The 143,823-nt window shown below is 49.6% G+C and overlaps 1 protein-coding gene across 3 annotated transcripts; it reads right to left on the reverse strand.

Annotated features, from left to right (window-relative positions):
* Positions 1–15,580: 15,580 nt before the first annotated feature.
* Positions 15,581–93,748, reverse strand: UNC5B (unc-5 netrin receptor B; the record flags this gene model as incomplete). Of its 3 annotated transcripts, XM_084245925.1 has the most annotated exons (17): positions 15,581–15,746; positions 16,883–17,064; positions 17,473–17,637; positions 18,172–18,321; positions 20,188–20,421; positions 20,571–20,739; positions 21,561–21,648; positions 22,302–22,691; positions 23,043–23,237; positions 24,959–24,991; positions 25,202–25,366; positions 26,412–26,579; positions 27,168–27,348; positions 28,591–28,694; positions 29,098–29,241; positions 32,313–32,537; positions 93,670–93,748. In XM_084245925.1, the coding sequence occupies 17 exons, from the start codon at positions 93,746–93,748 to the stop codon at positions 15,581–15,583; spliced, it is 2,838 nt and encodes a 945-aa protein (XP_084102051.1). The 3 variants fall into 3 exon arrangements, with proteins under 3 accessions (XP_084102051.1, XP_084102052.1, XP_084102050.1); XM_084245926.1 differs by lacking the exon at positions 24,959–24,991; XM_084245924.1 differs by lacking the exon at positions 24,959–24,991 and having other exon boundaries at positions 23,043–23,273.
* Between the last annotated feature and the right edge of the window lie 50,075 nt (positions 93,749–143,823).

The following is a 143,823-nucleotide window of genomic DNA, read 5'->3' on the forward strand; positions in this document are numbered from 1 at the left end:
GGTAGTTAAGGAGTGCAAACATTCCTCTTGAACATGGCTCCCACTGACCTTAGCTTAAAATACTCTACATATCTTGCTACTGACATATCGTGGGTAGGGCTGTTCCGGATACCGTGGGGAGGCCGAGCCTTCAATCCTACATTCAAAGATTAAGAATTCCCAGTAGTTAAAATTAAATCCAGTACTTATGCAAGCCAAGATCTGTGCCAGCACTTGAACCTAACAACACGCTAGCATGGCAGGTGTTACTCTAACACCCATTTCACAGGTGAATAATCTGGGGCATGAAAAGGTTGGGTATTTCAGGGGCAAATGTCATGTAATATATACATACGTTGATTTTCAGTGATGCACATCTGAAACTTTTAATGTTATAAAGCAATGTTTCTTCAATTGTTAAAAATGTTAATTTCCTGCCCAAATTACCTAAAAAAGTTTAGCATCTAGAGGAAGAACTTGACTTTTTTATTTAATAAAAAGAGAAATATTTATATAATACTTAATAAATATAAAATAAAATTAATAAATTTGCTATTGCATCCAAATAAACTTTTTTTTACAAGTTTGTAAGGTTCTCTGGAATAGAAAATGTCCTTGTATCACCAGAGCACAACGCCTTAAACACTGTGCTAGTGACTTAATTATTTGTTGAATTAAAAAAAATCTTACCTAGCGATAAAATGGACTACAAAATGGTCAGTAATTCAAAGTTCAAGAATTTATTATGTTGTTCCATGATCATAAATGACTTACAGTTACTTAGAAAGTATAACACTGTCATACTTTGGTTTCGTTGTCAACTGAAATTCTCAGAATAAAGTTTCTTAAAGTCCAAAGAATAAAAGAAAGAAAAGTTGAGTAACTTGCCCAAGGTCACACAGCAACCAACTGGCCAGAGTAAAATTACAAAGCTAAGCAGTCTGAGGCCCATGTAGATACCCTGGCCTCCCCAGGAGGAGGCTGGCTATAATGTGAACGCAAGCCTGCTGGCTGCAAGTACAGTCCTTCCTGAAGGCCTCACAGAGCACTGCAGGTCACCCTCAGCAGTGTTTGCTGGAGGAATGGACTCTGTGGGGCCAGGATAGTCTCTCTTCTACTGGGCACGTACCCTGGGGTACGCAGGACAGAGGCTGCTGGAGGCCAGGCCTGGAGCATCCCAGTCAGCAAGCCTTTTTTAAATTCCTCTGGTTAAGCAGAGCCCTTTTCCAGCCCAGCCCTAACGGAAAAGACAGTCGGCACATTGGGAGGTGTGCAAAAACACAGGGGCACGTGCATATGCGCACAATTTCTGAATTAGTATTTAAAAACATGAAAGAGTAAAAAGTTCACTATGACCCAGCCAGTACCCTAGACAAAGGGCAAGTGGATCCTTCCAGATGCTCCAGCTACCGGTGAGTGCAGGGGCCCACATTCTGGACCCTTTCTCAGCTCCAGACATCTATTTGTCCGGGACCGTTCAGCCTTGACCAAGCTTCTAAAGGAACCAAGAATTTTCTCTAACCCAGGTCACAGGCCAGGCACTGGAGTGAGCAAAGTCTTATTACTCTTTATGAAAGCTAGCTGCTGGCTTTTGGATTAAAAAAGAAAGTAAAGAAAGGTAAGGAAGCACCCTCATTGACCCTAGGGGAGCTGGCTGTGGCCTGGTGCATGATCTATTCCTCAGCACCTGCAGGAACTGGCCTGGCTGGGCCCTACTCCCTCCCTCCTGACCTGCAGCAATGGGTAGCCCCTGAAAAAGAAGCAAACTTGGGGGGACCCAAAGCCCCTACGAAGCATCTCCCCACCTGCTGCCACCATCTGCACTGGGAGCTGGGTGCTGGTCCCAAGGAAGTTTCAGAGCTGACCTAAGTCAGTCTCCCCTCAGGTCTTCCTTTCCTCATCTGTGAAATGGGGGCGGGAGCTGGAGAAGTGAACGGGTGGGAAAGTATTGCCAGGAAACAGAGCTTTCCCGAGGCGATGGCCGAATCGGCCTTGGGGTGGCGCACACCCCCAGCCTCAGGCTCCCCAAGAGTCAGCAGCCTTCTAGAAACTTGGGCTGAGTTGCCATATCAGGTTCCCGTATCCAGGTGGTGACCTTTAGCTTCAGGAAATCCAGGAAGAGAGAAAAGAATCTGGGAGAGAAAGACAGAGAGAAGTGAAGGGGTGAGGCGCGCGCGAGGAGGAAGCGGCAGGACGCCGGGGAGGGGTACAGCGAGGGCCCACGCTGTAGGGGAGGAAGCGGGGCTGGGCTGGGGTCCCGGGGCTCCCGGGGGGCAGCCCCCCGCCGGGCGCGGGACGAAGGCCGCCGGCAGCGCCCGTCCGGGGCGACCCAGAGGCGGAAGAGCAGGGCGGGGCCGGGCCCGCACCAGACGTCCGCCCGCACTTACTGTCGCGCCGCGTCGCCGCCGACCCGGCTGCCTCCCCGGCCTCCGCGGCCACTGCGACTCGGGGCTCCGCCGGGCCTTAGGCCGGACTCCGCCTCCCGCCCCGCCCGCCCCGCCCCGCCCGCCCGCCGACGCCGGCGCCCGGCCCCGGGCAAACGCGCCCCTTTGTCTCTCCCTGCGCGTCGCGCCGGGCTGGGGACGCGCCCCGCTTCTCAGGCCGGGAAGACGAGGCGCCCAGGCGCGGGTGACCTGCCCGTTCGGCCCCGGAGTGCGCGGCGACGCCGGGCCCGGCAGCCGAGGCCGCTGCTTCGCTTCGGGGCGGGACCCCTCGTCCCAGCCCTCCCCTTTAAAGCTGGTCCCCAGGACCTGGAGGAGCGCCCCACCTCCCCCCAAACTCCGAAGAGGAGCTTCTATAAATGCAGCCCCCTCTTCTTCCTGGTTTCCCCCTGTTGATCCCCAACGGGGCCTTCTCAGGCACCCCTCTTGCCCCAGACCTGACCCCTGCCACCAGCTTTTGCTTCCCGTCTGGGTTCTCATAGGCTGGCAAATAAGTTAAGGACAGATTGACAAAACCCCAAAGTTTAAGAACACGGGGAGACCCGGTAAAGCTAACTCACTAAAATGGCAGACGTCACTTCCTTAAATAACTTTGGTTAAAGAAGAAAGGGGAGAGGGCTTGGAGTTGTGGGAGGTTCCCAGGAGGGCCAGGCAAAAACAGAGATCTGACTATTATGCAGGTTTAAGTTGTTGCCATTGACAACAAGGGTGACAAAAGCCCTTGAGGCGGGTGGATTCAGGGCTGTTCCTGGGCCAGCCCCAGTTGGTGATCCTGTCCTGCTGGTGTCCAAGGTTTTGTCACCTGGCAGCTTTTCTCTGCGCAAACTCCTGCTTGCTGTACAGTCATTTAAATCTGTCTCTCTCTCTCTCCCCCGGCCCTTTCCCTCTCCCCTCCCTCCACTCCAGCCCTCCTCCCTCTCTGTTGTGTGTACGTGTGTGAATGTGTGAGACAGTTTCAGGGCATCAGAGGCACTGGGAGCCACTGCTCTGAGGGGACTTTCACCAAATGGAGGAGACACCAGCTGCCTGGGGACTCGCTGGCTGCCATGACTGAGTTTGGGCAGGCGCTGGGGACAGTAGGGAAGAGGGGCCTCCTTCAAAAAGACAGAAAGACTTGGAGGAAACAGGTTGAGATGCACCTGCTGGGCTGCTCCCTGGCTAGTATGGGCTCTTCTCCAGGATTTAGACAGATGGTGGCAGTGTTGTCTACCTTGAGGACTAGATGAGGCACACTCAGCTTCCTAGGGAATGTTACAGGCTTTGGGGGATTGGGAAGGAGCATAGGAGCGGGATCAGAAATCCTGCTCTCTGATTCTGACCCTGCCTCCCACCAGCTGAGTGACCTCGAGCAAGTCTCTTCCCCTTGGGAAAGTCAGCTATGAGAAGATGCAAACATCTCCCCTAACATAATCAGAAAAGAGGGAGTCAAGAAGGGGGAGGTGGAGAGGCAACAAAGACACAAATCAGACATTCCAGGACCAGGGACAGGAGGGGAGTGAAGGGTGTGGGCAGACGTGTGATACTGGGTCCTGTCCCCTGGTCTGCCATGGTTCTGGGCAGGCTGAGTAGGTCTCTTTTGATTGGTGCCTAGGAATGAGTGCCACACTTTCCTGTCTGAGGGTCCCCCACTCTATCTGGGGAGTTTGAGTTCGGGCCATTGCACCTGAGCAAAGTTGATGACAACCATACCTTCTTGCAAGCATGGTCAGACAAGATCAGGAAACACATTTGTAAAGGAGAAGTGCTGTACACCCCTTGCACACTTTGTTCTGGAATACACTTGAAGAAGGAGGGGAGATTTAGACTAGGAAAGGAAGAGAGGAGGGGAAGAGGAAGAGGGGGAGATTAGGAAAAACTCCAAACAGATCTTCAAACAGAAGCCCTTACCAATGGATTGGTATTTTACAACTCTTAGCCCTTTGAGAAAAGCACCCTGTTACTCCTTGGGAAAGCCCTAGAAATTCTGAGAGCTGGATGGAAGCCATGTTGCTATTACAAAGGGACTTGCCTCCAGGCCCCAGACAGCTGGGGGCTGAGGCCAAGGCCTAGATCTGACCATGAAGGCCTGATGGAGAGGCCACGTGGCATGGGAGACAGAACTGGAGCCAGACAGACGTGGGCTTGAATGCTGGTGATGAATCCTGGAACATCAAGCCTCAGTTTCTTCATCTGTGAAGGAAGTGATCATGTCAGCTTAGGGGCTTGGGAGACAGTAGGTGCCCTGTAAGGTACTGATTGCTGTTAAGGAAGGTGGGTGTTTACGAACTCCTACTCCCAGTACCCCCACTCCTACCCCACAGGGATCATCTTCTAGAATCCAAAATGTAGGTGTTTTAATTAGCCTCATTTTGCACCCGAGGAAACTGGGATCTGGAGAGGTGAGTGTGTTGTTCAGAATTTTGATGTTTTTCTGCTTCCAGAGCCCCGTGAGGGGCTCCATCACAGATGGTTGGGAGATTAGGAATGATGCAAGCTCCCCTGTCCTTGACTCACTCAAAGTTCCCTGACCTGTACATGGAGGAACTGGAAGAGCCAGGCTATTTCACACACGCCCAACCTGAAGGCTCCAGGCACTGGTGTGTGGGCCAATGCTGCCATCTTGTGGCATTGCTGTGTTACTGCAGGGATCTCAGGCAGACTCTGGGCCTGAGTTTCCTGCCTTTACATTTACTGGGCTCCCAAGCAGGACACACAGCTCCTGGAGAGAATGATTCATCAGTTACCACTGATCCCTAATTCTCTGATTCCAGTCACCAACTCAAGCCCCCTACTCTGCCTCTAATGTCCATTTCTGCTCTGTGTGGTTCAACTTTTCCCTCTGGGAAAATTCTGGACCTCTTGGACACTCCAGTCCTTGACCCCTCTGTGTTCCCTCCATCCATCAGGAATCTTTCCTTCTACCGTGAGCCAGCTAAGAGCCCCTGGTCCAGCACTTGAGAAGCATCTGAGCAATACTGTAAGCTTCCCTGTCTCTTATCTCCTAGTGGCACTAGCATTCTATTGCTCCTGTTAAGAATATAGCTGTAAGCCCTGTTGTTACCCTTTTGGAAGCAAAGTCAGGCTGGGATGTGGGGAGGTGCCCCAGTGTTGGCCCTGCCACCTCCCACCTCTCTAGAGAAAGGAGCTCTGTGCCAGGGGTACCAGGATGGTGATCGGCATCTGCGATTCTTAACAGTCTAGGGAGCCAGGTCCTTTCTGATCCTAGTTGCACCAATTTTCAGCTACTGGATGGTGGTTGCATTCACACTGTCCCACTGGAGCACTGACTGGAACTGGCATAGGATTTGATCTGGCCATAGTGCCCAAGAGACAAGAGTTCTAGGAGATTCTTGATACATATCAGATCAGCGGATGTTGGAGCAGGGCTCCTGTCTGGGACTCTGGGCACTGTGTCTAGGTGTGTGTGAGGACTTTGTATCCCATGTGAGGTGGCTTAGTTTTGTCCCTCTTTTTTTTAAAGATTTATTTTATTTATTTATGCATACAAGAGCTGGGGTACAGGCCAGAGGTAGAGGGGCGGGGTCGGGGGGTGAGAGGATTCACCAGAGACAGAATGGGAAGCAAAACAGGCAGATTTTACTGAAATCCACTGCTGAGGGGAGCAGTGGGTGAGACAGGAGAGGTCTGCTGCTCCTGGCTGAGGTTTGACCTCAAGCTGCAGTGGCTGGCAATAGCTTCATAGTGCTGAGACTTAACCCCTGCACCATCAGAGAGGCCCCTAGTTTTGTCCCTCTTCCCACAGGAAAGAGGGTCTGTGTCTGATATTTTGTGGACATTCAGGGTTCACTGATGTCAGGCAGGGATGAGGTTCAATTGTGGGGCTCTGGTCTCTATGTGGTGAAGATTTGTTCTTGGTGTGAGAGTGAAATGGAATGGGCAGAGGGGCATGAGATAGGTGCAAGAGGTGAGGACAATGATGAGGGTCCCACTTTGCTCACCTGAATGGGTGATGGCGACGCTACCGAGACAGGAAATGCTAGCAAAGGGCCTGTGTGGTGGCACATTGTGAGTTTTACTTTGGAGTGTTGCATTTAAGGTGCCTTTCAGGGCCCCGGGCTCCAGAGGGTGGTGTCAGGTAGGCATCTAAGAGCTCAAGGGAGAGGCTGAGGCTGGAGAACTAAGATGGGCTGTTGTTACAGGTGGTAGCTGAATGAGAAACCAGGAGGAGGGAAGAAGACTGAGCTGAAGGGAGAGCCTGCAAAGGGGACAAGGAAACGGACAGAGAGAAAGGGAAGCCAGGAGCGTGAGAGAACGTGAAACCCCAAGGCTTTGCAGGAGGAGGGCAGGTTCAGTAGGATGTGAGCTGAGAGAACTCTCTCTGGTTCAGCTTACCTTCCCTGCCCAGTGCTGGTCCATTTCCCCCAGTTCAGGGAGGAGCCTTCTTTAAGGTTGCTTCTGAGCAGGGAAGAACCTCTTTATTGATGGTCTTGGACGCAGGCCATCTGGCAGGCCTAGAAACTAGAACAGGATTGTACCTGGGTCTAGGTATCCAAGGACTCTGGGGCCCCAGCATATCTGACCACAGCCTCCATCTTCACAAGTTTTCTCTCCACTGGGAGGGTCCTGGGCTCCTTGTGATTCAAAACAGGTGGGCCAGGTCTTGATTGTCCTTGGGCCTGTCTTTGCCCATCTGTAAAGCCAGGAGGAGAGTGCCTGCCCTGCCTCTAGAAGTGGTGATGGGGTGTTGATTGTGGAGATCACAGAGGGGATTGGTGTGAAGATGTCTAGGGAAGGCCACAGGGTCTGTTGTGTCAGGGGGTGGAGCTGTAGGTGGCCTGTAGTCCCCACTGTGTGGGTTTTGGCAGGACCACGGAGCCAGGAGTCAGGAGAGGACTGATTCAAGCCATGTGACCCAACAGCCTCTCCTGGTTACAGGATAAGAAGAACACAGGAGGTATCACTGACATAACACACTTGAAACTGCTTTGTGCTCTCAGATGCCTGCAAAGGCAAGGAACTATTCCTTTTCATTGTTATTTAATGGGGCAAGTTTAGGTTGTATAAATACAAGTATAAAACGCAGAATAGAAGTGATTATAATAGTCCAGTGACACACCTGCAAATGTTATTGATGCTGATACAGACAAAATGAAAAAAGACTAGTATTTATTACTCTAAATATTTATATGCATCCCATTTAATCCACATATTAAGGCCACAAGAAGGGCTTATCTTTCCCATGTTGTTGTTTGAATATCTGCAGTCTCAGGGGTTTTTCAGAAGGTTGCATTGAAAGATGATGGAATCTGGGATCAAACCCAGGTCAGGCGGGTGCCAAAACTTGTCCTGCTAAGTTCCCAGCTGAGCTGCGACAATTTTCTGTTTCCTGAGTCTCCCGGGAGCCACGGCCCTGTGCGAGGCTCTTCCCAGATTTGATGGCTTCATGCCTCCCATGCCTTGTGATGTGGGTGCCCTCATTATTCCCCTGTGGGTGCTGAGAAACTGAGGCAACCTAAGGGACCCAGTGAGGCACCTGGATGCTGAATCAAGTCTTGTGAGGAAACGGGAACATTTGGGCGGAAGAGAAAAGGCACCAAGGTGGACCATGAGTGCTGTTTTCCAATGTCTTAAAAAGCTGCAACGGAGTGGTAGACTTAGACTTATTCCCAGTGATTCTTGAAGGTAAAATCAAATACAAATGCATTAAATGCCAGCTATTATTCCTAGTAATATAAAGTAGTGAGTTCCCCATGTCTGAACAAACTCGAATAGCTCTGGATAAGTCCACATCTCAGCCATTGTGGCAGGAGTTCTGGCATCAGACTGGATGGATTAGATTGTGGACCCCACCTCTGCCCTCCTAGAAGTCTGTGATATAGATCTTCCTGAACCTAGGACTTGACCCATCACTTCAACTACTTCCTGTAACACACCATCCTAGCCCTCCAGCTCAGCCACAGGAGTGGCTCGGCCCAGTGTAACCACCTTGGGTAATCACAGTATTTACTGGTTTGAGTACTGGCCACCTGTCCCTGGGCACCTGGCATTAGGGGAATTGCTGGGACTCGTGGGCCTGGCAGCTAAGCCTGCCCTGGTTTTCATCAGGGAGGAAAGGCTCCTGGGAGGAGGACCAGCCGAGGCCACCATCCCATGAAGGGATGTGGGAGGGGAGCTGGGGCAGGTGCCACTGTTCCTCTGATGTAACCAGGGGACAGCAGTGGCCAAGCAGGGACATGTTGGCTGTCTGTATAGAGGGCTAGGGACTCAGGACCCTGTGCCAGCCAGTGAACCTCCGAACCAGAGCACCCTGACCCTCCCTGTTTCAAAACCTTTCCATGGCTCTGCATTGCCCAGCAGATCATAAACAGGGTGGGTCTCGTTTGGCCTAATCAGTGTTTTTTTTAAAAATTGAGCCAACAGTTACAAATGGACCTGATTTCTGGTTTCTAAAAGCAAGAGGCTAGAGCAAACACATCTAAGCTCCAATGAGGGCCACTCCCTTCTGGTGGACTTCAAGGGTCTCCAGTTAGCCACAGTCTCTACTTCTCCCTATTGCCCTTATTGCACTGAGGCCAAGGGCATTTCACCACACATAAAACCTCCTGTTTTACCCAAAAAGCTAACAAGAGTAGGAAGTGAATGGTGTGCTGAGACAGACTTATGTTTCAAAAAACAGCTGAGAGGGCACATGTCTCTGAAGTGTTGATGTAGATGCTTCTCTTATCTACCTGACTGAGAAGCCTGGATCCTGGAGTCCTTTGCTTCTGATCCTTGGCCTACAAAACCCTGAGGCCCAGTGTTCTGTGAGTCCATCCCAAGGTCAAGGAGCAGATCTGTGTGAACCTGAAATTACAACTTCCTATGGAGCTACCTTCTCTTAGAAGTTTCATAAAAGAAAGTTGCTGCAAAATTTTGCTTAAAAAGCCTCTCTTTTTTTGCATAATTAAAAAGTTATGTCTCAGGGGATGCAACTCCAAAATTCTAAAATAGGGTCTCTTCCAGAAAGCCTCTCTGGAACCCCGGGCTTCACCAGGGTTTCTCTGAACTTCCATGCCCCCGTCCCCATTTGTTTCTCTACTCCCCTCTAGACGACAGGCTCTGGTGTGTGCTGCCCAGCCCTGTACCAAGGAGGGGCCCCACAATGTGCTGCACGAGCTGTAGAACAGCAAGCATGGAACCCCACTCCCTGCCAGGCCAATGTGTGTTTTGAGAAATCAGGACTTGGGAGTTTCTAATCTCAAACTCCTCCTGTCCTTGGAATGTGTGCCCAGGCTGAGATTATGGTTGAGAAGCTTGCTTGACACTCCAGTGCCCATTCTAAGAAGACTTGATGTGAGAATTGTGCCCCGTGAAGGAGTTGGTTTGATGGTAGCTTTGCGCTCCAAGGGAAAGATGTTGTCGTTGGGAGCCGGGAGTCATTGGCTGAGACAGGGAAGAGAGGGCAGCAGCGGGAGGCTGGGGAGCAGGCAGTCTCAGGCCCAGGGGCCGACTTGGAGACCCAAGGAGGGCTTTAAGGATGGAGTTCTAAGATGAATGGGCTGAGCCTTAGTAACCAAAATGAAACTGTCTTAATAATAGCAAGAGTGGGGAAAGTTAGGGACCTCCGTTGAGACGTCGTTAAGGGAGCTGCTCTCCAGTGGGGAAGCTGGTGTTGACAAAATGAATTTTCAAGCACTTATTGGAAAAAATTAAACTATTTTATATTTCTACCTCGAGGGGTTGAGACTCTTGGATCAAATCCATTATATTTAAATATTTACATGAGCAAGTACATGTTTGTATATGCAGAGATCTTCCTGAGAGGACATAGAAGAGATGTAATGAGTGCCTTTCTGGGTCTTCATCTGGCTCAGGGGAGGGAAAGAGAGCGTGAAGCTACTCTTTTTACCTTGTCTTTTCTATCTTTTGAATTTTTTTAAGCCACAGTCAAGTATGGACAAATGTTTTTTTAACAATTTGCTGAGCGGAACAAGATGAAGTCTTCTTGTTGACCTCCAGCGGTTGGGGCAGAATGGATTTCTCTTCCCATGGCCCCTAGCGGAGGAGGGAAAGCTGCCTGCCCGCTGCCCCGCCAACCCTTCAAGCATGGGCGGCAGTGGGTGACCTGAGGCTGGTGGGCTGCCTGGCCATGTGGGCCAGCTTTGTCACCTCACTGGGCAGTCCCTTGGTCATGGAGTCAGAGCCAGCCCCTCTTCTGCTGAGTCCTGGTTTTTCCTTAACCCCCCTTGGGAATGTGACAGAGAAGGGTCCAGGGAGGGGGGCTGTCACACCTCTGCGGAGAAACAAAACACCCTAAGTAACAGAACTATGCCAACCGGAGTCCCTACAGAGCAAAGGGTCTAGGCCCCATACTTCATGGGAGGAGAAACAGGCTGAGGGGGCTGAGTGACTTACACGGCACCAGAACTAGAACACAAGAACCCCTGCTTCCCAGGTCAGAATTCTTTGCACCCCACCAAAGGACAGTTGGCAAGGAGGAGCCCTTCTGCTTGGATGCTGGGTAGAGGGTAAGGCAGTTAAGTGGGTAGCCTTGACTTCTGGGGTAACCCCAAACTGCCTGCCTATGGAGCTACTTGGATGAAATAACTGTCCCACACTGACTCTGCCTCACCCTTCCTGGTTGCCACACCCCTTTCCCTACACATGCGCGCGCGCACACACACACACACACACACACACACAGAGGAATGTGGCAACTGGGATAATTTGAGCCCTCGGCAAACAAAGGCAACCTGAGCTGGTGGGTCTGTGTACATGTGTGCAAATGTGCCTTGCCTGGCCTGCCTCCTTTACTGGGTGATGAGCTCCCAGAGGCGGTAGCCCACAGGTAAATCCTACCCCAGGGACACTGCCAGGCATTACTTGGCACACACCTCAGAGCCACGGGTCCCTGAAAGTCACAGCTTGGAGTATCTGTAGAAACTAAATCCTTCAAGGCATGAGAGGATCAAAAGAGGGTTCCACGGCCAAACCACACGGAATGTTAGCCTTTAATGTGCTCAGGATGGACATCATGCCTTTCCAGGACTGGGCCCAAGAGACCACAGAATGGACTCACAGAGCAGGCAGAGGAAGCTGGGAAATACTGGTCCCAGGTCTGGGATCCTTAGGGCAGAGGAGGCCCCCTGAAACAGGACCGCTGTGGTCCTATTGCACCTTCGTGCAAATTAGAGGAAAAACACCCCCTCAAGATACTTCATTCTGTGGGTAATTTAGGACCCAGTATGTTGCTTTTATTGAAACAAGACCCTTCAGCGCCATCTGCTGGAAACACTCCCAGTAAACACACAAATCTGTGTAATTTGATTATGTGGGAAGAGCCCCACCCTCCCTTACATGTGGTGCCCGTCCAGTGCCTTTACCCACCCAGCCTGCGTGACAGCGTGCGCTCAAAGTCACGCGATCCCAGCCTGCCTGCACGCTACTGTATGTCCCAGGGGTGGGCTGTGCACTGAACTAACCTCAGCCTCAGCCTGGATACACCCTTCTGATGTTCTCACAGGCAGACAGGAACATCGGGGCTTCATCTTTGTCTTTGCCCCCACTCAACTCCTAGCAAGGAAGGTGTTGGCTGAGCCAGCCTCCCATGCTGCCGGGATAGCTGAGAGGGCACTGGCAGGCACAAAGGGCTGTCCCCTGAACATATGAACACTAATGCACTGAGGGCACTGATTCAGGGAGCAGGGACGGGGACCCAGAGCCAGAATGGGCTCTACCTTGCTGTGTGACCACGGGCAAGTTCTTGTCCTTCTCTGAGCCAATTTTCCCTTCTGAAAGAGACAGTTGAGCTTGAGCTGACTGAGTTCTGACCGTGGCTACCCCTTCAAACTCACAAATTTTGAGGAAAGCAGGAAGGTCATTTCCTAATTACTCTTACTTAGAAAGACAGTCACGAAGACAGCAGAATACAACCTGGATTTTTTTTTTATTAGACTAGGAAATATAATTTATTTCATAAAAATTAATTTTGTTACAAGAGGAATGCTAAACGTTATTTACAGGTTGTCGTTTACAGAATAAACAGAGGTGGGATTGGGGTCATCCCTGGAACCCCAAACACCCCCTCCCCTGAACATATAATGATGTCCGTGGCCCAGGCAGGGGATCCAGCCCTTTGTCCCTAGGAGAGCTGCTCCCTGCACTCAAGTTCCTGGTCACCTCCCTTCAGAGGGCCTGCCGAGGGAACTGGTTCAGCTGCCTGGGGCTGGGGGAGGGGAGGAGAGAGCCCTGGATCATCCAGGAGATGGGGAGGGTCCTCCGAGTCCTCATGAGGACCCCTGCCCCGGAGCTCTGGAGCCAGGGGCACTTCGAGAGAAGGCAGAGGGAGAGGCACGTAGAAGATACACCGACTGACCCTGTGGACTCAGAGAGGGCAGAACACAGACCCGCCAACCTCTAGGCGTCCAAGCTTGGGACGTGAGGAAAGCACACACACACAAACAACACACACACACACACACACACAAGGGGGTGCACCCTGATGTGCCTGTGGATAAAAGCACACACACAGGGCACATGCACATGCACCATGTGCAAACACACCCTGGAGAGGAGAGACGGAACGCCCATTCAAGGGCCCTGCAGGCCCGGCTCCAGCACCTGATCTGCAGCTCTCAAGGCACCTGGGCCATGTGGGGCTGCCTCTTGGACCCAAATAAGAGAAACCTCACTCTCACCCTGAGGCAGGCAGAGAGGGGGTGTAGTCACAGGAGACTCAGCAAATTGATGGAGCCAGCAAATCCTTTCCCAGCCTTCCTATAAAGCTGGGCAGTTTGAACCCTCCCAGAAGGCTCCTGCCAATTTTTTCTGTGCTCCAGGCCCTGGTACACAGTTTTTGAAGATCAGATTAGAAATGGCACATGAGTGACTGGCCTGACCTCATCCACCCAGAGGCCCCTCCAGGGTGCTGGAGTGAGCAGGCTTTTGAGAGCAGGGCAGGGGAGGGCAGGAAAGGGCAGGAGAAGGGCATGACAGGCCATGGTCAATTTCTGCTCACTAGGGTTCCATCAGAAGACTAAAATCAAAGCATGTCATTACCCAAAGGGCTTTGGACAGCAGCTATGGGGCCCAGAGAAAGCAATCACATGCTGAGGGGTCACACAGCAGTTTAATGGCAAAGTTGGAGCTTGAGTGCTGGTCTTTGGACTCCAGGCTGCCTCTAAGCCATGCTATACTGCACAGGCCTACAAGGCTCCTGTTAGGAGTGACTAGGGAGGCTAGCCACAGGGCCTGAAGCCTGGGGTGAAGGCTTCGTCTCATCCAGCATAGCAGCCCTCACAAAAGGGATCCTCTCTCAAACCTTTAAACAGGTCCTTGTTTGCTCACAGCCAGCCCACACCCCAGGGGGATGAGTGGATGTGAGAAACCCCATAAACCCTCAAGTCTAGGACAGGTAAACCAGGATGCTAGCTGGGACTGCAGTCCTAAAACCTGCTTTCCTTCCAGGAGACCAGGATTTCAAAGGCCTGGATGTGCCCAGGCGGGTCCCCCTGAGCGGCTGCTTGGAGACCTGCTGGGGCAAGTCCTGGGGTCAGTGCCCAGAGTTGTCAGGGGGAACTGGCATTTGCTTTGTCCTGGGTGCCAAGGAGAAGCCTTTGATGGGGCCTCTATGCCAGCTTGGGGTCCTGGCCCCAGCATGGCCAGTTAGCCTAAAAGAGACCGTGCTGACCCAAGGTACATTCTGGAACAGGCTGGTGAGGGGTGTCAATCCCTCTCTGGCAACCCTGCCTGTTTGGTTTCCTTCAGGGTCACTTAGACTGCAAAGGGAGGGTGAGATGAGGACTGAAGGGAGGTGCCTGTGGAGATCAGAGGTGGGAAAATAGTCCTCCACCCTTCCTCTTCCACTCTGAGCTGGCGTGTAAAGCACAGCCAGGCCACCCAGCCTCGCAGCCTCCCATGCCGCAGGGCTGACTGCTAACACGCTCCTAGGAGCAGTACCGAGGCCCAGGAGCTCAGGCTTCTGCAGCTAGGGAGGCCCTCGGATGCATCCCTTCTGTTTTGCAGGAGAAACTGAGCTGGGAAAAGCCAGGTTCCTGGGCTTCTAGAGGATGCCAACCTGCTCTAGCCACCTGGCTGGAGGCAGCTGCTGAATGTGGGAGTCTCATCTCCCACATTCTCTGCTAGGGCCCCTCTTCTATGCCACACCCTCTCTCCAGAGTCCCCAGACGTGGCACTGGTGGAAACATTCTCCCAGGCTCACAGCTGGCCCACCCACACTTTCCACCCCGACTCTCTTAATCTGCATTCCCAGGAGCCCAGAGGAGCTTACAGGCTGACCCATGGGAGGCCCCCACCCCACTCCAGACCTCAGGTCTCCTTGGCTTTATGCATTCAATGACTGCTTATGATTTTAGAGGGAAATTAGGTACCCAGCTGAAACCATTTGCCCTGTACAACTGGGGAAAACAGGCCTGGCGAGAATTTAGTGTAAGACATTAGCAGCCAAGTGCACTCTGCTCAGTCTCTCTCCTGACACACGCACGCACACACGCACACACGCTCCTGGCCAGAACCACGAGTGTGCCCACACTCATCCACACCCAAGAAAAGAGTTTTCTATTTTTTTGTGTTGTTTTTCTTTTTTTTTTCTTTTTTCTTAAAAAGGACTTATCCAAATATCTGGATAATAAATCATTTGCGTTTCCTAAGAAACTGGGTTTTTCTTTTCCCTTGTGGTTTTGGTGTTTTTCTTCTTCTTTGAACCTTACTAGCGGTCTGAAGCTTTCTTTCTTTTTTTTCCTTTTCCTTTTTGCTTTTGGATGGGAGAAAGCAGTCTGTCTGAATTGTACTTAACTCTTCAGAGAGAAAAATAGTGTGAAAGAAGAAGCGGGGCTGAGGAAGGAAGGAGAAATCAATAACTGAGGAAGAAAATGAAGAAGGAAACTGAACAAACAGAACCCAGAAGTCCTAGGGCTGAGGTGGGGAGGGAGGGCCACCTCTTTGTTCCCCTGCCTCTGGAGGCTGCAGCCTCATTCCAGTTTCCACACAGAGGCGAGGCGGGAGAGACAGCAGGGGACAGAGAACACGGGGTCTCGAAACAGCGGAGTACTCAGGCCTCCTAAGGCTGGTTGTGGTGGGGGTTGCGCAAGGGGAGGAGGAGGCAGGGGCGACTCCGGCTGTGACCTGGCAGAGAAGGCAGAGGCTACACTGCCCTGCAGAAGGCCACCCTGGGCCTCCCTGTGCCCGCCTCCTGCCAGTCCCTACCAGCTGTCTAGGGCAGCTCAGCAGTCCCCGTCAGTGGTCATGGCCACCAGCATCTCACTCTTGCCCATCTCCTCCAAGGCACTGGCCAGGCTGTTGAGGTCCCCGTCATCCTGCTGCAGAGCTTCCCAGAGGTCTAGGATCACACCTGTGGGGCTCGCTTTGGTGGCAAAGTAGTTCAGGTACCTGATTGAGGAAAAAAGAGAGAATTGGGTTCCCTGAACGTCAGACCTTCCCAGAGCTGGGGGTGGAGGAAGCACCAGGAGGAGGGAGGCCTGTGGGTTTTGGAGCCCCACAATCCTGGATCTGAATCCTCTGCTTACAGGCTGTGTGGCCCTGGGCAAGGCACTGCACCTCTCTGAGACTCAGTCTCCTCCACTCAAAAATGGAAACTGTCTTCTTGCTCATCATTCATTATCATTGTTATTGCCGCTAAAAGACAGGAGCCCTGGGGGAGACGGCCAACCCAAGCACCCCGAGCACTTCATTCCCCTCTTCCTCCCACCTGTTCCCTGTCTGGTCTTGCCCATGCGCACCCTGATAGCAAGGGGAGCCTTGGATGTCTTTGTAAGTCCACCCCTTTCTAGTTAGATGTCTCATAGGTGACTTCTGCTCAGTGAAGGATTAGTAAATACTTTGCCAGCATTTAAAGTTCTCGAGCAAACTTCTGACACTAAGACATACAGCTGCCCCTTGAACACCCAGGGGGTTAGAATGCCATTCCTCCCATGCAGTCAAAACTCCGCATAGAACTTTTCACTCTCCCTAAAACTTAACTGCTAATGGCCTGCTGTTGACTGGAAGCCTCACTGGTAACACAAGCAGTTAAATAACATATTTTGTTTGTTACATGTATTACATACTATGTTCTTACAATAAAGGAAGCCAAGAAAGAAAATCATATGGAACGGGAAACACATTCACAGCACCAGACTGTATTTTTCACTGAGGCAAGTTTCCACCATTCACCAGAAAACCCACGGTAAGTGGACCAGCAAGGTTTAAGTCACGCTGTTCAGGGGTCACTGTACCCTTGGCAAGCATTTCCAGAGCATGTGCTCCATCCTGAGCTTGCAGCACTGAGGTGTGCACCCTGGCTGGTGTGGGTTTTATCTGATTCTCAGTGACCAAAATCTGAGCAGAGCACGCTCCAGGAAGCGGCTTCTCAGACTTAGCACGTCCAAGCCTGGGCTCCTGCTCTACTGCCTCTGGTGCCATCTGATCCTGAGAGGTCAGCCTACCAGCTGGCACAACCCCTTCAGTCCAAAAGAAGGTGGGGAGTGTGCCTGGCTCGGGTGGGGTGTACCTGAGCCTGCACTCACCGATCCATGGAGAGCTTCTGTGCCAACAGCCGCCAGTCGTTGCCCCGAGAATTGGGGGCATCCAGGCTGTTGCATATCTTCTGGCGGATGGAGAGCGGGATCTTGAAGGCATAGGGTCCCAGCTGGGTGGTGACTGAGCTGCTGGGGGCAGAGCAGAGGGCATCCAGGGAGCCAGCGGGCGTCTGGAAAGGCAGCGCAATGGTGTGAGGGGCAGAGTACTCCCTGTGCATCTGCTTCTCTGGCTTCCTGCCTGGGGACTGTGAACCCATGGCCACTCCCCACTTTCTCCAGGAAGGCTCCAGCGGCTCAATCCAAAAGGACTTTTTCCAGGGACGGTCAGCCAGAGGGCCAGAGAGGCGTACCCAACCCCAGCCCTGGCATGCATCCTGTTGATGTCTCCCTGGGCTAATGCTCACAGGAAGAGGTGGGTCACAGTCTAATCACCTGGAAGTGACTAGCCTGGGGTCACACGATGCTCTTAGGGAGCCTGATCTAGACCTACACCCAGAGCTCTTTATACTGCTTTGCACTGTGCCCCTGGGTAGTCTGGGGTTTGCAAACCTCACGGCTGTCTGTCCTCTAGCCCTTACCTCCGCCAACACAGTGTGCAGCTGGAATATCTGGCCTTCTCCTTCCACCTGGCGCACGCAGATCTTGCAGGTGAACTCTGTGGAGGCCAGACTATGCCTCTCCAGGGTGAAAGTGCAGTGCAGGGCCTTCTGGCTGCCACTCCAGATGTGATAGAAGGGGATCTCCTGGGAGGATGTGGGGGTCAGGGTCAAGGAAGAGCACAGTCTACCCTGCCCTTGAGGCAGTAATGGGGTCAGCCACAGGGAGGGGGGAGAGACCAGGCCTCTCCACCCAGATGGGCAGAGGAAGAACCGGTCAACAGTGCTCCTTCCAAGAAAGGAGTGTGCAGGAAAGGCATAGTCTGATGGTCAGTGTGTGTTTTCATGGGTATCTGGGGCTGGTGTCACACAGATTGGGGGGCAGAGGGATGTGACCATCAGAGATAGTTTGTATGGTCTCCCAGACATGAACACTTAGAGATGGGAAGGCCCGTTTGATGATGATGTGTACAGATATTTGCGTGTGGGTGTGGCTGTGGCATGCGAGCATATGCCTAAGATGACCTGGAGTGTGGAGAGTGGGGTGAGAGGGCGACACAGAGAGGGTAATGAGAGAGGGAAGGGGGATTGGACTAGGGAAGGGGGACTGGTCTTCCCTGAGCAGTCCTCAGGTGTGCCCTCTTCCCAGCCCCATCCCTCCCCTCCTTGGCCCAGCCTCACCTGGTACTTGGCCAGCAGCTTGCTCCTCCAGTGGGCATGGGGGATGTCGTGGAGGGAGAGACGCAGGTTATGGTAACTGTCCTTAAACAGCAGAGGTTTTGGCTCCTCCACTAGGTAGCCGCCCAGAGTCCGCTCCAGCTCTAGCACCTCCTGAGGGCCGGGGGACAATGGAAGGGGAGCCCATCACACTTGACCAATGGGCTCTTCCCTGCTGCAAGCTTAGGGGCTGGGGCAAGGGAGGGCAGGCGGATGCAATCAGGCTGTCACCTCAAGGGCAAGAACTCATCTGAGCACACTGCTGGGCATTTCTAAGTGTTCACAGCTGGCTCACAGGATAGGGAGATGAATGGATGGATGAATGAACATACAGTGGACAGATGGATGGGTGAATGGATTTATAGGTGACTGGATGGATAGATGGATTGGTGGATGAATAGACAGGCAGATGACTGGATACACGGAGACGGACAGATGGATGTACAGACGGATTATAAATGGAAAGATATCTGGAGGAACAGGTGACTGTTGACCGGAGTGTACAAATGGATGGATGGGTGGGGAGTGAATCAACAAAGAATTCCATCAAGCTGAAAAATGGCAACTTCCCTCTTGATCTGAATTCCCTTCTCTGACCAAAACTAGAGAATCAGCCAGTGCCCTCAGGCTGAGAGATCCAAGCAGCAAGACCATTTCCCAGGAGTCTCCAACCCATTACGGGCCTCATGGAATTTCAGGTGAGCCTGGTCTCAGCAGGACTCTCACCCTCCCCGGAGGCCTTTTCACCTAAGTTGCATCAGTCTGCAGCCTGGAGTTTGAGCCAAGTGGCATGAGACTGGGAGACAAAGTTACTGGAAGGCATCACAGACCGCGGTGGAGGAGGCAAGGCACTCTGGGAGAGGACCACGAAGCTTCGTGGAGAGGTGAATGGAAGGATAGAGACAGGAAAGGGAAGTTTAAACAGAGCCAAGGGTTTATGCTCTTCCTAATTCCAGATGAGTCCAGATGAGACTGGGGCGCTAGGCACAGGGTGGAAGAATGGACTAGGACTTTGAGGCGGAAGGGACAGTGGACTGAGTGGTACAAACACAGGACTCCACACCTGCCATCATCAGGTGGCAAACTCTGGTCCCTTTGAGTTCCTTCCCTCCCTACACCAGACCACCCTTCATTGGCACAGCCCCACTTAGGGGTGCTATCGGGTCGTTAGCATACACCAGAAGCCTGGCTGTGGGCTCCGGCTCCTCTTGCTCCCCCGCCCATCTCATCAGTCACTGGTTATGTCTATTCCACCAACAAAACAGTCCAGCCCTTGCTCCTCGCCATGGACACTGCCTGTTGCCCAGGAAGCTCAGGGTCCAGTTGCCGCTCATCTACCCATCCTGGCACAGGATCCAGTTGCCTCTCATCTACCCACCCTGGCAGTGTAGCCACAGCTCAAAGAGCACCTGTGAATAGGTCTCCAGGTCTGTGCACCTTCCCACTGGACAGGTTCCAAATTCCTTGGCATGGCTGCCAAGTTATTGGGAAGCTGAGCCCACCCAATTCTCCTCACTCTCTCATATCCTTTGCGCACCTGTTCACAAGGAAGGACACACCTGCCTGAGCACGAGCTGCGATCTCCTGGAACGCCCCTTCCCCTTCTCAGCCCGGAACTCCCATTTGTCGGTCAGAGCACAGGTCTAAGGTCAGCTCTGCTGCGAAGTCTTCTCAGACCCCCTTCCCAACAACCCAGGCCCTGCCACCCCTCCCAGTATGGTGCTCCCTTAGCCCTCTGTCAGTGACTCCCCATCTGTTTCCCCCTCTAGGCTGGGACTCGGCGAGGACATCTCTTTATCTCAAGGGTCTGATGCCCTTCCAGCACTTGAGGAACGAGCGGATGAGGCTGATGGAGGTAGAGGGGTGCCTGGAAGGTACCATGATCCTGAGGAAGGGGATACTGGCAGGCACTATGCAGCTGGTTGGCAAGGGCTGAGGGGATGCACCCACAGTGTCTGAGTACCTGTGGCTGGGCCTTACCTTTAGTGCTGCGGGCGTGTCCTCCAGGCAGTAGACCCTGAGGCTGTACTCCAGGGAGGTGCAGAGAGCGGGGGCGAAGATGGCCAGCTGGAGCCGCTTGACTGCCGAGCGGGAATAGGACTCACCAGTGAACACATAGGTGCCCAGTTGGTCCAACAGAATATGGCAGGACCTGGCCTCTAGCTGGCAGTAGCAGGGGGTGTTCAGGGTCTCCTCGTCCAGGGTCACCACCTCCTGCAGAGTGGGAGTGGGGTGAAGCAGATGGGAAACAGCCAAGGCCCTAGAGGGGTCCGTCCAGGCTGGGCCAGGAGGAAAAGGGCTTTGGTTCCCTCCCGAGTCCCCGGGAGTTCAGCGAGCTGGCTCGCCCAGCCAGGGCTCCTCACCTCCCAATGGCCCTGATGGGCCTGGGTCTTGAGCTGGAAGATCCAGTCACCGGCATTGACTTCGGCACAGTGGGGCACCGTGAGGATGACGGGGCGGCACAGCAGGAGGCCCGTGGGCCCGCAGGTCACTGCGGGGCTCAATACTGTCTGGGTCCCTTCTGAAAGCGGGCTGGGGCAGGGCAGAGGGCAGGAGGGAGACAGTGAGGGGAGGCTGAAGCTCAGCAAGGGTCCAGCTCTGGCCGTCTCCCACCTCTGCTCTGCTCTCAGGCTGGTGGAGGGCAGGCATCCAGCCCAGGATCAGGGGTTTAAGGAGAGGTAGAAAAGTGGCTTAGACCTTGAGACTTTCCAAATTTTTACTTTACATTGTAACAGTCTCACCACTAAATCTTTGCTTTCATTTTTAAAGGTTCTGCACTCTTGGACTATTTTTGATAGGTGTCACTGAGCTGCCTTCTGAAAGTTGGTACCAATCTGTGTTCGCACCAGCATGCCACGGGAGGGCCGTGTTCCTGCATGCTTGCCAATAGGAAGGTGTTAGCATTGGAGAAAAATCTGCAAATTCACAAAGCAAAATCACCTCCCAATATTTCATGGCTGTCTGAATTACTATCGCTTTGACTACAAATTAGGCTGAACACTTTCTTATAACCTATTGGCCATTGTGTGTGTGTGTGTGTGTGTGTATTTGTATGTGCATGTGTGTCGTTGTATGAGTCAGGGTATAAGAGTGTATGTGAATCACCTGTTAATACATTTTGCCCATTCTCATACTGAGATGTTTAATTTTTAGTGAAATCCCTAAAACCTCTACCGAGGAGGACATCAGTCCTTTGTCACATTGTAGCCAGCCTGTCAAATGCCTTTTAGAGCTATCCATGTTTCCTTAAAAGACTATATCTGAATTTAGGATCAGTCTTACAAGGAGAGATGGTGATATTTGAGCCCCAGATGGGAGAAAAGGAGGCAGCCCTCTCTGGAGCTTCTACTTACAGGGTGTTTTCTGCCTTGTTGATAAGGAGGTACATCTCATAGAACTTGCCCTGGGGGATGGCTCCATTGGGTACCAGCAGGCTCACCCCTAGGGTGAGAGAGAGGTCAATAGGAATGGGGTGATGGGAGTACAAGAACTTAGAGTGAGAGGTGGCCCCAGCTTGGAGCTGCTGGGAGCTGAGGCTGGCACTGTGAACATGCTGGAGTGGGCAACGCGAGTGAACATCTCCTGACTCAGGTGGTCATCTGCACAGGGTAGGAGAGGTCTGGGGACGGGGTGCAGGGAGAGGCCTTGCCACTGAGCACAGCCAGCCTGGTCTCTGGCATTGCACTGGGTGTAGAGATAAACACCTGGAGTCTGAGGTACCAGTGCTAGCGCTAGCCCTAGCTCAGTGAATGCCATCGGGAAACTGTTGATTGCTGCCTTTGCCATGGAGCTGGGCACCCTGCCCTTCCTGCTGCTAGAGCCCAGGAAGTCACTCTGTAGGCTTGTTGACCTACAGGGGGCACCTCTCTCACTTAAATGGAGAGAGTGGCTTGTCCGAGGTTCCCCTGCCCTAGCGAAGCAGACAGACCTGGACCCCAGACCTTCTGCTGTATAGTTGTATCTCTTCCTCCGGCCTCGCTTTCCCAATCTGTGAAATGGGGCTAGGGAGTCCTAGGCCCTGGGGGGTGGGTGATGAACTGTCCAGAGAGGTCATGCTGTAGCCAGGCTGACACACAAGCAGAGTAGGGGCCTACCTGTGCCAGGGATGCTGAGCCTTCCGCCCAGGCAGCCGAACGTGCCGCTGACGCTGCTCCCCGGGTCACGGGGCAGGCCTAGGAGCTGCTGGGAGCCGAGGCTGGCACTGCGAAGATGCAGGAAGTGGGCGTCCCGAGTATAATCTCCCGGGTACGTGCCAGGGGGCAGGACTCCCAACAGGTCGGCCCCGTCAGAAAGGCCAGGCCCAGAGCCAGTGGTGTTAGAGTTGTAGACCTTGATCTTGAGACTGGGCAGGGGATCCAGCAGGGGCGAGTTGGTCATGGGGATCTTGTCAGCTGAGTCCTGCAGGGCATACACGGGCCCACGGTAGATGCCGGCGCTGGCTGTCAGGTCCGGAGGTGCAGTGGGGTGCAGGAGCTGTGGGTTGTCTGCAGGGATGGGGGCTCCAGTCAGACCCAGCAGCATCTCACTGGACCAGTTTTACCCTTGCTCCTGCCGCGGGTCCTCCTGTTGCAAAATCTCACCCATATGTCCAGTTGCAAAAGGTTCAATTGCCACCCACTGTAGGATGCTTTGGGGACTCACCAACCTGGGCCACCTTTTTCCTTTGCTGCATCTCTCTAATCCATACTCACCAACATAGTGGTCCTCAGAACCAACTCTAGAAAACCCTGGGAGGGAGCAGGAACCCCGACTCTGGTATGACTGGCTGGCTGGCTGCCATGACCCGGTGGGAGCCTTACTACCACCTGCCACCCCAGGAGGTCCCACATCCTTACTGGGTCTTGCAGTCTTGAAGTTGACCGGGTGGAAGCCCCCGGTGAGGGCGGCAGAGGAGTCGGTGATGTCGGTGTCGAAGTCCCGACAGTTGCGGCGGTACACCACTACCCCCACCACCATGAGGACGGCCACGACCACGAAGATGGACACCACGAGGCCCGCATACAGTGCCACGTCCCCCGAGGCCTCCAGGACTGTGGGGATAGGAGGGCCATGTGAGGGACAGGACCCTGGGGCTTGGGGTCTCCGGGGAGAGGCAGGGCCCGGGACAGGTTGGTGCTGAGCCGGGTTCCGGTCCAAGCCCTGCCAGGATGGGCCGGCGAGCTCAAGTCCTCTAAGCATCAGTCTCTATAAGTAGAATGGTCGCACCTTCCCTGCCCTGCTTCCCTCCCAGGGTGGTGAGAAGAGGTGAAGGGAATCTGGCGACAGTTGGTCCTGTCGGAGCTGGGATTTAAGCCTAGAACCACAGCTCATAGCAGTTTCCATAGGACCAAAGGTCCAGGCTCCCAGAAACCTTTGAAGTGGTTGCTCTGAGCTCTGCTTCCATCCTGTGCTCTGAGGGTAGAGTGGAAGGGAGGGGGCAGGAGGGGAGTAGGAGGAATGAGAAGCATGGCGATGGGATGGAGAGCAGGTGAAGGAGGGAATAAGGGAGGCAAACCATGGCTATGCATCCCTCCCCCAGGCAGGCTGCTGGGCTGGAGGGTGCTCTGGGTGGGGAGCAGGGCAGGCTGCTGCACGGCTTGAAATAAAGATGCAGGGTCTAAAGGAGGGCTGCCCAGTGGAACTTTCTACAGCAATGGAAATAGTCTATCTCTGTGCTGCCCCACAGGACAGCCACTAGCCACATATTTGGCCCCTGGACAACTGACATGTGGCTGATGTGGCAGAGGAGCTGAGTTCTAAAATGCATTTCATTTCAACTCAGTTAGACAGAAATTTAACTTGCCACATGTGGCTAGTGGCTCCAGTATGGGACAGCACAGGCAGAGCCAGGAGGGCCATGCTTCCCCTTGCTTCTTCTGGGGGCTCCAGGAAGTATCTTCTCTCTCCCCTGCCTGGACCCCTTGAAGCACCACTGCCCTGGTGCCGGACTCAGCCTACAGCAAGATAGGGCCTGGCTTTCGGCTCTGTGTGTCCATCACCTGCTGGGCCCAGCCCTCATTTGTGGGCTTCGCAGAAGAACTGCAAGAGGAGGCCGCTCAGGGTTGGATTCCCACTTCTCTGGGGCCTTTGACTCCCTGGGCTCAGCTCTGCTTCTCCTGACACTGGAGGCCACTTGCCTGGTGATTTATAATCTTTAATCAGTCACCAGCCTGGCCCCCCCAGTGAGCTGGGCTGGGAGCCTCGCTGCTGTTTTTATGATTCCAGAATCACTTGGAAATTGTAGTTTAATTACTACAGGCCAATCTGCTCAAGTGGCTTTATTGCTCTGGTGTTACTGCAGCTCTGTATAGCCCCTGGGGGCTGGAGGATGAGCCCCTTGGGGGCTGACGCAGGGCAGCGGGAGACCCAGAGAACATGGGAAGTTTCAATTCAGCTGCTGGAGGATAGTGAGGGGCACTGGGGTGGACAAGGGCATCAGGCTAGAGCACCAGCTTTGGCCATGAAATATTTTGGTTCGGATCCTGGCTGGATCCTTGGGTGAGTCCCTTCCCTCTGAGAGTCAGTTTCTCCTCCTGTAATGGGAGGATCAAGATGGTGTCCTAGGGCCTTTCTGCAGCTCAGGATCTGCCCGTCTGCCCATAACTGTGGTAAGTGTTGGGTCTGGGGAGTCCAATGTGGGGGTCAGTGGGGGAGGGGCATCTTCACCTCTCCTTGTCCCTTGCCTTGCCCTGCCCCTCACACCTTAGAAAACCAGGCAAGGAAACCAGGGATTCCCCCAAAGGAAAGAGGACAGCGATGAAATGGGACTTACGGTGGCTTTTGGGGTCACTTTGAGTTTTCGTATCTGTCGAGGGAAATAAAGGGAAAGACAATGACACAGGTGCAGGGAAAGGGTAGGGGAGAGGGTGACAGGGACATGGTGCAGATGAGATGATGGATATGGGAGGTAGGCACAGACCCCAAAGGCACTGAGGGCTGGGGATGGTTGGCCTGGGGTGTCCCCTCATCCTGCTGCAGAGTCCCAACCCCAGCCCCCACCTTCCCAAGAACTCACTTTGCATGCACAGCCCATCGGTGCAGTTCTTGGAGTCCAGCAATGTCCCGCTGCAGTCTCGGCCTCCGTTCTGGGGTGGGGGCGCCATGCACTCACGGCTGCGCCAGTGGGCACACTCAGTGCTACAGGCTGACCACTTGCTCCACTCCGTCCAGGCTCCATCAACTGTGGGAGCACAGCACACGGCACATGGACCAAACACATGCACATACATGGTTGTATGTGCAGAACAGAGAAATATACCTGCACACGAGAACACACCCACACACAGACACCCCCCATCCCCCACACACACACATTGTGGCATGGAAAGAGAAACCCAAGACACACATAGGCCATACACAGAAATCCATGCCCTATTCACACAACTCCATGACAATGCAATGCAGTGTACCAGGTGGACAAAAAGGGCCCTCCCTGGTGGTCTAGGGGTTAAGTCTTAGCACTATCATCTCTGTGGTCTGACTTTGATCCCTGGCCAGGGAGCTACCCACATGGCACAGCAGACCTCTTCTCGCCTGCTGCTCCCCTCAGCAGTGTATTTCTGTAGATCTGCCTGTTCTGCTCCCCACTCTGTCTCTGGTGAATCCTCCTAACCCCCTCACCTCTGGCCTGCACTCCAGTTCTTCTATGCATCAATCAATCAATAAATCTTTAAAAACAAATATCACCAGGTGGAACACAAATAGATGCCCACGGTCATTCCCAGATGCAGCCCAGGGCACTGGTAGACACACAGAGACAAAACCCAGGGCAAACAACTCGACTCACCCAAACATGAGGCCAAAGGGCGGAAACACAGCCACATGTGCAGGGACAGACAAGCAGACGGGACAGAGTAAGAGGCAGCGGGGAGGAGAAGACTGCTGCAGGATGAGGGCTGGAGGTGAAGGTGTGTCCAACTGCTAAGTGAGGGAGCACAGGCTCCCTGACCCCAGCAGCTCAGGGCTCCTGCCTGGGGATTGACACCGTGAAGCCTGGGCTTGGAGGGCAGAAGAGTCCAGCCCTCAGACTGAGGCTCAGAGCCTCTGTGTCAGTCTCTCAAGCAGCCCAGGGTAGAACAAGAGGTCATGGGTTGTGGCATCTAGTGGACCTGGTCAGCCAGTCCTGGGCTCTGGGTCAAGCACCTGCTCTCCGTGATGGGGAGAGAACAGCTATTCTGATAGATACCCCAGCATAGAAGGGAGGGTGCCACCTGACAGGGCCTTACCTGGGCACACGGTAGTGCAGGCGGTCTTCTGGAAGGCCTGGCCATCGCAGAAGGCTCCTCCGTTGAGTGGGGCAGGGTTGGTGCAAGTCCGCGTGCGCTTCTGCCAGCCGCGGCCACAGCGGTTGGAGCAGGGCGACCACTCTGCCCAGCTGGACCAGCCGCCGTTCACTGTGGGGGCAGCAGAAGTCATCCGGTTGACCTGGTTTGGGACCCTTGGGCCTTCCAAAGCACATCCCTGATTCCTGATGAGGCCCCTCCACAGAGGCCTGGCCCTTCCTAGTGAGACCTTCCTGCCTGCCAGTCTGGGGACTCAGATGCCAGAGGGGAGGCCGGGGCGGCCATCGCCAGGATTGTGGGGGATCCAGAGGTCATTATTTATGGCCCTCCCCATTGTTCAATAGTAAATGAAGGCCTGGAGGGGCTGACACTCACTAAATAAGGTAGTAGCACAGAAAGACCTACATCAGCATCTCCTCTAACTGACACCCTTAGCCAGGGTTAGAGGCCTGGCAGGCAATCATGGCCCCTGTGTCTGGTCACCCTGAGCGACGGGAGCCTGGGACTGGAGCCCGGGACAGGCCCCCCCTTTCTGTGGCTCTGCCCCTCCCACCGAAGGGCACAGCAAGGGGCGACAGGGAACAGCCTACAGGTCTGGGCTGTAGCCTTAATTCTGTCAGGACACAGACGACCTCTGGGTAGGGTGGGTCAGGTGGGCCATATAACCCCAGGAGCCCTCCCCCTGCTCCAAGCCCATACCATAGACGATGACTGTGGCTGTGGTGCTGCGGCGCTTGGCCACGATGTTCTTGGCCACGCAGGTGTAGTTGGCCGTGTCCGATAGGCGAGCCTGACGGATAATGAGGTTGTGGTCGATGGTGAGTAGGAAGTTGGTGTCGTGGGTTGGGTCGATGACATCCTCATTCTTGAGCCATTCCACCTGTGGGAGTGGGGTTAGGGGGTGAGGACTGGTGCCTGCACACCTGCCTCCTGGGGAATGGGCCCTCTCTGGAGTGGCAGGGAGGTCAGACCATCAACAGAAAAGCAGTCCAATCTATCCAAGTCCACTGCACAGTGGTGAAACAGTGAGGCAGAGCAAAGCACTATGCAGGACACCTAACAGGGTTAACATGGCCACCCAACTACTGGGCAGCCTGGGGAAGGGGCTTAGACCAGAGCCTCAGTTTTAAAAACTGAAAGATGGACTTGAACAGCATTTACCCCACAGGGCTATTGTAAGGACTAAGCAAAGTGTGGAGGACAGCACTTGGCTTGCAGTAATTACTAAATAAGCTAGTAGCACAGAAAGACCTACGTCAGCATCTCCTCTAACTGACACCCTTAGCCAGGGTTAGAGGCCTGGCAGGCGAACATGGTCCCTGTGTCTGGCAGACCAGGGTCAAGTCCCAGCTCTGCCATGAGCTGGGTCGCCCTGCCCGGCGCCATCTCCCCATGGTATCATGGGATGCCGACACCCACCCTGCAGGGGTGCTGTGAAGACAGTGTGCTGAGTGTCCAGGACAGGTGGGAGATCAATGGGCGGTAGCTCCCACCTAGGGCATCTGTCTGGGCCCATTTACTGCATGAAGATACGATGGGGAGGAGGCTAAGTGACCAGAGCAAGATTCTGAGGTTCCATGGGGCTGAGATGGAGGTAGAAGTACAAGATCTGCCTCCAACTCCTATTCTACTAGAGCTCCCGACAGTGAGGCTGAGACATGCTCTGACCTTGACTACGGTGGACAGAGAGTAGGCGGGAAAGGTGAGAGGGACAGGTGAGCGCTGCCTAGGGAGCCAAATGTTATGTGGCAAAGGGAAGAGGTGGTCAGTTTTTGGGATGAGTATACACCTTTCGGCATCCCAAAAGCTGGGGTCATGGGTTCTGGTGGGGCAGGAGGAGAAAGTGTGTATGCTCAGGGCTCTTCCTCTGCAATAGACTGAGCCCAAGGAGACCTGGGGGCTTCTGCCCCAGCCTGTTGGCAGCCTGTGGGGTTACGTTTGTGAGCTGCCCAGTTGGGGTCTGGCATGTGCTGAGTTCTGCAGGGAGGCAGTTCCCTTCTCTTTCTCAGGCCTTGATAGCCCATCTGTGAAATGGGCAAGGTTCTGGGAGGCTAAGGCATCATGTCTCACCATGCCTGGCCGGTCCCTGCCTTGCCCAGCATTCCTGGTGAACCCCACTCACCTCAGCCACAGGCACCCCCTCTGGTGGGCGGCACTGCAGGAGAACTTCATGGTCCAGGGGCACTTCCTTGCCCAGAGGCTCCTGATCAAAGTTCTTGCGCAAGTCTGGGTAAAGAGAGAGGAGGGTACAGGCAGTCAGGTGCAGTAGGGAGGAGGCCGCATAGAAGAGGGGAAGCCTGAAGTGCCCCAGTCTAGCCACTAGGTGGCAGTACACACCAACGGATCATTTATGGGGGACACCTGGTCTTTACCGGGGGAATTTTCTCTTCCCAAAGGGGGAGTCTCACCAAGTGGAATGGGCTGGGTTCTGTGAGGGATATAGTTCCCTCCCTGCCTTGGTCGCCCTAAGCACTTGGTGAGTCAGGATTGGAAGGCAGCTGGCAGCTATCTCATACAGAAGTAGATGAAAAAGTGCTGCGTCCAGCACAGGTGGGAGCCCAATAAGCGGTAGAAATCCTGGGGTCACAGGTGGTCCAGGGCAACGGGTGGGGGTGTCAGGGATGCGTACATGCGATGCGGACGTAAGCCCGGCGACTCTTGGTGGTGCCTGCAGAGCTCCAGGCCACGCACTGGCACCAATAATCCTCTAGGCCAAACAGCTCTTCCACCTGCTGCCGAGACACCTCAATCTGCACCTCTCGCACTCGCAGGCCTGTGGAGAGAGGCATGGTCAGAGGCAGGTCTGAGGGTCTGAGGACAAGCCAGGGACAGGGCACTGTGACATCGCTCTCTCCCACTTCCCCTGTCCCCTGAGTCCTGTTGGTGGTTCTGCCAAGTGCTTCTCATTTCCATTTATCTCTCCTCTGTCTCCACGCTAGCCCAAGTCACCATCTGGACATTGCCATGGCTGAAGCCAGCTCTCTGTCCCCCATCCAATCCACCTGCAGCCAGTGTGTGCTCTCAAAGTGCACAAAATGGCAAGTCATACCCCTCTCAACACGAAGACCCAGGTTCTCCATGTAGCCTCCAGTCTCTCCAGACTCTAGCCACTGCAGCTTCATTGGGTGCCTCTGGTCTCTCGTGGTCCCTGGGCCCTTCTGGTCTCTAGGCCTTTGTACATGTAGTGCCCTGCTGGCAACCCCCCTCCGTGTCCTCCTGGTCACTGTCAGCTTCAGGCTGGGCCTTACATCCTCCAGCTCTCAGAGTACTGCTCAGCACTCTTTCCTCTACACTGGACCTGGTCTGTTGGCTTTGCTCTCCCCTGCCTGGCCTAATTTCCCACAACACCAACTGTTATCTGTGTTATTTTCTATAGATGCCCAGTGCAGGAGAGTGAGGTGGATTTCACCCCATCATCTGCTGTGGTTCAGGGCCTGGTACAGAATAGATACTCCAAAATAGCTGAAGAGAGCCTGTGGGGCTAGACCTGGGGGGAAGCTCCTCTTCCTGGGAGCCCCTGGCTTCTCCATGGCTCTCTGCCAGGTCTGGATGATTGGATCCACCCGTCCAGTCCAGAGTTGGGGGGAGGGGGTGTCACCTAGTCTTCTGCCAACCCTCCCTCGACAGTTTCCTATAGTCAGGAAAGGGATGAACCCACCTGGATAGGACACCATGGTCTCTGAGAAGCAGGACTATTCTGAGGACAGGACTATCGACTGTGCATATAGTGGTCTGTGGCCTGTGGTTAAATGTAGGACTGGATAGCTGGGCAGGTTTGACTCTTGGCTTCACCCAGCTGTGTGACTTTTGTTAAGTTACTTAGCCTCTCTGAGCCTTACTCAGTTCCCTTGTTAAAAGACTCAGGATAGGGCCTCCCCGGTGGCGCAGCGGTTGAGCGCTGGGTTGCGAAGCTGCCCGCGGCCTCTGCAGCGCCGGTTCGATCCCCGGCTGCTCCCCGGCCACCAGAGGAGGGTCCCACGTGGCGCGCGGACCTCTCCTGCCGCCCGCTGCTCCCCTCAGCAGTGGACTTCGGTCCTTCTGCCTGCTCTGCTCCCCGCTCTGGCTCTGGTGAATTCTCTCACCCTCTTGCGCTTCTGACTGTACCCAGTGCTTGTATAAATAAATAAATAAAAATAAATAAATCTTAAAAAAAAAATTAAAAAAAAAAAAAAGACTCAGGATAACTCTAAATGAGTCACAGAATGACTCTGCCACAGCACCCAGCCCAGGTTGGACACATATCAATGCTGGCAGGTCATCTGGATCTCATCTAGCCTCTTTCTTTTATATTTGGAGAAACTGAGGTTCAGAGAAGGTAGGTGGTGGGCCCAAATTCCCATATTAAGTTGTCAGCAGAACTGAGGTTTGCTCTCTGGGGTCTTGCCCTAACCCTCTCTGGCCCTCTCCCAGTGGGTGATCGCCTTACCTCTTCTGTATTGTGGGGGGAAAGGGGCCTTTACACTGGAGCCCAGACAGTTGAGTGCCCCCTCCTGATGGTGAGGGCTCTACACAGGAATGGAGCTTGGGGCTTGGTGCCAGGGAACACAAGGAGGGAGGAGGCTGCTGGGATTGGGGGCCACTCGAAGTGGCCACCTGGGACTCGGGCTTGGCCCAGGGCAGAAGCACTGGTATGTGGGCCTGACCTGCCTTTCCTGGCCCACTGCTGCCATCCTCTGTGTCGTGGGCCTCAGGCAGAGCCAGGGAGGGCCAGGGCAGGAATCAGCCACACTGCTGCCAAGATAGCAGCCTCAGGACCATTGTCTATTCTTTCCAGCTAACGGGGACAACGGTGCCCCAATTTCTAGGGCTGGCTGGGCTTGTATGTCTGGTAGCAGGGAGAAGAGCCTTGTTGTCACCATTACTAATAACCACCAGGTCTGAGAGGGATCACGGCAGGGCACACTGTCCCTCTGCTCTGTCCAGCTCCACACAGCTAACCCTGATATAGGCTGGGGGTGGGGAGGAAGGACAGGGAGGGGTAGGAGAATAGAGGAAGAGGAGTGAGAGACAGAAGGAAGGCAAGGCTGAAAAGAAGAAAGGACCCAAAAGGAGACAGTAAAAACGAGACAGAAGCCAAGGCAGTGCAGAGGCCACCTTGAGCTTGGGGTTGGCTGGGGCTGCCTAAAGGCCTGCTGCCTGAAGGTGACCCACAGCTTGATGCCCCCTCCATCCTGAGCCCTGGGAGAGGCTTTCCACCCTGAGGCACCTGCCACAGGGGCCTGGGGACAGCAGAGGCCTCTTAGCCTGAGGGGCACCACAGGGCAGCAAGTTTCTGGGATGCATGAGGAGCCTGGAAAGGGAGGGGCTGACCCATTCCCACTCTCAGCCACTCTTCTTTCTCTCAGGATTTGGGGTACATTGTAGCACCACCCACATGATGATTTACTTTGAACCTTTTTTAACCTAAATCAATTTCTACAAAAGAGCTGTATCATGATTGTGAACATTCAACAGTATTACTTTCCACACATAGAAAGCTCAGAATGATCTGGGGTTTGGGAGGGCAAGGGGCATAAAAGGGCTTTGAGCCCCCTCCTAATCTGAGAGCACAGCAGGCATGTGCATGTGCATGTACTCCTCTCTCCCTCCCCACCTCCAGTAAGCAGGATGGAAAGAAGCCAGGAAAGGGAGCATCAGAAAGGGGTTCATGGTAGTTAACTTGGTCACCAGAGTCAGCCTGTGATGTGTGTCTAACATCTGGGGAATTACTGATCCAGAGGGGAAACTGAGGCCCGGAAGGGCACTGTGCTGTGTAAAGTCTTATACAGAGCCCAAGGCAGAGCCAGACCCAAGCCCCCCCACCCCTGCACCTCGGGAGTCCTGGGGGTTTGTGGGGGGACTCACCGGTGGCCTCGTCCAGACCCTCCTGCGTGACGTGGTCGTTCTGGCTGACCCACTCGCCGTTGCACTTGAAGTAGATCTGTGTGGCCGGGAAGGCGCGGCAGCGCAGCTCCACTGGCTTGTTCTTCACGATGTAGGCATCCTGTGGCTCCTGGAGGAAGTGGGGCAGCGGCTCTGCCGGCGCTGACGGGAAGGAGTCAGGGAGCACCTCACTGCCGGAATCAGTGCCTGTGGAGGGAGGATTCTGTGAGGCTGAGAGTGTGGCACCCCACCCCACTGCAGGGGGGCCCATGCTGAGAGAGAGGGTAGGGAAGGCAGAGGGGCAGAGAGGTGGAGGGAGTTACCCACTGTGACCTGGCCAGGCTTGGCTCTCCTGGGGCCTCAGTTTCCCTGGCCCACCCTGCTTTGAAGAGGCTGCAGTACTGTGGGATTCTGCTTCTCACAGATGGAGCAATCAGGGGGGCCTAGGAGGTGCAAAGACATCCCTGGCCCACCTCAACATCCATGCACACCCCGCCCAGCTCCCTCCAGTTTCCTGTGGTGAAGCCACAGTAATGAAGGGCTGGAAATGGGGCCCGGGCGGGAGCTCAAACCAGGCCAGCTCTGCCCTGAAGCCATGGCTGCCCTTTACAGCCCTAGCCAGTCAGGCTGATGGACAGAGGGAGCCAAGCCAGGCCCTCAGGGGTATGGGGTGGGGTGAGGGGAGTGGAGTGAGGAGGGGCAGTGGCACCGGTCAGCAACTCCCCAACTCCCCTAGCTGGCACACTACCTTTCCCATCCCCCTCTAGACCTTCTCCTCAAGAAGCCCCAGACAGACCACTACACAGAGGAGGGAGAGACCCCTTTCCTAGCCACCTCTACCAGCGCCTCCTCGCCTCTGTTCTGTAGCTCTGACCCACCCCTCAGCCTTTCTAGACTCAGCCAAATCCACACCCTCCTCCATACGGATGAGGAAACTTCAGAGGCTGGGAACGCAGGGAGGCCAGGCTCTCTGCAATCTCCTCCCCAAAGGGGGCTGAGTGGAAAGCCTGGCCCTCCGCCTCCCTGGAAAGAACAGCACCTCAGGAGGTGAGACAAACAGGAAGGGAGGGGGTGGCCACCGCCAGCGCTAAGAGGGAGGGAAACCAGGCCGGCCAGGCTATTGGTTTGCAAGCCACTTAGGAAAATCGGCTATCCATATGCCAAACATAGAGTAATCAGGTGGCTGGGGACAAGCGGTGGGGGGCTCATCCTCCCTCCTAAATGCTCCAAAGGAAACAGAATTCAGCTGCAAGGCACACCTATCTAGCCAGCCCTCCTGCTGCTGCCCCAACACCCTGGCTGGTTACCAGAGCGGCTGGAGTCCCAGCAGGCCTGCGTGGTCCCTGGGATCATGCACTTGTTTACACAACCCCCACCATGAAACCCCCATTCCAGGAGGCCTTAATGGGGACATCCTGGGCCCTAGGGAGAGATGCCTAGGGCACACTTGGTTTTCCAAGAGCAGAAGGAAGGCAATGAGCCCAACAAGCCCAAGTTCTGTTGTCTCTCCCGGGATACAAAGTCCTGCTAAGATTGGGGCAGGGGCTTCCAGAGCTCTGAGAAAATGCCTAGCTTGTCACTGGCTCTGGGCTCTGGGAGGCAGGCTGTGTGTGTGTGTGTGTGTGTGTGGGGGGGGGGGGGGTGTGACCTGGAGGAGCAAAGGGAACGCTAGCAAGATGGGATATGACTCCAGCTCCATCCAGGTTATTCTATGTGACCCCTTAACTCTGACCTTACTCTTTGGTCTCTGAAGAGGGCAAGGAAGTGAATACTCTTTCTCTCTCTCTGGGTTGTTTTTCGAATTACATGAAAAAAATGTGCATGAGAATCTGGAAAGGGGTGGCACTAGCACACAGTAGGTACAGTTGCTGCATCGAAATAACAAACAATCATGCTCAGTACTTTAGGTAGTCAGCTTGTAACAGGGTGGTCCCCAGGTGCCCCGCTCCCTGCCCTGGAACAACTTACTAACTCTTGCAACAACCTTGTAAGGTATATTAGCCCGCAGTTTCTGAAACTGAGGATCAGAGAGGTTAAGCAACTTGCCTAAAGGCAAACAGATAGCAAGAGGCAAAATCAAGGTTTGAACCTAAGAAACAGACTTCAAAGTCTGGGATGCTGCGCACACTGCCTGCCCCTGGGGCATCTTCATAACACTGTGGTGTGTCACCACACCTGAGAATCCCAGTAGACCCTGACACTGGTGGGGATACTACAGCTTCTGGGGTCTCTCTCACCAAAGGGCCAACAAAGCTTGGACGGTCCTTTTTTCAAAATTGAGCAAACTGAAGACCACCCAAGGCAGGAGAGTGACTGACCCAAGGCCAACTGGTTAGTGGGCAGAAAAACTGGGCCAAGCCCAGGCTCCTCCACACCCATTTCCCTCTGCCAGGCAGAGAGATACATTCTCTGTAGATAAGTTGGCAGCCTCTAGGGTTTGGGAGTGTAGTCAGTTGATGGAGAAAAGGCAGTGCCCAGAATCTGGACATTGGCTTCCCTGTGGCTTGAGAGCTGGTAGCAGGCCAGGCAGCTCAGGGAGAAGCTAAGAGGGGACATGGGCAGCAGGGAGCCCACTGGAACCAATGCCCACCTTCCTGAACCAGGATCCTGCCCCCTTCTCAGGCCTGAGGGATTCATGGCAGACCTCAGACTCAGACTTCCTGGGTCTGACCCAGTCCCTACTGGCCTTACTGGCCCCTCCCTTATGAAATAGGGGCACTGGCCTCCCTCCGGGATGGTGGCCATGAGAGAAGGTATTTGGCAGCCTGCGGGTGCAGTGGTGTGCTGCCCTACCTTCCCACCATGCCACCCCAGGTGACGGCTACCCTGGCTCTCTGCAGGCTGTATTTATGACTTTGTTTTATAACCTTAATGCGGCTCATTTATAAAGCAGGCGCAGACGAGACTGAGGAAGGTAAACATTAGACATCCATTAGTGCAGCGGCCGAGTCTGGTGGCCCCACAGCCCCACCCTCACCACCCCACCCCTTCTCTCAGCCCTGGCGCAAAGATTCCTCTCCGCCTTGGTCAGAACACGGCCCGGCATCCCCACCAGGGCGTCTTCGTCATGGCAGTACTGGGTGGCTCTGCATGTAACTACTGCTCCCTTGCCAACACCCCCGCCCTCTCCCCCCCCCCCCCCCCACCAGGCACTGCCAGGACGAGAGGAAGAAGAATCCAGGCCTGACCTGAGATTCCTGGTCAGAGGGAAAACGGACAGACTACATAGTGGCTGGCATGCAGTAGGTACTTGGTAAATACAAATTAAAGGGGCAGGGGCAAGTGAGGGCCTTGCAGCAGCTCAGCTGAGCCCCCTTCCCCAGCCAGCGGATACTCTCCCTCCTCCTCGGCCCTGACTTGAGCCCCAATGGCAGAGGGAGGCTCACAGGCGTCCCGGATGAGGAGCACCCTGAGTCTGTCCTGTGGATCACCCAGCTTGGAGGGAGAAGAATAATCGAGTCTCGAGGTTCCTGGTGCTCAGCCAGCCAGGCGTATTCAAAGGGCATTTCAGATCAGCCCACTGAACCTCACTACAACCCTGCACAGAGGTTCCCAAACTTTGGTCTTTAGTGTCTTGTTAATTTTTCAAGGTACCCCAAGGCCAAAAGAAATCCCTGGGAGTTCTGTTTATTAAATAGTTAGACCTCAACAGCTTGTGTGTGTATACATGCATGTGTGTATTTATATCCTAGAAACTCAGTACCATTTAAAAAAATTATACATATAAATTGAAAGGAATATTTATATTCCATTCTTAAAAATAGCCATGTGACTTACTAATGGGGACGTGAGTACCTGTTGGGCACTTACAACATCTCAAACCTTGGAATGAGAATGGGCACTGCCCCTCCCCACCCCGTGTATTTCAGGGTACTCCCAAATGCCAAAATGCCAAGTCCCAAATGCCAAAATCCCAAATGCCAAAATCCCAGCTTTGCAAAGTTATGATGCCATCTAAAGGAAAGAAGTGTGATGTAATGTTGAAAGTGTAAGCTAGCAGTTGTAGCAGTGTCTGGCAATGGTCCAGCCTTGCTGTGTTTCCTTGAAGATTAAAATATCCCACAGCACCCCCTGTGAATTTTCTGCACCACCTAGGGGTGCTTCTGCATACAGTTTGGGAACCCAGCTCTATGTGTCACCCCCACACTATATACGAGGAAACTGAGACCAAGAGAATTTAAGGACCTGGCACAGGGCTATCAAGCCAGGGAGCAGCGGAGCTGGGGAGCAAACCCAGGAGGCCGGATATCTGAATCTGACTTCTGGAACTTGGCATCTGTGGCCTATGTGCCAGATGTTTCAAACATTTCACCTGACTTAGTCCTCACAACCCACACAGTAGGAGTTATCTTCCCATTTTACAGATGAAGACATGGGGAGAGGGCATTAGGGACTGCTGTGGGGTCACCTCACACCCAGTCAGTGGGAGGATGCTGGGCTTGGAGCCACACCTCTCTGTCACTTATCTCCCTGGCTTCCCTCCAGCTGTTCATCTTTACCAGAGAGAATAAAACACCTAAGCAGCAGGAGACCTTGCCACTGCCCAGCCAGATCCAGAAGTCCCGCTGGTGGGAAAATGTCCCACATAAAGTAGTTTTTTTCTAACAGCCCAGCTCATTTACTTCCCAGTCTCTGGAAGGCTTTTAAAGCTGCATACGAGAAAGGCCTGGCACGCCTAGGGTGGAGGTAGGCGAGAGAATGGCTCCCTGCATAAATGTAAGCAGAGTCAAAATGTAGGAAAGAGACACCAAAGTCCAGAGCTGGGAGTTTGTGCCCCTGCTGGGCTGGCACTGCTCTGGGGCCTTCCTCTCCTGGGGTCAGTGCCCCCAACTGTAAAATTCAGTGAGGTGGCCCAGTCAGCCTCTCAAGCCCTACTCTGGTTATAAAACTTGGAGATCTGAAGATGCCTTATGGGGATCTGTTAATGTATGACAGTGTCTCATTGAGTACATTTTTCTTCACCAAGCAGATTTGTCTAAAGTGAGGTCACCTTTCTTGTCATTGGTATATATGATTCCCTGCACATACAGGGGTTCTAGGGCACAATATAGGGGGAACCCAGGGAGGAAGAAGGCAGGACCATTTGCTGCTGGGCTCTCCCAGCCCACCTAACACAGGTTTCAGCTCTAAAAGGACCCCCAGTGCCCACTGGCGGGGGGCTCTTGTGGGGCCATTCAGACCCCGAATTCAGATCACTTCTAATGGATGTTTCTCCCCTGTATGAGTCTCTTGTTTGCTAGTCTCAATTACATACAGATTCAAGGGACTTCTCATCCAACATCTCCCTTCAGTGCCTCATCTAACCCTGACTTACATACCTCCAGGATCAGGAAACTCACTACCGCCTTTCTCAACCAGGCTCTCCTTTCCACAGACCTATCAGAAAAGCCTTCCTTACTTTCAGCTGAAATTTGCTATCTGAGGATCCAGCCATTGCTCTAACCTTAACTTCTGAGGTTACACAACACTGTGCTTCTGCTCTGTGACAGTTTTCCAGCCTCTGGAGTGCTCAGCTGTCTCGTCTTTTGAATAGTCACGAGACAGTTTTGCATCCCCTCACCAGCAATCTGTTCTCCTCATTGACAAGTTCCTTTTGCTTAAAACCCATGTGAGACATGAGAAGAGGTGGCCAGGGCTGCATCTGGAGGACACTTCCAGGCTTTAGGCAGCTTGAAAGCCCCTTAGCAATTTTGACAGCTGCTCCTGCAGGCAGGAAGCACAGCATATCTAGTTTGGGGGTTCCATGGTGTCAGGGACTCAGGGAGGGGTGTGGAGATTGTAGGACCCAAGGCCAGTCTCGACCTGACAGCAGACCCTGTGCCAGGCTAAGTGCTCCTCTGTGGGCAATGCCCGATGTGGAGACAGGTGGGAGGTCCCAATGGGGAGGAGGTGGAGACCATAGACTTAAGATGTGTCAGAATCTAAGCCACTGGAATAAGCAGGAGCCAGTGGCCTTGGGGGAGAAGGAAGTGGCTTCAGGACAAAGGCAAAGATACTCAATTTTCCAGGGCTAAGCCCGAGAGATGAGAGGGGCTAATACTACAGCATGCAGACATTCCTGCAGGGAAGACTCACCAATTGCTGAGAGAGCCAGAGGGTCCCACTTCCCTCACCATGACCCTGAGCCTGGGACTCAGATAGGACAGGGGTGGGCTGGCCTGAGAGCAAGCAGGCCTGCTTAAAATAATCCTCACTCTGCTGCCATGCATACTTGGGAAGGTCATTTTATCTCTTGGGGTCTCCATTTCCCTCTCCATAAAAAGGAAAAACAGTTGCTTTGCTGTCAATTTTGAGGTGTTGTGCAAAGGTCAACTGGGGAAGTAAGTGCTCTAGTAACTGGGCAATGCCATGCACCAGGGAGAGCTGCCCAATCTGGCCGAGCTGTGTGTGTGGGGGGGCACTGGAACCCCACATTGGCAGATTCCTTGGCCTAGCAACACCTGAACCTCAGTAGGCCAGAAGCATAGAAAGTGAAGCTTCAGAGGGACCCGGAACCCTGCATTCCACCAGCTCAGAGAAGGGAAGGGACTAAAGCAACATCACACAGCAAATTAATAGCCAGGCTGGGTCAGGCATTAATTTCTGACTGGGGCTAAGAATGGGGGATGACATAGTAATAGTAGGGCTGTTGGTAAAGGCTTGGACTCTGCATTTCCTATGCCTGGGACGAAGCTCACTACCATGTGCCTCAGCTGGGTCCACATCTGGTCAGGGCTGTTGCCCAGGGTGGAGGCTTCAGCTTGAGACCCAGTGGTTTATATGGAGGCCACCATGCCTTTTGTCTCCGGTGGGTGACAAGGCCAGGCCTGGGCCGCAGGCTCAGCACCAGGGGCATGCAGCTGTACTTGAGCAGGGTTTGGTCTCCAGAGCTGGTTGGCGTGAGGGGCAGAGCTGGGGGGAGAAGGGGCCAGGCAGGAGGGGAGGGAGAGAGAAACACCCCACGCTGGGCACATTTATCATCAGCAATCACAGTCTTTCTCGAGCCCCTCAACACTGGCTAATTCTCGCCAGACTTGACCTCCCACTGCATGGAAAATCTCTGCCATTCACTGCGCTGCTGATGTGCTCAGTGGGGAGCGGGGAGCGAGGAGCCCATTTATTATTATGTTTTAAAAACACACAAATCCACATGGAAGGACCCCTCCCTGGACACAAAGCCCTTCTTCCATCTGGCCCTGGCTCCTGTCTGCTGTGGGGTTCAGGCAGGGCCCCCCTCAGAGGCGGTTACAATGGCCGTTACTGATGACAAATGAGGACTGGCGGGCTTGGGGGATGCTGAGTTATTCCTAACAAAGGAGACCTCTCGCACAGCCCTTTTCCCATACCCTCTGCAGACCTGCCAGTGCTCGTGACATCACTTCCTGTGCCGGCCACAGGAAGTGGTCTCACCAAAATGGCCAGCTGGTGCAGGAGCCTGCATTGAAGAGGGTGTCTGGTTAATCCTAAGAAATTTTTCACCTGAAAGAACTCAGGGGCAAGTGATGGAGCTAATAGGAGGCTGGGGGCAAGGCCCCAGGGTTGGCACAGGGTCCAGAAATGGAGCCCAAGGACACTATGGCTACCAGGTTAGGGGTCTATCCTGACTCTCAGTGGTACCTGGGGAGACAGTATTCCACTCTCGCGGGCCCCACCCTCCCTCGAGACCCTTCCCTTCCTCTGGACTCTGGGTTCCTTTGATTTGGGCCTGGATCTGGGTTCTTCTAGGGCTTATTTTTAAATCTCTTTTTGAGTCCCAGGTCCAGGGGTGTCACCATGCCTGGAGGTCAGGCCCTGAGGAGGGAAGATTCTGCTTCCCCTTTCTCTCCCAGACAAGGAGCAAAATGCTCTCACCCATCATACTCCAGACAATAACCAATAACCCTGTGAGAAGCAGGTGTTCCATTTCACAGATAAGGAAACTGAGGCTCAAAGAAGACATGCTCAGACTCACAGAAGCCTAAAGTTCTGTCTGTGAATGCACAGGCCTCCTTGCCCATAGTGCCCCTGACAGAAAATTAGGAGTAGCTATTTTTTCAGCCCATTTTGCAAATGAGTCTCCCCAGAAGTCACTAGCCTGCTGGAGGAGAAGAGAATCTCAGCTTCTGTCCCAACACTTGGCCTCCCTTCTCTGTGGGCCTGACAAGTCCCAAGCCCGGGCCTCACTCAGGATGCCCCAGCCAAACAGATTGTGGCCGGGAAGGGCCCACTGTTAGCCTGGGGCAGAGCCCCCCAAGACACCACACGTAGAAACACAAACTGGCATCAACAGACCCAGCCATTCCAACCAGTGTCACAATCCACTGCTACATGCTCTCCAGATACCCACAACCAGCCTGGGGCAGTGGCCCCTATGTCCCTGCTCAAAGGCAGTGGTAGTGGCATACCTGCGAGGAACCTGTTATTACATGTGGCCATCTCCCCCTCCAGGATTGGGATGGAGTGAGTTTGCATTGCAATTTCAGATTCCAACAAACACTCAGTGGCTCAGGGCAACCCCTTCCCCTGCATCTAGCCCTTGGCGCTGATGGACCTGAAGGCTGCCTGGTGCCAGAGCTGGGTGACAGCCCATACCACCTCCCCACAGTGTCCAAGTCCATGTCCTCATGCCTGGACCCCTCCGCACCATCTCCCTATATTCCCTCTCACTTCCTCAAATCCACTCTCAGCAGCTGGAGTGATCTTGCAAAATATAAACAAATACTCCCCTCTGACAACCTCTAATGGCTTCACTTTGCACTTGTAGTAAGGTCCCAACTGAACCCTCAAATTTCAGGTGCTCACCCTCATCACTGCTCCCAGCTGCCCACCCACCCTGGCACGTTTCCTGCCCTTTAATCTGCCTTTTTACTCCCACCTAAGGACCTTTGCTTCTCTCTCCTTTTGGAATGTACCCCTCCCCCAACCCTGTCTCTCTCGGTTCCTGAGGCTGACTCAGTCAGGAGACTTAACCTGAAATACCACTTACCACCTCCCCAGCAAGCACCTTCCCTGGCCACTCAGTGTGGTCACCCCTACTCTCCTGATGCTATCTCTACATTATCTTGTTTGCCTTTTCTTTATCCTGACAATGCTCATCTCTTTGGAATTAACTTCTTTGTATATTTGTGTGCTTGATTGATATCTGTCTCTCTGGAAGGCAAACTCCTTGTGGGCCTAGAAATCTTGTTTGCTTATTTATCTGGGCTTACTAGGAACAGGTCTCTCTCCAGCTATGCCACCCAGCCTCTCTGTGAACAGCTGGGTAGCAGGTGGTGGTAGAAAGGAATAGCCAGAGGAGATGGGCACAGGTTGGGTGGATCTAGGCCCTGGAAGCTAGTCCCTTTGAAAACCCTAGCTTATAGGCTGCTGCTAACTGATAGAACTTTTGAGACTATTTAATCACTGTCCTTTAGGCTGGAGATCAGAGAGGCTGTGGCCTGGCCTCAGATCACACAGCATCTGCAGCAGAGCCAGTAAGAGAAAACTTGGCACTGGATTTCAAGGAGATGGGGGACTTCATTTTAAAAATCCTCCTTTAAACTTCTAATGAAAACACTTTTTTCCCCATGGCCTTTCCTGATTACAATTTAGGAAAAATAAAAACTCCCTTTCCCACTCCTAGTTTACCAGAATTAACACTGGACATTGGTCCCCTCAGGCTTTTTTCAAGGTACACATACTTCGTTACTTAATGGGGTCTCCCCCCCATGCAGCTGCATAGCCTATGTTTTCCTTTCAAGGCTGTTGACTGAGGACTTGTAAACCACAAGCAGCATGCACCAGGCGCCTCTCCCAGCAGTCACATATGTCAGACGGGCGCAGGCCAGCTGGGCTGACTGTCCCTACACTATATTCGGGTCATTGGAGAAGCCACAGGGTGCAGAGCTGGCGCGGGAAGCCACTGGGCAGTGACTCAGGTTGGCTTTGCCCATTTGGATGCTGGGCAGGAAGACATCCAGTGTTCTGTCCCTGACTCCCGGACATGTCAGAACGCCCATGGGTATGGCACGTGACCATGGGGCTGCCTAATGGGGCAGTGGTTACGTCTCTGCTGCTCTTCCAGGCCAGTTATCCTCCTGCTGACTTGGAAAGTCTGGGGTCAGGCCTATTGTTTGAGCGCCCAAGGCACCAACTTCTCTCTCTTCCTCAACATCATGGTGCTCCAGGGGAGACAGTTGCCAAACACTGCAATGTAGAAAAATGACAGTGATCTCTGTGCACTGCCGTCATCCCTATCACCACGTCAGGCTGGACCCTGCGGGAGTGCCAGAGTGGGCTCCTGGCAGGGCCCGGGAGGCAGCTCTACCTGGGCCACAGATTGGCAGGCTGGTCCTGTACTTCCAGGTGGTCCTTGAGGCCAGTGAGGAGCAAAGACTTGTACAAAGGTCAATGGCCAGGTAGTGACTACAGCACCCCTGGTATCTTGGCATCACATTGGCATAAAAAGAATCACAGCAAGGGAAAAAGGAAAAGGAGGCTCTGAATGCTGGGCCTTAACAATCTGTGAAATGGGACATGGAACTGAAAGGTACGGCGCGGTACCTTTCAGGAACCAGTGGGGTGAGATGAACAGGGAGGTGCAGACAGAGTGGTGGGGAGAGGGGCAGAAAGAGAAGCCTGAGAGCTCCCTGCAGTGGGGAGTGGGGTTGCGGGCGTGGGTGGGCAGAGCTGTGTGGGTCCTCTCCTTGGACCTTTCTGAACCAGGAAGCCGTTTGGGTTCCTGCTTGGGCCCTGGGGATATGGGAAGAAGGTGGTCATTCATTTCTGGTCTCAGGGACACTCCAGCTCTGCCTCTTCCACAAGGCCAGGACTGGGGTTAAGGTTCCATGGGCCCCAGGGAATGTAGATTCTGGCTCCCAGGAATACCCTGGGGAGCAGAGGTGGAGAGTAACCAGTCTCAGGTCACACAGCAGGTTGGAAGCAAAAGTAGGAGTGGAATGTGAGCATCCTGACTCTTGCATTTACTTCTCTCTGGTTCCAGTGGGGAAGATCCTGGCCCTGGGCTTGGGTGACCGGCTGAGCTGTCGGTGGTAGAGATGTAGCACTGTCAAGGGGAAGGTCTAGATGGCTGCTCAGGTGCACTACAAGGGAAACAGGTGGCAGGCAGGGACTCACTCCGGTTCATTCATTGAACTTTTCCCGAGTGCTTCCCCTTGACACCCCTATGGATGGGGCCTGGGAGCAATGACCACACTTCAGTCCCACCAACAGAAAGCTCCCAGCTAAGGTTCAAGGTTAAGGACCCAGATATCTTGACTCTTAGGCTCAAGCTCAGTTTGCGTCCAGTCTGGCCCACAGTCATGGTCCCTCTGCCTGCTGACCCAGTAACAGTTCAGAAACGAACCCACAGCTTTGTCTCCTGCTCTCTCCTTCACAGTTAAGAGCCAGCCCAGCTTCTCCCAGAGGCAGACTTTGACCACTTCCACCTTCACTGCTTTAGGGATTTCTCATTCTCCAGACTTTGTAATTCTTCATATTCTTGGCTGAAATGCACTGGTGCTCTCAGTGGCTCATGAGGTGACCTTGGGTAAGCCACTTCCCTCTGGACCTCAATTTTCCCTTCTGGGAAATGGGACCACTTTTGTTTCACCCCTAGGATTGCTGAAAATATCAAGGTCAGAAATGTGATACTATTCTGCCAGCTAAGCAGCCTTGTGCACTTGCTGATTTTTATTGCTTTTTGCAGTAAGAAACGGCGCCATCCTGGAGCTGACATCTTGACTAAATGCTCCAGGGTTTTCCTCTGCATTTGAGGTGCTGGCCAACCACCCTACTTCCCATCCCCTGCCCTGTCCCAGCTCATTCCGTGATGACACGGAGCTGCAAAAGGCTGATGCAAGCTGGAAGGAGGGAATGAAACAGAATCAAGTGGGGCGGATGGAGCTCCACCCTAGCCCTGTGGGACACGGGGCCCTGCTCCTGCCTGCTTGTTTGCACCTGCTGATGTAATCGCTGGGCCTCCTGGGCTCAGGGTTCCGTCTGCTCACCTCGGGACCCAAGCTAGAGCCAGAGGAAGGGTGCGAGGTCAGGAGAGGGGGTGCACAGCCACATACACCACAACAGGATTCTCCCCCAGGGAGGAGTGGCTGGGCCCCAAGAGGGCAGAGGGGAGGAAAGAGCCTGAAACACTGCATGAAGTTATATGAAGAGCATGTGTTCTGGAGTCATCTGGATCTGACTTAACCCCAGCTTATCACCGTGCCACTTTAGGGGAGTGGTACCACAGCTCTGAGCCTGACTCCCTTCACAGAGCAAAGATTTTGCAAAATGATCCTAGTACACCAGGAAGACACTAGAACAGTCCCAGGGCAACACCAACTCACTGGGTGACTCTTGGCTAGCTGCCTTGCCTCTTAGGACCTCAGTTTGTTTATCTGTAAAATGGGCATAGCATTACTATGCCCTCCTCACAGAGACAATCAGGGCCAGAGGAGTGAAAGTGCAGCAGGACACTAAAACAAGTGGGTGGCTTGGGGGACCTAGGACAGTTGGGAGGGGTTCTCACCAGGAAGCTGGGGTTCTCAGAGACTGGGCAGGGAGGTAAGGCCTGTCAGCTGTACTAGCTGCCTAGTCCCAAGAGTCTCCCCTTGGGGAGGAAGGCATGGAAGAGGAGTGCATGTTTCCCAAGAGGCCTTCAAGGAGCCATCAAAAACACGTAAGTGGCAAGGAAGACAACAAAGACAAGCTCCGAGAAACGGCAAGGCCATCTGCCGAGGGCCCCGGACACCACGAGCTTAGGGTTTGGGGATCACTCTGTCTTCAGACTGTAAGTCTCAGAGCTGGTTTCCCTGGAGACGCCTTTGCTCTTTCCCTGAGAAAGGGGAGGAGGAAAGAGCCTCACGGAATTCACCTGTCTCTTTGGTTGGCATCTATGGCTCCCAGAAGATGGAATCAGTGGGGAGGAGTCAGTCATCTCAATTGTCAGTCCCCAATCTCTTAGCCCAGGGGGAGTATGGGTACCTTTCCTAACTCAGTTCTGCCAGGCTGCTCTGGAAGGGTAACAGCACTCCAGCGTAATGCATGGGCTTCCCACCACGAACACCCACCTTTCCCCTTAGACAGGACATATGGGTAACCAGCACCAGCTTGGGTGTACAGGTTGATCGAACCATGTGGGGCACTGGGTGTACATCATCACTGAATCCCCACAAGAACCTTCGAGGCAGGGACTCTAATTATGACAGCAGGTGAGGAAGCTGAGGCACTGAGAGGTTAAGGAACTTGTCCACAGCCACAGAATAAATAAGATTGCAGCACTGTAATCTGGGGCTCCCTGCTCTAAGCCCATACTTGTTAACCTCTGTACCAGTGACTCAAACTGCGGCGGGTACCAGGGTCACCTGGAGGTAAAACCCAGAGTGCCGAGGCCACCCTCCCCCACCCTGTGCAGGATCCATTCACCAGGGCAGGGACCAGGCTTGACAAGAACAGGCATTTCCAACAAGTTGCCAGGTACGGCTGCTATCCACACCAGTTTGCCTCCCAACAGAAATCTGAAACACTTAGTGCACATAATGGTGCTTCACGCAGGTCAGTTCCTTTCCCCCGAGTGCTTCTATGATTCAGCTGGAGACCTTTCAAAAGGAACTAAAGGAATTACAGGGCAGCATGGTGCTGGCTACCTTCACTTGAATCAGACTCAGGTGTGTGGTAATAACCATAATGATAGCCATCACCTGTGCTCTTGCAAATTAGCCTCTCAGCCTCAGTTTCTTTATCTGCAAAATGGGGGTAAATAGGATTTCTAGGAAGGATTAAACACATCATACACAGAAATTGCTTAGAACAGTCCCGGCACATCAAAAGAACTTAGTGAGTGTAAGCTGCATTGTCTGTATTATTACCATTCTAACTATCTACAGCATCTATATTATCTTTCCAACATTGCTGTGAGGCTGGTATTAAGACCCACCTCCATGCTTTACCGGAAGGCACCTGGGGGGATAAGTATGTGTCCAAGTCACACAGTCACTCGGTGGCAGAGTAAAGAGCCTTAGTCAGCTTTCGGACCCTAGTGGTGGGAACTCAGGGGCCCACCATGAGTACAGATGCCCACTCTGGCCACTTCCTCCAGAGAGGATGGAGGGTTATTTTCTTATGCTTCCTGGGCTCCACTTTAGACCCCCAAGTTTGGCCCAGGAGACAATCAGTGTCACTGGTGAAAGGAGAACGTCCCAGAAGGGAGCCAGAGGCTGCGTCAGCTACCCACGCTGATGCCCTCAGGCAGCCAGAAGCCCCTCCCTCCCTGTCTGTCTGTCCTCTGTCCTCTGGCTTGCTCCTCTTCTGAGGAACCCTCCAGGGGTGGCTTGGTGTTGACTGGTCCAGGTCCAGGTCACATGCTTCTTTCCCTGAGACCCCCTGCTCCCAAGTCCCCTGGGATTCCAATTCAAAACAATAAGGGCTTCTGATTGCCCTTGATGTAAAGGTTTAGTAGGTGGCTAATTTTAGCTGACAAATACTCGGCATCTTCCCAGCCGCCGTCACTGCCGCACTGTGCGCTGGACAAATGGCCTTGGTTTTCCTCTCTGATTGTTCTCAGCTGGGGGGCTGGGGGCTGACTCTAGCTCAGGACAATTCCCTTTGTGTCTGCTTCCGGGCAACTCTTAATAACTCAGGGAAGGCGATGGGACAGCCTGGAGTTCTCAGCCGGAGTGCCGGGCTCCCACCCCCACCTGGGCTTTGGCCCAGGTGCTTCACAGGGTGGGGTGTCTCCAAAAGTAGCATTTAAATAGGATTTGGTGGTCACAGTCTCAAATCCTCAGGGGTAGGGACAGAACTGAGGGCTTGTGGCCTGAAGGGGCCTCCTATGGACAGATGGGGAGGCCCAGGCCCAAAAAGGATGTGACTGGCCTAAGGTCACACAGCACTCTGTTAGAGCTGGGCCTGGAGAACAAGTCTACAGACTCAACAACACCCACCACTAGGGTCCTAAAGTTCCCACCACTAGGGTCCTAAAGCTCTCTGTACACATGGAGGAGACATCCTGCTGCCGTCTATGCTTCACGCAGTGTGGGGATACCTCAAGGTGTAAGATGCCCAGACTGCAAGTCTGCCATTTTCTTGGCCTTCGGTGGAGACACCTGGAATGCTGCCCTGCCTCCCCTCACCTGGCTGAATCCCTCATCTGGCTGAATCCCAATCTGTGTTCAGGTCTTCAGGTCTCATCTTAAAGGTCACCTCCTCAGAGAGCCCAGCCCTAACTGTGCCCATCCCAACATCACCAGGGCCCTGGCTCTTCCTCTGGTATTTCTTTTCTTAAGGTCTGCATCACCTTTTAAAGTTATGTACTCATTTGTGTATTTCCTTGTTAATGTCTGGGTCCTCACCAGACCTTTGGGTGCTGGGAGTAGATGCATGGAGTTAGTCACAACTAAATTGAACCCGCTATGTGGACTCTGGGGCTGGGTCCTGGAGCTCATGCTGTGCCAAATGCGCTGGGTGGGGGTGTCCTGGAGCAGTGACTGGAGCCTCTAAATGCCATGCCCAACCTCTAAACTTAAGGTTCAGTACAGTGGCTATTTGTCCTCTAGTGTGGACACATTCAGATATTCCCAGCAGTAGGATGGCCTCATTGGTGCTTTCTGCCTGAACACTATCCTAGCTGGAGGGACTGTGTGCCCACGACTGGCCCCAGCCTAGCACACAGTATATGTTTAATAAATGCTTCTTGCATGAATGGAAGAACCTCTTGGGCTCCTTCTGGATCCTCTGCTCTGTGAGGAACAGGCCTCGATTGGATCTATGTCCCACCCTTCCCATAGATGGCTCTGGAAGCAAAAGAAATGAGGAGCCTTGGGAAAGGGCACCCATGGCTCAGGGTGGCCCCACCCTAGAGGGCTGTGTGCTGGCCTTGAAGCCCCCAGCTCTGCCCGGCCCCCCACCACTCCAGCCGGGACCCAGCACGCTATAATTAGAGTCCTCCTTCCAGGCTCCGGTAATGAGGGGGTGTCGGGTGCCAGGCGTAATTACAGCTTGGTTAAAACGAACAGGAACCGCCTCCAAGCCAAATTACAAAGTCTGCTGCCGGACTCCCTCCTGCCCCGCTCCCTTTTTATGGGGCTGGTTAGAGGGAGGGCCTGGCGAGTTTATGGAGAAGCCAGCTCAGGCTGGGGTTGCGGTCTAGGGAGAGTGGAGAGCTGACAGTCTGTGCTTGTGTTGCTTTGAAACTGTCCTCGCACCTCCCCCCATCCCACTCTTGTTCAAATTCCCAGGTCAGGCAGGAATGGGCTGCTCTTACCACCCTTTTATTCAGCGCCCCCATATTGGGTACCCACAATGGGCACAAGCTCCATTGTCCCTACTTTACTAACTGAACTTTAGCCTTAACCACCTTGCCCTAAATCATGAGGCCAGAAGGGGCAGATCAAGGGCTCAAGCCAGGCCCAGACAGGGAGGAGGTTCTAGAACAGAGTACACTTCTCTTGTGCTCCTTATTGCACTGGGCACAGCATGGGCCACCAAGACAGGCTTAGTGAATCCTGAAAGTCATGTGTTTGAATCCTCTCCCTCTAGAGATGAAGAAACGGAGACTCTCATTTCCACTGGCATTTCAGGATCCAGAATCAGAGCCAGGATGTGGGGGGCCTCATAGGCCTCAGAATCGCAGGATGTTAGTGTGGAAGAGCTACAGAGAGTCTAGTCCAGGGGCAAATACACAGCAGCCTGGTCCAGCCTGAGCCTGGCAGACATTGTCGATCGACCACTGTTTGTGGTAGGCCTGGACACAGCCTCAGACTCCTCCTCAGCACCGGCCTGCACTCAGTCTACCCATCCAACAATGAAGAAAAGATTCTGCTGTCCCAGATGTGACTAGTCCTTGTTCATCCTCACTTAACTGGGGAAACAGTGTCCAGGGTTGGGGGTCACTTGCCTCAGTAACAGAGCACCTCAAACTCCCTGATGGCCAGCTTCCCTGAACTGCCCGCTGGCCACTCCCACTGTATCCTCCGCCCAGCCCTGTCAACTTGGGACTTGCTGTGTGGGAAAGACTCAGAGACTCTAGCCCCCAGGGTCCCGCAGCACTGGCCTAGCTGGCTGCTCTGCCACCCTGACCAGAAGGACGCTTTCGGAAGGGACTGCGGGGCAACCGGCTTGCTCACAGCAGAGGTGTCCTGGGGCGGCAGAGGCAGCCTCTGCCTTGCCCTCGTGGCCCACCCCTTCCTGGGCCTCTTGGCCAGGCTCTCCTCCCAGCCCGAAAAGCTGGCTCCAGCCACCCGCTGCCCACTCACCACAATTGGCCCGTGGTGACTCAGTCTTCTTGTTACCTCCTTCTCCTCCCCCAACCCCCACTTCTGCCCCTGGCGTCCCCCGCTCTGACAAGCCTCTTCAATAGTGCCTTTGATCCCGGCTCTCCAGGCTCTTGAACAAGGAGGGACTTCTGCCTTCAGCACAGGGGTGTGGGAGAGGTGGGTCTGGGAAGACTGTCCATGATGGAACGGGCACCACCCTGAGCTCCTTCCTCACTTTCATGTGACCCTCTCCCACCTCACCTAGAGGACCAAAGGTCCCGAGACTAGAGGCCCTCCAGAAAAGGTGTGAAAGCCACTGAGATTTCTGGGAGGTGCCTGCCTCACCCGGCAGTGCCAGGCCTGGACTGGAGGGCATTTTCAAAAGGACACTTTAATTAGGGAACAGGGCAGCCAGCCAGGGGGATTATAGGCCACACCCAGTGCCATCATAGGCCTCTAAACTCCCAGGCCCAGCCTGCCCCTCTCACTTCCACCAACAGCTTCCTTCTCCCTGGGGTGGTGGGAAGGGAGGCACCTGAGCACCCCTACTTGCTCCCCAACAGTGGGGCCCCTGAAAAGGAACGCTGCAGGTCTCAGGTGTGCTTCCATGGAGTCTGGGATCTCAGACATGGAAATGGGTGTGGGAGACATTTGGCAGAAGTGGATTAGTCGACCTCTGAGCAGGAGGCAGGGGCCACCCATATACTGCTTCATGGAAGGGAATGGGCACAAGAGCCTCCACCCCTGACTGTGCATGACCCCTACTCTCCCCAACACAAGGGACGATGACAAAGATTTGTCTGTCTCTTAGAAGCTCTGACTCACGCCAGATAGTGCTGTTCCAGGGGCCTCCCCAGCAGACAGTATCTCCCCTATCTAAGACAGAGTTGCTTGAGCTGTCTGCTCTTCTATGTCAGGCCTGGCTGAGGGACTGTGCCCCACAGGGTATTTCTGTACCCTAATTTTCTCCTCTATAAAGCAAAGATCTACACAAATCTACCAGGCCTGTTTTTCAGATAAAGAGAGTCACATATGTGAAAGTAATCAGAACAGGGTCTGCCTGGGCACTCAGTCAACTCATACTGATCTTGCTGAAGTTTAAGTCCTGCCCATGCATGAACTGGCTGCGTGACCCTGGACAAACCACTTCATCTCTCTGAGTCTCAGTTTCTTAATCTTCAGTTGGGGTGAACAGTGCACTCTTCTTTAGATACAAAAGGGTTTTATTAACTGTAGAGGGCTGAACAAGTCTAAAATTATTCATTATTTTTCTAATGAATGGCTACACTTACCTTGCCTCCACCCTGCCCATGAGGTGAGGCTAGGCCTCTTCTACCCCAGCTCATTTGTGCGACTCTGGGGACTTCTGGCTCACGTGGTCCTACACAGCTGCCCACCCTGAGACTCAGTCTGTCTCGACTTCTGCCAGTTGTCTTCTATACAGGGAGGTGACAGGAGGGTCCTAGAGCAGGCTGGAGGAGGGGTTTTGGATGCTGAGTTCTCTGGGGAGACATCCTGACCCATTAGGTAGATCCTCTGCCCAGTTGGGCATCAACCTCAAAAGAAAAAAGCAATGTTGGGGTGAGGTGGGGGACTGGATGACCCTCACTCTAGTGGGCTAGAGTCAGTTAGGCAAAGCCCATCCTGGATTCCTCCTGTCCTTTCTCTGCAGCAACTCCAGAAAGGTTCCTTGGGATGCCCCAAATCTGGTGACCTTGGACAAGTCACTTCCTTTCTCTGAGACTTCTTCCTCTAAAAGGATGTTCTACAAGTACATAACTTGTCCTGCTGCTCTTGGATGCTTGGGAATGGAGTGTTCAGGAAAGGCACAGGGAAGCTAACCCCTCCACAAAGCTCAGTGAGAAGCTGGGCTTCCTTGGAGGGGCCACAAGGCTGGGTTTGGAAGGAAGCAGAGGTGGCCTCTGGATACTCAAGAAGTGAAAGTGGTAGAGGCGAGCAGGGTTTCTCCCTGATCTGTATCCCTGTCCTCCTATTCTGGCTTTGGCTAGCAGGCAGGCAAGTGCGGTACCCCCTCCCGCGGCAGAACTCGGACAGTGGACAGATGTTTCCAGTCTAGACCAAGAGGTGGGAGCCCTGCCTGAGCTGAGTGCACCCCATGTCTCACCAGGAGGGCAAGGCCCTTGCATTTAGTGGAAAGAGCCAGGCACAACCAGGACATAATTCAGCATCAACATCAATTGGCAAGGGACATTACCTCTCTGGATCTTGGTTTCTTTACCAATAAAATGGGGCAAGCAGTCCCTCCCCTGAAGGTAACTGCGAGGAACGACTGTGATCCCAGCCCAGGGCCTGGCTTGAGGCACACTCTCAAAAGCGGTTCCTGGTAAAAGCCGTGCTGTCCTCGAGCATGCTGCATCAAGACTCTGGGCCTCTGTTTTCTTGTCTGTAAAGTGGGTATCGGCCCAGCCTACCTCCATCACAGGCATGAAAGGCCTGGTGCACAGCAGGCACTCATGGGTGTCTGTGGAAGCCAGATGCCAGGTGACCTGGCAGAGTTCCTTACACACCTGGCCACAGCCCACTCCAGTTCCAGGGAAGGGACAGAGCCTCACCTCCGTCCTGCAAGAGGCACAGGTTGTTTTCTTCCTCCTGCTTGTCAGGTCCCAGATGGCTGCTGGGCCCCCAGCCAGGGGCAACACCTTCCAAACCCACACGCACCTCCGTGCAGCACCTGGTGTGAGGAGGCGGCAGCTCATGGGCTAGTCAGGGATACCTGCTTGCCAGGGGCTGGGGAGGGGGGCCGGGAGCCCAGGAGGTAGCCTTGGTTCTGCCCATTTCACAGAAGAACTAGCCATCTATATACTTGCCTAGAAGCCTGGTGGGTGCCAGGAGCCAAAAGAGACACCAGGGGCCTTAGACCCCTGACCTGAAGCCAGTGCCTCCTCTTCACTTAGGATTTCACTCAACCCAAATTTTCTGATTCCCTATCTTTTTGGTGGGTGGGAAGAATGGTCCCCTGTAACAGATGAGGAACAGGAGGGGCAGGAGAGTTGGGTCTGGCTCATAGTTGGGGGTGAAGCTGGGGTTTAACCCCAAGTTGTTCCCTTCCCACCACCATGAGGTCAGGCACACTGATTGGCAGACACCAGTGGAGAGGAGCACGGCAAGGTCTTGGGGTGCCGTTGACTCTCCTCCCACTTGCCCCTCAGTGCTTGGCCAAGGACCTCAAGGAGCACCTGCAGCTTAAGAGAGGGAATCCCCTGGGGAGTGACTTTCCAGGGATCCCATTCAACCTACCCCTGACAGGATGGTCCACACTAGCTGCTGGGCCCCTTTCCCTCTGTCCCAATTCTCCCACACCCAATATACAGGTTGGTGGGCAACTGGGCCCTTGGGCTCTTGCCTCACCTCTGGGGTTTCCCCTAGAGAGGTTGGACTGGGGCTAGGTTGCTAGGTGGTGCCACCCTCTCTTGCACCTCTGCCCTACCTGTCCTCTCAGAGCCTTCGATGTGCCTGCCTCTGGCCTCTGCCTGAGTTCCCTCTGTTCCCTCTCTCGTCCTCGCCGCCAGGCAATGAGAGCTGCTCCTGTCACTGGAGCTAGCTCCTGGCAGAATTATTTCCCCCTATGCTGGGCTTCCATTAGGCAGTAAGTATACCGGGCCTGGTGGGGGGGGCACACTGGGGGCGAGGGGAGTCATAAATCATAGTGACTCTCTCTCCCCACCCAGCCACGGACAGCCTGGAGCTCTGCTGGCTCAGCTGAGTCTCCCATCCTGGAGGAACGGAGACAAGGGCCAGAGTGGTTGGAAGGGAGGAGGGGAGTGGCATAGGGTGTGGCAGGCACACAGCCACCCGTCGTCACCTCTGGGCTATGCCACTGTGTCGGCGGCACCGCAGTCCCCTAGATTGTCACCTGACGATCACCCAAGGAAGAGGACATGGAAAGGACTTTGGCAAGTCACCGAGCCTGTTTCCTGGTCTGTAAAATGGGGTGATCACACAGCAACCCCACAGAGTTCATAGGAGGATCACCTGAGACATCCCACTCACCGCAATCTCCAAGCACAAAATGCCACAGAGAATGAGTCAATCAATAAATAATCACTCGCTTCCCTTCTGTGGGGGCCCAGAAATGGGAGTGCTGGCCTGTTTGCCTAGGTTTAAAGCCACACCTTTTACACCCTACTCTTCCCTTGTAGCTGGACAGACACAGCTCTTTTGGTTGGGATCGCCATGGGCAAAACAAATCTCAGCAGAGCCTTGGGAGTCAGACCCACTGTTTGGAAAGGGTGAGGATTCAGTCCAGGCCGGTACAGTACAGGAGCCTTTGGCATCCTCTGTGAACAAAGTTTGGTTGAGAAAATTAAATGAGATCACAGGGGTGATATTAAAAGAGCAAATTGCTTTAAAGGGCTTCCGCTCCTTCCAGATCTTGCTGCAGATGGATGGCGCTAATTACCAACAAGGAGTGGCCCGCTCAGTAAAGCAGGTCCCTAAGGGCCCCAGTGTTTCTAACTTAGGGACTCTGGAAGCAAAAGCGGGAGCTCCTATAATCTCCAATTCCCATTCCCCTCCCCCATCACAGTGGTACCTGGGTGGAGTCTGGAAGTCTGCATGATCTGAGAGATACTTTTACCATCTCCCAGGTCCACGCACATTGCTGGGACTTCTGAGAATGACAACTGGGGGTGATTCTTGGTCCAAATCCACAAAGCAATCTGGCCACACATGTCTAGGAGGGCATGTCTTCTCATCTAGAGCTCCACTTGAGAAGTTGTCCTAAAGTGCTTAGCCAAGCTGTGTGCACAAAGATGTTCGCTGCGGTGTTATTACCAGGGTAAAATATCCAACCATGGGGTAGTGGATTGAGGATACAAAAGCACATGCCCAGTGTGGACATTCCCAGGTATTAATAGTGCTAAGTACGGAGTCTCTGTACTCACACGAGCAAGTTCGTGGAATAATGTGAAGTGGAGATCAGAATGTGAATCAAAACATTTACAACAAACCTAGGTCTGAGCCTGAAAGGAAACACACTCATATGCAAGTAATGGTTGGGTCTGGCTGCTGGGTCTGGCTGACTATTTTCCAGATCTTTGTTTCTCATTATTTGAGGCAATCTGGCAACTTTATCGGGACAGTATAAATACTTTTTGGGCCCTGAAGTACTAAGGAGAGGACTAGAGCCTGGTGTTCGTTCAAAGAGTCCAGAATTTAGCTAGTGATCCTTAAGCTGCTTTGCTGGAAGCTGAGAGAAACAGTCTAGGCTCCGCTAGTTAGTAACAACCTCAGAGCTGGGAGCTTGCGGAGGGCCCGGGGTGGCCATCCCCCTGCTAGGTGCACCTGTTGCCACAGGAAAGCCTCTCTGGGGATCCCCATTGTTCTCTGGCCAGAGGTGGGGGGTAGAGAGAATGGCTGGCTCCAAAGCCAGGAAATAAATCTTCCCCCACAACCCAGCCTCTCCATTCAGACTGCCTTATTGATGGGGACCCAGGGGGCCTGGGGGGAGCAAGCCGCCTTCCTAGGATGCGTGAGAAAATTTCCCTGTGTTGGGCCCACGCCGTCTTATAGACTCTGGGGGCCCATCCTGGAGGCTTCCTCTGTCTGCTTCCTGGCGTTGTCAGCCCCGCGCCCCCACAGCAGCAGGACGCCAGGCGCCCACAGTCCTGGAGCCAGCTTGTACTCCTCCCGTCACCATAACTCTTCAAACCCAGGCCTCGGGGTGGGGGTGGTTAAGATGATCTCCCTGTGCCTTATTGGGTCTAATAGTCTATGCAGGGAGGAGATTCCCATCATCAGCTCCCCTAGCATATACAGACCTCCCCACCTCCATGGTAGGTATAGAAAGCCAGGTATATTTGCGTACAGTTTACATAATTTGCATAGCCACCTGCTAGAGTGGAAAGATCACTGAAAGATTCAGAAACCGTGGAGTCTAGTCCTGACAATACTGCAACTCAATGTGACCTTGAGCAACGTTTCTGTCTTTTCTAAGCAAGTCTCCCTACTGGCAAAGTGGGGACCCCACTATTGGTCTTTAAGTTGACATGATATGGTGGGAAAGAAGGACATATTATGGAGCAGGGAGAAGGTCCCCGAGATGCCACTCTGACATGACCCCCTCCTGGGACAGGTGTTCTTTTAAATCCCCTTGGGAGACATTCCAGAGCCAGCTGTTCTGACCTCCTGGGCCCCACCTGAACCACCAGTGCTCACCCTGGGCTGTGCAGGTCCCCAGAGGGGAGAGGCATCAGGGCCCTGCCCAACACTCCTGCCCGTCCTCATGCCCTTTCCTTGGCAGCCCTGGGAAAAGCAGCAGCTTCTGACACCCTGGAAATGCTTTGAACCAAATGCCAGGGCACTTGGCAGGGCCCCAGGGAGAGGGAGGCAAAGTCCCAGGCTGTCCATGAATTGAGTGGACGGAGCACATGTGCACAAGCATATAGGTGTATGTGCGTTGCACACACATGCATGTGCGTGCATGCACACACACACACCAACTACCTTGTAGCCTAGATCAAAATTATGGTGGAGGAAGCAGTGACATCAGACTGCCAGTCCTGGCATTGCCACCCTGGTCTTTGCTGCGAGCTTGCCCACCTATGGCAGGTATTTTATAGGCAAAGGAAAAGGGGGTGGTGGAAAGAAAACCTCATTCCTGGGAAGCTCTGTGGTTGCTGTGCCTTGCATCAGAATCTCTGGGGCATGGTGTCAGGGGAAGGGCAGGATGCCCAAACTCCAGGAACTGTCTACTCAGGACCTGGGCTTTGGGGCAGTGGGGTGGCTAGCGGGGTAGAGTGTGCTATGGGAAAAAAGGTGGTAGGTTAACTTTATGACAGGGGTGTGGCATTTCTGATACTCAGGGGTGAGGCGCTTGGGCCTTCAGGGTCCCCTGAGGCTGGAGTCAACAGTGAGAAAGTGTGGGGGACAGAGGACACAGGCCAGAGACGAGGGAATGAGGGATGGGGGGGGGAAGGGGGGAAGAGAAATTAGAGGTCTGAGCTGCAAATCAGTAGACCCTGGAGGTTTCTGGAAGTCTCAGGCACTTCTCCCTCCCTGGAATGTACTCTATGCCTCCAAGGCCTTCACTCTCCCATAGATAAGGATGCTGCCAAATGCAGTCAAATTAGGCACATCACTTCACCTCCCTGAACTGGTTTCCACTCCAAAAAGGGAGAAACAATGCCTACCTCTTGAATTGTTCTGAGGATTTAAATGAGGCAAAAGCTCTAAGTTCGGCCCAGTACTTGGCACAACACAAAAGCTGAAAAACTGCTAGTGGCTGCTATTATTAGCAACTTCTCTCCAAGCCTCCAGCCTCAGTTTCCTCTTTTGTACAATGCAATACAAGTCACCCCTTCACAGGGCAACTGTGAGATTAGAAAGAGATGAGAGATATGAACGTACTCTGTAAACACAAGTGGGTGAGGCTGAGGGCGTGAGGCTGCTGTTATCAGCGCTCTGTGGGACCGATGCTGGGCTCCTTGGTAGGCAGCAGGTCAAACTGGGCCCCGCCCTGGTACACAGCCACAGAAGGGAGCAGGCTCCATACTGCTCTGGGACAATTCCACATGCAGTAGGGCCCAATGTTGCCCCATTTGACAGATGGAAAAACCTAGGCAACAGACCAGCCCACAGTCACACAGAACAGAGAGTGAGCCAACTCTGAAGAGACTAGATCCAGAAAGGTAAAACTCAAAATTTAGATACCACGGAAGAGGGCATTAACTGTTCTCTCTCCCCAACCCTATTAAATATTGTAATGCACTTATTTTAATCCAGATCTCAAGTCACTCTTTTGTTGTGAGGGGAAAAAAACAACACTGCATCTCATTTCATTTACAAAACTGTCACACCTGGTACACTTAAAGAGGCAAAGTTCCAGAAAAGTCCAATTTGACAGAAAATGAAATGAATGACTTGAAATATAACTCTCAGCCCATGGATTATTTTTAGAAAAAAAAAAATTGAAGTAAAATGCGTATCGTCCCCACTTCTTTCCTATCCGTGCTCCAGAGCGCAGCTGTAAGACCCTCACAGGACATGGTCATTCCTGGTCCTTGATCTGCCCAGGACTGACAGTGTAGCAGGGTGTTCAGATGGGCACAGACTCAGGGCCTTCGTAGGGACTGGGTATGTTCTGCAACTTTAATCACTCTGCCTGTGGGAATGAGAACCAATTTCAAGACAAACAGCATTAAAAGCAAACTGACTAAATCGTACACCACCTTCACGGCACAGGACGGATTCTCATTTCCCATCGTGGGGCACATGGAAAATCGCTTTGGCAGACAGGGAGGTGTGTTCTGAGGCCTGTGAGCCGGAAGGCCAGGGCAGTTGTCTTTAAATGCCATTTACAGAGTGTTCCTATCATACCAACAGCTACGACATTAAAGGGTAAAAGTTTAAAAACTGCACAAAGACTTATGAATACTGCAGCTGTTGGGGACCAGCTGCAGACAGACACATCATCAGTATGTCTGTCCAGGCTTCCCTGAGCTGTCCCTGTGCCTGCTGACCAGCTGAAAGAGGATGAGGTTTGTCGGGGGAGAAGGCAAAGTAAAGGGAGAGAGGGAGAGGCAGTTTTGTATGTGTTTGTGTATAGGTGTATGTTGTGTTTGTATATATTTGGGGGTATGTGTACATGGGGGCCTATGTGTTTAAGCATGAGAATAAGTATGTAAGCACCAGTGAAAATTTATGAGCATATGCTGGAAAAGCTCTTGCCTTCCTTACGTTGACTAGCTTGGCAGAAGCTAAGATTCTCTAACTACTCAAATAAGCAATGGAATGGCCGCTGACAGATTTTCCCTCCCTGGATCCTGGTTTCCATATCTACATTTGTAAGACTGAAATAAACAAAAAGACAATACTGTGGTAACCACTGCTACCATGGCTGAGCCCGTGGCAGACATCACTAATCAATTTGGCACTCTGTCTGACTGAGCCTCATCATAGTTTCAGAATCAGCGCAGCTTCTAGAAGGCATCACTGATTGTTTAGAAGTAGTAGGCATGAGGAAAACAATTTGCCACCCTTGAACTCGATAGTCTCTCAAGCTCTGTGTTATATCTAGTATGCTATAAGAATCCCTTTCTTCAGTTTCTATTATGGATCTAGACCTACATCACCACCTGTCAGAGACAGAGAAATATGTTCCTGCTCAAAACAAAAGTTATCAATTTTGGGGTGCTGGTAGTCAGAAGGGCTATAACCCTTGGTGAAACCACTAGAGAATAATGAGACTTTGTGAGTGAGCCCTAGATCAGTGAGGGCAAATACCTGGCATCCCTTACCCACTAATTAGTAATTAGTCACATTACTAATTGAAGTTGACCTTTACAAATGAATCCAGATGTGGCCCTGGAATTCCTCTCACCATAACACACTGGGTAGTGCCCCTCAGGTTTTCAAAATGGCCACCTAAGATTAATTGTTTTTGCCACTGTTACCCTAGACTATGAGGTACAGGTAATATAGGGAAGGCTTCTGGGAGAAGCAAGAATTAAGCTGGAATTTGAGAAAGCACCCAAACATGCAAACTAGGTAGAGGAATGAGAAAGATGGAGACGCCAAGATAGCAGCATCCTGTTTGGATACAGTGGAACAGTTGGAGAGCCAGGATCAGCCCTGGAGGTCAGGCTCTGCTGTTGGCCCCACTGGCATGGCCCCCTCAATAAAGGCATCCTGGGGAGCAGGGCCTGGGGCCCCTATATGGGGAGAGTCTTTCAGCTGGGTGGTCTAGGTACAGTGGGGTACCCCAGGGCTCCCAGTGCCCTGCCCTGCACAGGAAGTACCTTTACCAAGTTAGCCCCTGAGTGGGCAGGGAGATGGGCACCCATGGCCCAAACACCTTCCACCTGGCCCCCTTGACTGTTGTCTTGGGCTTGGACATGTGCTTGGAAAAGGAAACCATATCCCCACCCTATTCCAGGAAGCAGACACAGCCTGAGTGCCAGAGTAGGAAGAGAGAAATCTGGACTCCAAAACACCCGGCGGGCACTAGAATACATGACCAGTGTCTTTATGAGGGATCTTTCCAGAAGGTCTCTGTCCTGTGGCCTAACCTTGATTTTACTTTCTATACAATGAGTTACCCAATGGGCTAGATATCTACACTAGTGCTTTGGGAGACATGCAGGGGGAGCTGAGGGGTAATGGGAGGGAGGGACCATGAGAGGGGACTCTCCTGGAGTTTAGGATGACAGGTGGGAAGCCACATCCTCAGGGACCGCTCTAGATTGCAAGAGCTGCCTATAAAGTGTGGTTGCAGCAGAGCTGTGAGGTGCCTGACACTGGGCTCAGATGCATACACTCACAGCTACATCTCTCTGTCACTACTGTCCCCATCCCTCGGGAAGCCCCTAGCCCTTGCAAGCTGGGGCTGGCGTAGCTGGGCCAGGATATGAGAAGCATCAGGGAGCTGAGTTGGCTGCCCGAATGGACTCCCCTTGGCAGAGTGGCTATGTTAGGGCAAGATCTTAGGCTGCTGGTGCCCAGACTGCAAGGCTCTGTTGCCAAGGCCGGTGGGCAGCATGCCTGAGACACCCAGAAGTGGAGATGAACACCTTGGCATGTGCACGGGCTGGACATGGGGCCACAATCATGTTCTTATCTGTACGTTCAACCCTGGGGTCAGGCAGGCACCTGTGTGGGGCTGCACCAGGAAACTGGGATGCAGATTGGCCCCCCTGAACACTACATGAGGCTCACTGGCCTCTGTGCCAAAGGGAGTTATGTTTGGGGGCACCTGGCCAACTGGTGCAAATACAAGTATGGTGTCCACCACTGCCTGTAGGAATAAGGAGGCTGTGAGGAGAGAAAGATTAGGGTCTGATGGGGTGTGCACTTTAATCTCTGTGCTTGTGTGTGTGTGTGTGTAAAACTGCCACTGCCTCAGTGTGTACCTGAAAGTGGTGCATGTGAGTGTTCACTGTGAGTCCAGGCACCTCGGTGTGCACACGAACATGTGCATGTTAATGTGCATGTATAGAAGCTGCTTTTACAACAAAGATCTTGGGCTGCAAAGAGAAAATGATGATATTCTTATGAACACCAAGTGCAGCTGGTCTACTGGGGGCTGTTAGACTAACCGCGTGTCCATTCTGCCTAATACATAAATTACTAATGTAAATTAAAGGATAATTGAAGCCCTTTAGGCCCAAATACTTAAATTATTTAACAGGCAGTCAGGAATGGGAGAAAAAAGGAGGAAGAGCTGAGTTTAACACCCAGAGAAAAAAGTGCAAATTCAGGGGAACCTCCCACAATTTCATCCCTCTTGAATGGGGGGGAGATTGCACAGGCCCTGGGAGGAGTTCAGGAAGGGAGGCCCCTCCTGCCCCAGGACTCCATTCTCTGGGCTCTGTCTGTCCTGCCTTCCTCCCTCCTGGCTGTCGACTCCTGGGGCATTCCTGCTTAGGTAAGTGCTGCTGAGGCCAGAGGCAAGGCTGCTGGCCCAGGGGTGTGTGGCAGTGGTGAAGGGAGTGAAATCCTCTTCTGCTCCTCAGAGGTAGGACAGAAAGGCTGCAAGGCTGGGCCACGAGAAGGTGAGAGATGGTCCGGGGCCCGCAGCAGTTCCAGGGTGAAGGAGGTATCTCCTTCCCTAAGATATCACAAGCCTGGCATGGCAGCACCAGAAGTGGGGTTTTCAGGGGTCATTGAGTCCACCCTTCAGTACAGAGGAGGGGAATCAGCAGCTGCAGTGTTCCTGATTCTCTCTCCTTTGTCCTGAGGCCTCAAGAGGGATCTCCTGGATATAAGACCCCAAATCACTAGGAAACCTGATTTTCCCTGGTATACCTGACCCCAGGCAAAGCACATAAGGAAGCCGGTCTTTCTTAAGGCCTCTGTCTCATGTCTATCACTTGTCGCCCGGTTTCTCAGAGCCCCATATGGCACAGAACTCCCAATCATGCAGATTCCTGTTTGGGGTGCTATGGTCAATGTGCACGTCCTTGCCAGGGTCAGGGGCATGGGAGCCAGCAGTGAGGACGCTCTGAAACAGCTCAGCTGGGCTGGGGAATGAGGACCAGGTGAGAAGTGCTGAGAGTCAGGTCTGGGAAGCTCAGAGGGTGAGGTCTCCAGCTGACAGTGTTTGCAACATCCGGGAGCTTGTCCAACAGCAGAACCCTAAGTGGGCGAGAAAAAAACGAGCCAGACCTGTTGATTCACCTCTCCTCTCTGCGTGTTACCCGGGTGGGTGCGGGGGTGAAGGAACTGCTGGAGGTCTGGCCAGCTCCAACTGTGTCTTCTCCAACCCTGACCTTCCCCGTTAGGCCCAGTTCCAAAGGCACCTGCTCCAGGAAGCCGTCCCCCATATGCTGGGGCTGCTCATGCCACAACAGCCTAAGCTGTTGTCACCTGTGTGTGACCTCTCTGTTCTCAGACACCAAGAGCTCCTTGCAGTGGGATCCTTATTATCTCGAGGAGCCATTGCCAAACAGCTGGCATTCAATACATGCTCAGTGACGAACTTCTTGGCTCGGCCTGGGCCTGGACATGCCTCTAGTGGACAAAGAGGGCCATGGCTATCTCCTTTGGTTTGTCCTGGGATGTGGAAAAGGCTAGAGACTGAGCTGCTGTGGAAGTGGCCTTCTCCAAGCAGTCTGGGCCTGCAGGGTAGGTCTCTGGTCACACAAGGAATGGGCAAGGGACCTCGCCCCATGCTGTGGGGAGCACAAGGAAACTGGAGTGGTGAACAGTCACCCTGGGAGACTGCTGGTGACACGGCTGACTTTCCTCTTTGGATCTGGGTCTCAGTCTCACGGATCCTAGAGCATATGCCCTGCGTCAGAGGGCGGGGGTGGGATCAAAAGGATGGTGGATACAGAAGGGTTTTGACAAATGCAGACTATTAAGATGATTCTATTCTCCCTCTCCCCCTCCCTCTCATCCATCCATGTTTCCATGCATCCATCCACCCTCCCTCCTTTTCTTCCCTCTCTCCATTTAGTCATTGCTTATCAGTGAAGAAATATTTAATGTGACATGTAATTTGGTCACTTTCTGTAGGGAGCAAGCAGCCCAGAGGGCCCATAGGACATTTCCCCACCTTGCCCCAATTCCCACAAGGGGGATTCCCTTATCATCCAGACCCCCCTTGCATTCAGACCTTGCTGTCCACTAGCCTTGGAGATTCACAAAGCTAGCTCTCGAGATGGAACATCTGGGGTCCTCTCACCTTTGCTGGAATGTGGGGTTTCCATTTTGCTGAAATCTCTCCATGACCCCTCACTCCCCCCAGAACCTCACATCTCCCAACTGGCCCAACCTCCTCCCCTGCAACTCCATCTCATTCACAAATGAATTCCTGCCAGCTCTACCCTTGTTTTGGGGGCAGTCTAGGCCAGTTGGTACTCTGCTGCCCTGGAGTCTGATTTTTCCTCAACCTCCTAGAGATGAGGGTCTTGTTTCCCCCAGTTAAACCACCAGCTGCCTGAGGTCAAGTCCCAGCTTGGGTCTTGTCCTCTCAGGGCCTCCTCCACCTCCACCCTGATTCAGGCATGCCACGCCTTCCGCAAACCCTCACAGGGAGACAGAGCAGAGGGGAGACACAGCCCCGGGCATGTGTAGGGTGTGACAGTTAGGGAGCAGTCACAGCCCCAGCCTCCTCAGCCCTCCATGAGGACAGCAGAGCTGTCATTATTTTCTGTATTTTAACAAGAGGCAGGACCACAAGCCCCAACACAGAGACAGGAGAATATGAACTCCATGGCCACCCGAGAGCCCAGTTTGCCAGATGGAGAGGGTCAGATCAGTCTCCAGAGGGAAGCTGGGGGCAGGGGAGGGACTACTAGGAGTCCAAGAAGCTGATGGAGGAGCTGGCTGGAAATCTCTCTACCTGCCACGTGGCCAGGTTGCCGCACTTAGCCTACTACCCATTAGCTACTGGGGATGGGATGACAAAATCTGAGAACAAATCTTTCCCCTTCGTTCCTCCACCTGGGGCTAGCTGGGTCGCCTCTTCTCTCGGCACCACCAGACCTGATTTGGGTCTGGTAAAGAAGGCCTGATAGCAGGGCCCTCTGCCCCAGAGTCAGGCCCCATGACCCCACTAACAAGGCAGAGCTGGGCCCAGACCAGCACTTCCCAAATATGAAGTGGTTGTGAGCTCCTGAGCTCCTACTGACATGTAGACTCTGATCCAGAGGATTTGGGATAGGGCTGGGACTTTCCATTTCTAACAAGCTCCCAGGTGATGCTGGTCCCGGGACCACAATTTGAGTAGCAAAGCTCTGAAGGGCTCTGTGTGATGCACTCTGGTTTCACCCAACTCTTCAAAAACACTCAGCCCCAGCTTCCCAGAGAGCCAGCGTCATGGAGAAAGGACACGTCATGTCAAATAAAAAGAAATCTTTTCAAAAGTGGTCCCTGAGGGTGGGGGGTAGGGGGAATGGAGGTCAGAGAGAAGAGAGCTTGGGGACAATAGTGAATAGAGCTGGGATTATTTCCTGAACTCTGACTCCTCGTGGGAACGGGGTTATGAAAAGCTTTTCTTAAAATGGTTATTATTTAGTGGGCTGTCCAAAATAAACACACACACGCACTGCACGGAGCCAGGCAGGAAGTGAGAAACATCTGGGAGACATCTGGCTGCCGGAGAACTGGGAAGCTGGTTGGGGAGGGCCGGAGAGAGCTGGGGATGGCGATCTCTGTGCCGTGATCACCCAGAGAGGTACACTGCCACGCCGGCATGCACAGCCCAGCCAGCTCTTTCCACTCCCCAAGCCCCTCCCTCAATCCCAGGGCAGTCCCCAGGACCCACAGGATCCTGGTTCACAGCAGGGCGCCAGAGAACACAGGTTCTCGGAAGCGGACATCCTTGCTCTCTGTATCCGTCCTCTGTCTTTCCTCCTCCCTCCTCTCCAGCTCTTGGATGCTATTATATTTATGATTTGCCTCTGAATACACAAGCTGAGTGTTTTCCTTCCACCTGCTCCCTGGTTATCCTAGAAAAGCACCGCAGGAAGTAGGGAGGTAGAGCGTGCCCCAGAGCAGGCATCAGGGGGCTGAAGGCATCACCTAATGCCAGTCTTGAGGTTCCTCTAGGTCTTAATTTCCTTGCCTGTAAAGTGGTATGTGACTCTCCTGCCTGGCTGATGGGAGAGAGAACACTAGTGAATATTCATCCAAATGAGATTTACTGCAAGCTTTCTGCAGTGCCAGAAGGCTGCTGGATGTCATTTTAAGACATTGTGATTCAAACCTAGGGATCCAAGTTTAGGGCATAGTGTCTGCATGATCCCAGGGTGGGGGCCACCCTCTCCCTGCAGGAACTGTGCACCCTGTGAAAGTTGAGGCTCAGAGACTTGTCATGATTGGGTGCTGGAGTACTCTTACTGCTTTTGTATGGGGAATGGTGTGCAGGGGCCCCTCCAAGGAGACTTGAAAGGTACTGTATATTTTCATGTGCCCAAGGATGCTTGGTACAGCACTTGCCACAGCACAATAGGTGGTGGGTAAATAAATGGGGCAGCATGGGATTATGAAAAGGGCACAGGTTCTGGAGACAGACCTACTGGGTACAGATCCTGGTGCTGCCACACACAAGCTGTGTGACCTTGGGCAAATTATTTCACCTCTCTGGGCCTCAGAGTCCTCAACGACAATTTGGAGAGAACAATATTTAGTTCCAAGGATTAAGCACATTAGACCTTTCACACAGAGCTGATGCATGGTCAGCACTCAACCAATATTATTACAAGCACAGAAGAGATTTTAAGAGCATTCCCCCCCAGTATGTGATCCACCATATGTGATCACCATTGCTGCATATTTTCCTCTGTGTCTACTGGCTGAGTGCCTACACTATGCTGGACACAGGATGGATGACATCTTCCACAAACCTTCAGAGCTATGCTAGTTAAGGTTGCTGCCACTAGCTGCATGTGGCTGTTTAAAGTTTAATTAATTAAAATTAAAAATTCAGTCCCTTAGTTGCATCGCCCTATTTCCAGTGCTCAACAGTCACACGCAGCTAGTGGCTACCATATTAGACAGAGCAGGTAGGGAACAGGCCCATCACTGCCAGTGCTGCTCCAGAGGAAAGTGTGATGGCCCACTGCACAGAAGGGGGAACTGAGGCTGAAATCCAGGCTTTTCAGCTCAGCGTTGAAGCTGCACACTGCTTCCACCACACCCTGTCAGTGGAAGGGCTAGATTCTCATCAGGTGTCACAGGGTCCACAACTGCTGACAGGGCCAACCCAGGGCAGAGTAGATGGCACATAGGACCTGGCTGTCCCTCCCCAGGTGTCATCTATGCATGTATGTATGACAATGTGAGAGCCACTGATAAAGAACTGAGGACAGGGTCATCAGGTTCACTTGGCCTGCCAAGATGGAACTCTAACCCTGTGCAGGAGACAGAGGGTCTCCCAGAGCACAATGGCAGGGGAACTGAGTGACAGGCTTACCATACGCGCGAAGCACTTGAAGAAGAGGAGGATCCCTGCCTGATGATGCAGGAGCCAGTTTAAGAAGGGGCTGCCTGCGGGGCTGCTCCCAAGAAGTCCACTCCTCCTTTTTGGTTGGATTCCATTTTTGGGCCGAACTAGCTTGGGGGTCCCCACAGTACCTCCCCATGAATTTCACTACTTTCTGGCCTTGTCGGTTTGGACACCCTGAGCCTCAGCTTGCTCATCTGTTTAAAGGAGGTCAGAGTGGACCAGGCAAGGTCACGTGTGTGAGCACCAAGCACTGGCATACCTGGCATACCTTAGGAGATGTTACACAGAAAGGCCAAAGGGAGGGCCAAAAGCAAACTGGCCTATGCCCCTTCCCTGTCCCTTCAGACTCCACTCCAAGCCACAGCTGTCAGTTCAGAAGAAGGGCCGCAGGCCTTAGCAGAGCGCATCAGCCCCTCTCTGCAGCCTCTCGGAGTCCCAGGCTTTCACTGGAAGGCAGGGACTCCAGGCCTGCCCCATATCAGAGGTGATATACCTGATAAAGGGGCAGCAGCCTGAGCTGCTATTATCCCCACTGTTGGAAGTTTATTATTAAGATTAACCTGGCCCTCACCCGTTCTAATGGGCCTAGAGGACCATTATGCTCTCCATCTTTGGGCGGCACTTAGATGCTCTGGGCCTCTATTTGGGCAATGGTAATGGGAGACTCCTTCCAGCTCTGACAACCTGTGATTTAAAGATAGAGATCTCCTGGTGAGGTGCCAGGCCTGGAAGAAGGCAGATTTTCTGTCCTGGTGCCAGTTACAACTGTTATTGTTCAAGTCCGGTCCATGCTCCCAGGGACTCAGCTAGATATGCCTGATAAGCACATTCTCCTCCCTCCTCTACCCAGATAATACAGGGCTACCTGGGCTATGCTCAGTGCAGGGGGCAGGGGTGGGCAGAGGAGAGCAAGGCCATTTCCAAGGGCAGCTCTGTCCCTGGGGCTCATGTGTTCACCGTAGCCTGCAGCTCATTCCCTGAGCCACACTAACCTTGGGCAGGTCAGCCACTGGGTTCTATGATGCAAGCAGGTTCTGACTCCAGATGACTGAGCTGCAGTATAGAGGTGGAGTGGTTGAGGGGGCCTTGAAATACCTTTGCAATAAGCTGAGGCAAAGCCTAGGCCATCTGTGGGGGTCTCTGGATGCTGTGCACTCATAGTCTCTCTAGGGGGCCCCTTGGGCATGTCAACCACCAGGCTTCTTGGGGATGTTGGGGCAACCCCTTCTCTAATTGAAGATAATCACAGCTGAGCAATTCAGTATAGGTCCTGGGAGCCACTGAAGCCACCAGGCATAATGGAGGAACCGGTGATGGCATAAGGATGATAGGTGTGAGGTCTGGAGGCGCGCTCCTGGGGCATGAGGCCGAGCTGGTGACTGGGTTTCTCTGGAAGAGGACGATCATGTTTCTGCCTAAGGAGGCTTTGGGGACGACCAGGGTCGATACAAGGAGAGTGCAAAGAATAGTTCCTGGAATTCACAGAGGCCACCATGATGATGGACTCTTAGAAACATGAAGTTTAAAAGCAAAAGAATCATAGTTTCATGAACTCCCGGGCTGTTCGTGAAAAGAAGCTTAGCGAATCATCCAGACCTCCCCCTCCAGGCAGGAATCCCTGCCAAAGTCTTCTTTGGCCCTTGGGGACATGTACCAAGGAGCCTGCTGTCTCTTACTTCTAAGGGCCATCAAAGGAACCCTCTGGTTTCTTAGCCACAGGCATTCTCAGACGAGACAGAAGGATGGCAAGAAATATCAAATTGCCTTCTGCTTTCCCTGCCTCCCCTTTCCCCTTAGTGTTTCAGAAAGGAGGTGAAGTGACGGGGGGTTGAGAGGGGAGTCTGTCTCTTCTGGGGTGGGAGGAAATCATTACTGCTGGTCTCTGTTTAGCCATAACCCTAACAGGAAGTGATTGTGTGGGCCCCTGGGAGGCTGGAGTCTGAAGAAGCAGAAGGCAGGATTATGGATGGAGACTGAGCACCCCAGGCTCGACAGCCATGTGCACCCTGCTGACCCTATGCCCATGCTGGAGCCTGAGAAGGACACACATCCCCTCTGTGCTGGGCCCACTGGCTTTTGGGGAGGGGCACTGCCCACACTCTGAGAGCCTTCTTTCCTTACTGAAGATATTGGGGTCCTGGGAGAAGAGGAAATTAGGGCTCCAGGAGGTATGTCAGGAGAGGAATTGTGTCCTTGGTGGCAAGTGGCTGGCACAGGACCAGGGGATAGAAGCCAGAGGAGGCAGATTTCAGTTCAACACCAAGAGCTGTCCAAGTCACCCATGAATGGAGCAGGGCAAGTGGCATTAGAGTGGCAGTCCACTGGGGCTGGGGAGTAGGGGTTGGCGTAGGAGAAGTACAGCTTACAATCACTGGGTTCTTTGGGGGACAGAGTTTCAGGGCAGAGAGACCTCAGGTCAGAAGGTGGGGTGCAGGAGGGAAGCCTGGCTCAAAAGGGACAGCACCAAATGTGCCACCTGCCTGCCCCTGTCTGAGCCTCTGGCCAGCCTCCCCCCACCTCCAAGTGTCCCACATGGATCACCTGTTTATTTCTCCACAACCAAGTCAGGGCTCCCCCATGGAGTGGGAAGCTCCCTGAGGGCAGGCCCAATTGTTTATATGTACAAGTTGCCATGGAAAAATACAGTAGAACCCTCTGAAATGGACCTAAGAAATCTGGACTTCCAGCTCACTCAGAAATTCTCTGGCACCAACTCATGGCCCAGGAACCTGCTGCCTATGAAGGGGACACCTTGCTTCCACCCTTGCAATGCTGAATAAGGAAAGAAGGGTGGGTGGGAATGGGTTTATTAGACTGGACCCTGTTCATCTTAGCACCAAATACTTATATTAGCATTGGGAGTACACTTCTCAGCACTTGCAATTCATCAGCCCATGTGCCAAGCATTTCTCTGGGATCCTCCAAATACCCTCATAGCCTCCCAGGAGGTAGGAACAGCTGGTGAGGGGGGAAGGGGATGAGAGGTGAATAGATTAGCCAGTGACATTCAGGGGATCTCTGATCTGCTCAGTAAGGATGGGGAACCACAACCTGCCACCTAGCCATCCCTTGTCCCATGCACCCTGCAAATGACATGACCCCATAGTCTTACTCTGTCCCCACTGCTTCAGGAATCCTTCCCCAAGTATAAGATTCCCTTATGGGGTAGGGGGCTCTATGGACCTTCCTGTGTGGAAGATGGTTCCCCTTCTTAGAGTTGTTGCTAAAACCCCACCCCCACACCAAAAAATCACCTGCTGCTTTGTAAACTCAGACTGCCAGGTGGCTGCTGGGTGAGAAGAGGGAAGTCAGTCCCTCCTGGTCACAGCTCCTTAGGTGCAGAGGGTGGGTTTCAGGTGACTGGAGGACCACTCAAACGTGAACCACTCTCCCCCTGCAGTTCAGGGCTGCTCAAGGGCAGGGCAAGGAGCAAGGAATTTCTAAGTATGAGCCAGGGAGGCCCAGCAGCAGCCTGCAGATGCAACGGGGAGGGGAAGGCACAGCGTGAAACAGGGGTGAGGTCAAGGCCGGGCGGGAACCATGGGGAATCCTGAGTAAGGAGGAGGAAGCACAAGCGTGAGTGTGAACAGTGAAGCTTGGGGTCATTGGCAGGGTCCAGGACAAAAGCAACTCGGGGAAGTGACCCACGAACATTTTGCCTCCATAGGCTATGACCCCGAGTGTGCCCCAAGTCTGTCCCTGGTGGGCCCCCTGGCCTTTGAACCCCATGGGTGGCAGCTAGCACTCTCCAAAACAGTCTACCCCTGAGTTCTTGGAGCAATCCCTTCCTGGGGCTCCAAATCTCCCGAGAGTGGTGTTTCCAAGAGGAAGGTTTTTCACAAGGGGTTGGGGTACACCAGCGCCTTCTTATTTTTAATGTTCACATGCCTATTAATCTAATTTCTGAAAGGTCCCCTGATTCTTGCCCGAGCGGGTACAGGGTTATTTGCGGTGAAGTTAATTAGGTGACACAGTGGGGGTAGCTACCTTCTCTTTGGACCCACCTTATGGGAAAACAGAGGATGCCCCTTGGTTCCCAATTACCTGCCTGTTAGCAGCCCTTCCCCACCTTCCTTATCTCCCCAGCTTAGGTTACCCACGTTCCTCACCCGGCTCACCACAAATGAAAATGGACTGGCTGGCATTTTGGTATTTTATTGCTTTTACTTGCCTTCAGGTAAGCATTAAATGTTTCTTAAAACAGAAAAAAAGGACTTAGAAACCCTCGTAAAAAGCATTCCTGCTCTCGCTAATGCCATCCCTGCCAGGTCCCATAGAGGCCGCAGGCGGGTGGAGGGCACCACACTCTGTATCTGCACTACACAGACTAACAGCAAACACTGAATCCTCATTATTCTTATCCCCATTTTACAGGTGGGAGACACAGGACCTGAGAGGTAAAATAATCACCTGATGTCTCATGGTCACTAAAAGGCAGAACTGAGCTTGGGCTTCAGGCTACCAGACTCCAGAGACCCCTAAACGTCACGGTGACTGACGGTATGAGACAGACTGATAATCATTCCATTTCACAGTAGGGCTAAGTCTTGGATGAGCCAAGAAACCTGTTGGAGAACACATGGCTAAGAGTAGGGAAGGCAGCATGTGGGCCCTGTCTGTTGCTAGAGCTTGTCCACCTCAGTATGAGGTGACCCAGAGAAAGGGGTCCTTGGGGAATGTACTCACAAAGCTTTGGGGCTCTTAGTCCCCAAGTTCAGATACTGACTCCTTGGCCTCTGCCTCTCCGCACCAACCCTAAATTCCCAGTTTTCCCCTCCCCCATACTTCCCATCCCCATATTACCCCAGAGCCCCCGGGTTCCCCACCCCCCCACCACCAGGAAGCCTCCCTCCATCCCAGCGTGGACCCCTCCTCTGAGTTAAAGCAAATGTGAGCTTTCTTCACAGGTATCTTTTCTCTCTCCTGAAATGCAATTTTCTGAGTTCCTTGGGGCAAGTTCTGGGTCCCCTTAGGCTGGGCACAGAGGAGGGGATCAGAAATAATGGGGGAATTAATAATATCATTTTCAGGAGAAATCTAAGAGCAGGGGCCTCTCTCTGTGGTCTCTTGAGATGCCAATGGACTTCAAAGAGCCCCAGGCCACCGTAGACCAGGGCTTAAGACCCAAAGAAGCACAGGAGACCTCTCTTACACAGAAGAGAAACCCAGCCACAGCTAATAGTGGGAGCATGGAGGAATAGGAGTGACTGGTGGCTTGAATGGGGCTCAAGCAGAGGCACCCACGGAATGAGGAGGCCACTGTCTGAGAATAGGGGCGGAGGGAGCCCCGGGCCCAGCTCCGAGGAGCTCCGAGAAACACTTTACGACTTTCTAAGTGGGCGCTCTGCTGACAGTTTAACAGCCAGGCCAGCTCCTCCCAGCCCCAGGCTTCATATTTATGAGCTGAAGACTCCGTTCTAGCTGAAGGATCTGAGGGGGAGGCTCAAGAATTCAACCCACACCACCCGATCCTCAGTCTTCTGGCTCCAAGGCCAGGAAGTCATAAAAAATGATCTTGCATCTTTCCTTCCCCCAAATGGTTCTGGGGGGTGGGGGAAGGGACAGCAAGCAGAGGTTGGGGGAAGGGAAGGGAAGGCTTTTCCAAAGCTCATGCAAATACTCTTGGAGAGAAATGGCTGACCCCTCACCTCCCGATGTTCCACTGCCCAGCCTCCTGCAGTCGGCTCTGCTAGTCCTATGGGCTCTAGTCTGAGCTAATGGCCAAATGTACTTGGATTTATGGGGCACCTACTTCAAGCCAAGACATTGCCTCTAACATCTCATTTAATCTTCACAACAGCCCTGAGAAGTATTAAAAGGTTTGCAAAAGTGAGTTCAGGTTTCCATTGTTCCCTCCTGTCCCCACAAAGAGAAGATTGTATATCCTCATTCCATACAGGCTGTTTCCCCACTTTACAACTGACAACAGTACGGCCCAGAGAGGGAAAGGAACTTACCCGAGGCCACACAGCATACTAGTGGCAAAGTGTGAACGTGAACATAGGGGCCCCAATTCCCTGTCAGTAGGGCCCATGATAGACTTCTGCCATGCCAGTGGTGAGATGGACATAACTGCTCCTCATTCTGAACTGTCTCCCTGCTGGAAGTGACTGGATGCACTCTCTAGCTCTGAGGCAGGGCATCTAGACCCTGGTGATGGGGTGTCACTTCTCCTTTTCAGTCTGGGACCAGGACTAGTTCTAGTCATCCTCTAAACCCTCCAAAGCTGGGCTCTGGGAGTCCTCTAGCACTCTCCTTCCCTGTCCCTAAGTGTCCTCAGCCCCTCGTCTGGCTTGGGAAGGGCCAGCGTCTCCCACAGGATGTGGCCGTCTGGCTGGCTGCAGCCTCTACCACATCCCCTCTGGGCACTGTCCAGGCCCAATGATGAAGAACGCTGACCACGGAAGTGACCCCACCCTCTGCCCCCATCCCAGCCCACTCTGGCCCAGCCCCCATACCCCTTTTTTCCATGGAAGTGGGTCAGTCCCACTCAGGGGAGCAAGTCCACAGCTCTCTGCTAAAGCTAGGGGCTCAGGCGACAGTGAGGGCTTAGTAAATAGCTGTCAAGGCCCCAGATGGGTGAGGGGGGGGCTATCAGGGTCTGGAGACAAGGCCTGTTCATGGCCGCAGGCCTCTTGCAGAGGAGGCCCCCTCCTCTCTTTCCCTGTGGTTGGGCCCCCATCCTTGGCAGCCCCCCTAGTGAGGGGCTGTCTGCAGATAATCAGAGAACAGTTTCGGAAAGAAGGAAGAAAAAAAAGCACTCAGGCGCCAGACAGGATCCTTATCTTCTGGGGCGGAATGTCAGAGGCAGCGGCAGGCAGTGGGGCAGGAGTCCTGAACCAGAGGCCTGGCATTTGCAGCCAGGCAGGGAGGAGGGGCTCTGCTCTGAGCGCTGGGAGGGGGCTGGGAGCCTGGCCGAATGGTCTCTTCTGGGCCTGCAGAGCTTAGGACCAGTGGGAATCTTGTCTTACCCAGGAGGGGGTTCAGATGCCAAATCTCCCCCTCATCCAGTCTGGCTCTTCAGACTGGCTCTGGGACCCCCACAAGAGTGCAGGAAAGGGGGGACCCTGGTGAGTCCCTCAAATTACCAGAAAGGTAGGAGGACACCCAGACCCAACAGTCATCAACTGGTTGGGCCTTGTCTTAGCCACAAGACTCTGAACCCCTCAGCAGCCTCACCTGTAGCATGGGGATTAACTCCATCACCGCATGCATGGAGCTACTGGGTCCTGCTCTGAGAAACTGCAGAAACCAGAAAGGGCCAGAGGGGTAGGGAGCATCATGCCCGGTGCTCTGGGCCTCCCATCTCAGGAGAACTCCTTGCCGGTTTTCACATAGCTTGGGGCCCCAAGAATGGCCTCTTGAGGGGCTTTATTTCTTAGGGTTGACTCTTAAGAACACTTTCAGTGAAATCCCATATCGTGGCCAGGGTCCCTGTCACAGAAAGCAAAGTAGTTTTTCTTGCAGGGTGTTGTTTGTCCTGCAAACAATGTCCATATTTCTTGGCCTGGACTTTTCCTCTGGGACTGAGTTGAATCCCAAAGATGAGGGGTCATCTCTGCGGGGATCCCTGCAAAGGGCCCTGGAGAAGGGCACTGTCCATGAGGGTTAGGGCACAGGCCCTAGATTTGGGTTCAAATCCAGACTCCTTGGCAATGTCACCCTGGGCAAAAGTCTTCTCCCTACCCCCCACTCTGGGACCTCAATGTCTAAAATGACAATGATGTCTTTTCAGCTCTAACATTCTGTGACTTTGCGCTTGACCTAACAGTTGAGCCTCTGCCCCTGAAAAACTTGAACTGTTACAAGATGAGACAAGAAACACACACATCAAAGAAGCATCAAATGAAGTGTGACCCATGCATCTTGGGGCCACCTATGCAGACCCTGGTCCTCATTTCCTGGTGGCCTCAGCCAGGAGCAGTCAGAGCTGCTGGGCTGGGCCTCTTGCTGGAGTCAGGCTAGTGCACTGCTCAGGGAGGGGGCCGGAGGAGGAAATGCCAGTGAGTGTGAGTGCCCAACAAAGAAGGAAAGACTTCTGGCTGGTACTGGGGATTAAAGGCACGCTCCCCTGTGCCCCGCCCCTCAGCCCCATAAGGGCCTGGCGGGCCTGTCCCCCAGCTGTCATCTGCAGGGGCTGGTCCTCATTACTGCTGTGGCAGCTGGGGGGCAGCAGGCAGGCTGCAGAGGGAACTACTTTGGGGCCTCAGTGAGGATGGACAGGAGATGGTGGAGGGGACAGAGAGGAGGAAGGGAGAGAGCAGGAGGAGGAGGTCTGAAGCCTTGGCCAGTGGGAGGGGCGAAGGTGAGAGCTGGCTGGAGCCTCCAGCATTTTCCGGGCTGTTATTCTGGGTAACTTTTTATTTATTCAGAGGCTGGGGATGCGGCTTAGCATCTGTCGGCTCAATATTTATGACCAGCGCATCGGCCTTGTACTGCAGACCCCGTGATGGGGCTGCCGCGGGACCCTCTTTGCTCATCTTGTGATCGCCAGGACACACCCGGAAACCTGCAGGGAAGGGGTGAAGGGCAGTGCCTTCCCGAAAGACCACTTAATTCAACTCTTTTGGTTTGGCTCTAGGGAAACCGAGGCCCAGAAAGAAAAAGAGGTAGCCTTGCTCAAGGTCACAGGGCACCCTGACACTTGATCCCTGATCTCTGGGCTTTCTAGAACAGATGAACCACATCAAGAGCTGTGACAGTGATCTGTCCCCTGGTCCCCCACCAGGTGCAGGCAGAGCCCACAGAAATCTTGGCATAGGGCTGCAGCTTTGCCACCAGAGTCTTTCACAAGGCACTCAAAGTCACTGAGCCTCAGTTTCTGACTCTGCACGAGCAAGGTAATCAGACCCACCTCACACAGTGGTTAGGAGGACTGCATGGAAACTGTAAAGTATTTTGCAACTAAAACTTATTGATTTAGATGCTGCATAGACAGAGTGGGAAGATATAAGGCAGGATGGCCGTGGGGGAGAGGTGGCACCTATCCCGGGCCACCAAATCCCTTCCTTATCACGGCTGCCAAGGCAAGGCAGGAGGCAACTAACTGATCAACAGCAAAAGCACCGTCTGACCAACTGAAGTCATGTCAGTGACCCAGTGCAGTGCTGGGGGTGCCGTTGGCAGAGTTGGTATTGACGTCACACTCCACCCAGCTCCAAGCCTTCCAGCAGCCGTGAGGTCAGCTCGCAGAGCAGGCGCCCTCCCCCACCCACCATGTGCTGAGCCAAGAGGAGCATGGCACTGCCAGGGCCGGGGCTAGGCGCCAGCCTGGATTCCACGGGTTCCTCCTTCCTCCTGCAAGCTCCTCTGCAATCGCTTCTCCTCCAGCCCCCGATTGTGTCTCAGAGCATTTCCCCCATGAACACAAGATTGCTGCTTCTCATATAACACATAAGCTGTGGTGTGAACTTCTGGTAAATGAAGATCTTATTTAAAACTGTGTGCTACCAGGGGAGGGGAAGAGACAGGTTCCAACATAGCTCAGCCGTCTCGCCAGGAAAAGGAGGTGCTGGGGTTGTGCATAGAGCCATCGGCTGGGTCCTGGGGAGTCACCGGAGAGTCACAGGACTGGTCAATGCTCCAGACTTATCGACTAAGGTCAAACAGGATATCACTTTCCTGATCTGTGCAGGAGGGTAGGACAAGGAGGCTGCCCCCACCGGAGGTTTAGGTTTGCTATGTGGAACAGGGCAGCTTAACCTTGCAGGGATCTCCAAGAAAGGCAGCACCTTGGAACAGAGAGACTTGGGAGGGGGCCGACTCCTGGGCCTTTCACCTGAACAGCACAGCAGAGCCACCTGGGCTGCCTTTAAAGCTGCCAATCCCCAGGCCAGACCCAAAGACCAATAAGTCAGGGACACTGGGCAGGACCCAGGCCAAGGTGAACCCATTGTTCAGCCAGGGTTGAGAAGGACAGATCTAGTCTCTTTTTAACATGAGGTGCACATGCGAATCAGCTGGGTGCCTTGTGAAAATGCATATCCCAGGCTTCCTAAACCAGAACCCTCTAGGGGCAAAGACCAGGCTTGTGGATTTTGAAAAGAATTCTAGCAGATTCTTAGTACAACCTTGATTATTCATTCAATGAATCCTGTTCACCAAGGGCCCACTGTGCCAGGCACTGTTCTGGGCTCTGAGGGACATGGCCCTGTCCTCTTGAGTTTACGTGATAGTGGGGTGACACATGATAAACTAGAAAGCACACAAGTATGTACACAAATACTTCAGATGGTATAAGAAGACTAAAAGAGGCAGGGGGTCACAGGGACTTCTCTGAGGAAGGGACATGAGACCTGGGTGGCAGGGAGGAGGCAGCCATGCCAAGTACAGTGGGGAGAGCGCTCCAATTAGAGGCCTGAGCGTTGCGCACTCCTGTCTGCTGCAGCAGCCCTATACTTTGCTCAACCCCCCACTCAGCCCCTCATTTCCAGGGTGCTGGCTAGACAGATAATGCTGGATAAAAGCCAGTCAGTGTCACAATCACCCTCTGGCCCCTCAGGATATTCTACAGGCTGCTGGGCTAAGAGGAGTTTAGGAAAATATAGCCGGAAGCTATAAGGGGATAAAATTATTTACCTCAGTGATCAGGGGTCCAACCCCCTCAGTGAACAGATGGGGAAGCAGAGGCTGAGGGAGAGGCTGAGGGAGAGGCTATGGTCCACACTGTGTGGCAGCTCAGCTCTGAAAGGCTGAGTAGGACCATGACTTTCTTATGGTGCTTGCTTGCTCCAGTCAGGTCCAAGGCCCACCCCTCCCCTCCCCCCAAACCCCTGCTACTTGGTGCTGTCAAGATAAACAACCTGCATGTTTCAGCCACAGCACAAGCCTGTGACATACCCAGGGAGCTCGGGTGGTGGGAATATGGGGGCTTCCCCTCCCATAATCTCACTGAGGGTGGGGCGGTCTTTCCTCCCACCCCAGGGAACCCATCAAAGGCCAGACAGAATGGTGCCAGATAAGGGTGTGGGATTTGGAATTTAGTGGAATCTGGAATTTCCCCTATGGGGAAGGCTGGTCCCAGCTGTCCACCCATGGTGAGCATCCAAGGGAAGGGCATGACATTCTGGGGAAGGGGGAGGCGCCCTGGTACTCAGGGTCAGAGGCCTGATGTGGATGGAAGGATGGAAAGAAGGTGACTGGATGGACTGTCCAGGAGTGGCAAGCTAGGTCACCGGGTCACTCTGTGTACAGACCATTGACAGTGGCCACTGGCTTGCTCTTGTTCAGCCCTGATTTCCGCCTTTGATTGTGGTGCCGCCAGGAGGGCAGAGGCCCGGATGCCTGTTCTGGGGACAGCATTCCTGTCCCCTGAGCAAGTGTACACCCCTGCCCTCTCTGGCCCTTCGGAACTAAAGCCCTGACAGTTCCTCCTAATCTCCTGCTAAGTTTTCAGGAGGTAAAACCTAGAGTAAGACAATGCTCTGGAAGGACCACCCAGAATAACCTAGAATGCTTCTTAATTGTTTCCTCAGTGATTCAAGTGTGGAGAGGGGCTAGTAAGGGGGCTAATCAGTTGAGGACAAAGCAAGTCAGGAGACCACTTGGGCCAATCACCCCTTCTCTCTGCCTCAGTTCCCCCAGCTGAAAGAGGGGAGTGAAAACATCTGTGTTGGGGTTGTTGAGAAGTTCAGATTCACCTGTGAAGGTGCTTTTTTGCAAAAAGCACCCCATTTCTGTAAGCAATGGTTGCCACCTTGATATGGTGGGAGGGGGAGCCAGCAAGACAACCCCCTAGAAGGAATCTTGGGAAGGAAGTTCAGGGCAGTGAAATGAAGCTGGCCTGGAGTGGCTGGGAATTTCTGGTGTGCTGGCTCTTCTCAGCAGCGATCAGGGCCGTGGGGCCCAAGCAAGCTGACTAGACTTCTAGAGGCTCCTCTCCCTAGAGAGATCAGACCCTCAGCTGGTGCTGCCCTTCCCTCTCAAGCTGTACAGGGCCCGGAGCGGGGCCAAGGAGGATGTGTCAAGGGTGTAATAAACATCTTATTGACTGGTAAGCAGAGTTCTCAGAGCTTGGAGCGCGACCTTCCGGCAATTATGCCCTCCACCGGGCAGCCCAAGGCCCCCTCCCGCTCTCTGGAAGCTGGGGTCTGGCTCACCCCTTCTCCTCCAGATTTTGCTGACCGGCAGACAAGATCCTGGAGGGTACATAGGGGTTCCTGATCTTCTCCCCACATGCCCCGGTGAATGCACATTCCCTCTGACCAATCCTTAGAATGGCACTGGCTGGGGAGAGGGGCTGACTGATGCTGGCTCTGGGAAAGCCCCGTTCTGTCCATGCATCAACAGCTCTTTATTGAGCAGAATGGCATGGGTGGGGGATGCTGCATTTTTCAAAGCAGCTCCAAGTCTTTCACTCACCATACAATTTATCCACAAGTCCCTGAGCAGCCAGCACTCACTGGGACATCCAGGGAGATCACTGTGAATAAGACCTGGTGCAAGGAAGGAGTATGATTAAGATGAGGATCCTAACTAGTGTAGGCTGTGTGAGCTAAGATAATAAGGTAGATCACTTCCCTGAGCCCCACTTTGGTCCTCTAAGACTCTCCTTCCAGAGGTATTCCTAGGACTAAATGGATGGGTGCCAAGTGGCCAATGTGGGCATGAGAGCAGGCCCAAAGTAGGCTCTGGGGCTCAGTGGGCCTATAACATAGCTGGCATGCAGATGGAGTGTATGTGGATGGGACCCTCCCAGGTTAAGGTGACTACAAACACAGCAGCCATCTGAGTGTCTTCTACAGTGCCTTAGCTCTGTATAGAATGGAGGTGTGTGTGTGTGTGTGTGCGCGCGCGTGCGCGTGCGTGTGTATTGCAAAGGGCTGGAAAAGGAGGGTCCAAGGGCTATCTGATACCTAGGGAACAACCTGTAGGCCCTGTAGGTAAATAAGTAAAATCATACTCCACATTGTGCCAGAGTGGTATGTAACTCATTACCCTCTATTTTACAGAAGAGGAAATCAAGCCTCAGAGGGTTGAAGAAAAGTGCACAGGACTACATGGAGCCAAGTCACCATTCAAAACAGGGTAGGGATGACACTCTTGGGTTCCTGCCACTCTCCACCATCCTTGGGGGCAGCTCAGGGAATCTGGCCCCCACCCTACATAGGGCTCACTGCATAGATCTACAAGTAGAGTGGAGAGGGGCAACTGCTGAAGAAACAGAATGTATTCAAAAGGCCATTAAAAGAGAATGAGAAGAGAGGGCTGGGACTGAGTGAGTTTTAAATCTACTTCTTTCTTAGATGAAAGGTAGCATCCTATAGATTCTAGTCTGTGCTTTGCTTCTTGTCAAGATGTCCCAGGAATCTCTCCATATCAGTTTTTGGAGCATTTCATCTTTTTCATAGCTGCATAGTACTCCAATACAGGCTTATGCTGTCATTTATTCAACTCTTCTGTGGGGCATTCAGGTGGTTTCCAAACTTTTGCAATTATAAACAATGTTGCAATGAATCACCAGGGCATATGTGTTTTTGTATTGATAAAGATGTATCTTATAGGAAGATTTCTAGAGGTAGGATTGTTGGGTCAAAAAATTAAGGGTGTAGGTACTTTTGTTAGGTATCACCAAATTATTTATCCCAAGGACTGTACCAATCTGCATTTCTACCCACAGTATCTGAAAATGCTGTTTCTCCCAGCTTCCCAACAGAATCTCTGATCAAAATCTTTATTTTTTAGTCTTATAGGTAAGAGGTTATATCTTAGAATTGTCTTGATTTGTATGTTTTAGAATTGAGTTTTAACCTTTTTTTTTTTGTTTGAGGGTCACTGTCATATTTTATTTTGTGCATAGTTTATTCAAATATGTTTTTCACTTTTAAAAAATTAGTCTTTTAATCCCTTACCCCTCAATATTTCAGAGTACTTTGTCTATTAGAGATATTAGTTCTTTGTCTGTGGTCTATGTTATAAACATTTTCTCCCAGTTTGTAAAATATTTCATCTTTTGACTTTCCTTAGGGTGCTTTATTGTCTATTTTTTAAAAAATTATGCAAAAAACATGATCATGATAACGTCTTTCCCTACCCCAATGTTAAAAGGAACTCATCCAGGGGAGTCTTCATCTCCTGCTTGCACAGTATTGATATTTACATCAATACTGCGCAATACATTGATGTTTACAAAAACCCATTGATGTTTACAAAAACCCCTTTGGAGTTTTTCTGCATGATGTGAAACTTTATCTTTTTCCAAATGGCTACCCACTTGTCCCCCCACCATTTATTAAAAAGTCTGTCTTTATCGCAGTGATTGAAGATATCACCTTTGCCAAATACATTTTCATATGCATTCGGGCCTAACTCAGTACTCTGTCTTATCTTCAACTGATCTATCTGCCAATTAATGCACCAATACCACATTGTTTTAATTATAGAGGCATTATAGTTGTGTTTCAATGTCTGGTAGGGATAGTTTTACTTCTCTACGCATTCTTCTGCCTCTAATTGAGGTCTCTTGTTTAGTCACTTTGGCTAATACTCCTAGCACAGTGTTGAGTTAATGTGAGGTTAGGTAGGTATCTATGCTTTATTCCTGAACTTTAATGGAAATACTTGACATTTCCTCCTTAAATAAACACTAGCTTTAGGACTAGGCTTTATATATTTTATGATACTAAAAAGGTATGCTTTAATTCCTATTTTCTTCAGCGTTTATCCCATGAAAGGATGATAAATTTTGCCCACGACTTTTTCAGCATTGATAATCATATGGCTTTGTTTATATGGGATATGATATTAATTTGGCATGTTATTAATATTAATGGGTTAATTTTGAACCAAACTTGCACACCTAAAATAAGGCCATTACGTATTATTTGCTTAAAAATAGAATAAAGTGGGTATCAATGATGACAGCTACCCTTAATTGAGCTTTGTCCTCTACACACATCATGAGCACTATCATGATTCAATCCTCAGACAGTTATGTGGAGCAGTATTATTAGTATTCCTTAGTATTTCCACTTCACAGATGAAAAAACTGAGATGAAAGTGAAGTTGCCTGGCCAACATCACACAGTTACCAAATAAGAGACAGCACTGAATCCTCAGTCAGTGATTCCAAAGGCCTTGTTACAGTGGCACATATTAGGTAGGCAGGATCACTTGGCTGTTACTTAGTAACAGTAAAAATGCTTATTTGATAAGATGTTGGAAGGGGAACAGCTCTCTGTAGAAACTGGGTGGGGGTGGGGTGGGGATGGGGATTCCTGCTCCTATTTCCAGAAGCTTGAGTTGCCTTTCTCAACCCATTCCCATGCGAGCTGCAGTGTAAAAGTGTGAGGGGCAGGAGAGTGCTGTCAGCAAGCGGTCTGCAGGTGCCCCTGGAGTCTGCAAGGTAAGGCAGATCTTCCTCCCTCGGCTCCCAGCTCCACTCTGTCCTGGCATTTATGGCTCAGGCTCCTGACGGTGTGGGAGCAACTTGGAGAACAGAGACTGACCCCGGGAGGTGGTGGGCTGTGAGGGAACTCACAGTGCACAGGAGAAAACCCTACCCCTCCATTCCCGTTGTTCCGCATGCCCCGTTTTCTAAGAACGGGCAGTCAGCCGAGGGATTATGTAACTTCTGGTGGGCATGGCAGATGGTGTGCTGGCTTGGACACATCAACCTAGCACCGATACTAACCTTCCCTGACGTGGCACCCCAGCCTCCTGTGCTCTGGGGTGTGGAGCACTGAGAGGGATGGAAGCGACCCAAACGCTTGTCATCTAGCTCAATAGCTGTGGCCAGCCAGGCCACAGGGAGAAGGCAGGACCCACCCACCAGCAGAGGCCCCAGCCCTGGCCTCCCTGCCCCATGGCTCTCAGACGCCAGAGCTCATTGCACAGGAGGCTGCCTGGCTCCTTCCACCTCAGATTAGCAGCCTCTGGAGTTTGGAGCACAGTTTCCAAAGCACCTCTCTGGGTGTTACCATCTGGGAGATGTTACCATCTTCTTTGGTCCTGCCAGGCATTCAGGTTTTTTTATTCCTTTTGCTCATGAGTAAACTGAGGCTCAAAGAGGGTGAGTGATTTGCTCAACACCCTCAACAGAATTGAAGCTTCTAGACTCCGAGTCCAGTCCTCTTTCCAAAAGCGTGTGAGCCGCAGTAGGTCACCACGTCACCGAGTGGGCCATTCTGAAACGTATGTCTAATATTCCCCACGTCAGGATGGGAGTGTTAAAAAGGAAGAGGGGGCGTAACCTGCGATTTGTGGATGATTTCCTTCCAAGCAGAAAGAAGAGGAAACTTATCTTAATTGACTGTGTTCCATCTCATCTGATCTCCCTAACAACCAGTTAGGGCCCCCATTTTACAGTGAGGAGATGTAGGCTCGGGGAATCGCAGTTAGCGATGAGCCAGGACTTGAGCTCAGTTCTGTGATTCTAGGGTGGAACCTTTTCATTTGGACAGATAAGGGCAATGAAGCCCAGAGAGGGAAAAGCACACAACAGATTAGCTGCATGGCTGGGATCAGAATCCAGGCTTCCTATTCTTCAGCTTGGAGTTCTCTCTGTTATAGTCTCTCTCTCTCTGTCTTCTCCTCCTCCTCCTCCTCTGTGTGTGTGTGAATACAGAAGTGGGGTGCATCAGTAGGAAAATGTGGCTCAGATCAGATTTGTGGCAGGGGTCTGTCCAGCCCCACCTGTCTTGGACTGCCTGACAGGAATTCCAGATCAGCCTGGGGTAGGGGCTCCCAGCAAGAGCCAGCAGGTGCCTAGCTGTGGGTGGTAGCTGGGCTAGGTATACTGCTGCCTCAGCCAAGGGCCTGGGGGTGTTTAATCTCCCAGGGATGCTCCCTGATGGTTAATAATAGATGTAGAGCCAGGAAAGCCTGGCTCAGTTTATAGACCCAGCAGCCAAAACTGCTCCCCTGCACCAAACCCAGATTCTGCCAAGCTGGTGGCAGTTGCTATGGAGGGCTGAGGCTTGTGGTCAGACCCTGTCCATGAGTGTTCAGCTATTCCTGCTCCTAGGCCTCGGAGTCAGTGTTCATGAATAGGCACTCTTGGGTCACTAGAAGGTAAGGTGGAGGGAAATCATCAGTGGGCTGGGGATACAAAGGATAAACATTTTGAATGGGCCTTGACTAACCTTGCTTTGTGAAGGCCACCTTGCAGATAAGCACACAGTTTACCAGTCCACAGGAAGCCTGCCAGCGTGTTTCTCCACACAAAGGGGCTGAGGGCACTTGACCACAGTAATTGGTTAATTCTTTGTGGCTCCACGGAACTTAATGAATAAACTCTTTTCTGACCCCTGAAGACTTGCCTTCCATCATGCCTGGTACATAGTAAATGATAAAAGAAAGGAAGCAGGAGTGAATGACGGGGAGAGGTAGGCAAACAGGAGTGGGAGAGTCACAAAGCAACAGGAATCTTCCAATTCTTTGGCTACTCATCCACAGCAGCAAGCCCAAGACACAGCAGGGACCGAGCCATAGCAACCTCTTGGGTGAGTGAGGCCAGACTATGAGCTCCCCATTCACCCATTCTTCAAGTCTTTATGGAGAACCTGCTGAGTGCCAGGAACTGTGCTGGGCATCAGGGACAGCGAGTGAGTAAAGTCAGACAAGTCAGACCCAGTATCTCCAGTCACCCAGTGTCACAGTTTGCTCTTCATGATGGAGTTGTTTCTACCCCAACCTGCTTCCACCTACTGACCCTGCTTCCCCACCAGGGCCCTGGCTCTGCGACAAGGAAAAGCATGCCAGGCTGCTTCATGCCATGAACCCCAACTCAGACCACTGCTCCCTCTGTCTCTGAGTATCACTCTGCCCTGCAGTGCCAACAATGACCAAAGGTGGGGTGGGGGAGGGGACCAGGAACAATTTTCCTGGAATTTCTGATTCAACTTCTTGTTAGGTCCGCATCCTCCATGGGTGCCCAGGTCCCAGGCTGGGCAGGCGGGCGCCTCTGATCACATTACAAGAGCTGCTTTCCATCGGCTCTGTCTCCTGACGCCAGTAATGCCTCCAGACGCCACTTGGAGCCTTCTGGGGGTTGCAGGCTCCTGGGTGATCTCAGCAAAAGACATTTCTTCCAGACCTGGAGGATTCACCAGCTCAGGTGAGCACCAGGGGCCAGAAAAGGCAGCCTTCCTCTTTCTGCCCCTCTGCCTGGCTCTCAGGTCAAACCGGAAGCTGCTACCAGGGATTCTGGGCCCTGCTCTCCTGCCCAGAGGAATACAGGAAGAAAAGCAAGACCCAGCCCCAGCCAGGGCTTGGGGAGGTGGGGGGGGGGGGGGGGCGGGGCGGGGGAGGCAGGAAGGAAAGAAGGCAAAGGAAATCAATGGAGCACATACTCTGTGCCAGGATCGCATGCATGGTCTCATATTACATCACTGCCTGGCGATCCCTAACAGATGGGGACACTGAGGTTCAGAGGTCGAGCCACCTGGCTCAGGTATTTAGTAAGATTAAAATCCTTTTAATTCCAAAGACTTGGCTCTTTCTATTGTACTAAGAAAGGACCTCTGGTCTGAGAAGCCTTGCTTTACTAAGTGATCAGATATGAGTCACTGGCTGAATTTGGAATTTATTCCCTGGGTGGATGTGCCAGATGTTACCAACCCACACCTTTACATACACCTCCCCTACCAGGAATGCCCTCTCTGTTTATCCAAACTCTGCTCATCCTTTAAAGGCCAACTAAGTAGCATCCTTTCCTCCTCCAAGAAGGCTTCCCTCACCAGCCACCCAGGTCCGTAGGAGACGTCTCTCAACTCATAAGCAGTTTCTGTCATTAAACTCATACTTGGTACTACTGATGATGCTGATGATGACAGTGAATGTTACTGAGCTCTTTAAAATATGCAAAAACACATATGCATTAAGAATGAGGCATATGCATTATCTCATTCATCTCTACTACAATCTGATAAGAACTGACGCTAATACTGTCCAGGAAACTAAAGCTCAGAGAGGGCGGACAACCTGCTTGAGGTCACACAGTCAGATGGTGGCACAGCTAGGATTCAAAACCAAGTAATCCGCACAGCCTGCTCTCCAAGCACCAAGCCAAATCCCTCCCAGGACACACACATCTTTGGCTCATCCTTGAAGGGGCTCCTCTCTGTTGCTCCATCACATATTCCTCTCACAGCCCAGAGTCACGGGTCCCGCATAATGATTATGTTTCAAGAAGTGACACAAAGCCTATCATTTCAAGGGTTAGGCCTATGCTTTGCCCACTTTGACTGCAGAGCCCAGTACTTGCTCAGATTGAATGAATGTGTACATAAACCATTTTTTAGGACTGAAACAATGTTCCAGCACCCAACGAGTGGACAGGATTCCTCATACCCCACCCCAAGCTCAGTGCCCCTACAAATGGGAAAAACAAAGCAGTGGATGGCATAGCCAGGCCTGGGCATGTTCCCACCATACCTTCTGTTCCCACCATACCCTCCACAGCTTCCTCTTGAGCGTTGGAGAGGTGGGATGGCATGGCAGGGTCGGGGAAGAAGCCCTCTTCTCTTACATGCCAAGGATGTCTCTGACAATGGGATCCTTCTCTACTGCTGGCACTGCTTGGTGCTGGGGCACTTAGTCTCTAAGCCAAGAGATGCTTATGGAGCAGGAAAAAGGGACCGAGGTCCTGGAGGGTGATTTATGACCTCAGAGAGAGAGAGAGAGAGAGACCCAGGCCGCATAATGTTCACAAGGGCATTCCAGTCAATATATTGACTTTCTGGAGGGGCCTCTGTAAACACAAGTGGTTCTGAGCCTTGGCTACCTCTGCACCGTGTTGGATGCTGGGGTCTCTTCAGTTAGAACCAGGCGAAAAAAACTCCCTAGTCTTTATCCTTCTACCTTTCCTTCACCCCAAACGGACAGCTGGGAGACCAGCCAGGTTCAGAGAGGAGAAGGTACTTGTTCAAGTTCATATGGCAGAAGAATAGCCACAAGTTGCTGGGCCTCCAGGCCCTGAGCCTCCCTTTTTCTCCCCTGACTTGCACTCCTCTGGAGGAAGAAAGCTTAGGCATAGCAGAGCTCCCTCCTGGAGCACCTGGGTGGTCCCTGGGTGCTCCCGTGTGCCAGGAACTATGCTACGTGCTTTCTCATATATCATTGATATTGTTTTCAAAATAAGCCAGTGAAAACCATGTTTTATCCTCATTTAATAGATGAGAAACTGAGGCCTAGTGCAGTTAGATGAGTTACCCAAAGCCACAGAGTAAGTGGCATTGCTGGGAGGCTATATTAACCTCACGATTCTAGCTGGCTATGTAGTATACCCTCTAAACTTGCAGCTGAGGCCCTGAGGAGCAGAGTGTAGAAGGATGGGGTTCCTAAAGTGGTGATGAAAAATGAGCCTTTTCCCTCTAACTGGCTCATGGGAGTGGCTGGGAATTTTGTCCTTCCTTCCTTTTTTTTTTTTTAAAAGATTTATTTATTTATTTATTTGTTTGTTTGTTTATTTATTTATTTATACAAGCACTGGGTACAGTCAGAAGCACAGGAGGGTGAGAGAATTCACCAGAGCCAGAGCGGGGAACAGAACAGGCAGACTGACAAAATACACTGCTGAGGGGAGCAGTGGGCGGCAGGAGAGGTCTGTTGTGCCATGTGGGACCCTCACCAGCGGCCGGGGATCGAACCGGCGCTGCAGAGGCTATGGGCAGCTTCGCAGCCCAGTGCTCAACCACTGTGCCACCGGGGAGGCCCCTGTCCTTCCTTTCTTATCCATACTGTGTTCTTGGCAGGAACATGGCCCAGGTAGAGACATTTACCTCATGCTCTTGCCCCAATATAAACCCTGCAAGTGTTTGAAAATATTTGCTAGTTCAATCCTTCTTGAAGAACCACAGAAAGAGAATTAAAAAATTAGAAGTCCTTGTATGTGAAGCTCCCACCAAAGGACCCAGCCCATAGTCAGAGGTAACTGAGAGGGGCGGTTCCCCCAGGCACACCCTCCAGTTGAGGCTGGCTCACCAAACATTGAGGCCCACTTGAGATAGCAGCTGAGGCACTGACAGGGTCAATTTCCAAGCACAGGAGAGAGATCTGGGGCTGCGTACCCCTGCCCATGTCCCCCAGCCAGCAAGTCCCATCCCATGTTCTCTTAGAAAGACCTGAAAAGGAGAGAGTCAAAATCTGGCTCCCATCTATCTCCCTCTCCTGAAAGCCCACGGCTTAGACTCCTGATTCTTTGCAGATATTGGCATCGCCCTCACTTGGCATCTGAGATCTGAATGTCAAAAAATAAGAAATCCTTATCTGTCAAGCTCCCACCAAAGGACCCAGCCCATAGTCAGTGGTATGGTTTTGGACTGGACCTCAGTATTGGCACAGACAGTAATGTCCTTGAGGCCTGGGGCCAGGGTTGCTCTGGCTCTGACACGAGTCCTTGGTCAGCTTCCTAGTAGCATCCATTTTTCTGATGGGATTCCTACAAAGATGAAGTGAGATCCCACAAATACGAGGGTTTTATAATCTGAAAAAGTCTATGCACATGGGTGGAGCTGGCACATGCGTTAGGTCTCCTTGCTCCACAGCAACACATCTTCAAGTGCTCCTGGCGTTGGGGATGGCAGGCCTCACCACGGGCACAACTGGGACAGCGGGGGGGGGGGGGGGGGGGGGATTACCTATGACCAAGAAGGCGGTGAGGACAGTGAGTCCCGGGCTCACATGTATGTCTGTGTGCCTTGTGTCCTCTTTCAATTGGTTCCATGGAGAGCCCCAGCCCCTGCCATGCCCATCTTTGAGTTCTGCCTACCTCTTCTTCAGTGAATTCCAGGAGACCCCACGGCCTCTTGTGGCTCGAGCAGGAGCCTGACGCATCTCAGCACAACTTCACACCACAGGCCGGTCCCTGGTTTGGGTAAGCTGGGACCTGATTGTAGTAGATCCCAGGGCTCAAGCCCCTGTCCTCTTGAGCCCCTGTCCTCACCCAAGCTCCTGAGCTGGTTTTAGGGCCTATCTGTAGCCAACCTCTAGGCAGGCCTGGCCCATCTGCCCTCCTTAGAGGAAGCTAACTTCTGCCCTTCTACTCCAGAACCTGGCACTTAGATCAAATCCTGCCCACAACCCCCAATACAGGGCAAAAGGAGGTCTCCTTAGTGTGGAAAAGCAAATGCCCTGGGGCCCACCCCCAAGAGGCATCCCTCACAAAATGCAATGGATGGAGTTTCTCTTGGCTGGTGGTGACTCACTATCCCCACACTACACATACCTATTTATACACAAACACACCATAGCCTCACCCATATGCACACTGTACAGCCCCCCCACACCCAAACATACACATAGCCATCTGTATCGCGTATCACTGCCATATACAAAAGCACAGCTGTCCTCAGCACACACACACAGTTCCCCTGCACACAGCCTCTGCACACTTCACCTCCACACCTGACACCCTAACCCAACACATCTACCCCACCCGTCCCAACACACTCTCACCTCTGCCCCACCTCCTTAATATACATTCTCTCTCTCTCTCTCTCTCTCTCTCTCTCTCTCTCTCTCTCACACACACACACACACACACTCCTTAATACACATTCTCACACCCACAGCTTGCCTTCCTAGAGAAATGAGCGGGGAAATTGTGAGGCGCTGGGGGCAGCCTGTTCCGGGAGGTGAGAAGGAAGGAGGCTCGGCAGCGGCTGGCTTGGCTGTGGCAGTAGAGCTCCCAGGGATCCAGCAGACTCATTTAGCTCTGCAGGGGAGGGGAGTGGCGAGGGGGTCTAGGGGATCCGCTGAAGAAGGCGGGGAGGAGCAGGCTGCACTGAGGTGCGGTGTGGAACAACCCCCAGGTAACTGCTAGGCAGACCCAGCAAGCTGTGGAGATGCTAATCAGGCCCTCCCACCGCCAGGGTGAATTCAGGAGCTTCCAGCAACCCAGTGCTTTTGGAGAGAAGGAAGAGGATACCAAAGGGGTGGGGTGGCGGGGGCGGCAGGGAGGCGGCGTATCTACGCCTGCACTTCAGCAAATGTTTTCACTGCCATCAGCATCGCCGAAGCCACTGATCGGAGAAAAAGGGGTACCACTGGGATCAGTAGCTTGGCCTCGTGGGTGCAGCGGCTGGGGCAATGCCAAGCAGGAGTTCGAATCCTGAGCGCCACCCAACTCACACGGAGGAGCCATGACCAGGTCCCAGAGGCCGGACTTCCCCAAAAAGGCCAGGAGGAGAGGCTCACCCAAATGTGTCTGGTGGGGAGACATTCTCAAGTCACCCCTGGGGCACCTGGCTGAACCCAGGCCCTGAGGAGGAGGAGGTGGCACCACAGCCGCAACTTCATAAGCAAATCAATAGGGTGGAATGCACAGAATCCCTGGGGCACCCTCCCCCCATGCCCTTCCTTGTATTATTCTGACTATGGTTATTTTAAAAATTTTCCGTAAAAAAGGAGAAATGCACAGAAAGCACTTGTTTGGTTTCATTTTGCCTTCACAGTTTTAATGACTATATTTGTGGAAACTGTTTAGGAAGCTGGTGAGAAGGCGGAGGAGTCCAGGAGAAGCCCAGCTCTGGCTTCAGCTGCCCCTGGCTCCTCTCTCCCCCTGGGGGCCAGCAGCCCAGACAACGCCTTCTCTCTGCTCTTCAGCTCCTCAGCCACAGCCCCAAGCCGCTAAGTCCCAAGTGCTGTCCTATGACCTGTTCTCCCCCTTTTTCTACAGGCCTCGGTGGGTTCTAAGTTGTCTCCTTTCCACGCAAGCCTACCTCTGCGGTTCAAAAGATCACTGGGTGAGCCGGCAGTTACAGACTGCTGTTGCCAGCAGACGCTGGGGGAGGCCATTCAAAATCACTACCCTTGTTCTCTAAGCACTTGGAATCGAAGGAGCCCTGCTCCTCCAGCCTCAAATCAAAATCTGGCAGCCCACACCACCCCCAAAGTCTTAGGCAGCACACACACTCCTCGGAAGACATTAGTGGGGAAGGGAAGGGAGGTGGAGACAGACCTCTTCTTTCCTGATGGCCAGAAATAGGGTCATTCATCTACCTTCAGTGCAGGAGAAACCCAACAATGAAGTAGATGGGGAGGAGCTGGCCTTCGAAGCTTCAAAGTAAAAAGCAAATATTATATATATTCTGACCCAACTACACGTCTGAGCGTAGAACTCTGAAATGGTAGCGATTTGCCCTGCAGGCTAAGGGAGCTTGGCTTATGATTTATCCCAGCTGGGGAAACCTGGGACAATTACTGAGAAGCTCAAGGCTGGGGATCAGGGTTGGGGCTGCCTTTGGGCATTTACCCATTCTCAGGACCTGACCTCTAACCTTTGGTCCTGCCATGTCATCCACCTCTCCTGGTTCCATGGTCCCAATATCTTCCACCCATCCTGTTACATGTCCTAGTCAAACCTGATACCAAACCAACCTTATCTTTAGCTTCCTGCCTTAGGCGGTGCCTTGATTTCAGATTCTCAATCCTAGACCCAAGGTGGCCAGTCTGCAGCCCTACGGGAACTAAGGAGTCAGGATTAGACTGAAGTCTGCCAGGCCTAAGTTCAAGTCCCAGCTCTTCCCTCAGTTCCCTTTTTTCTGCTGTTGTCAAAGATTTATTTATGCACACAAGAAGTGGGGTACAGGCCAGGGTAGTGGGGAGGGAAGGGGAGTTAGAGGATTCACTAGAGACAGAGTGGGGAGAGGAACAGGCAGACTGACTGAAATACACTGCTGAGGGGAGCAGCAGTGAGAGAGGGGAGGGCTGCTGTGCCAGGTGGGTAGCTCCCTGGCTGGGGATGGAACTCCTGCTGCAGTGGCTGCTGATAGCTTCATAGCTACGAATTAACCCCTTGCGCCACCAGGGAGGCCCTCAGTCCCAATGTAACCTCAGGCAAGCCAGGGCCTGTCCCAAAGCTCTAGAGGTTAAATAAGTAGGTAGGAGAAGAGGGGAATGTTTCTGTCCTACAGAATTCCCAGTTTGGGGAGTGGGGAGACAAGGGAGGAGAGAAAATGACATTCAAAATTCCTTTCCTTCCCTGAAGTGGTACTTTTACTTTAATGAGAAAACTCATTAAGCCACTCTTGAGTTTCCATTTGTTTAAGTGAAATGGGTGTTTGCTATAGTGTAAAGGGAGAGGAGGCTGGGTCACCTCAACACCCCCCACCCCACCCACCCACACACAAGACAGAGACACTAAGAAAACTCCGACTCTAATTGCACCTTAAAAAGAAGTGTTATCATGACACCTTGATTCCTTCTCAACAATCCCAGCCAGAGGCCAAGGAAAGAAAGGCTCATTAAAAGCTCCAGGAAAGGCTGAGGGGAGGAGTAGGTGGAGATTCCCAGGCTTTTGAAGTGGCCTGCCTTGGTCCATCACTTGCTGACATCTCTTTCTAAGGTCTGGGGTTTTATGTTCTGGGTTTGATTTCTCCACCATCAAACTTTATGGTTAAAAGAACCCTTGGCACAGTAAATGGAACTCATTCCTATTTCACTGTGGACAAGGGTGGGGGAGGACAGAGAGGAGCCTGCCACGGAGGGGAACTTGTGCATTCCCAGAAATAGCCCTCCTGGGTAAAGACAGCCTCCTCGGCTCCACTTGATATGACAAAGAGGTGGATGGAGTCACAAGGAAGAGTCCAGTGTGGCCTGAATCGACTTGGCTGTTGGACATGAGCCCTGCATACAAGTCTATGATCTGAGGTCAAGAGAAGGCAAGATTTGAAGAGAGGCCAACCCTCAGGCCTTGATTTTCCCAGTAATGAGGGATCCACTGGGAAGACCCACAGAACATTCTGAAATATGCTCTGTGCCTTGGCGTTAGAGAAAAAGGGCTGTGTAGGAGGAAGGGGCATGTTCTCCCTCCTGAAGGCAGTTTCTAAGGGCCGCGCATTCTGGGCAAAGGGAAGGCTGCAGGCAGACCCCACCAGTTGGCCCCTCTCCAGGCTGGTGGGCAGGCAGCTCCTGCTGCGCTAAGTAATGAGCACAATTCCAACACGGGTTCTGCTCGCTAGTGAGAAATCAAAGCCCAGTATTAGAGGCCATTTCTGGCTGGGCACTGTTCATGCCCAAATCCATCAAAGTCCTGGGCCTGGGGCTTCTTCTGGGAAGGTGGGGGCTGGATGCTTTGTTAAGCAGGAACTGCAGACCACCCCCAGCCTCAATGGCTGAGCCCACTTTCAAGCTCCAGAAAACTTGAGGCCAACTAGGCTGGTCCTTCTGCCTACCCGAGCCACCACCCCCAACATCCTCAGTATTTATTTGTGATCCCACTGACTTGCTGGTACAAAAAACAGCTTCCCAAGATGCCACCCTGTCCATATGCCATTCACTGAGACTTCACCCTACCCTTCAGTCACACCCCCCCCCAAAACACCCTCAAACCAGAAACCAGCACTCCAGCACAGCACCTCCCACATGCAATTGCATTCTGTAAAACAAGGTTGGTCATCCAGCAGTCTGCCCCCTCTCCCATCATTACCTTCCAACTTCAAAACACGTCTTTAAATACCAGAGTCTGCCCAAATCATAATTAACTTGGATCAAATGATTGAGTGTCGTAACTTTACAACACAGGGCTAGAAAAAAAACTGGGGGATGTGCTAAAACCAATCCCTCACTCCCTGGCCGTGGGAATCATTAATTCCAGAAAGAGGAGTCTGGTTATGGGGGGTGGGGGGGTGGGGAAGGGGGAGCGGATGTCTACAGTGCAGGGGCAGATGGAAGGGGGGAGGCATGCGGTCACCTTATCCACTTTCTGCACCGGTCTTCCTGCCCCATTCGCAGCCTCAACTCGGAAAGCTCACGCGCAGCAGGGTGACCCCACCCCTGCCCTGCGCGGGGAGCCTGGACCAGCGGCGGGGCCAGCCCACCTGCCGGTTCCGCGGGACTCTCGCCTCCAGGGTGTGCGCCTCATCCCAGGGAAGGCGCAGCCCAGTCAGCAACGACCCGCCCAGCTGCGGACAAGACGCGCGCACATCCACGCCGGAGGGCAGTGGGTGCCGGTGGTGCTGGCGGTGGGTGTGTAGGGAAATTATTTTATGGGCCCACCTTACGGCATCTCGCTGGGTCCAGAGTGGGAGGGTACAGGGGCGAGCGCGCTTGGTCTGCTTCCAGGACGGGGGAAATGTCAGTGACCCATTTAAAAGAAAACTCGGCAGGATCACTAGGGACTTCATTCCCCTTCCCCCCTCCCCACCGCCCCCCCCCCCAAACAAAGACCGCAGGTTACACGATTTCGGGTAAAGCGGTGTGAGCAGGATCTAGTCCTCCCGCCTACACCGGCCGAAGCCCTCCAACCCTCCCCAGCCAGGCAGAGCGCACCCCGCGCACCCCGCGCACCCCGCGCTCGGGTCTCTCCCTCCCTGCGGTCCGCGGATTCCGGTCGGTGCAGCGCGCTAGAGCCGGGGCGAGCCGGGCCGGGGCTCGGAAGTTGCCGGCGAAAGGCAGCGAGCGCACACCTGGGTCGAGAAGCGACAGTTTGTTGTTGCTGTTGCCGTTTCCTTTCGGAGTCGCAGCCAGGCGCGCGGCGAGCCAGGGGCCCACGGGGGCGCACCCCCTGGAAGCCTAGCCCCCGGCCCGGACACCCGCTCCAAGGAGCAGCCCCCGCCTCTCCCGGGGGCGCAGGACGCTCGCGGCTGGCTCAGAACACACCCCGTCAGACACCCCCGGTGACAGACCCCGAGCGCGGCCGCGCCATCGCCCCTCGGTGGGGCACAGCAATCTACCTTCTAACTTGGGCACCCCGGCCGCCTTCTCCACGCGCGCCGACGGGCGACCGGCCGCCGCCACTCCGGGCCAGAGTGAGGCGCCAGGGGACCCTCCCCCCGCGCCCCCAGGCCGGCGCGCTCCTTACCTGCGTGGCTCAGCGTCGGGTCCCAGCAGAGCAGCAGCGCCAGCAGCAGCGCACCCCGCGCTCCGCTCCGGGCCCACATGCTCCCGCGGCCCGGCTCGGGCGCCTCTCCCCCGGGGAGCTCTCCCTGGCCCCAGCCTCGCCGCCGCCGTCTCCGTCTCCGCCGCTTCCTCCTCGCCGTCTTCCCGGGCGCCCGGTCGCGCCAGCCCGTGCCCTCCGTTGGGGCAGAGGCAGCCACGCTGCGCGGAGGGCGGCCGTGCGCTCGGGGCGCTCCCCAGCCGGCGCCGGCGCGCCCCTCGCTGCGCTCCCCGGGCAGCCGGGCTCCGAGCGCGCCCCGGGCACCAGCGCCCCGGCTCCGAAGTTGCGCGACCCCAGGTGAGTGCACTTGAGGGGCGTCCACAGCAGCCGCGCCGCGCCGTCCGAACCCCGGAGCGTGCCTCTGCGCCCCGCCGCTGCCCGCGGCCCCGGGGTCCTCGCCGGTCCCCGCCGCCAGCCACAATGCCGCGCGCCGCGGCTCGCCCGCCCGAGCGAGTCCGCGAGCTGAAGGGAACCGCGCGCGGCCTGGGCGGGGCCTGGGTGGGCGGGGGCGGAGCCGCCTGGGGAACCCCGAGGGGAGAACCGACAGCCATCCAGGCGCGGCCTCCGTAGGGCCGGGGACCCGGCAGGGGGGGCCTCGCGAGACGCGGGGCCCAGCGCGTTGGAAAGCCCGGTCCCTGGATTGCAGCTGGAAGCGGAGTCGCCCCGATTTTCCTTTCCAAAAACTAAGGAAGGGTAACTTTGCTCTCTGCTTTGGCGTGACGGTGGCATTTATCTCCTCTGATTAAGCTCAGGAATTCCACTTTTGGCTTTCTGGAGTGTATGCACTCTAGGCCTTCCAGTTACGGGGGTCTTTTGAAAACAAATGAATGAATAAATAAAGGCTCCCTAAATGAGAAAGTCTCAAAATTGAAGTTCTGGTTAAGCTGGGACTTACAGCTATGTGAACTTGGGTGTAGGCTTGGATCTTCTTGATTGGCCTTATTTGTCTGTAAGATCTGGGACAAAACTTTACCAGACGCCTCTGTACCCCCATAGCACTTCAGGTCCTAAGGTGTTAAAAACCTGACCACCAGAAACCTTGGGGTAGAAGGGAGAGGGCAACCATTTTTTGGCTCAGTGTGAACTTGGGCTCTGCCCCTTACCTGCTGTGTGACCTTGAACAAGTTACCTAACCATTGTGATGTTCCCTTCATCATCATCTGTAAATTGAAGAATAACAATAATAACTATCACATAAGGGGATATAAAATTGAATGGAGAAAAATGTATGAAAACTGCAACAGGCATCTCTTTTCCCAAGATTTCCTCTCACAGTCAGTCTGATTCCTGCAGGAAAGTCTCGGGCACCCCAGGGTGGGCCAAAGGGCATGTGGGACCATGTGGGGTTTGGGGATGGATGATGTCTTGAAATGGAAACCCAGTGCTGTCAGAAAGGTTGGACCAGCTGACAGCAACAGAGATCTTCTGTGTGCCAGGAGCAAGGTTTAATGTTTTATATGCACCCCATCAGGTAATCCTCACAACTCTGAGGTAAGTGCCATCTGTAACCCCAGGTTATAGATGAGCGGAAACAACAGAGATATAGTCATTTGCCCCAGACGGTACAGATATGAGTAAATGTGCGTGTGAAAGAAAGGGGTTGGGGAGATGGGATTGGAAAGAAACTCTCTGAACCGGGGCGCCTACACCCCTGCGCCCCTCTGGAGCTGGACAGAGCTGGGAGAACAGGCTGGCAACCAGAAAGGATGTCTCTAACCTGTTCACTACTTGGAATTTTTCCAGATCTGGGGTTTAGGCTCACTCCTCAAATACTGCCACAGTGGGCTGCCTGAGGAAAGGTGAAGGGAGTCAGAGAGAGGTCCTGCCAGGCCCAGGATCTAGTAGTGGATGTGCTACAATAGGGCCTAGTGTTTACAGGGCCACATCCTGAACTGGAGGAGAAGAAGTACTTGGGGGCCATACCTGTATTCTGGAAAGGAGCTTGGGGGGCAGAGGGGCCTTCTCCAGCTGTCTCCCAGTACCCTCTCCACACAATCCCGCCCACAGAACAAGGTCTGGAGCATCTGAGAGAGGGTACATGCGGGTACTGGCCCTCTCCAGCCCCCTGGCTGGGCTCCCAGGATCAGAAGGTGGATATGAGTGGAGTGGGACTCCCTGGGGAACACTTTGTCCAATTAAAAAAGGTCCCTGTGGGCAAAAGTAGGTGGGTTATTTTTAGTTTGACCCAGGAAAGCCCAAGCACCCCTGGCCAGTTCCACCCATCCACATAACTGTCAGTGCACGAACACACACACACACGCACACACACACACGCGCGCACACACACGCACAGTGACAAGCACACATCATTAATACACATCTATCAAGATATATACAAGTGAACATATAACAAAGACTCACAGGTGCAAGATGACCCCTCCAGAAAGTACACACATACTCTGTCACAGTCACAAGCACAGGTACACACATCCAAAAGCACAAATGCACTTAGTCAGGTGATGCTAAAGACAAACATATTTAGGTCTTAACTACCGCCAGGAAACACATACAGGGACCCACATCTGACTATCAGCTGGACACAGGCACTTGATCAAGGACTCGGTGATGGATTGCGCAGTATCAACCTCAGCAGTGACACAACATGCAGAGACCCCCATAGGGCTCACTCTCACCCTCAAGGCCAGTGAAATATTAGATTTTTCAAAAGGTCCTATCTTCAGGACTTTGCTCTTCCGACAGTAGCAGTCCCAGTCAGGTTCGTCTAGCGCCCAGTGTCAAGTTTCATGACTTTGTATAATTCCTGGAGAAATGGGGAGTGGGTGGGATGTGGAAGCAAAAAGAGAAAGGCCTTTTCCCCTATCCTGCTATTCCTGTCCCACTCCCACACCCCCAGCCTTAACTCTATTTGAACTCTAGAAATTTGCCCATGGGAGGTCTCTGGCCCTGCCTTTCCTCCAGGACTTACCACAGTTCCTCCAGGACTTCCTCCAGGACTTAAGGGTGGCCTTACCACATGGGGTAGCCCTCCATAACTCCCTTGTACCCCCTCTCGTGCCTGTCAAATGTCTGAAAGAATACCCCTTCCCAGCCACCTGCCGCTAAGCCACCTATGGCCGTGTAGTTGCTTCCCAGTCCCAGCATTCTCTGAGGGCCCCTCTAGGCTGGGCTAGGAAAAGAGCTTCAGAGGCAATCAGTTTCCCTGAGCTCACCCCTTTCCCCAGGATGGGTGAAGATGGACAAGACCCAGCCCACGGGATGGCGGCGGTGGTGGGGGTCGGGAGGGGGGTTGCAGTAGTTGGATTAAGATTTGCTAGGGTGTTCCCAAACCCAGTGTCATCAGACTCAGCGCCAAGGGGTCCTGCTATCAGTTAAGAAAGGAGACACAGGCAATGAGCTGCTTGGAGGCAGCCCTCTCCCCTTTCCTGTTTTTCCTGTTTGCCATTATGTATCCAGCACCTAAGTCACTATCCTGCACATAGTAGGCACATGTCTGTATTGGCTAAGTGGATCCATCAATGAGGCTGTGGGAGTGAGGGGTTGTTGGTCAAAGGCTTATAGCCTTGCCAAGTGGGCCCAGACAGGGTCCTCTCACCTGCCCTCTGTTTCCTGGATTCCTGGAGGGGCCTTGAGGCTAGAGGTGGGGCCGCCTTTGTGCAATATAGCTGCTTTGCAATCAGGTCCTCCAGAACCATTTCAGACCCTGAGCAGGGGTTACATGTGCTTTTATGGGCTACCTTCATTCCTCCCAAACTAGAAGAGTGTGTCAGACACAGAGCTCTGGATGGCTAGGCCTGGGGATGCCCTTACCGGCTGGGGACCTTGAGCTGGCTGCGGAGTCTTTCCAAGTATCCATTTCCTCACTTGTAAAGTGCAAACAATAACTGCCTCATAGCATTAAAAGGAATATACACAAAGTCCCTAACCTGGCTGAATACAAGCAATCTTTTTTATAAGAAGGATGATTTCAAAGCAGCTGTAGGGCTCCTGGCCGGAATGGTAGCAGGTTGCAGGAGTGGTTGGCGGCATTGGGCTGGCGCCTGCCTCGGAGGCGACCACGAGTGTGCCGGCAGGTGCCACTAGGCGGCGCGCTGCAGCGCACGCCTCCTCCTGGCCGCTTCTACCTCCATCCTAAAATCAGGAAGGGAGCACGCCCCTGGTTTCCATGACACCTGCCCAAGGGGCAGCTCTAGCTCGCTGGATTGTTAGGGAAGGGGGTTCTTGGGGCATCAGGTTTGCAGGATAAGAAGATTTGGATGGGAAAGAACACAATCCCTCTGACCACCGGTTCAGAAAGGACCTCAAAACTCTGGACCCTGGGAAGGGAGCTCCCTAAGGTGAAATCCTTTAAGCTCCGCCATCTCTTTGTGATAATATTATGGTGTCAAATGTTGGGCTTGCTATGTAAGCACAATTACTACCCCATTTAACGGATGAAGGAACTGAGGCACAGAAAGGTGATGTGCCCAAGGGCACAAAGTGGCCAGTGCAATGACTGTGCAGTGAGATTCAACACAATATTCAAACACAATAGTCAAGCACAATATTTATACTATTGTAGTGCCAGGATGGGGCAGAGCAGGTTCTCTAAGATCCCATGCAGACGGGGTAAGGTAGAGTCCTGGAGCCCTCGGTGGCTTTCTCAGGCTTTTATTGAGCTTTTACATGTAGTGTAGCAACCAGGTACGCAGCAGGCAGGGGTGCTGGGCATGCCAGGAGGCTGGCAGGCCTCCAAGCCCCCAGCAAGTCTTCACTCTGGGCTTCTCTGGCATTCTTTCTCCCCTTCTCTCTCTTCTCTTCGGCCTCTGCTTCTCTATCTCAATACTGAGCCATGGCCCACAGAAATAAACAATGCAACTTATAACAATATAACAAATGCAGGTGCCCCATCAGGCAGGGCACTCCTGATGGCAGGAGGGCAGAAAAGCCTGAAAACCATTTACCCTGCACTATCCAGACTCATGCTTGTACTCTTTTTTTAAAATTGAGATAAAATTCACTTAATAAAATATATCATTTAAAAGTGTACAATTCAATGTATTTTAATATAGGGAGACTCTTGTACAACCATCACACTTATCGGATTCCACAATATTTCATCACCCCCCAAAGAAACCCCATGCCATTCAGCAGTCACTCCACATCCTCCTCTCCTCCCGCCCCTGGCAACCACGAATCTACTTTCTGTCTCTATGGATTTGCCTTTCCTGAGAGTTTTGTGCCCATGGAATCACACACGTGGTCTGGGTCGTCAAGCTTGGGCTCTGAACCTCTGCTAAATACTGTGACACCCTCCTCCCACCCCATCAGATTCCCCCTCTCCCAAGGGAGGGCCTTCTGACTCTGTCGGAAATGAGGGTTCTGGATGCTGACTGTGCTGGACAAAGACCACATGGGAGCTGAGTTGTGGGATCCTCTTTCAGGCTGGGGTTTCCACAGACTCAGGAGGGCAGCTGGGAAGTAGAAAAGCCAGGGAAGTTTGGTCCCAGGCAATGAGACCCTGGCCCAGGCCTAGGGGCCCTAGGAGAGAGAAAGAAATGCTTCTAACTTGACTTGGTGCCTCATTGAGAGTGGGGTCTGGGCAGTGGGTGAGAGATGGGGGCTGGGGAGCCAGTTAGGAAAAGTGGGGGTTGCAATGGAAAAAGTGATATGAGAGGAGGGTGGACTGGGTTGAAGATGGGGCATTTGGTGAGTGAGGCACCAGCACACAATTGTGAGGGCAGGACTCACCAGTGCTGCAGGAGTGATGACACCCTAAAGAACAACCAGGCCCACTCACCCATACGGAACCACCACAGTAAGCCAGATACTGTGTCAAGAGCTGTATGTGAATTTGCTTCTTCTAACTCCATGATAACTCATGAAGTGGAGGCTGTGATTATGCCCCTTTTAAAAAGGGGACAACAGGGCCTCCCTGATGGCGCAAGGTGTTAAGCACTGCACTATGAAGCAATTCATAGCCTCTGCAGCACGAGTTTGATCCCCAGCCAGGGAGCTATCCACATGGTGCAGCAGACCTCTCCTGTCTCGCCCACTGCTCCCCTCAGCAGTGTATTTCAGTCAGTCTGCCTGTTCTGTTCCCCACTCTGTCTCTAATGAATTCTCTCACCCCCAGCATCTCTGGCCTGTACCCCAGCTCTTACATGCATAAATAAATACATCTTTAAAAAATTAAAAAAAAATAAAAAGGGGACAACGGTGACTCAGGTACCGCTACGTAGCTAGAGGCCAGTCTGGATCTAGAGTCTACACTTCCGACAGCAAGGGACGCCCTCTCCAAATCCATAGGTGTAGTTCTTCATCTTGGCACTGTGATTTCTCGTTGTTCATCTCCACTGCTCTTGGAGGGAGGTGTTAATCATGGGCCCATTAAAATGGAAACAGGCTGGAGAGGGAAAGAACAGCCAGTGAGGACTGCTGCTCAGTTTGAAACCTGCATTCTTAAGATCCATCCACACTACCAGAGTCTTCCAGGTCCTACCTGGGGTGATGAATGGGGAATTATCTGTAAGGGTAAGAGGAAGAAGAGTGGACACATGCTAACAGGGAGGCTATTAAAATAGCAAGAATGGCCTTTTAAATAATTACTCCCCAACTCTATGGTTTTAAATATTGCGATTTGAATGTATTCAGGTAAACATCAAATTACTTTGATAAAAACGTCAAGGCACTTCATATTTGTCTTAAATATGGGCAATAAAAAGGCCTTTTGGCATTTCAAGTATGTCCAAGCTCAGAACTGGTCATGTGATGCTTTCAGTATTGTTCATGTAATGCTTACAGACTATTAATCAAATTAAACACAATATTTATACTATCCAGAGAATATGAGATAATGTAAATCATTCACTCTCTGAGATGAATATTTAAACTGACTTTATAAAACACTATTTTTATCATTACAATTCCGTAAAGCTTTTATTTGGACAAAAGTATAATTCTTAAGTGACAGCAGTTCCTTTAAAAAAGCAAGAGCTAGTTCAGAATTAATTTGGAAGACAGACAAAATCTCCATATTTCTGGTTGGATTTCTATATTTTCAATAATAGATTCTTTTGAGGCCTAAGTTGACCCTGAAGATAATTCACTGTTATTTTCCAGATAAAGGTCAAAGAAATCATTTAGTGGATAGTATTCTTGACATACCTCCTGTGTGCTTTTTGCAAGAGCAGGAGAAAAAGAAGTCCTGTTCTTCTTTTTCCTCCTCTTGGATGTGTGGAATGAGGAGGATGAACTATTTTCCTCTTGGATGTGTGGAAAACGAAGATGCTATTGGAGGAAGAGTCAGAGGAATGAAACCCAATATCGAGCAAGGGTATGTGCGTGTGTGGAGAGAGAGAGAGAGAGAGAGAGAGAGAGAGAGAGAGAGAGAGAGAGAGAGAGAGAGAGAGAGAGAGAGAGAGAGAACCTTTCCTCTCTATTGAATACTGACTTCGTATTTGTTGATGGCGGGCACAATGGGGAGGGTAACTTGTCTGATCCTTTGCTTTTCTGGTACCATCAGCAATCAACTCATCTTGTTCTGCATATTTAGATTTCTCTTCATGCTTTTCCTTTGCTATAAATCAATTCCACACAAACTAGGAAGTTTATCTCCTCTTTGTTTGCTTCTAGAATCTGCTGTTCCCAATCAAGCTTTATCCTGGCATCCTTTAAGCACACACATGAGGAATGTATATACACATAGTATACACATGATGAGAGCAAGTTCAGAATTAATTTGGAAGACAGACAAAATCACATGTTTCTGGTTGGAGCTCTAGATTTTCAATAACAGAGGTTTAAGTCTACACATGATGAATGTGTATACAGAGACACATTTTTTCTCTCAACATGGCTAAGCTTTTCTAGACTATTACCTTTTCTTTCAAGTTGTTTGGTAAATTGTGTAGTGAGGGACTTATAAACAAGTAAAAACTTCTGCTCCAAATTAAAAGACTTATGAAAGAAGCCCAAAGCTCACTGCCCAGAATATCATCAGCCAAGAAATCAGAACTCAGACTGATGTTGCCTGGCTGGTGCTGCCTAGCGGAACCAGGAGAACCCAAGAACTAGCACACTTAAGGTCATGTCCAATGCCTCCTCTTCTCTCACTTTTAAAACATTTAATTGAGGTATAGTTTACGTATAATGAAACGCACAGATCCTAATTGGAGAGTTCTATGGCATTTGCCAAGTGACAGCACCTAGTAACCACGGTCCCAGTCAAGATACAGAGATTTCCATCACTCAGAAAACTCCCTTTCCCAAGGAACACAATCCTTGCCCTGTAGGGAAAACCACTGTCCTGATTTCTACCATCATAGATTATTGCTTATTCCTGATTTTGCGTAATATTTTGCTTATTCCTTAAAGTCACACACATGGAATCAGATGCTATATTGTCTCCTTTCACTCAGCATGGTGACTGAGGTTCATTCTGGGTTATTTGGATGTGCCATTTTTTTGGGTAATGTTATTACCTTGTTATTACTGAATAGTATTAATTATTTGAATATACCATAATTTGTTTATCCATTCTCTTATAATGGACATTTGGACTTTGGCTCATTTTAGTTTAGTATGAATAAAGATGCTATGAATATTCTTGAACAAATCTTTTTTTGTGGGCACATGTTTTTCTTTCTCTGTGTTAAATACCTATGAGAGAAATTGCTGGGTCATGGGTTCGTTTCACAGAATACTGCTAAAGCAGTTTTTGAAAGTTATTATAACAGTGTGTATTTATACTCCCACCTTCAGTGTGTGAGGGATCCAGTTGTTTCACATCCTTGTCAACATTTGCTATTGTCAGTCTTTATAATGTTAGCTGATGGATGTGAAGTGGTATCTCAGTCCAGTTTTTATTGACACTGCCTGATAGCTCCTGATGCTGATCACTGTTCCATGTGCTTGATCACATGCATGGTCATTTGTGTATCTTTCATGAAGAATCTATTCAACTTATTTTCATTGAGATTTCCACTTTTTATTATGGGTTTGTAGGAGTTCCTTAAATGTTCCAAGTAAACCACAGTCAGATATATAAGTATTGTGAATATTTTCTTCCGGTCATCAGTTTGCTTTTTCATTTTGTCAACAATGTGTGTCAAAGAGCCACTAGTTTAAATTTTGTTTTTTTTTTTTAAAGATTTATTTATTTATGCATACAAGAGCTGGGGTGCAGGCCAGAAGTGTGGGGGTGGGAAGGGTGAGAGGATTCACCAGAGACAGAGTGGGGAGCAGAACAGGCAGATCTACAAAAATACACTGCTGAGAGGAGCAGCAGGCGAGACAAGAGAGGTCTGCTGCTCCATGTGGTTTAGCTACCTGGCCAGGGATCAAACTAGTGCTGCAGTGACTGTGGATAACTTCATAATGCTGATACTTAACCCCTTGTACCACCAGGGAGGCCCCACTATTTTAAATTTTGATGAATACCAATTCTTTAATGTTTTTCTTTTGCGATTAATGCATTCTATGTCATAAAGATATTCTCTTATGTCACCCTCCAAACGTTTGTTATAATTGGCCTTTATGTTTGTCTGTTATCCATCTCTAATTATTTTTTATTGTGTATAATTGACAAAACATTACATTAGCTTTGGGTATACAATATAGTGATTTGATATCTTCATATATTGTGAATTTAATATTTTAATGCATGGTGTGAGGTATAGGCTGAGGCTCACGTTTTCCTATATCATTATCTAGTTCCAGCACCAGGTTTTCAAAAAGACTTACTTTTTCCCATTACATTGCTTTTGCCCCCTTTAACAAAATCAATGGACTGTATAAATGTAGATCTATTTCTGTATCCTCTGCTCTGTTTCATTAATCTATTTGTCTATCTTTATTCTAATACCATACCTACACTTAATCTTTATGTCCTCTAACCTTTTCCATTTTTTTTCAATATTACTTTGGTTCTTCTAGATCATTAACATTTCCATTATCTTTAGAATCAGCTGTTAATTTGCGCGCATGCGCACACATACACACACGCACACACACGCACACACCCCCGATGGGATTTTGAGAAGATGGCATTGAATGTAGAAATCAATTTGGGGAGAATTGGCATTTTAATATTGAGTCTTTTAATTCACAAACAGGGATATCTCTATACTCTCTTAATTTCTCTTGGCATTGTTTTGTAGTTTTCAGTGTAGAGGCTTTGCACATTTTTATTAAATTTACTTTTATATATCTTTTGGGTTTTGAGGCAGTAAAATGTTTTTAGATCATTTTATAAATGTATGAAAATACAGTTGATTTTGTATAATAACCTTGTATACTATGACTTGCTAAATTCACCTATTAGCCCTAGTTGTTTTATCGTCAGTTTTTTGGATTCCATGCAGAAACAAACATATCATCTGTGAATAAAAAACATTTTACTCATTCCATTCCAATTGTTATGAATTATATTTATTTCTCTTGTCTTATTGTACTGGCTAAATCTCCAGTACAATGTTCAATAGAAGATGTTAGCATAGACATTTCAGGTTTTAGGGGAAAGCATTCAGTTCACCATTAAGTATGATGTCAATTAACTATGATATTAAATGACAGGTTTTCATAGCTTTCTGTTATTATAATGAGGAAACTCCCTTTTGTTCCTACTTCACTGAGTTTTTTATTTTTTTATTTTTTAAAAACATTTATTTATTTATACAAGAACTGGGGTACAGGTCAGAGGTACGGGAGGGTGAGAGGATTCACCAGAGACAGAGCAGGGAACAGAACAGGCAGGCGGACCAACACACTGCTGAGGGGAGCAGCAGGTGAGGCAGGAGAGGTCTGCTGCGCCATGTGAGTTGCTTCCTGGCCTGCCAGGGATCAAACCCATGCAGCAGTGGCTGGCAATAGCTTGGTAGTATTGTCTTTAACCCCTGCGCCACCAGGGAGGCCCCCTTCTTTACATATTTGGTAGAATTCAGAGAAGACATTGGGACTGGTATTTTCTTTGTTGGAAGCTTTTAATTATTAATTCAATTTGTTGACAGACAGACTATTAATATTTTCTATTTCTTTTTGGGTCTGTTTGGTGAGTTGTACTCTGATGAAATTTATTCCTTTCATCTAAATTGTCAGACTTATTTGTATGTGGTTTTAAAATATCTGTGAAACCTACAGTGATAACCCCTCTATTGTTTTTGATATGGGTAATTTGATTTTCTTCTTGTGCTCTTTTTTTCTTGTTCAATCTGCTGATGAAGTTATCAATTTTATCAATCTTTTCAAATAACCAAATTTGTCTTTAATGAATTTTTCTATTATTTGTCTATTTTCTACTTTATCATTTCCCACTCTTTACTAATTCTCTGTTTACTTACTTTAAAGTTAATTTACTCTTCTTTTTCTCTCTTAAGGCTTATTGTTATCTAGTATAAGCATTTAGAGCAATACTTTCTTTTTGGCACCACTTTAGTTACATCTCGAAAGTTTTTATATGTTTTATTTTCAATTTCATTTAGTTTGTTAAACTAACCAAAAATAGGGGGAAACAAAGGAGCAGGAAATAGAATGAACGAACAAAACAAATAAAATGACTGATTCAAGTCATAACATTCAATAATTGCTTTAAATGTAACTAACCTAAATATATCAATTAGAAGAGAGTGGTTAAAAAAATTACCTAATTACATGTTGTCTTTAAGAAATTCACTTCATTTGTAGCAATATATAGGTAGGTTAAAAGTAAAAAAAAGGGGCAAATATGCCATACAAATGCTAACTTTGAAAAAGTAGGAATAACCATATTAATATTGGATAAAGCACATTTCAAAGCAAAGAGAATCACCAGAGACAAGGAGTATATTAAATATTGACAGACGGGACCATATGCCAAAAAGACATGGAAATCCTAATGTGTATGCTCCAAATTACAGAGCTCAAAGTATATGAAGCAAAAACTAATAAAACTGAGAGAAGAAATAGGAATAGACAAATATGCAGTTGTAGATTTGTAGATTATCAATTTTATATGTTTCTGAATTCAATTTGCTACTATTTTGTTAAGGATGTTCAATATTCAATGTTCATGAAGGAGGTTGATCTATAATTTTATTTTTTGTAACATTTTTGTGAGGCCTTGGTGTAGGGTCATGCTGCTTTGGAGGTATAGTTGTAGATTTTGACTTCTGTTTTCTCAGCAACTGGTAGAAGTAGTTGGCAAAAAAAAAAAAAAAAAAAAAAGAACTAGAGGGCCTCCCTAGTGGTGCAAGGGGTTAAGATGCAACCTATAAAGCTATCTGCAGCTAATGCAGCATGAGTTCGATGCCCAGCCAGGGAGCAACCCACATGGTGCAGCAGACCTCTCCTGACTCGCTCCCTGCTCCCCTCAGCAGTGTATTTCAGTTAGTCTGCCTGTTCTGTTCTCCACTGTCTCTGGTGAATCCTCTCACTCCCCCTACACCTCTGGTCTGTACCCCAGTTCTTGTATGCATAAATAAATAAATCTTTTAAAAAAATGAACTAGAATATAGAGGAACTGGGAAACACTAATAGTCAACAGGATCTAATAGATATCTGTAAAAGATTATAACCAAAACAGTAGAATACACATTCTTTCAATTGTTTTGGAAAACATCTAAAGTATGCCATATCCTGCACTGTAGAGCAAATCTCAACAAATCAAAGAAAAAGATTACTTACTTGGAAATTAAATAATTGAATAATCCATTGGTAGATTAGGAAGTCACAAAAGAAATTTAAAATAATACATAAAATTGAATGATAGTGAAAATACAGCATATCAAAATTTGTAAAATGCAGTAAAGCGTTGATGGGAGGGACATTTATATCAGTGAATATTTGCAATGGAAGAGAGGGAAGGATCTCAAATCAATTTCAGTTAGTTCAAAAATATTATCTAATTTCCCAGATTATTCATTAACCCATGAATAATTTACAAATGTGCTGTTTACTTTACAAATATGTAGCATTTTCCAGACACATTTTTGTTAATGATATATCCAAGTATGGTCACAAAAGAAACTTTTTATCATTTCAGTTCTTTTCAATTTATTAAAATTTGTTTTCTGGATAGACAGATATGTTTTATCTTGATGATTAATCTGTGTGCATATATAAATAATATGTATTCTGTAATTGTTCAATGTAATGTTCTATGGCTGTCCACTAGATAGTCTGAGAGTTCCAACAACTAACAATATCTGTACAAAATCTGAAGTGTACTTTCTGTCAAGTACTTAAAAATAGTGTTAAGATATACAAACAAAGTTTCTCTAATTCTTCCTTTAGTTTGTGAATATTCACTTCATGTATCTGAAACTTCATTATTGAAGCATAGAAGTAGAGGAGTATCATGTCTTTTTGACAAACTGAACTTTGATCATGATGTAATGTCCCTCTTTATTGCTGGTAATACTTTTGTTTTAAGTGTTACTTTGTCTGATATTAGTATAACAACAAATTTCTTTCTTACATGATAAGAAAAGTTTGTTTTATGTTACAGCACAATATTGTAGATAGAAGATATAATTACATTTGAGCAATAAAAGAAAAGGCAAACAAATCTATTAACTAAATCAATATGAACTTTACATATTTGGTGTACTTATGAACCATAGCATATATTGAAAAAAATAAACAGCTATATTAAAATATAATTGACATATAATAAACTGTACATAGTTAACATGTATAATCTGTATGTTTTGACATATATATACACACACCCCATGAAATCATCCCTATATTGAGACATAACTGAGTGAACACATCCATTTTTCCTAGACGTTTTCCCATGCTTTGTAATATCTTCCTCCTGCCCCTACCTCTTTCTCCTACCTCTCCCTCTCCCCACTTACCAAGCAAACTACTTTTTGTTGCTATGTTAGTTTGTAGTTTCTAGAGTCTTATAAACATGGAATCATACAATATGTACTCTTCTGTTGTCTAGTTTTTTTTTATTCAGCATACTTATTTTAAGATTCATCTATATTATTGAGTATACCAAAAGCTTATTCTCTTTTATTTCAGAGTAGCAATATATTATATGGACATAGCATAATTTGTTGATTCAAGTACATGTTGATGATTCCATTTGGGGGCAACATGTGAACTGCTATGAACATTGGGTATAAGTTTTTTATGAATACGTAGTTTCATTACTTCTGGGTAAATATCTAGGAATGTGATACCTGGGACATACTGGGATACATCCTGGGATATACCTGAGATATAAATGGTAGGTATCTATTTAAACTTTTAAGCTACTGACAAACTGGTTTCCAAAGTGGTTGACCCATTTTACATTCTCGCCAGTGCTTGAAAGTTCTAGTTTCTCCACATTCTTGTAAATATGTTACTGTCATTCTTCTTAATTGTAATCATTCTAATAGGTCTGTAGTAATATGTCACTGTGGTTTTAAAAACTGGCATTTCCCTAGTGACTAATGATGTTGAGCATCTTTATGTACATTTATTTGCCATTTATATCTTACCTGATGAAGTATCTGTTTAAATTTTTGTCCATTTTTAATTGGTTATTTCTTTTCTTGTTTTTGAGATTGATATATTTTGGGTATAAGTCCTTTATCAGATATGTACTTTGGAGAGATTTTCTCCTAGTTTATGGCATGTCTTTTCAATATTTTAATAATGTCTTTTAAAGGGCAGAAGTTTTTCATTTTGATGAAATCCAATTTATCAGTTTGTTCTTTTATGGATTGTGCTTTTGTTGGTATAGCTAAGAAAACTTTCTTTAAAAAGACTTTTTGCTTTGTTTTCTTCTAGAAGTTTTAGGTTTTATATTTGGGTGTGTAATCCATTTTGAGTTAGTCTTTTTTTTTTTTTTTTTTGTATATGAGATGAGGTAGAGATCCAAGACCTTTTCTTTTTGGACATGAATACCCAGTTTTTCTAGAACCATTTACTAAAAACATGGTACTTTTGCACTATGTCAAAATTTGTTCTTCATTTAAGTGTGAGTTTACCTTTAGATTCTTTATTCTATATTCCATTTTGTTAATTTATTTGGTTATTATAGTAATAGCACACTGTTTTGATTGCCCTTGCTTTATAATAAATCTTGAAATCAGCTTCTGTTAGGGCTCCAACTTTGTTTTTCTTTTTCAGAGTAGTTTTGACTATTCTAAGACCTTTACATTTATTTCCACATAACATTTTAGAATCAGCTTGTGAATTTCAACTAAAAAGCCCACTGGGATTTTGATTAGAATTACACTAAATCTACATACCAATTTTGGGAAAATTGCCATCTTAATGTTAGATCTTTTTTAATTTCTTTCAGCAATAGTTTGTAATTTCCAGTGTTCATGTGTTTCACATCTTTTATCAGATTCATTCCTAAGTATTTTGATACTATTGTAAATGGTGTTTCTAAAAATTTCAATTTACACCTTTTTTTTGCCAGTCTATAGCTATACAATAGGTTTGTAAATATATTGCTCTTACATCCTGCAACCTTGCCGAACTCCATTCTTATAGCTTTCTAGAGATTCCATCAGAATTTTTACATGGTCCATCATTTTGTTTGCAAATAAAGACAGTTTTATTTATTTATTGCCAACCTAGTTGCCTTATATTTCTTTTCTTGCTTAATTGTACTGGCTGAAAACATACATAATTTTTCCACCTATATTGAGATATAATTGGCATATAACGTTGTGAAAGTTTAAGGTATACAACCTGTCAATTTGATGCACTTGTATATTGTAAAATGATTATCATCTTCATCATATTACATAAGCATCTCTTCTTTTTGTGTGTGGTGGGAACATTTAAGATCTACTCTCTTAGAAACTTCCAAGTATATAAAACAGTATTTTTTTTTAGATTTTATTTATTTATGCATAGAAGAACTGGGATATAGGCCAGAGCTGTGGGGGATGGAGTGAGAGGATTCACCAGAGACAGAGTGGGGACAGAACAGGCAGATTGACGGAAGCACACTACTGAGGGGAGTAGCGAGCAAGCCAGGAGAGGTCTGCTGCACCATGTGGGTAGCTCCCTGGCCGGGGATTGAACTCATGCTGCAGTGACTGCAGATAGCTTCACAGTCTGCATCTTAACCCCTTGCGCAACGAGGGGGGCCCTATAATACAGTATTGTTAGTCATGTCCACCATGATGTGTATTAGAGACCCAGAACCGATTTAACTTATAGCTGGAGGTTTGTTCCTTTCATCAATATCTTCCCTTTTTCTTCCATCCTGCATCCCCTAGTAACCACCACTTTACTCAGTGACTGCAGTGACTGCAGATAGCTTCACAGTCTGCATCTTAACCCCTTGCGCAACGAGGGGGGCCCTATAATACAGTATTGTTAGTCATGTCCACCATGATGTGTATTAGAGACCCAGAACCGATTTAACTTATAGCTGGAGGTTTGTTCCTTTCATCAATATCTTCCCTTTTTCTTCCATCCTGCATCCCCTAGTAACCACCACTTTACTCCCTGTTGCTATGAGTTCAGCTCTTTTAGATTTCTCATATAAGTGTTACCATACAGTATTTTTCTTTCTTTGTTCGGCTTAGACTAACGCTCTTAACAGTCATCCATGTTGTTACAAATGGCAGGATTTCCTTTCTTGTGGCTGAATAATTTTCTGTGTGTATGTGCACGCATGTGTGTATCACATACATGCCACACCTTTATTCATTTATCCAATGTCAGACACTTATGTGGTTTCCCTATCTTAGCTATTGTGACTAATTCTGCAAAGAATGTGGAAGTGCAAATACTTGTTTTTACTTCCTTTGGCTATATACCCAGAAGTAGGATTGCTAAACCATATGATAGCTCTATTTTCAGTATTTTAAAGGAATCTCCACACTATTTACACAGATTTTATATTGTCTTTCTTCTTCTGTAAAAAAATATCATTGCATTTTGATAGATATTACATTGAATTTATAGATGACTTTGAGAAGTATGGGCAGTTGAACAATACAAATTGTTCTGCTCCATGAACAAAGGCTAGCTTTCCATTTGTTTGTGTCATCTTCAATCATTCATCAAAGTCTTACAGTTTTCAGTATGTAGCTTTCTCATCTCTTTGGTTAAATTTATTCCTAAGTATTTTATTGTTCTGATGAAATTGTGAATGGGGGTGCTTTCTCTTGCTCTTTTTTTTAGATATCTCACTGTTAATGCATGAAAATGTTACTTTTCTGTATGGTGAGTTTGTATCCTACAACTACTAATCTTGTGATTAGTTCTAACAGTTTATGGGTGGCATTTTTAAGATTTTCTCTATACAAGAATATATCATCTAAAAACAAAGACAATTTTTCTTCTTTTCCAACTTGGATGCCCTTTCTTTTTCTTGCCAGGTTGCTCTGTCTAGGACTTATAGCTCTAAGCTGAATTAAGAATATTGAGAGTGGGCTTCCTTGTCTTGTTTCTGGAAGGCTTCTGAAAATGGCTTTATTCTGATTGTTTCATTATGATTTTGGAAATCTATTTTTACTGAATATGGAATTGAAGATTGACAGGTGTTGGTTTGTTTTTTAAGGCCATGGTAAAAATATATGTTCCATTATCTTCTAGCTTGCATTGTTTCAGAGAGGTCAAAGTTATCATTGTCCCTCTGATATAGTGTGCCTTTTTTCTCTATCTGTGCTAAGATTTTCTGTTTGCTTTTGTTATTTATTGCTATGTAACAAGTTGCCCCAAAACATGGTGGTTTACATTACACATTAGTTATTTCACAGTTTCTAAGGGTCAGGAATTTGGATGTAGCATGGATTTATGATTTTAGTTTGGGATCTTTCATTAGAATGTGGTCACAAAGTTGACTGGAACTACAATCATCTAAAGGTTTGACTGAGATTGGAGGATATACTTCCAAGATGGTTCTCTCACATGGTCACTCATCAGAGGCATCTGTTCCTTGCTGGTTTTTGGCAGGAGGACCCAGTTTCCCATCATGGGGACCTGTCCCTTGGGTCTGCTTGAGTCTTGCCATGAGCCATGACATATGATTTCCTTTAGATTGATCCAAGAGTGAGCACAGAAGAAGCCACCTCATGACCTCCCTGCCATATTCTTTTTTTTTTTAAGTTTAATACACACTACATTTATTTGCACCCACTTCCAAAAATTACTGAAGAAGCAGGTTTCTCATATCATTTGTAGTATTGTCTGAATTTTGAGTTTTTTTATTATTTAATTTTTATTTTTATATTCCCCTTACAATTACAACCCCCTTATTTTGACCCCAAGCCTGCCTTTCTCCACCCCCCACCCCCCACCCCCCATAGAGTGTCTCTGGTTCATAGTTGTTTGTTGATTTTGATATTTTCTTTCTTATACACTAGACAGGACTGACTGAGTTCAACCTGCATTGCAGAGGAGAGGAATTGGCATCACCTCTCAAAAAGATATTAAAGATTTTGGAACACTATAAAGCACAATGCATTTCATTTTTTATTTTCATCAATTTTATTCCAATACATCTAAAGTTCTTTTTTGTCCCTTTCTTATCTTGCTTAGGGTTCATTGAGTATCTTAATCTGTGAGTTGATATTTCTCATAATTTAATGAGCATATCACTGCATATTTTCCTACTTCCTCATATATATATATAAAACTTAAAAAGTAGTTATGGGGCCTCCCCGGTGGCGCAGCGGTTGAGCGCTGGGTTGCGAAGCTGCCCGCAGCCTCTGTGGTGCCGGTTCGATCCCGGCTGCTCCCCCCGGCCACCCACCGGAGGAGGGTCCCGCATGGTGCGCAGACCTCTCCTGCCGCCCGCTGCTCCCCTCAGCAGTGTACTTCGGTCCTTCTGCCTGCCCTGCTCCCCGCTCTGGCTCTGATGAATTCACTCACCCTCCCGCGCTTCTGACTGTACCCAGTGTTTGTATGAATAAATAAATCTTAAAAAAAAAAGTAGTTATGAATGCTACTTAGAAAAAATGTGGTATTTTACTTTATTTGCTTATTTCTTCATAGCGACTTTTCTTTGTCTGGTAGTAAGGAGCTGAGGAATCAGATTCTTTGTAGACTGAATAGATTGTTGTTGGATTTCAACTTTAATTGGATTGAGTTCATCTACAATTAGCTTTATCCCCAACCTCAAGTGCAATGAGCATTCAAATTCAAGATCCTGCCAGAATCCAGTCCAAAGATAACAAAAGGCCATCTGACACTGCTGCCAAAACTTTTCCCAGCTCAAATAACAAGATCATTACATTTGAGGAAGTACATGAGGTGAGCTCTGTGATATGCCTAGTATAGTGCCTGATACACAGTAACTCCTGTTCAAGGCTAGTTAATTCTTTCCTAGAGGAGCTGCCTCTTAGTGGTTTACATTACACAATAGTTATTTAACAGTTTCTATGGGTCAGGAATTTGGATGTAGCATAGAATTATGATTTTAGCTTTGGATCTTTCATTAGAATGTGGTCACATTATAATGTGGGAAGGGGGCCTATTGGAATCTTTAGTCCCCCATAATTGATCCCTACTGCTCCCCTAATTATCAACCAAAATGCTACTACTTGATATGGACAACTGGCATTTTTCTCTCACGCTTATATAAAAGTATGTCTAAGAGTACTGTTATGGGTTCACTTGTCATCAGGGAAATGCAAATCAAAACTACCATGAGATACCATCTTACACCAGTGAGAATGGCACATATTAAAAAAACTAGCAACAACAAATGTTGGCGAGGGTGTGGAGAAAAAGGAACTCTTCTGCACTGTTGGTGGGAGTGCAAACTGGTCCAACCACTGTGGAGAGCTGTGTGGAGATTTCTGGACCTACTAAACATAGAGCTTCCATATGATCCAGCAATTCCACTCCTAGGTATTTACCCAAAGGACACAGAAACATCAATTCCAAAGAGCACCTGCACCCCTATGTTTATAGCAGCACTGTTTACAATAGCTAAGCTTTGGAAACAACCCAAATGCCCAAAAAGAGATGACTGGATCAAGAAGATGTGGTACATATATACCATGGAATATTACTCAGCATTCAAAAAAGATAAACACATGCAATTTGCAGCAACATGGATGGCACTGGAAGGGATCATGCTCAGCGAAATAAGCCAGAAAGAAAAAAATACCGGATGGTCTCACTCATAGCAGGAATCTAGAAAACTTAAATAAGGGACCAGGAAAATGAATAACTATAAGAAAGTGAAACTCAAAATCAACAAAAAACTATGAACCAGAGACACTTTTAGGGGGGCGGGGGCGGGAGGGGAGGGATTGGGGTCAGAATGGGGGGGGCTGCAATTGTATGGGGAATATAAAAATAAAATATTATTTATATAAAAAAAAAAGAGTACTGTTATGGGTTGAATTGTGTCTCCCTTAAGAAAAGATATATTGAGTTCCTAGTCCCTAACCCCTCATTACATGACCTTATTAGGAAATAGGTTCTTTGCAGAGGTAACCATGATGAGGTCATTGGGTCTCATCTGATTGGTGTCCTTACCAAAAAGCAAATTTGGACAAAGAACACACACAGAAGGAAGTCATTGTGGAGACACAGGGAGAATGTCATGTGAAGATGGAAGAGTAGACACATGAAGTTGCAAGTCAAAAAACTCCTAGGACTGCCTACCCCTGCCAGAAGCATAGAAGAGGCAAAGAGGGCTTCTAGCAGAGTCACAGAGGGAGCACGGCCCTGATGACTTCTTGATCTTGGACTTCCGACCTTCGGAATTTTGACACAGTAAATGTCTGTTGTTTTAAGCCACTCAGTTTGTAACACTTTGAGGTGGCAGTCCTGGGGAAGCTAATACAATCACCTTTATAATGTGTTACTTTAATTGACCCTAACGTATAACCACACACAAGTCCTCTGTGCCCCCTCTATGCCCCCTTACTATCTGAGTTTCTTTCTCCAGTCCTTAGTAGGGGCTCTGGAGCTAAATATGTCCCTTCCCCCACCTGGGGAAGAGGCTACTGATTCCCTGACTGCCTCTCCTGGCTCCCAGTCCCATCCTGCTCTCCCCTTCCAGGAACCACCCATCCCCCTCACTCTCCAAAGGAATAGATGTGGCTCTCCAGAGAGGCCAACAAATCTTGGGTCTCTTCTGTGGGCCTGGGTTCTGCAATCCCCGACCCCATGGGATTCTTGCAGCTCCACCTCCAGGAGAAGGGCACTGCCAGCCCTGCAGGTTTGTATAAAGACACGGAGGGGCCTCCCTGGTGGCACAGCGGGTTGAGCGTAATGCTATGAAGCTGTCTACAGCTTCTGCAGTGTGGGTTGGATTCCCAGCTGACCAGGGAGATACCCACATGGGGCGGCAGACCTCTCCTGCCTCGCCTGCTGCTCCCCTCAGCAGTGTCTTCATCCGTCTGCCTGTTCTGCTCCCTGCTCTGTCTCTGGTGAATCCTCTCACCCTCCTGCGCCTCTGACCTGTACCCCAGCTCTTGTACAAATAAATAAATCTTAAAAAAAAAAAAAGACATGGAGGCTCAGAGCAGTTGGGTGACTGTGCAAAGCAGACAGCTCACTTGGGAAGTATCGGGATCAGTGGTCACTCTGAAGCCTTCCTCTTTGCATTGGCCCAGGTGGCCACCAGAGCTGCTGTCAGTGCCACCCTAGGCCTCCGTCCTGCCACCCCTGCTTGGGCTGAGGAGTCCTCTGTGGTCTTGGTGTATTCTTACTTGAGAAGCAAGTTGCCTTCCTGGTGGTTCTTGATGGGTGGGAGGGCTCCCCTGAGCTGCGATAGACTTTTCCTGTTGAACAGTAATTTATTGTGTCTCCCACTGAGCTCACCTCGGGAAAAACACTGTGAAAGGGAGGGCTGCAGCTTGTGAAGACAGTGTGTCCTCTTAGGCACTTTTTTTTTTTTTTATCACTTATCCTGATGTTAGTCAATTGCATAATAGCCTATTAATTTTTTTCCATCCTCCATCCCCTGACCTGGAAACTTTGCTGAAAGCTGATTGGATCTTTGTGGGGTGGACAGGGTATTCGGAGGCCTGATGTCCAGTTCTGGCTTATTCTTCTTTCTTTGTGTGACCTTGAGTTGTGCCCTGATGCTGATAGCAATCATAACGGGTGCATTGCTGTGACCTGGGTTCTCTGGGCACTTTGTGTATCATCTCACCAGCACCTGGACCCCTATGAAGCAGGATGTGGGTGCCCCATTACCAGATAAAGGAGGTAAAGCTCAAGAGGCAGAGTAATGCCAATCAGACCACTTGATGAATAATGTCAAGGCTAAGGTTTAAAGAGGTCACTGACTCCACCATGCCATGCTGGTGCCATCCCCCCTTCTGAGCCCCAGTTTCCCCAATTGTGAAATGAGGGGTTGGACTACCTGGTTAAGAGGCCCTTTTCCAGCTGGGTAAATGGCTCCACCCTGCCTCCATACAAATCCCTTCTTCATCCAGCAGTCAGCGACCAGATCCTACGGCTAGCGCAGTGTCGGCGAGCCTTATTGCGTGTATTCCCCTGAGTGCAGGGACCTTGTCTGTCCTCTCAAGGCTGGACTGTCCAGTGAGAGAACAGTGCTGGCGCACAGTAGGTGCTCGGGCAGTGGGAGTGGAGTCAGCGCATAGTGCGGACAGGCTTGAGATGCTGCAATGGGGCTGTGGGAGTAAGAGCAGGGTGGCGTGGCTGTGGGGCATAAGGGTCATTTGCAGAAGATAATGGAGTTGGTGGAGTCAGTCTTTGGTTCTTGGGCCAACCCCTTGACTCTCCTCCCAAGCCCATCTCTACCAGATGCCAGCGCACTGTCACCAAGGTCTTATCTACGAACTGTTTGCCTCTTATATAGACTCCCCTACCCCGTATTTTCACAAGATCTGAGTGGAACATAAAGTCTTGGGGGGCCCAAAGGGATGCAGTTTTATATACTGTGAAAGGATACAGGAGACATATTTGCAGGCGACTAGTGTGTAAGCAGGATCTCAGGACCTTCCGGGGGGGCTGCCCTGAGAGAGGTAGCTGCTCTAGTTGCCTGTTTAGGGATGGGGAGCAGTTGCCTCACCCCTGATACTGTGGCAGCTCCCTTCCATTGTTGGAGTGTGGTCCTTTCTTCAGACTCACCCATCTTAGTCTCTTCATTTGATCCAAATCCCAGACAGGGTAGTAACTTGTCTGAAGTCACACAGCAAGACAATGGCCCCTGTTACTGGCCCAGTCTTCTGACTCCCAGGCTTTTCTTTACCTCAGTGATTTTCAATCTGTTTTCAGGGAGTCCCAGGGATCTACTGAGGTAGCTCAGAAGCTGCCATGGAGCAGGATTGAGGACAGTGTTGAGCTGGAGGATTCCAGAACCCTACTCACAGCCTTCCATGTAGTTTGTTGACACATCAGGGTCAGTTCAAGGAAAGGGTTCCACTCCTAGAAGGAAAAAACTTGGAAACCACAGTGACCCTGGGTAAGGGACATGAGTGGGTAGAGACTGCAGAAACGGAGGAGGCAGGAAGACAGCCCCTTTGTGAGGCTGTGATGGCTTCCTTATATCCGCTCTGGATGGTCCAGGGAGGAAATATTTAATAGTGATAGTCCCCAGAGAAGAATTTGATCTGCAGGGAAAGATTATGTGCAGCACCTGGCATAGGAGAAGAAGATGGGGATGATTATGATAATAATACATTTTAGTGTGCTTTTGGTATTATGCCAGGCATTTTTCACAAGATAAATTAAATGGATGTTTGTTGACTGAATAAATAAACAAGATGGATCTAATCTCGTGTAGAGAGACAGGAAGGTACACAAAGTGTTCAGAGTCAGGGAAGTCTTTGACGAGAAATGGGAAGCAGGGTTTTGTAGTCTCAAATCATGATTTACAAATCCAGTCTCCATGGGGTAGCTATTTCCTTTTGGGTGCTGGGTCAGTGACTGGGTGATTGGCCTCCACCACCACTGAGGTCTCCTATCTGCATCCCTGCCCATGAGAACTTCTTCCCCGCTTTCTTTTTTCCATAAGTGAGGGGGCATATGCGGGGGGCCCTGGAGGATTTTTCTATTTGGGAAAACGGCACAGAGAAGCAAAGCAATGCTCCTAAGACAACATAGCAATTCCTGTATAGTGCTGCATCCCCTAGAAACCAGTCTGGAATCTGGGCCTCTAGATTCTTTCCCTATGACAAGGACCAGGTCAAAGGCGATTTCCAGGACTGGGGAAGACCTGCCCCAAGGAGAAGGGTCCAGAGAAACTAAGGACAAGTTGATCTAGCTCCTCCCTTGACCTGGGAGGATGTTGTTCTGGCCTCCTCTTCTCTCAGGCAAATCACTGTTGAGCTAGGGAGTTTCTGGCAGGCCTGGGGACCTGGGTGGGCCAGACATTACAAGGCAGGAACTGGGGTCACATTTCACTGGCCTGAGTATCCTCTCTATAGCATCAGCACTGACAGGTCTGACGTCTGTCACACTGTGCTCCTGCTGGGACCTCCTGGCCAGCGCTGGCCACAGGAAGCCTGCAGAGGCTGCACAGATGACGCTGCCCAGACCTGTCTGTGCTGCCACTGGGGATGGGCAGGGGGTGGAGGGGTAGCCCCGGCCTGCTTTACATGCCTGACTGGACTTAGGACACCTTGAGTTTTGGGACCTGCTGACAGTTCAGGGTGACGGTGAGGCACCAGAGCCTAGAAACAGAACCCCAGTTCCTACACTGTAGTTGCAGACTTGGGTCTCTTGAATAAAGTACACTTAAAAAGCCTAGAGTTTTAGCACTTTAAAACAATTTCTTTTTTATTGAGATGAACACAGGGTACTCTGAGAGCACACAGAACGGGGCCTATTCTTCACTCTTAGGGGGCAAAAAAGACTTCTTAGGATCACTCACATCTGAGTCACTTAGTGGATAAATCATATTCTAATATTAATTTTAGGCCAGTATTTAAGACTTTCAGCTCTGTCTAATGGAAATAGCACATGCCACACAAGTATTTTAAAATTTTTCTAGAGCCTACATTAAAGAAGAAAAAAGGAACAGATGAAATCAATTTTGACATATTTTATTTAACTCAATACAGTTTGTCTTCAACAAACCATGGGGTTACATCCCAATAAACCATCATAAGTTTAAAATACCATTAATCAAAAATGCATTTAATGCTCATAACCTACCAAACACCGCAGCTTAGCCTGGTCTACCTTAAACATCCTCAGAACATATTCACTTGGGCCTCCCTGGTGGCACAAGGGCCTAAGTCCCAGCACTATGAAGCTAACCCACATGGCATAGCAGATCTCTCCTGTCTTGCCCGCTGTTCCCCTCAGCAGTATATTTCAGTCAGTCTGCCTGTTCTGCTCCCCACTCTGTCTCTGGTAAATCCTCTCATCTGCCTGCACCCCAGGTCTTATATGCATAAATAAATAAAATAAATCTTTAAATAAAAAAAGAACACATTCACTCACCTGTAGTTGGGTGAAATCATCTAACACAAGGCCAATTTTATGGTCAAATGTTGAATATCTCATGTAATTATTGACTCCTGTACTGAAGGTGAGACAGAATAATGGTGTGTGTTCTTAACGTTAGTGCATGCAGCTGAAAATGCACTGAGCCTGGAGAATGTCTGAAGCATTGAACTAAAATTAATTTTTGGACATGGGGATGCAACAGCAATGGGGTCATTTCTCTCACTTCTGATGAGGCTCTCTTGCAGCTGTTGCAAGGTTGCTGACCCTCCAGATACAGTGGCCACTGGAACCTTCAGCTCATAGCCATCCCGGTGCACCAGAGAGAGTATAGAACCGACTATGGTAGCCCAGAATCAAAATTCAGAATTCAAAACATGTTTGACTAAGTACGTATTGCTTTCACAACATGATAAAGTTGAAAAATCTTAAGTCAGAACCATTGTAAGTTGGGGGCTGTCTATATACGTAAAATATTATTTCAACATGTAATCAATATAAATATCAGTAGTTACCACATTCTTTTTTAAAAAAATACTAAGTTTTCAAAATCTGGTGTGTATCTTATACTTTGAGCACATCTCAATTTAGATGCTCTGTTTTGATCAGGATTGTTTGACCAATGTTTAAATTTCGTAAAACTTATAGTAGGAAAAGTACCCATGTTGTTCTAAACATACTAAAAAGTTTTCCCCTAAGTGAATCAACTGTCAGTTTTTAGATTTAAATTTAATTTTAAATGAATTAAAATCTAAACAATATAAATGATTAAAAATGAAAGAGCTAAAACTGAGATATGATTTCCCTAATCTCCCAGCCATATTTCAAAGGCACCATAGCCACTTGTGACCAGAGGCTACCGCCTGGGGTAGCACCGGTATCAATGACAACCTTGAATTTGTCTGCAGCCTTATGCTCAAGTTTCCCTTCCCTCCAGCCTCTGGTGAGCAAGTCACTGCCTTGCTGTCCCTTCACTGGATCACCCCCTCTGCCCTGCCTCCTCCCCAGGCCCTACCTCTTGCAAGAATCATCTGAAAGGCTCACAGAGGGGCTCCCACCAGAACTCCCTTTTCTGAACCTCAGTTTTTCCATCCATACTGGAGCAGGCTGGACTAGATAAGCAACCCCACCTTGTGAGTCCCTGACTTGCACTGTGGCTTGTCATTCCCCGTCCCTGGAACCTGCGCTAAAAGCTGGCAGCAGAGGTGGGATGAAGATGCGCCTTTCCCTCTTCTCAGATCTCGTCCTGCTGTAAGTTCCACCTGCTTCCTCATCTTCCTGGAGCTGGCCAGGCCTGCAGGGAGGTGGACACAGCCATGGTGCTCTGAGACCTATCTCCAGTGCCCTCACCGAACGCCTGGGCTTTCCAGACCTGGCGTCTGTGTGTGGGGGAGAGCACCCACACAGCCCAACTCTCCCTCCAGAGAAGGCTGAGGCAAGGAGAGGAGCGAATAGGGGTATATGTGTTATAGGCGGGCAGGCCAAAGCACCAAAGCTCACTCAGAGAGGGTGAAGTGGCCACCGCCGACAACTACCACCTCCCCTCTGACTCTGGGCTGCCAAGCCTCTCTGGGCCTGTTTTTCTGTCTGCCCAATGGGATCTTCTCATTCTTTGAAATTGGTGACCTTGGACAGGGCGGCAGGGTGGTCATGCCAAATCCAGCTCATGCCTGCAGCTGCCTCCTGGAATGCCTGGGGCATTTGCTCAGCAGCTCCCTAGGGCCTGTTCCTATAGGTGCCATGTGCACTCCAGTAGGAAGCCGAGGCCCCAGCATCCTGTGCGCTCTCATATGGCTACCAGTTGCCCCTATCAACTCCCCTGTGAGAAGCAGCAGCAGCTCTCTCTCTCACTCAGTTTCTCCCCCTGGAGAGACTTTTTGCCACTTTCTGGCCCATGAGTTCAGATGGTGTCCTGTGAAATGCAAACACTGAATGGCCCCAATTCTCTAAACTTTGTGAGAAAACACTCACACTCTCCCTCTCTTTTCTGTGGCTCCTGCCAGCCTAAATTTCCTTGAAGCTAACTTTTTGCAGGTGCTATTACAAAAACGGTAGATATCTTAGGTGTGCATTTACAAATTGGACAGGTACCCCATCTCTGGCGGTTCCCATATTAGTTCCATCCTTCCTCCCAGAGGAATAGTTATGCAGCTGGGTCAAGAAAGGAAGTGGAAACACTTGGCATACTGCCTGGCACACATCAGGGGCTTGATAAATTCAAAGAAGACTAAGACTTAAGATCTAAGAGGTCAGAGGTCCTCTCTTGGTCAGAGGCCCCTCTCTTCAGCCTGGATCCTCGGCGGCACTGGGAGGTGATGAGATAGAAGGTCACAGGAAGGCAGGCATACCCCAAGAAGGTCCTGACATAACTGTTGACTCAACAATTGTCTCTTCCTGGAGTGAGGCCAGTCCTGCAGAGCAACCCAGAGTCCCCTGTCCCTAGTGCCTGCTGGCCAGCAGTTGCCAAAGAATGTGCTCCCCACTCCCTGGAAAGGGACTCTTATTCTCCAGCCGCGGGATTGCTAGTCGTTGCTCAGTCTGGAGGCATGACTGTCCCATCATGTTTCATTCTTTTTAAAGTGTTATTTATGGGGAGGAAAAAAATAACCCATAATGTCGTCACTTCTTTTTTTGGATTATGTAAAACATGATGTGTTAGTTTCTTCCTGGCTTGCCCTTACCCTGCCATGACAGATTACTCCCCTGTAACCTCTGTTTACAGTGTCAGCATGCACTTCCCAAGTCAGGCCCTAAGACTGTACCGGTAGGGTCACTTTCATCCACATGGCTAAAACATCTATTTTTAAAAGCAGAAATAATTATATGTTTTATATTGGGGTGCAACTTGTTTTGCCACTAAACATGATCACATTAATGTTATTCCAGGTCAACACACTTAAGATCTGCATCATTCTTGTCAAAGCCTGCATAGTGTTCTATAGAAGGGATGCTTCATACTTGGTCTGTCAGTTGTCCATCACTTGAGGTGATTTCAGGTGCGTATGTACGCACACACGTGTTCTCTTGTGTACCCCTCCAGTCTTTCCAGTTAAGAATTGCTTAGCTGGAACTGTGAGGGTGATAATAAAGCCTATGATCCCAATCTGGGGACACTAGTTTATCTAGGGAAACTTGCTACAAAGAGATGGATATAGAATTTTGGCGGCACAGGCAGGGCTGGGAATGGTTTGTGGAGGGCTCCTTCCACATTTCTTTTTTTTTTTTTTTTAAGATTTATTTATTTATGCATACAAGAACTGGGGTACTGGCCAGAGATGTGGGGGGTGAGAGGATTCACCAGAGACAGAGTGGGGAACAGAACAGGCAGATCTACTGAAATACACTGCTGAGGGGAGCAGCGGGAGAGACAGGAGAGGTCTGCTGTGCCATGTGGGTAGCTCCCTGGTCGGCTGGGGATCGAACTCGTGCTGCAGTGGCTGTGGACAGCTTCACAGTGCGGTGCGTAACCCCTTGCACCACCGGGGAGGCCCCTCCTTCCACATTTCTAGCCTGTTCCTGGGTCCAGTTCCCAGCCCAGCTGCTATAAACTGATAGAGCTGAGGTGGGGGTGACTTGGCGTAGGCCCCTATTTCTTGAGGAGCCAAAGGAGAAGCTGCCAGGCCTGGCAGAGAGGCCCGAGGGAGCCCGATACCCAGTGCCCAGAGTCACAGCTCTGGACTTGGATGAGGTAGATGGAGGCAGCCCTGTGCGACATGCCCGGCCTGCATGCCGGGGGGCAGCGTGTGGCTGCCCCTGGCTTCTCCTCTCCTCCCTCCTGCATGGAAGATGGTACTGGGGCTGCCGACGGGCTAGAGAAGGGATAGGTTAGAGGCATCTAGGGACTTGGGAGGAGGGGAGATGCTATTAAAAAAGTAATTTGTTGTGTGTGTTTTTTTCTGATTACAAATGTAATGCATATTCATTGTAGAAAATTTGGAAAATAGAGATAAGCACAAAAAGCAAATAAAACCTCTCTTAATCTCCCCATTCAGGGACAGTGACTTACATATCCAGTGTGATGGTTAAGAGCCCAGGCTTGGAGCCTAACTACTTGGGCTGGAATCCCAGTTCTGCCACTAACTAGCTGTGTGACCTTGGATAAATGCCTTAACCCCTCTGTACTGCTCTGTAAGCATTGCTGTGGGGATGAGGTCCTATGTCTGGAAAGATCTTGGCATGTCGAAAGTGCCCACTAATTGTTAGTCATTATTATGACAACAAATCCCCTCCACCTTCACCTGGCGGACTGACAGTTTTCTCAAACTTCACCTGGCTAAAACAAGACTACTTGTTCCACCTCACCCAATGTCTGTCCCCTAGTTTCCCCCAATTTTAGGATATGGTACCCCTAGTGCTTGGGTATCCAGCACTTGGGTTGTCCTTGAGGCCTCTTTTGTATGTCAACCAGTCCACCAGAGGTGATCTTCCAGGCCCGAGAGCAGGAAGAAGAGGAGGGGGAGTGGAAGGGGTAGGAGGAGGAGGTGATGGTGCAGAGGAAGAAGTTGAGGAAAGATTGAGTATCCAAAGAAAGACAGAACATTCTCCTACATGGGGGTGAACACAGGTAACCCACCCGCCCAGCTTGGGTACTCCTGCCCAAACCATGCTCCTTTCCCTCATTCTGCACATTCTGGCTCCAGCCCCTTCTTCTTAGCCACTCTTGCAGCCCCTGCCTCTCCATTCTCTTGGTCCTGTCAATAATTTATAGCTTGTAGGGTACAATAACTATCAATAATGCACGGGCAATAATTTTCTACAGCTCTCCGCACAATTCTGTTCTTCCTAATACATGCAGGGCTGGGGCCTGGTCCTGAACCCTCCCCATTCCGCCTCCAACTGGATCCCCAGTGGCTCAAGAGAAGAGCTGGGTTGGCCAAGGAAGGGAATGGGCTGGCTCACTGGGAGGCTAGCTCATCCACCTCCCAGAGCTGCGTCCTCCAGATCCTGCAGCCAGGCCAGGTCTCAGGCCACTCTGCCCTGCCCCCGACCTCTAAGACCAGCTTCTCACACCCACCTATTTCCAATCTCTCAGTTCTAATACTCTTAATAGTCAGGAAGCACCCCAGTTAAGCTTGCTTTATTTATTTATTTATGGAACCAAAAAAGTATGTATGTTTTATTTAAGCTTGTTTATTAAATGATATAAGCTATAATTTATTTAATTCTAGTCCCACAATACTACTTGCCAATCAGTTTCCTCACCTGTAAATTGGGCTGATAATGCTCATTGTTCCCCCTCCCCATCACACTGCACAGTGGTTTGGGAAGCAGCTATGATATGTCTTTGGAACTCTTGAAGCCAAGCTCTTTAAGGCAAGACTGGCAGGACAAATGTCTGGGAGTGGCCATTATTGCCATCTGGGGAGCACCTGGGTCAAACACTTTGGGGTCTAAATAGAAAGGAGTTGAGAACATAGGAACACATAGACCCTGCCGTCAAAGGGCTTCCTGTTTGGACAAGTAGGAAATGTGCAGTGAATGAAGCTGAGTGTGAGCCTGCAAGGAGTGGTAGGGACTGTGGATAATTGGAGATACATGTGCCAAGGTAGCTACTACTTGGCGATAGCAGATGACGTCAAGGGTCTAGTATTACCATATTCACTTATCTATCAAGGGGAATTGGGGATGTGAATTTTTATGAGAAATCTCCTAATTTTTTACAATATGGATTCAAAATTAAAATACTGAAAGGAGGCATAGTGGTAAAGCAAATCCATCAGTGGGCCAAATTTGGCCCAGCTTATTAGGATGGCTTTCAAACTGATTGCTTCTTCCGTGTTTTTCCAAGAAAAGATCAGCTCTAGACAGCTAGACTTCCTGGGAGTCAGGAAGTCTGGGTCTAGTCCTGGTCTTACCAGCTGTGTGGATGGTGTGATTTTGCTCCTCTGAATATAATCCCCTCTTCTGTGTAATGGGGATTCTGGACTGGATGGTTAGCAAGGCTCCTTCCAGATCTAAGACAAGTGTGGGAATGCTCCAAAGTTACAGAAAAAATAACCAGAGTCTAGGGAGTTAGTTTTAAGCAGGTGTCACAGGTCAGACAGTTTGGGGTGGGTACAGAAAGGACTTGGAGGTGCCCTCTTGAAATAAAGGAGGGGGACACAGTAAATACGCAGACTTTACCAGGGTCTATAGGCCATAACTCATGGGACACTCTTTGGAAGCCTCTGGGCACAAGATCTCTTTGGTCTTTGGTAATCAAGCCCTCCAGTTAGGGTGTAAGACTATCTTTATATCATTTATGGCAAATTGATGCTGCTAACAGATTAGTGGTGAGCCTTCATCTGTTGAGTTTGTCAATGCCTCACAACAACCCTATGAAATAGCATGATCCCAATTAAGAGAGAGAAATAAAAAAGCAAAACCCCACTGAGGCTCAGCAAGGGTAAGCAACTTTTCCAAGGTCACACAGTCAGTGCATGCTGGAGCCCTAATTCAAACCTAAGTGTGTTGAATTCCAAATCTCAATCCCTCGTTGCTGAGATTCTCCTGCCCTTATCGGTTTAAGGTTTCTGGTATATGGCTTCCCATGCTTTCTGGAGTGGGACTCACCTCTATGGATGGGCGGGAACTGGGAGTGGTGTGGAGAGAACCCCACCATCTGCAGAACTGGGATGAAGCCACCAGGGAGGGCTGGTGGGATTATTGGGATCCCAGCCTCCAGAGTTCCTCATAATCACCCTGATGGGGTCAGGGCAGAGCAAGCCACACCCATTTTCCAGAGAGACACATGGAGACCAGAGTGCACTCAGCCCTAATGGTGGCAGAGCCCCGGTATGGGGCGCAGCTCTGGGGCTGGGCAGCTTGGAGTAGGACCTGGCCCTGCTCTTTCTGGCTCTCTCTCAGTCCTCCTCCTTGGTAGGCTCTCCTGAGAATTCTGGCTGAGGGCATTCATGGCAGTGCCTGGCTCACCTTAGGTAATCAGGGAACATTTGTGTAAAATAAAGAAAATGGAAAGAGAATGTAACAGGGTGGGCTGCTCCTCCCCCTGTCCTATAACAAGAAGACGATCTTTATTACCATTCCATTTCTTTGGTACAGATATCCCTTCTTTTCAAAATTTTGTATCACACAACTTCACTTTTGCAGAAGACTTGCCTTACTACCTGCTGTCACTAACAGAAAGAAATCCGAAGAGGATTTCACTTTCATGACAAAAGCGAAAAATCTGGAATAGCGTCCAGCTTCTGTTTGCAGCAACCGTAATGGAGGCAGCTGGCTTCCGGACCAGCAGGAGAGGCACCGCCAAGCTGCTTTCCCGAAACTACTCCACCGACTGCACACGTAGCATATCATTCCTGTTTTTACTATGTGTGGTGCTATTTTTAGGCTCTCCGTGTTATTTAGTATGATTTGGTTGGTTATTTTGGGGGTCTTGGAACGCTCAAATTTTTTTCCATATAAATGAATGGTAATTGCTTTACATCAATTTCCCCTCCCCCCTTTTTTTGTAGGAACACTCTACTTTTGGATATTGGGGAAAACCTGTTTTTTGGTTAGGGGACAGGAATTACTCTCCTTAAAATAAGGTGATCTGCATTGCTTGATGTGACATTCTAGCTTAAAGAATTTTTAAAAGGAAAAGGGAAAAAGAAAGTCAAAGGGAGGCGGTGGCTCCCAGACACTCAGCAGCAGAATTGAGGTAGGAATATGGGGAGGGGGGCGGAGAAGGATGGGGGTGTTACAGGGCAACCCCACTGTGAAATGGATTGGCCTGACTGTGGGTCAGGTGCACTTAAAAGGGACTTAAGTGCAGGGATGGATGAAAAGGGTAATAAAGGGTTTATTTACAAAAGAAGAGGAAATGAAGAAATAAATAACCTAGGGAGAAAGAGAGAGACATGAATTGGTGAATGTGTCCTACCAGTTGCCAAAAGGTGCTTTAGACTTATGGCAGGCTTTTGGGCCTTGTTTTGGGCCAATCCTGTTTGGGTGGATTTTTACCCTTGAGGGGATGGATAACTTTGGGTGCTAGATTTGGAAACAATATAGTCTTTTCTGTATTGTACACTAATTAATTAAAGTTCCTTTCCAATAAAGGTCTTATATGTTTCACCTTAATGCAAGGCTTGGGGGTTCTGGGGTGCCCCCCTCTCTCTGTCCTGTAACAGGGACAGTTGTGGAGGAGACTGAGGCTTTATGAAGGGCTGTCACGGGGGCTACAAGCTCTATCTCTGACTTTTCAGCTCTGAGTGAGTCCATTCTGGGGACAAAGGTTTTACCTGGGGACAGCCAGCAGGTCCTCTGAGGACTTGAGTGATCCTAGGCCAGAAGCTGCAAGTGGGCAGGTTAGACAGGAATGGCAATGGGGTTGCCCTGGGGTTGGCTACCTGGGGAGAGGCCCTGCTGGCTGAGTCTCAGGGTCTGAGGCTGAGGTGGGACTGGGAACCCAGTGAATCACTTTGAAGGATTCTTATTTAAATTGCTCTTCTATTTCTTCTTATTCATCTTAGGCTCACTTTACACCACAAGGTCTTTGTTGATGACAACTTAATCAGAGCAAAGTGTGAATAACCCAGCAAGTTAGGGCACATGGTGACCGAGCACTAATGAAGCCTGGGTGATACCACGTGTCCAAATCATACCACCAAAGCTAGGTTTCAGTTCTGAAGAGGGAACTCCGCATCATAACCCCTGACTCCAGCCACAGACCCTTAGTCCTCAGCCAGCTCCCCTTAGAGCCCTGTGTACATTTGTATTTTTCCAAGTAAGCAGTTTCTGGGAAGGGCACCTAGGGTCCTCCCTCCCTACCTGCAGTCTGGCCTCTCCTGCAATATTAATCTGGCTCTTATCAATGTTTCACTTACTTTCTATCCCTCATCACCCCTGCTACTGTCTTCTCACATTTGAGCTTGGAATCATGAAAAATAGATGTTTATTCTACTCGCCTTTACCCTTTTTATCAGGTTTGGAACTTATCAGGAAGTGATTTTGCTCAAATATTCTCCCAGTCATCTGATTCCCTGGCCCTTCATCCCTTCCTGCCCTAGCTGTACCTTGTAACTAGACCCTCTTCCCCCTTTTCAAGGCACCCTCTGCACATTGTCTATGTATTCTTGGGCAGGCACAAGGAGAGGGAGGATGGGACTGAGAGGAGCTAATTCACTTGCCCAAGGCCACACAGGAAAATGTTAATGTTTACAAAGGGGTAAGAGTCACGTCTGGAAGTTATTTTCTCTGATCTTTTGGTCTGGGGTGCCCCTCCATCAATATTGCTCCCACCCCCCCATTGCATTCTCTAACAGAATGGGCTCCTGAGGTCCAACCCCTTTCCTTTTTATAGCATGATAGAAACAATAAGATCTAAGAGGGAGAGAAGAGGCAGGGGAAAACTGAGTGCCTGGGGCAGGCTGACTGAGTATGGAGGTCAGGGCTTGCCTGACCCCTGAGCTGGAGGCTCTGGGTGGCTCTCTGGGCTGCCTTTACCCCCAGAATTCCTGCTCTTGGAAAAGCTGCCATTAGCTGCACCTCAGATTCGAGGGCCACATCATGGGCAGGATCCTGAGGAGGCGATGGCTAGACTGGGATCTCACACCTTGGACTTGGCTCTTGGAATAAAGGGCTTCCTTTGAGCAGAACTGGGTTCCAGAAGAGAGGCTGGGATCTTTAAACAACTGCTTGACTCATTAGGGAGCTAAGGGTGGCCAAGAATTCCCCAGCAGTTTCCGTGTCGCTGAACCCTGATACCCATCATGAACACCCAGATATGGCATTTGTCTGGCTTGGTCTATGGTTTAGGAAGAAGCTAATGGGCAAAAGTTGAGTGTGCATGATAACATGCCCAGTGCTTGATATAAGAAGCTAGGCAGAGAAGGGTCCTGTGTGTGAATCTCCTACATGAGAGCCCCAATCTTGTCTTCCTGCTGCTCCATTTATTATTGCAGTATCAACAACAAAGATCAGAAAGACATCCTTATCAAGTCATAGCATACTGCTCTTCAAAAGCAAAGTACCTTAAGCGTATGAACATCCCTGGTTCCATCTGTGGGAGTCTGTGCCAGTCACCATAAAATGATTGTCCTCCCAAGTCCCTTCCAGGCTCAGGTCAGACTAGACACTAGCACTCCCCGTACCTGCAAACATATCAGGCACTACCTAGATGCCCAGCCCTATTCCCTAATACCAAACATGATGCCTACTGGGAGACCCTCGTGCTTTAGTCTCTTCTGTCAGCTCTGTCTTTGACTTTCAATGCTTGGGAAGGAGGAAAGTTGACTGTTACTGTTATTTAAAAGCTGGGATTACTTAACATTCAGTGGTGCTGAAACTTACAATTCTCATATGGTTTCTCTCAAATCATCCATCTTAATTCCTAGCTTCTATTTATTTTTTCTTAGCATACAAAGATAATACAACAACAAAATCAATAATGTAAATTGTATGGATTTTTATTGACCAATATATCCTTAAGATAAAGAACATTAAATAACTTGAATGACCTTGCAGAAGGCAGATGAGCTCTCCATACTTCCTCTGCAGGGGATGTAACTTCAAAACAGGACTAAGGGCTAGCAAGGCTGGCCACTTAGAATATGCCAGAGTGTAAGTGTCCTTACAAAGAAGAGAGGCAGATCTGTGGTTCTAACAGCCCTTGCTTTCACAAACCTAGGGTACCTGAACCTGCTAGAAACTGACAGAGCAGGATTCTGGGAAAGTGTTAAGAGCAATTATGGGGAAACTGACCAAGTATAGAGTTTGCATGTTCCCTATTTCTCTCTAAGAAGACTGGCAGAAAAGACGCCAGCACTGCCCAAGCCAGGTGCCAAGATACAGCAGGGAAACCCATTTTGTTCCCAGGTGCAGCTCGAGAGGAATTGATGTGTAGGGAACAGGGGAAGGTTCTAGAATTTAGCCTGTTATGGCAGGATAATATCACACTAGTAACTCCAAGAATTCAATGACATGACTTGAAGGCAAGTGAGTTATGAATGGGCCAAGGCCAGTTCTTGCCCAGGTACACATGAATTTGGTTTGGGGTCTTGCTCCTAGGAACCAAGTAGATAGTCCTAGATTTTCTTTATTTTTTATTTTTAGCTATATCAATGACTCTTAAGATGTCTAGCTCCTCCTAAACTCCCAGAGAAGTTTCAGGAATGTAGGGGCATCATGAGAACCAAACATCTGTATTTGGATAAGCTGGGTCTGGGTCAGCAGAGTTTAGTCTGAATCTAGAAGAAAACTTACTGAGGGTTAGTGGGGATACTGCTGTGGGCCCCAGGCAAGGCAGCCTGCTAGCACCTGAGACTTGCTGTGTCCTTGACATATCGGGGCTGCAAGGGCTTCCCATCCTATTTTGGTGCCCTGTGTTGGGGGGTGGGGGGGCAATAGTTAGAACTCATGTCTAGGGGAATTCCAGTACTGGGGGAAGTGAATTTATCCTGAAAAGTAGTGGTTATGTGTATATCTACATAAATGATAATGCTGCTGTCTCTTTTGGTCAGACATTTGACTTACCTGTTTCTATGCTATGTAAGTCTAGCCGGTTCTAATGGCATAGCATATCATTCAGCGTAGGTAATATTTATCTTGTCTGACCATGCTATGAAACTGCACTTCTAATGTCCCTTATGTACTTAGGAGGTCTGAGATATCTACAAAACCATGGGACTGCTGGGACATAGTCATATTCAATGACACTAAGTGCTGTAATTTCTCAAAGCTAAAGGTGTTTTACTTTCTTATGTCCATCACGACTTAAGACTTCTTAAGTAAAAAATCTGATAGGTTAGACATCCTTATAAACTTGTATACTACTTTAATAACCAGAAATGATTCTTTCTTAAACTACCTGTTGATGTGCTTAATATAGTCTCTTCTATTGAACTCCTACCAAATGAAACAAGAACCCCTTATATCTTACACATCCCTTGTCACTTTTTGGGGTGACTTTATTTTTGTAATTCTATTAATGCTCAAATGGTAAATGGCCAGGCATCACCAATTTGGCCTATCTTACTTGCCTTTTGGAACAGTAGATTCTGTTTTATCTAACTCATTAAACCTGTTCATAAGTAAGTTAAAAAGTCCTCCCAAGTTTACATAATAAATCAACCTAACTTACTTAAATCGGCCTTGTCATTTTTTTTTAGTGCTGCTGATAATTTCCAGTTACCAACCATCATTGTGATATGGGTGATAAAGAACAGACCTCAATATTTTCAATCCATTCTTTATTATCTCATTGTGACTTATGATTTTGGTATTAATGAAGGACTTCTTACTGTCTAGGTCAAGTGTTAATCTATCTTTTTGACCAGCTCCTTCATACTGTAGAGATTTCTAACATACAAAAATAGGATGGGCCTGCCCGGTGGTGCAAGGGGTTAAGACGCAACCTATGAAGCTTTCTGCGGCCACTGCAGCACAAGTTCGATCCCCAACCAGGGAGCAATCCACTTGGCACAGCAGACCTCTCCTGGCTCACCTGCTGCTCCCCTCAGCAGTGTACTTTGGTCAATCTGCCCGTTCTGTTTCCCACTCTGTCTCTGGTGAATCCTCTCAACCCCCACACCTCTGGCCTGTACCCAAGTTCTTGTATGCATAAATAAATAAATCTTTAAAAAAATAGGATGTTCTACCATTCAAAATCCTACTTTCTGTGGAGCTGCTACTGGTACTATTCCTCCTCCTACTCTCTGACCCCATCTAATGTTGCATTCAAACATTTGGCTTCTCACCTCCTGATCTCTATTAGAGACTGGCAGAATACACCCACCATCTTGTAGATTTTCCAGAGTTTTCTATTGTCCAGCTTATTAAATTCATGCTTCTGTGATCCATCTGAAAGGTCACCTTTGGGCTACGTATTTGCTTGTTTCTATTTCTGAACTTTAAGAACTATATATCTTGGGGCTATAAATCTGACTTTTCAAAAAATTTACTGTTGGAGATCATACTTCAGGCCCAAAGACCTGAAAACGAACACTTATTTTTTGTCTGAACAATTGTATGCACCATCTTATTCAATCTTAATGAATGTGCTAGGCTATAAATCTTTCATTGGTGGCATGATGGGAGGAAAAGGTGCCATGGAATTTAATCTACTTTTTCAAGCCATCAATGCCATTAGTATAAAGACAAAACATCAGGTCTCATGGAGAAAGTCTGAACCATCGGTTTCTTCAAGATGTACCTAGTGACTGAAAGCCAATGTAGCAAGTCATTTTATGCAGTTCTTAACTCCTCCTTGACCCGCTGGCTCTCAACTGAGAGTGAGCTAATCTTGTAAGCAGTAGCTAACTTTTGGAATTAGCACCTAAGTTTAAAATACAGCTGTTCTATTGAACAAGGCTGCAGGGGCTGTGATGTGGTACCTCCCGTGCCTGTCTGTTCATTCACATGTGGTATTTTCACAACCTAGTTAATGACTGAATCTTTTTTCACTTTGGAAATGCTTAGTGATAAGAGTCTTAAGGAAACCACGAGAGACCACTTAATAGCAAATGAAAGCAGTTGAATTGGCTAAATATGGTGAGGTTTGAGTGCACAAGTCCTTCCAGCCAGATTAGCTATTGTCCAGTTTCTGTTCCTTGGCAGTTAATTCAAAGTAAGACCATCTGGATTTGTGTACAGTTACATATTCAACAGCAACATCCTGCCTTCCTGGGGTGGGGTGAGATCTTATATTACCTTCTCTTAATTGTAAAAATTAAGATAATATTAATGAAATATATTGTTAATATCACAAAGCAGCCTGGAGGTTTTTTTTTTTCCCTTTCTATAAGAGGTCATCCAACCTTTCCTATAAAGAGCCAGAGAGTAAATATCTTAGGTTTTGTGGGCTAAGAGGTCAATTTGAGTAAATTGTAAAGATACTAATAAAACAAAACTTCCACTAGACTTTATCGATGAAATTAAAAACAACTGAATATAACATCATACAGGCTTACTTGGTCTTTGAGAAATTTTATTCATGGTTGAAAGTTAGTTTCCCCACCATCAAAACCAGATGCAAAAGCTGATTTGTTAATGCTGATTTATAATGAAATTAATGTATTTGATATTAAAAATGCCTGTTTAGATTACAAGATTAAATCTTATCAGATTACATTCCATTTAGTGCATTGAGTTGAACCATGTCCTTGGAAGGGGCTTCTGGGGCATGATAGGTGGGTAGTAAGGACAGACATGAAAAAAAGAAGCAAAGGTACATATACACCACTGAAGAATCCATATGAATTGACATAGACGGTCTGTAAATAACCCTATGCACTCATTAGGGTGATTATAATCAAGACAAACAATAAGTGTTGGTGAGAACATAGAGAAGTTGGAAGCTTCCTACATTGCTGGTAATAATATAAAATGGTGCAGCTACTGTTAAGCAGCTTGGAAGCTTTCAAGATGTTAAAACAGAGTTGCTATATGATCAGAAAAATATCTGTATGTCTCTTACCATGATGTTGAGGTCTCTGGACAGTTTTCTATACCCAAAAGAGTAACAGAACCACAACCATCCTGGGTTCTAGAGCAAATATTAGGGCTGATAGGATATAAAAGCCTAGTCTGTTCATTGACTTAACCTCATAAGTGAGTCTTAGAGGATATTTGGGAAGTCTTAGATAACTCCACTCCAATCTTCCAAGTTGGTACAGTCACTGAGATCTCAAAAGCCAATATAATTCCATTGGCTCTGAGGCATAATGGTAGGGTGGTTGTAGAGCAATATAACTAAAACTTTGGAGACAGAAGCATAAAATGAGACTAGAAGTTAGATGGGGCCAGATCAGTATATAGTAAATATAGTGGATCCTTACCTTTCCACCCTCTTTCTATACTGCAGAAGATGGACACTTGTTTTTTAGATTTCTTTATTTTCCTACAGTTTCATAGCTAAAACTCTAGATGCAAATAGATTCTGCCAACTGGAGGTACTTGAGGCTGTCTTCTACAGGCAAGCCAGGATCAGGGTATTCTAGTATCTGCACTAACTCTGGGGTGTCAAGGAGGTTGAGGCTGTGACTTCCTGCTTCATCTGCTAGGTTGCTGCGAAGGTGTCAGTTCCCCTGGTGGCCTAGTTCTGTGGTGCTACTCTGGCAATCATTCTCTGAAGCCAGCCTAAAGTCTGTTAATTTTCAAGGATATTGTAAACTTAAAATTCTTTCAAGGATATTGTAAACTTATAATTTGGTGACCTATTGCTACCTAAGATAATCAGAATAGTTTCTTAAACTATGGCTACTTTCTGAACTTCAAGGCCAAAATTAGGTATACATAGCCACTGAAATAGGTGGGTGTCACCAGAGTTACCTTTCCTTCAAGATTGCTCTGGTCACTGAACAGAAGTGCTGCAGGGGTTGAGTTGGGATAAGTACAAGTTAAGCCAGTGTCAACTAGAAATGGTGATGACAATGAAGCCAGGGAAAACAATTGACACTTAAAACTTCAGTGGGAAAAAATATAATATTATTTGGTGACCAGGTTAGAGAAAGAGAGGGGGTTTCTCCATTGTTCTAATTGTTCTAAGTGCTAGGCAATCAAAAGTAAGTAAGTATATAGCAGCACTGTTTACAATAGCTAAGCTCTGGAAACAGCCCAAATGCCCAAAAATAGATGACTGGATCAAGAAGATGTGGTACATATATACCATGGAATATTACTCAGCATTCAAAAAAGATAAACACATGCAATTTGCAGCAACATGGATGGCGCTGGAAGGGATCATGCTCAGCGAAATAAGCCAAAAAGAAAAAGAAAAATACCGGATGGTCTCACTCATAGCAGGAATCTACAAAACTTAAATAAGGGACCAGGAAAATGAATAACTATAAGAAAATCAAAATCAACAAAAAACTACGAACCAGAGACACTTTTAGGGGGGCGGGGGTGGGAGGGGAGGGATTGGGGTCAGAATGGGGGGGCTGCAATTGCATGGGGAATATAAAAATAAAATTTATTATTAAAAAAAAGAATATTTTAAAATTCAGAAAAAAAAAGTAAGTAAGTAAATGTGCTTAGTTAACAAAGTGGAGAACATTACAAAACTAGGATTCATGAAAAAGGTTACAGACTTAGTTTTGGCAAGATTAGTTTGCACTGCCTGTGGGATGTCTGAGTATAAACATCAAACAGGTAATTGGATGACAAAACATTGAGCTCCCAAAAGTTAGAGGAGCATTAGGAAGATGAGCTTCAATTTCACTATCTAGGAAGAATGTACAATTACTAAATAATCTCAAATTTTACATGGCCAAATTGGGGTACCCGGAAGAAACACACACTTAATGTTGGGCAAATTACAAAGGGGGACTGAAAAATAGATTATGAAGACTGAAGAGCAAAACCAGGAGACTTGGGAGTGTGGCAATCAAAGCAGCTTTTCAAAAGAAGTTGAATGTTGAAGGGCTTTAGTAAGAAGGATGGAGTGGGTGTACCTATTGCATTTATCCAAATAGGATTATTATGGTATCTATAGAAGCTGTTAAAGTAATCAAAACTTGATTGAACTAGATTGAATTGATAACTCATTTTGACACTTTGGCCATGAGAGAAGAAATAAGGAGGGTTTCTTGAGATTTTTTCAGGGTGAGAGAAATCGTGAAATTTCTTAGGATAAGGTAGTTTTTCTCTGGAATATTAAACCTTAAGCAAAGGATACATGACACAGGTGGACAATTATCTTTTCTAACATTGCTTAATAAGGTATAGATTACAGATCAGATTGTAGACTTATGGCAAAGTTCCTACTGCACCTGAATGAGAGAACAAACTTGTCTGAGAATGAAGGAAAGCAAATGTGCAGTGTTCTCGCTGACTGGCCACAAACTCGAGGTACTAAGAATGGGAGAAGCTGATCAAGATACGCGAGCTTCTGAAGCTGCTTCATACAGGAAGCTCTTTGCTCTACTTCCTGGGCACTTGGGCATATGCTTTAGGCTCCCACATGCTTTATAGGGTGGTCCCTGTCTTGTTCATGGTTGGGGAATCAGGATTTTATTGCTGGAGGTGGATAAAGTAATAGGTTCTGCATCATTCCTTGCAATTCTTTGGAGCCAGGGTCATTTTTTCCTACAGAATCATCCATACTTGGATTTTTTTCTCTTAGTAATTTTCATTGAAACATTGCTATTCATTTTTTAAACTTTGTTGTAGGCACAAAAGACCTGGGAAAGAAACACCATTAACTCCCTCCAGAATAATGCAACCAAATTGAAAGTCTACCAACAAAAGGCCACACAGGGAAAGAAGTAACAAAAATCACATTCTAGGGGTTCACTGTTTTTAGCAGCCTGAGCTATGCTCTCTAATCATTCTTCACCTGACTTTCAAAAACAACACCCTAGCTCATCAAAATATACATTTTCCATTTGCCTTTTTAAATTAAAAACAATATTTAAAAAGAACTTGAAGGAATTCACAATTGCCTAGCTTGTTTCATTTCACGTGCAGTGTAGGAAGGTCAGGAAGTCTATTCTGCTGCCACAGGATTAGAGGATATTGATCTTCAAGCTTTAACTTTCTTCCAAACAGCGCAGAACAGCCCCAGTTTCAAGTGTGAAAGGACACCGACGATTTCCCAGGAGAATTCCACAGGATGATACAGGTGCCTGAGTTGTTCTTCAGAGTGCTAGGGCTTCGGTCACATTGACACCATTCCCTTGTGTAAAATTTCCCATCTTGGTTCAGTACCTTTCATTGAGAGGTCAAGAACTGGCCTGAGAAATTCCCTCATGGAACTGTCTTCCAGAGACAGTTCTGGCTTTCAGATCAGAACAGCTGTTCAATCATTAATGACATAATCAAGCTCCATCCCTTCTTTGGTGTACGGGCTTTCTCAGGATTGGAGCAGTCTTCTATCAGGACCCGGTCACACTCTGTCTAAGACATTGCTGTGTGTTGTCCTCATGTATTTTCTTACAGCCTTCAATCACCATTCGGTAACCAACTTTCACATAATATGTCCTCTTTTCCACCTCCCAGAATCAGAACACCTCTGCAGGTGAGATGCTCTTTGTCACTGCCCTTGATGGCCCGGGTATGTGCGAAATTACTCTCTGCCAAATTAACATCTCCACTAAGGATGAGAATATTTCCAAATGGCTTTCCAGGTAGAATATCAATGTGTAGAATTTTAATGTTCTGATAAGGCAAATCTTCACTTTATCTATCCTACTCCACCAGGTGGTCACCAGCTCTGGGCTAATATCCGTCCATGTCCCTCCTTGAACTATGGGTGGTAATCACTTCACCTTTCCAGCAATGTCCCCACTCAATTCTTTCTACCCACTTTGCTCAAAAGTCAACTTCTTTGCCCTGTGTGTTACCATCATAGCTCAGAAGGTCCAGCAACGCTAACCCACGTGGGTAAATTCTCAAATTGACAAAGCTGCCATTCTTTTGTTGTTGATCACTGAATAGGTGTGTGGCAGCTCTTCATGCTCTGCTCCTGGAAAATGGACAGGAGGACTTTAGAATGGCCTCATCCTCAGCCTCGGTGCAGAGATGAAGTTGAATGTGCTGAACTGTGCTTGCTTCTGTCAGGGCCGGTCAGACCCCATGCTGGCTGCAGGGGAGGGTGCACAGGAGATGAGGGTCTCACTGCATGTCAGGCTGCGGGTGGCCAGAGTGAACCACATAGGGGAGGCCACACTCAGATTTTTCTAACTGATCTCTGTGGTGTGCTTTAATACATTTCCCTCTCCATGGTTTCCTGTAAATCTGTGGTTGGCTCTTGATGAGATTGAAGTTTACTTGCTGGCAAGATGACCTCTCAGGTGGATGTGCACTACCATCAAGATGTCTGCAGTATCCTGCTGTTGGCTTATTGAGGTTAACAGCCATTATCACCTAGTTGTATCGATTAGAGATCTTAATGTGGCAGCGTTCTACCATTCTTCCTCTCTAAAGAGCTAACCCATTAGTTTATCTTTAAAAAGGCAGGATAAATGTGTGATTGTTTATCGACCAGTTCCCATATCTTCACCAAAAATGACTTGGTTTGATTAAGCTGTTTTATCTGATGAGAGCATATGGAAACATCCTCGTGGTATACAGATAAGCACATAGCCCAGTCTCTTGGCGACAAGGGTTCTGCAGCAATTACACGGCATTGCCGGTGCTCACAAGTAAGTTCAAAGAACACTGAGTGCTCACATAGAAATCTGCAAAGCATGTAAAGCAGTACTAATTCATGTAGGTCAAGACTGTCTGGGAATATAATTGCTGGCCTTTGATAAAAGAATATGCAGGAGATTGAAACCTGCTTAAAAGAATGCTGTCAGAATGATGTGATAACTTCTTTAATAGCAACTTCTGAAATGGCAGAGTTAAGGTTATAATGCTAAGGAAAGCAAGAAAGATGTTTCTCCTAGGCACCAGGAATATGTTGTCCTGACCCCCGAAGTTAATTTCATACAGGCCTTGATGAGACCAGACAAGCAGTTTGTTTAAAATTATCTTCTAGATCCTATCAGTAAAATTCAAGTTTCTTATTATTTTTGATTCAGTGACTTAAAACCTGTTCTGTTGCTTTACTATACTACACTGAATCCGATTAAAGAATATGTGGCTTGGGAAGACATTGGATTTGATTTATTTTAAACACACACCTTCAGGGTATACACTTGTGGTGGCAATTGCTAGTGCAAGTTCCCTCCCGGGCACAAAGACTGACCAGATTCTAACCTCCCTTACATTTGGATGTGGTCACATGCCTGTTCTAGCCAGTAGCACATGACCAACAATGTGTGCTACTTATAAATCTGGCCCATAGTTTTCCTACAGTCTTGTTTTTTCTTCCTCCATCTATCAGTTTAATGGAGAAGACCTAGGGAGGCAGAGCTATGATATAGGGGGATCCCAAATCCCTGAATAGGGAGGTCCTACCAGGAATAAACACTTTCCACAGTGATGTGAATGAGAACTTTTCAGCTACTGAGGCTGAGATTTGATTACATGTCTATTGTTACTTACTCTTGCCAATGTAACTTACCATACTGTTAAGCATGAGATGCTTTTTATGCTAAGCTTTTCAATTAAGCTGGCCACCTCAATCTTAAACATTGGCCATTAAATGTAAAGTAGGCGTATTAAAGCCTAAAGGGAGTTGAGTCCATTTTTTTTTAAAGGGAGAATTTGAGATACACTAGGGTATCTGAGTGGGTCTAACTCACTTGTGGGAGGAAGACCAGGCAGGGAAATGATGTGACAATTGTTTTTAACAAGCTCTTCAAATTATTTGTTATCTATTATTCATCATGTTCCAGCCTGCTTATTTTCTTGGTTTAAATCCAGAAGTGGAATTTTTGCTCAGAAGTACCTTTTGAATATCTTATCAAATATTGCCAAGCCATTTTTTCCCCCATCACCATCCCTTGTCCTTTTCCCTCCCCTGCCCTCTTAACCTCAGAGCCCTCAGGATGTTTGTTAACGTCCGTTAGTTTTGAAAGTGTTATCCAGTTGTCTACTATTAAATGTCCTGTATTTTTTATTGTGCTGACTCTATTGTACAGCATTTCCTCATATGCCATGCCTTTTGTTAAATGGTTACACTTCAGCCTTTCTCATAGCTATCTATTAACTCCATGGAGTGTATGCATCACATCACCATGATGTGGCAATTGCTAGCTTCTTTGCTCCATCTAAATCAGGAAGGAGAATTGGACCATGAAAGTCCATCTCAGACCCATCAGCCAGTGCACCTAGGTCCAGCATGGCAGGGGGCTGTGGTGAGCTATGAAGCGAGTTCTTCGTAAGTAGATGAAGGATATTCTGACTTAACTGTTGATGAGCACTGTCTGACAGCAAACAGTGTAACAAAGCTGACACTTGTGTGACTGTCACCAGAGTAAAACTTAAGAGTTTTCAGTACCCTGGACTTCCTTTTAGATCCTGACTGCTCCATCTGTTAGTGGTAACACTTAGCTTGCTTCTTAGGAAGCTATTTCCTTACCCCTCTAGTTTATAACACCAGAATGTGCATTGAACTGTAGTTTCATTTTACCTTGATAGATATGACTGCTGTGATATTTGGATAAAATAACTGCAGAAACGTGTATAGATCGAGTGTATGCTTGGATAAATATGCAGAGTTGCATTTGTGTAACTGGCCTTTAGAAGAAAATCATTACCAGCATCTCCAGAAGGTTCCCTGAAGTCTTTCCTTTAGGAATAATCACAACCTCAAGGTATACCCCACTGGTGTCCCCACAGTGTTCTGACTCCTATGTGTATAGATTACTCTTGATTTTTATGCTGTTTATGTATACTGTTTAATGCCCCCCTCCTTTCTGGCACTACAAGTTGTTTCTGACTGATCTTGTATTTTTCTACTCAGTCCTAGAAGCAGCTGTTTTTCCAAAGGAATAGTAGAAACCAAGGTCTGGATGCTGACTTTGCATGATGCTCTTCTTGATGCTTCTAGGCCCAGGCACCTGGTTGAGCAAGAAAGTGTGTGGATACTAAACTGTGTATATATACATTTCTGTAAATATTTCTGTGGTCAGCCATGTTAAAACTAAACATGAATTCATGCTGATGTTTCCAACCCTAATGCATTATTACATAGGACATTCTAGTTCTTTCTCTAGGAGAAATACTCTTATTTCATAGTCTTACTACTTACAGAGCTCAGGGGCCAATGTTAACTAGCTACTGAATGCATATAATAAGCTGGAGAATACTGAGCAAGTCACAGGTTTAACTGCATTTTCTTTCAGGCCCTTTTGAAGCAGATACGGTACCAGATTCACACATGAAAACTGAGGCAGAGAAGTGTCTCAGACATGTGTTAATTCAGCGAATCTTTAGAACACCCTAGGGATGCTGAAGATAATTGTGTATTACTTTTACAATTGAAGAAACCAAGTGCAAAGATTACTTACCCAAAGTTGGTGTGTACTCTAGTTAAGTCGCGTGGCCCCAATACCTGCCTGACCTAGTGACCTTCTTTGTGATACTGCAGCTGACATGGAACCCTGAAACTTAGTTCTCATCAAAAAACAATGATTTTCCCATATTTGCTGGAAGAGAGAGCTCTTAGTCACATCATGACTTAGTCACATCATAACCTGCAATAAAAGACAAGGAAACCAGGTTTTTTCTTGACTACTCAGGTCTAAAGAAATAGATCTAAAACTAAATCCTGCTCACTGGTTTCGCCCTGCTCTGGGGTGAGAATTTACATGTCATTGAGTTGAGGTGACTTTTTAAGCACTGCTCCTTGGTTTGGTTAGCTTTTAAGCAGGGTATCCTGCTGTGACTTTGATGCCAATTTTGCAGGACCCTTGTTTGGGAAACTGGAAAATGCTGGTTTGGATTGAGTCACTACGGCATATATACAGTTGTCCCCCTTCAATTTTTTCCCTTAAAGTCTAACAGTTTTGTGATTTCAGACTACATGCCACTTAGAAGCAAGAGCTGAGCTAGGATGTCTGAGCAGGAAAACTAAAAGGAGGAAGCTCTACTCACCTTTCAATTCCTCTAGGATGCTCAGCTGGATATCTTCCTACTTAAGAGCTACTGAATTTGCCCCCACTTCAGATGTAAGCTATGTAGCCAGTTTGAACTGGAGCAAATTGGCTGAGTGCAGGTTATTTTAATTTTTTTTATTTTGGTTATTTTAATTTTTTTTATTTTGAGTTTCCTGTAGTGGCCACCACCTGGGAACAGGAAGGCAAGAGCCCAGAGGGAGTGTCATCTTCCCAAGGCAGGTGGGTGAGGAGGGAGCTTAGAGTCCACAGGACCAGAGGTTCTTGGGGTTTGGCCAAGAACCTGAGCCAAGAGAGCGCTCTGGTCTTTCATGGGGTGTGTCCTGTGTTCATACAAGCTTTTCATCAAGTTTGTGTATCTTGATGTATGAGGAACAACTTCCTTGTGAGGGCATGGCAGACCATGGCAGACCATGGGCAGACAATGGATGCTGCTCTTTCACTGATCTCTTGGGTTTGTCTGACCAACCAGTGACCACTAACTTTGTGTCTTCACATAGTCTGCCTGTCCCTGCTTTGACCAGCTGAGCGTCCCCAAATATGTCTTCAAGTCCCGGGGTCTCTGTTCTCAGGTACTGGTTGTAGAGTCTTGCTCCCCAACATCCTCTCTTCTAGGGCTATATCCCCCTCTGTAGGTCGTTGTCTGCTTTCTCCTGTTAGAGTCAGGATACTACCCAGAAGGAGATGCTGCTTCTGTCTGTGTCCCTGATCTCTAGGCTTCTCATGTGCACTCAGTTCTGGACCACACTCTTGGCCCTGCAGTCTAAACCTACCTTTGGTAGGACTGTGGGAGGTAAAGGACCCACTTCCCACACTAGGGAGTACAGCCCCAGACCCATGGGTATGACAACAGCTAGAAATCCTGGCTGGTGAGTTGTAGCTGCTGCTCTACTGCTGGGCAAGCACAGGGCATGTGGCTTGGGTTATGTTAGGACCTTTCCTGGCTGATAGATGGTTCATTTATTGGTCAAGTGAATCTCCCAGTCCCTGTTGCTACTTCTACTAGTTACACTGACAGTCTTGGTGGTGTTGGGGGAATTGGTAGCATTATCCATGGTGTCATCCTTGATTGCTTTTCATGAATTAGATGAGTGGCTTAGCTGTAGCCTCCCTGATGCTGAGCCATGCTGGGGTTTGGCTTTTTGGTTGTCTGGGTTTGGCTTTTTAGTTGGCTAATACTGACTGGTCAGGAGGCTCAGTGACTAGAGTAAGCCTCAAGATGTACAGGTAGCTTAAGCCTTTGATTATACCAGGGATGTCCATCCTGGGCACCTATTGGACTTAGGGTGCAGGTATATGCCATGCTGGCTCTTGCTATAACTCATGACTGGATCTGATGCCATCCAGCAGTTACTCTCTGCAAAGTCCCCTGGGGCCTATCTCTGATTTCCCATGTTGGCTAGTGTCATTGTCCACCCCTCCCCCACCTCCCCAGCTATAAAAGACAGATTCTGATAGTCTTTCTGATCACATTCTGATTCCTTGTCCTAATTCTCTCTGAAGCTTATCTTCGGAGGCCTTTCTTGGTCTAAGACCTATTTTCTTGCCCTTCTACCTAGGATAGCTTGTCCTGTATACTATGAGCATTATAGTGTGATAACTGCCTATAGTCAAGGCAGCTTATAAGCGCCTTGCTGTTCACAGGGTCTAGTTCTGCAGTGAGATCTTGTTTCTGATCTGATCTTTACCTTTGGACCTAGAGTTTTGGTATATATGCTGCCAAGTGAACACTGGATCTGGAGTTTTGACAGGATCAAAATTAGGGTAAGAGTCAGGATGTGCCCATACATCTGGAATCAGAAGGGACAGCGGGCTTGAATGCCATTGGCCATGAGGCATGATGCCCAGCTTTAAATTTTTTTTTAATTTTTGGAGTTACATTTTTGATCTTCCATATGTGCACATGTGCTACTTACCCCCACCCCCACCAAGCCACCCACGCTCATACCCCTCTTCCCTCCCCATCGTGTTCCCTTTGGCAACCATCACTTAACATAATCAACTGGATCCCCATCCACTTTTGTCTTAAATGCCACTATTCCATCTTTTTCATGACTTGGTAGTATTCCACTGAGTGTACATTCCAGTTTCTTTATCCGCACATCTGTTGAAGGATGCCCAGCTTTATTTCCAGGCATATGCCAGGTCTTGGCTGTTCTGGAGACTAAAAGCTCAGTCATGGATGACGCTAGCCCCTTATTACAGTCTGGTAGTATCCTTATAAATAGGATAGACTCTTTTACACTCTTACTTTCTTTATGGTTTCTCTTCTGAAGGTTGTTTCAGTTCTGAAGACTAACTGGGCAGAAAAGGCCTTCCTCAACCTAGCAGACTGGAGAATTCCTGGATTCAGCAGCTGGAGAGTCTTCTTGAAGCCAACTGC

Source organism: Talpa europaea (genome assembly GCF_964194135.1).
Source record: "Talpa europaea genome assembly, chromosome: 10".
Classification (NCBI taxonomy): Eukaryota; Metazoa; Chordata; class Mammalia; order Eulipotyphla; family Talpidae; genus Talpa; species Talpa europaea.